At 43.8% G+C, this 144,179-nt stretch overlaps 1 protein-coding gene across 1 annotated transcript; it reads left to right on the top strand.

Moving 5' to 3' along the window:
* Positions 1 to 25,606: 25,606 nt before the first annotated feature.
* LOC115113524 (A disintegrin and metalloproteinase with thrombospondin motifs 18-like) lies at positions 25,607 to 78,112 on the top strand. Its single transcript, XM_029641289.2, has 23 exons — positions 25,607 to 25,972; positions 26,085 to 26,163; positions 26,910 to 27,229; positions 42,736 to 43,003; positions 43,517 to 43,716; positions 43,912 to 43,995; positions 44,110 to 44,260; positions 45,110 to 45,215; positions 46,202 to 46,339; positions 46,479 to 46,632; positions 47,600 to 47,695; positions 48,308 to 48,456; positions 56,158 to 56,330; positions 58,536 to 58,666; positions 58,889 to 59,012; positions 59,799 to 60,043; positions 65,236 to 65,356; positions 65,890 to 66,016; positions 70,584 to 70,788; positions 71,608 to 71,802; positions 72,198 to 72,431; positions 72,846 to 73,020; positions 73,125 to 78,112. The coding sequence occupies exons 1-23, from the start codon at positions 25,871 to 25,873 to the stop codon at positions 73,268 to 73,270; spliced, it is 3,723 nt and encodes a 1,240-aa protein (XP_029497149.1). The 5' UTR covers positions 25,607 to 25,870; the 3' UTR covers positions 73,271 to 78,112.
* The last annotated feature ends 66,067 nt before the right edge of the window (positions 78,113 to 144,179 follow it).

Genomic DNA, 144,179 nt, shown 5'->3' with positions numbered 1-144,179 from the left:
TTGTCACACAAGAAAACTGGTACTCACATTTAATCGGCACAATTTTTCACGATTGCAATGTGTGAGGTGATAGACACATTCATGCATATAGTGCCTTCGGAAAGTATTCAGACCCCTTGACTTTTTCAAATTTTTATTACGTTACGTCCTTATTCTAAATTGATAATATTTTTTTGAAATCCTCAGCTATCTACACACAATTTCACATAATGACAAAGCGAAAACAGGTTTTTCTATTTTTTAGCAAATGTATAAAAAAAAAAAATCAGAAATACCTTATTTACATAAGTATTCAGACTCTTTGCTATGAGACTCGAAATTGAACTCAGGTGCACCCTGTTTCCATTGATCATCCTTTTTTTCTACAACTTGATTGGAGTACACCTGTGGTAAATTCAATTGATTGGACATGATTTTCAAAGGCACACACGGTCCCACAGTTGACAGTGAATGCCAGAGCAAAAACTAAGCCATGTGGTCAAACGAATTGTCCGTAGAGCTCCGATACAGGAGTGTGTCGAGGCGCCGATATGGATAAGGGTACCAAAAAATGTCTGCAGCATTGAAGGTGCCAAAGAACACAGTGGTCTCCATCATTCTTAAATGGAATAAGTTTGGAACCACCAAGACTCTTCCTAAAGTTGGCCGCCAGCCTAAACTGAGCAATCGGGGGAGAAGGGCCCTGGTCAGGGAGGTGACCAAGAACCCGATGGTCACTCTGACAGAGCTCTAGAGTTTCTCTGTGGAGATGGGAGAACCTTCCAGAAGGACAACCATTTCTGCAGCACTCCACCAATCAGGCCTTTATGGTAGAGTGGCCAGACAGAAGCCATTCCTCAGTAAAAGGCACATGACAGCCCACTTGGAGTTTGCCAAAAGGCACCTAAAGACTCTCAGACCATGAGAAACAAGATTCTCTGTTCTGATGAAACCAAGATTAAACACTTTGGCCTGAATGCCAAGCGTCAAGTCTGGAGGAAACCTGGCACCATCCTACGGTGAAGCATGGTGGTGGCAGCATGCTGTGGGGATGTTTTTCAGTGGCAGGAACTGGGAGACAGGATTGAGACAAAGATGAACGGAGCAGAGAGATCCTTGATGAAGTACAGAGAGATCCTTGATAAAAACCTGCTTCAGAGCGCTCAGGACTTCAGACTGCGGCGAAGGTTCACCTTCCAACAGGACAACGACCCTAAGCACACAGCCAAGACAACGCAGGAGTGGCTTCGGGACAAGTCGGCAGGGTAGCCTAGTGGTTAGAGCGTTAGACTAGTAACCGAAAGGTTGCAAGATTGAATCCCCAAGCTGACAAGGTACAAATCTGTCGTTCTGCCCCTGAACAAGGCAGTTAACCCCACTGTTCCTAGGCTGTCATTGAAAATAAGAGTTTGTTCTTAACTGACTTGCCTTGTTAAAAAATTAAAAGTCTCTGAATATCTTTAACTGGCCCAGCCAGAGCCTGCACTTGAACTCGACCAAACATCTCTGGAGAGATCTGAAAATAGCTGTGCAGCAACGCTCCCCATCCAACCTGACAGAGCTTGAGAGGATCTGCAGAGAAGAATGGGAGATACTCCCCAAATACAGGTGTGCCAAGCTTGTAGTGTCATACCCAAGAAGACTCAAGGCTGTAATTGCTGTCAAATGTGCAAATACTGAGTAAAGGGTCTGAATACCTATGTAAATGTGATATTTCGGTTTTTCATTTTTTATTAAATTAGCAAACATTTCTAAAAACCAGTTTTTGCTTTGTCATTATGGGGTACTGTGTGTATGGGGGTAAAAAAAACTATTTAATACTGTGGCGTACAGCAGGTCAGCCACCAGGGGTGACTTGTCGAGGCCTGATGGCAGACGGAGTCTACATTACGAGGCGATGGCTCCCTCTGCTGGACGTACCAGGTCTCGACGGGCTCTCGGCCTGGACTAATTCGGGCTGATTGTGGTTGGTGAGTAATCAATGGCTGATTGCTCACCAGCTGTATGAGTCCCATAAAGCTGCCAGAATGGCAGCACACAAGGAGGGCATGGGGGAAGAAAGGTGACTTCTGTAGAGTTGGAGACGGTGCCTGAACGAAAAGGAGGAAGTTCAGTTTTTGTGCCCGACAGGATACAGCAAGACCTGGAGTCCAGAAGTCGGTATCCCAGAGAGGGGCTCATGGGGGGAGATCTATCATTTTCTTTTGATTTATAATTAAAATATACACCCTTGAAACTGAGCTAATCCTACTCTGTCTGTGTCTGATCTGTGTAAACGTTTTGACCAAACCCCCTGGTTTCACAAGTGGTGGAGAATACAGGCATTCTGATAACATGGTCAGATCAGGGTTGACGTTTACGCAGAATCAGCATGGACGAGTTGATAGCCCAACAAGAACAACAGTCGGTTCGGCAATGAACGCTGGAGGAACAGCGACTACAAAATGTCTGCCACGTTGAGGAAATCAGGAAGCTACAAGGAGGAGAGTCTCCTGAACCACATACCAACCAGTTTTTAATCAAGCTAACGGAAGACGATGACATCGAAACATACCTCTGTACATTTGAATGGACAGCACTACGGGAAGGATGGCCAAAGCCGAAGTGGGCAAGTTTGCTGGCCCTGTTCCTCTCTGGCAATGCCCCAAAGGCGTATTGGGACCTGAATGACGAACAGACGGCTAACTACGACGGACTCAAACGGAAAATACTCAGCCGCTACGGGTACAGCCTGGCTCATCGGGCTCAACTGTTCCACGACTGGAGGTTCGTAGCCGACGCATCCCCCCAAGCCCTGATGAGCGACCTACTGTGCAACATCATGGCATGGCTCCTAAACGACGTATCCACCCTCTCCAACCTCGACAAAGTGGTCCTGGATTGCTTCTTACGGGCCCTACCCCACGACATGAAGAGGGTAGCGAGTCTATGTACGCCCCAGACCTTGGAGGGCCTCCTGTAAGCAGTGGAGATGCATCAGAACACTCGTGCCGTGCTGAGTGGGAGCCGGGCCGAGTCGGCGACCCTTCCGAGGGGACGGAAGGACAGCCCCACCACTGTGTACCCCGAACCGACAGTCGGCAGGGCCAAGTGACCAAAAACCCGTGGAGAGACGGCTGAGGTAGGGCCGACCCACTAGCGACAACCCCAGGTAGATGGAGACCAAAGGAGGTGTTTTGAGTGTGGCGCCCGGGGGCACATTGCCTGGAATTTCCCGGCTCGAGAGGAGTCGATGCCATCAGCAAGCCCCTGGAGGTGAGGTGGGTCAAGTCGTGAACTATGTCACCTCCTGTTGGGCGCACCACAAATCAACTGCACCCATGGTCCCGCTGAAGGTTGACAGACATCACACAGAAGCTCTATTAGACTCCGGAAGTATGGTTACGCTAGTAACCACGAGCCTGCTGAACCAGGAGACCGAACGTGGTAGGGAGATGTCCATTTCCTGTGTTCACGGTGACACAAAGCGGTATCAAACCGTATGGCCCAACATCATGACGCCACAAGAGAGCTGCCAGATGAGGGTGGGTGCAGTACCACAGTTGCCGGTACCTCTCCTAGTGGGATGGGATTGTCCTCTGTTCACGGCCCTATGGGGGCACGAGCTAAAGAAAAAGAAACGAGCCGGCCGAAGAAGAGAGCGAGGACGACCCATCGCCTGTGCGGCCTGGAAGCAACCAGAGTTGGAGGGGGCGTCGGAACCCTACCGGTACATCCTGGTGATAATAGATTATGCCACCTGGTATCCCGAGGCCATTCCCCTATGGGCGGCAGTTTCCAAAGGAATCGCCCGGGAGCTGTTCCACCTCTTTAGCCAGGTGGGCATCCCGAACGAGATCCTGACAGACCAAGGTACTGAGTTTATGTCCCGCCTAATAAAAGATTTGTGTGCTCTCCTGCAGATCAAGCAGATCCGGACCTCTGTCTTTCACCCGCAGATGGATGGGCTCGTCGAGTGGTTCAATAAAACGCTCAAACAAATGCTGCGGAAGGTCATCGAGCAGGACTGGAAGAACTGGGACCAGATACTGGTCCTGCCTGAGCGAAAAGGAGTGAGTTCAGTTTTTGTGCCCAACAGGATACAGCAAGACCCGGAGCCCAGAAGACGATATCCCAGAGAGGGTCTCATGGGGGAGACCTATCATTTTCTTTTGATTTATTATTAAAATATACACCCTTGAAACCGAACTAATCCTACTCTGTCCATGTCTGATCTGTGTAACTGCCACAATATGTTTTAGAATAAGCCTGTAACCTAACAAATTGTGGAAAAAGGCAAGGGGTCTGAATACTTTCGGAAGGTGCTGTTGGTTTAAATTATAAAATCCTTGCAAGGTTAAACATTTACTTGCAAGGTTAAACAAACTTAATTTTAAAATATGTCTGCCATTGCCATTTCGGTAGCTCCTCCTTTTAAGAGGGCATGCAATCACCTTTTTGGGATACAGATTTATTTTTAAATTTTGCATATCTTTGCGTTGAGATTTACTTTTGGATCTAGGACTCTTCTTGGATTTTGGACATCCTTATTTATGTTGGCCATTGGGACTTTAGTTAGGATTATACAGTACCAGTCAAAAGTTTGGACACACCTACTCATTCATGTTATTTTTTATTTGAACTATTTTCTATAGTGTTGATTAATAGTGAATACATCAAAACTATGAAATAACACATATGGAATCATGTAGTAACCAAAAAGTGTTAAACAAATCAAAATATATTTTAGATTCTTCAAATTAGCCACATTTTGCCTTGATGACAGCTTTGCACACTTTTGGCATTCGCTCAACCAGCTTTACCTGGAATGTTTTTCCAAAAGTCTTGAAGGAGTTCCCACATATGCTGAGCACTTGTTGGCTGCTGTTCCTTCACTCTGCGGTCTAACTCATCCCAGACCATCTCAATTGGGTTGAGGTCGGGTGATTGTGGAAGTCAGGTCATCTGATGCAGCACTCCATCACTCTCCTTATTGGTCAAATAGCCCTTACACAGCCTGGAGGTGTGTTGGGTCATTGTCCTGTTGAAAAACAAACGAGAGTCTCACTAAGCGCAAAGCAGATGGGACGGTGTATCGCTGTAGAATGATGTGGTAGCCATGCTGTCACATTCGTTATAAGGATCGGACCAAGGCGCAGCATCGTATACGTACATTCTTATTTATTTAAAGAATGAACACTGAACAAACTAACAAAATTACAAAACGAAACGTGAAGCTATATAAACGAGTATAGCACACCAGAAGCGCTGGACTGTGGAGGTGCACTGGAGACCTGATGCGTGGTGCCGGCACTGGTGGTACCGGACTGAAGACACGCACCTCAGGGCGAGTGCGGGGAGCAGACACAGGACGTACTGGACTCTGGAGGCGCACTGGAGACCTGGTGTGTGGGACCGGTACAGGTGATACAAGGCTGAAAACACGCACCTCAGGGTTAGTGCGGAGAGGAGGCACAGGACGTACTGGATTATGGAGGCGCACTGGAGATCTGGAGCGTAGAGCTGCCACAATGCGTTCTGGCTGGATGCTCACTTGAGCCCGGCAAGTGCGGGGCGCTGGCACAGGATGTACTGGAGACCAGGAGTGCTGCCTGGATGCCCATTCTAGCCCGGCAAATGCGAGGAGCTAGAATAGAGCACACCGGGCTATGAATGCGAACTAGAGACACCGTGAGCATCACTGCGTAACACGGTGTCTGACCAGTCACACGCTCCCCACGGTAAGCACGAGGAGTTGGCTCAGGTCTCCAACCTGACTCAGCCAATCTCCCCGTGTGCCCCCTCCCAAGAAAATGTATGGGGCTGCCTCTCGTGCTTGTCTCGTTGGTACAACTCCTCGTAATATCGCCATTCCACTTTCGCTGCATCGATCTACTCCTTAGGACGGCAATACTCCCCAGCCTGCGTCCAGGGTCCTGCTCCACCCAGAATCTCCTCCCAGGTCCATTCCTCCTGAACACGCTGCTTGGTCCATTTTTGGTGGGATCTTCTGTCATGTTCGTTATAAGGATCGGACCAAGGCGGGGAGTGGTATGCGTACATTCTTATTTATTTAAAGAATGAACACTGAACAAACGAACAAAATAACTAAATGAAGCGTGAAGCTATACAAACGAGTGCTGACAGGCACATAGACAAGATCCCACAAACACCAAAGGGAAAATGGCTACAAAAACTCTAGACATACAAAAAAAATAAACAATACAAAAAAACTAGAGTACCCACCCTAGTCACACCCTGACCTAACCAAAATATAAAGAAAATAGAGATATCTCAGGTCAGGGTACGACACATGCTGATTAAGTGTGCCTTGAATTCTAAATAAATCACTGACAGTGTCACCAGCAAAACACCCCCACACCTCCTCTTCCATGCTTCACGGGGGGAACCACACATGCAGTGATCATCCATTCACCTACTCTGTGTCTCACAAAGACACAACGGTTTAAACCAAAAATCTCAAATTTGGACTCATCAGACCAAAGGACAGATTTCCACCGATCTAATGTCCATTGCTCGTGTTTCTTAGCCCAAGCAAGTCTCTTCTTCTCATTGATGTCCTTTAGCAGTGGTTTCTTTGCAGAAATTTGACCACGAAGGCCTGATTCATGCAGTCTCCTCTGAACAGTTGATGTTGAGATGTGTCTATTACTTGAACTCTGTGAAGCATTTATTTGGGTTGCCATCTGAGGTGCAGTTAACTCTAACTTTTCCTCTGCAGCAGAGGTAACTCTGGGTCTTCCTTTCCTGTGGCGGTCCTCATGAGAGCCCATTTCATCATAGCACTTGATGGTTTTTGCGACTGCACTTGAAGAAACTTTCAAAGTTCTTGTAATTGACTGACCTTCATGTCTTAAAGTTATGATGGACTGTTGTTTCTCTTTGCTTATTTGAGCTGTTCTTGCCATAATAATGACTTGGTATTTTACCAAATAGGGCTATCTTCTGTATACTAGCGCTACCTTGTCACAACACAACTGATTGGCTCAAACGCATTAAATGCATTACAGGTGACTATCTCATGAAGCTGGTTGAGAGAATGTTTTATTATTTATTATTTATTTATTTAACACTTTTTGGGTTACTACATGATTCCATATGTGTTATTTCATAGTTTTCATGTCTTCACAATGATTCTTCAATGTAGAAAATAGTACAAATAAAGAAAAACCCTGCAATGAGTAGGTGTCTCCAAACTTTTAACTGGTACTTATATATTAACTTTATTTTGGGACTATAATAAAAAGATTGAAATCTAATTTGTTACAATATATTCATCTTTGCTAATGAGTGCATACATGTTTGTGTGTTGCGTCTTCATATTACTTTGTCTAAAGTATTTCTTTGAACATTACAACTTTGTAACTTAGTTGGTGATCCATGCTGACTGTTATTAAAGCAGAACTTGTTTATGCTTCAGTAAACTTCCTGAGCTAAGTGCGCTAAGTGTGTGCGTGCGTGTGCCTGTGCACTTGTGTGTGTGGCATTTGAATGAAGGGGATCTCAGCTGAACTGGGCCCAAGGGTATTGGAAGTAGTATTGTGTTTTAGAGCCATGTAAATGCCACCTTGGTATGTATATTCTGAATGTGACAGGATTAGCCATAAGACTCAGGACATACCTCCCATGCGGATGTCTTGGTCACCTCTATCTGAATGTCTGTCAAGCTGGGGAATCAACTGAGGACATTTAACCCCGAACCACCTCACCCTATGTATTCACTGAGACGTGTAAAGACAAAATACACTAAACTTCTAATGCACCTCGTTCCATTTTGCCAGGTATGAAAAGTGGACTACTTTAGGAGTGACCTAAAACAGTTAGATTTACACGGCCTTTGATAAATCGAAATGAAATGAAATGATGTGAACCATTCCTCGCAATGCATAAAACAGAATTCATACGTACCACAGCGCCTTTGGCAGGATTGCTTGTCATATAAATTACGTTTATAGATAGACATTATTTTGCAATCTCCTCTTAATAAAACAAGAACAAATAATCCTATGAATTCATAGGGACTGAAGTTAGAGAAGTGGTGGCGGCGTGAAAGAAAGGCCTTGCTCAAACTCATCGTGCCATTCCAGCCACACACACACTTAAACATGCATTAACCGTTTTTAGCCAAACTGGCTTCTATAAACTAATCGACATAGGTTCTATAATGCATCTCTCATCAGTCACTGAAGTGGTTAATTCAGTCTTTTAGAATCCAACCTCAAATCCACAAAACACAGCCTTTCAAAGGCCAAAACCTATACTTTATCTTCATTTTTAGAAAAAAAATAAACACCCACGTTGGCTGCAATTTCTCACTCTAGCTGGAAAGATGGAACCCAAATCCCATTCCTGAAAGCACGTGGAGATTGTCAAAATAAAGAAAAGGAGCAAAAAAAAACAAAGTCCTCAAAGCTCAGTTTATCCAATTTTAACACAGTGTTGCCCTATTCAGAAAGCTAATGTGTCAGAAATCATCCGGGGAAGATAACGAGAGGAGAGGTCTCTCTCCGTTGTCCATGTTGTTATTGATTAGACTATTTAACTGTCACCTCACTATCTATCAAAGAGGAAAAGATCCAGGTTTGTAAACCAGCAGGGTTTCACTGTAACGTCAATGTATCTGCATGGGTGGAGCCTGGATCGAACAGGTCGAGCTGATTAGATGTGAGTAATGTTTTCAGGATAAGACAGGACACTTCTGCAGGCAGCCCTGCCAGTTGGTCATTCGGTGGTGCTGTAGGTGGGAAGTGAGCCATACAAACAGTCAAAATCAGGGCACGACTCCACCACCAGACCGTGGCTAATGCAAAGTAAACAATGTATTAACATTTTGTGCAGTCATGTTTCTGTCCCCCACAGCAGTTGGAAAAATGTTAAGCTGAGCTATGAGGACTTTAAGCCATAGTCCAGTGAGAGGGAGAGTGGTCAGTTCTCTTACAGTGTACGGAGAGATTCATTCTTACTATAGATATTGGGAGTCTGTAGAAGACCCACACCGGATGCACTTGTACTTTAAGTGGCATGCATTCTTTATTAACCTATTTTACTACATCCCCCAAAAAGAATAACAGTATAGATACAGTATAGATCTCCTCAACACTCCTAAATCAGATCCCCTCCCATCCACTCTCCGCCAGCTTGTGATCAAAGATGGCCTTATCCAACCAGAGGGGAATAGATTACAGATCTAAAAGTTTTATAGGTACCTAGAAGGTCAAATGTACATCTGGACATAAATCCAGAGGAAGACCAGTCGATACATACACTGAAGTGGGACAATGTTGGGTCAGTCAGACTCCACCATATGCTGTGACATGATCTACTGTACAGCTTTACTGTTATGCTGTAGCCTGTAATCAGAGAGGGACCGTTCAATGATCTCTATGCTTGACTGTAGTGAGTAATTGAACAATATGGCATGACTTTTGCTTTATTACAGCCATTATTCATTCCACATTTTTTTTAGTGGCTTTTTTTTTTAGTAATATGGGTTATTTGAGCGTCATGCATCATTATGGTTCCTATAAAGTTTCTCTATAAATGCATGCACAGGCATTCAGAAAAACACAGGGACTTGTCCTTCAGACAACTGTTGTGATTCATGTTGGATCAATACAGCTGGAGACAGTACATGACTCACTCACAATAAAAATCTTGAACAATCATTAAGTCATGCTGGTGCGTTTTACATTGAGATGGATAAACAAGAACACATGAAAGTCCATGTCTCATTGCTTTGATCATTGGTTTCTATGTGTGCTTGCTGTGTAGTGTATGTTTCTATATGTGTTTTCTATGACAACGTGAAAAATTAGTGAATCAGTATGGTTGTGTGTGTGCGTGTATGTGAATCTGTTTGCATCAAAGTGTGAGATGAGCGGCAATGCACTTGAGAGGGGTCTGTCTTTGAGCCAGGTGGAGACCAGGTGGCTTAGCTGGTGTGGCCCACCCCCCTAGGCCTTAGGCCCACCTACAGCGCCAGGTACAATCTGGGACCTGGTACTGTTCTACTCTCTGTCTGGGTTCTACTTCTAGTGCCTCTTACCAAAGATTCCCAGATGGTTTGGACCAGGGCCAAATGGAACGCATTCTGATCACATCATTTATACTACGTTCGAGACCAAATTTGTTGGAAAAAAGTGGTTGGCACTTTTCTCACTAAATCATTCAGCTGGATATTATTTGTGACAGTAACTTGTTTTATTGTTTTCATTTGTGTTGATGTTTAAAGGGAAGATTGTAGAAGTCTGTTGCTGTTAAACATTCAAACTTGTTTCATCCTTCCAACTAAATGTCCCATTTTATATTTGATCCGAATTTGACCGGTCATGTCGGAAAAACTTTCGTAAAAGTGACGTAAAGTGGAACACTACATGAGCTGGAGTGAAGCCACTGTCCACAGACAGTGGCGTGAAAAAGTATTTGCCCCCTTTAATGATTTTCTCTACTTTTGCATATTTTTGATACTGATACTGATCAGATCTTCAACCAAAACCTAATATTAGAGTTTACAAATTACACTCAATAACTGGTTGTGCCACCTTTAGCTGAAATGACTGCAACCAAACACTTCATGTAGTTGTTGATCAGTCTCTGAAGTTGCTGTGGAGGAATTCTGGCCCACTCTTCCAAGCAGAACTGCTTTAACTCAGCGACATGTGTGGGTTTTAAAGGAGAATCCTGCCACAACATCTGAATTGGGATTAGGTCTGGACTTTGACTAGGCCATTCCAAAACTTCAAATTTGTTGCTTTTTAGCCATTTTCATGTAGACTTGATTGAGTGTCTTGGATCATTGTCTTGCCGCATGACCAAGCTGTGCTTTAGCTTCAGCTCACAGATGGATGGCCTGACATTCTCCTGTAGAATGCTCTGATACAAAGCAGAATCCTGAGGCAGCAAAGCATCCCCAAACCATCACACTACCATTACCATGCTTGACCGTTGGCATGAGGTTCTTACTGTGGAATGCAGTGTTTGGTTTACTCCAGACATAATGGGACATAATGGGTTCCCATGACCCAGTCTGCCCGAAGCGGTCCGACTTTCTTCCCATCTTGACCAAACATGTATGCCAATAAACAATGCACTGCCGCCACCAGGCCGTTCCTCTCCATGTCAAAAATAGAAGTATGATTATATAATTATTTATGTTTGTATAAACTTCTGCATCAAGACCGTTTAGATGGAATATCATCAACCTATTATGCACCCTGTCTTTTAACCCTCTTTCAGGAAGTAGGCATGTGAAAATGACATGTCTGTATTGTACCTATCTGTAGCGATGCTGGCTGTGGGACTTACTCCCTCGTCTTGTAGCTTAAATGTTTCGGTTCAGTCAGCTATGACGTATTTTGCAATGTGACAAACTGCTCAGTGAAACATGTCAGACACACAAAACAGTTAGCACTTCAATTTGTTTGAGGACATAAAAGATGGAGAGAAGAAAAGTGCTGAATCAAAGGAAATGGGCAATTTCTTTCTCCTGACATCTGGCTTAAAAGTGATGAAATATTTTGAAACCTGTAATCGCCTCAAGATCAAAGTAAAACTGGGGAAATCCCACCACACACTCGGTATGTACAAATGTTCTCTCTACTGCTAAGCAAAACTCCTTTAATTTGCTTTGCAGTAATAAACCCTTGGAGACGTTACTATGTCGTAACACTGCTGCGTGTGTGGTTGTGATTCCTTGACACAATTTCTTGGGATAACAATTTAGGTCAAATAGGAAAACAACACCTGCCATGTATCACCTTAAAACGAAACATCATCCTAGCCACACTCAACTCTCCAGATAATCACGTTGATCAGTGGTCTATGAGAGTCTGTGCTATTAAATGAATCAGGTTACGCATAACATTGACCATTTTACAGAAAAGGTGAGTCTTGTCTCCCCTGAAACATTTGATCTTGAGTTTTGGATTGAGATAACAGTCAGGCTGTGGTCTTCAGCAGCCATTTAGACTGGGATAACTGGGATGATCGTAAGGATAAAATGTTAAGCCTGGAGGTCAGTCTTGAAAGGCAATTACCCAGTCCTGTAGACTGCTTGGGCTCTCAATGACTGAGAAAAATAAACAGTGTGAGACACCCCCCACCGTACACCTCCTCCCAATGTGTGCTCATGTCACATCTTCTGATTGATGATCCCTTAACCCAAGTGTGGTTGCTGGGAGTGTTAAGTACATAGGATCCAATTAGGATATATGCTGAGGTTAGCCTATACAGTATATCATTTGACTTCGGCTAATGTGTGTTCTTCAGTGAATCTCCCAAAAAATGAAGACCATGACTGAATCCTAATTTAGAGAGACACTAAACATGACATACGAACAGTGATTCATCTAAGTCGAACATCACTCCTCAAAAGCACATAAAAAGTCATTGAAAGTATTCCATGCATGCTCGATGGCCAAAAAGCATATGGCTTCGGTGGTATGTCGTGCAGACAAAACAGGGTTATTTCTGCTCAGTTACGGAAAATCACGAGGGCAAAGGACGAGCACTGACTGGGTGACAGGCAAACATATGGCTGCCACAGGGGCAACCACTAAAAGCACCCGAAATAAAATCTAGGAGAAATAGCAGAACTCCTCCCCCCTAAAACGCTTGCAGATATGAGCAGCAACGAAATGACAAGGGGATGGGGACTGTAAATGAGGAGCAGATACAGGGAGCAGCATACGGATGCTGGCACAAGAATCTGATCCCAAGCCACAGCTGGAAAAGGGACTACCACACAATAAGCAAACAAACAAATTAAAAACAAACAAAGCTAATGGAGGAAAAGAGAATGGGAAAAACTGGTGAAAAATCTCTAAGGTTACCCTTTGGTTATGACCTCACTGAGTATTTGTGTCATTGGGTATATAATTTGATTCAAAACAGAATTCACTAATTATCTTTGCCAGCTCGCAGAGCAAATGCTGAGGAAACTGCTGTGTGTTGTTTATGATAGCATACACTTTGCATATTGAAATGACAGCAAGTGAGAGTTCTCGGTTCACAGTATGTAAGCTAATCATGTCTTTTGTTATCAGATGTCATGTCCTGTTGCGGTTTCTGGGATTTTATATCCATCCCCACGAGAACCACACTGGTTACATGTATTCGTAATGTGATATCTTGTATTCCTCTCCTGAAACAAACAACTTAGCTGTCTGACAGGCTCCAATGAACAGAGAGGCTTGGGTGAACTTCTTAACATTTGGGACATTTTGGACAGTTGGTCAAGCGTACCGTATATAAACTCATCTGTGAACACAGTGGTGTGGTGTGGCCTTGTTCAGTTTGGGGCCATCTGTGGCCACTCTATCCTGCATCGTCAGGACTGAAAAGAGAGAAGAAAGAGAAACATTGGAAAACAAGAACCATCTGGTAAACAACCACATTGTAGTCAAAGCAAAATGTGCTTGCCTGCCCTCCGTCCTCCTTGCAAGTTAACAGTTCCATAGGCTGGGCACATTAGGAGGGCTGTGGGTGACTGGCCTGACACCGCCGATGTCAACCACATTATCTCAGAATGAGTACTTTTGAAATCCTGACAACACAGACAACCACACTCTTAGAAAAAAAGGTGCCATGTCGAGCCCTTTACACAGAGGATTCTACATGGAACCCAAAATAGTTCTACCTTGAACCAAAAAGTGTTGTACCTGGAACCAAGAAGTGTTGTACCTGGAACCAAAAAGTGTTGCACCTGGAACCAAAAAGTGTTGTACCTGGAACCAAAACAGGTTTTCCTATGGGGACAACCGAAAAACCCTTTTGGACCCTTCAAAATCATATGTATTTTTGACTTTAGCCCTAACTCCAATATCTGCAACAATATATATTTTTTATTATATCATAAACGGGCATATTTTGTTTTGGCTAAGTATACAGTTTTGTTTAATATGAATCATAAAAGATAATAATGCCAATCATCGGTACACAACCTTATGGTAAATACGGTCTATGATACCAAATAACAGGGAGCTTATGACACTATGACAAGCTATTGACAGAGAGCCGTAGAAGTAAGCTACACATAAAGATGTCCTCTGTCAGCTCCCAGACATGGCAGGAGCTCAGGGGACTTGCTGTGACACATGTCACAGATGTGAAAGTTGGTGGAGGGAGAGGTAATGGGTAGCTACAGCTGAGGTGTCAGTGTGCTACAGGTGGCCTGAAAACATCCTACCCATATAGCCCACAGTAATATTATAACACATGAATAGCCAAATACTCTGATTCTGAATAATTTCACATGGTCTAGTGACTGAAGCTGGTTGGCCTAGGTGCAGTTGTCTTTTCCCTAATAGGATAGAGGCAAGGCCCACAAAAATGTTTGATACCCCTACCCGAGGTATAACAAACCAGAACCATGTTTTTCCATATCTCTAAGGTCTTCCATATATGAACTGGATAGATGCAAAAGGGGTTCAATTGATAGATTGTGACACACCCCTTTAACTCAGTGCAGAATAATGCCTGGCTAGAGAGGGGTGGGACACATGCGCTCATGTAACCCAATATTGCAAGCTTTGATAATGCTGAAATTTAGAATACACGTAGTCAATTGTCTGCCTTGCATACAGAAACAAACAACGTTAGCATATTTTAAAGCATTTTGGAAATATAGACCTGTGAACACACAGATACAATATGTGGAAAAACCAACTATGAATATTTATGATTTTTTTTGGTAGCTGTTCAATAGACAACTTTCCAGGACAAATGTGCTCTCAGTTAGTGCAGTATGGTCCTACCTTACAAAAATACATACAGTTACACTTTTGTTGATGTTGTGGCTATTGTAATCAGCTCTAAGGAAAACAAATGGGCTCAGACATCGAAATACAATTTTTGGGGGTTCAAGGTTCCTAAAAGGATTTTGTATCTTTATCCCCTAGTCTTGCAATTAGGCCAGGGGGCTATCACAGATTAGCTTTATACTTAGTCTCAAATTAAATATGGCTGCCATAATAACATTTGATGGAGGTAAAATCACAAGTAAATATGACATTTGTAAATGAGAGGCATTTTTCAGAATTGTGTAAATTTGATTCTGAATCTGATATGGCCAACATGTTTACACTCAAACACCTTTGCCTGCATATAAGTAGCCCTTGTTCTTTTTGTATTGTGTTATTCTGTCTTTAAAATGGTTTTGTAAGGCTCTTGGTATATCTAGGACTATAAGTGGCACTGCCATACACCTCTGTGCTGTTTGAATAGCCAAAGCCAACTAGTTTTTCAATGTGTGTTCATGCTTAATCTCAGCATATCAACAACGGGCAATTCCACAAAATACAAGCACACAGTAACGTAACCAAGTTACAGGGAAGAAAACATGGTTGTGAAGTAAAGTCTGTGAAAGAGCTGTCACAAACAGACTTGCCTTTAGATATTTCCAATGCCTAATATGCCTGCGGGCGGAGTTTTTTAAATGTTGAATGAGGCAAAAAGACAAAGCACAGCTCCACACACATATGCATTTGAAGATGATCCCGGGGCTTTGATGGACAGTAAAAGAGTTGCAGAGGATCAAGCATGGCGCACAAAGGCCACTATGTCACAGTCAATCCCCAGCCACGATAAATAATCACATATAGCAAGTTGTACCTCTTGTTTCCCATAAATGGCATACTGTACAGAACCAGTCAAAAGATTGGACACACCTACTCATTCAAGGGTTTTTCTTTATTTTTTAAACTATTTTCTACATTGTAGAATAGTAGGGAAGACGTCAAAACCTAAGAAATAACTAACGGAATCATGTAGTAACCAGAAAAGGTTTAAACAAATCAAAATATATGTTACACTTGAGATTCTTCAAAGTAGCCACCCTTTGCCTTGATGACAGCTTGGCAGACTTGAATCTCTGCAACGCCGTCTCCTCCCAAGGAGCCACCATTAGAAGGTATGAGGAGTTGCTTTGTGGTCTTATGGAACGGTTCCAGACCTTGGCCGCCACACATTCCTGGAGAAATTCCGTGGGTTGTCTGTCAGGCAGCCTACCATGACGGTAACCTCCCAGTCCCTCAGTCACTGTTACCCGGCTGTTAGCAGCACAACCTCCCCGGCTACCCCAGTTTCCCGGCAACCCCGCTTACCTCCCCGGGAACGCTTCACTGGAGAGTCAGGAACCTGTCAGGCATTTCTCGCGCAGTGTTCTCTCATCATCGAGCTGCAGCCCTCCTCCTTCCCCTTGGAGATAGCGTAACTCATCACACTGATGTCTGGAAGGGCTCTCGCCTGGGCTGCGAAGTGTGGGAACAACAGTCGGCTGTATGCCTCAGTCTGGAGACGTTTGTGGCAGAGGTGAAGAAGATTTTTGATTCTCCATTGTCCAGAAAGATGCTGTCCGGAAGTTACTCCAGCTTCGGCAAGACTCCTGCAGTGTGGCAAACTTTGCGGTGGATTTACGCACAATGGCAGGTGAGATTACCTAGAACCCGGAATCGCTGTTCAACACATTCCTAGCAAGGATTATCGGAGGAAGTTAAGGATGAACTAGCAGCCCGTGAACTACCGAATCTCGACTCGCTCGTTGCCTTGACCATCCGGATTGATGGGCGGCTGCGGGAATGTAGGAAGGAGAGAATATCCAGTTCCATTCGCCCGCCCAAGAATTCCACCTCTTGCCGAGCGGATGCAACTAGGCAGAGCTAGGCTGTCCCCAGCCAAATGTCTACACTAGCTTCACACAAAGAGTTGCCTGTATTGTGGAACTACTGGTCATTTTGTGTCCCCCTGTCCATTAAAAGACCCAGGCTCACCGGTAGGGGTGAGTACTCTGGTGGGCCATATAGATAACTTTTCCTCTCCACTTACTCGCACCCCTTTCCATGCCATCCTGTTGTAGGGGAACCAGTCGAAATATCTCCGGGTGCTCATCGTCTCTGGGTCTGATGACAGTTTTATGGATGCTACCCTGGCATCCGAGCTGGGCATCCCCACTCAGTCCCTCTCCATTCCCATGGATGTTAAGAGTGCTGGACGGGCGCTATATAGGCTGGGTCACCCACAATACCACACCCATCATCATTGGCACCAGCCTATGTCCAGAGTGCAGCTGCAACATTTCCTGGGATTTGCCAACTTTTATCGACGCTTTATCCGGGGTTACAGCACCCTGGCTTCCCCCTGTCTGCACTCACCTCTTCCAAGGTTCTGTTCACGTGATCCCCAGCTGCGGACCGGATGTTCCGGGACCACAAGCAACGCTTCACCACAGCTCCCATATTGGTTCATCCTGACCCGTCCCGTCAGTTCGTGGTGGAGTCCAATGCTTCGGATGTCGGAGTGAGGCATGTCCTATCCCAGAGTTCTGCCCTGGACCTCAAGTTACATCCCTGCGCCTTCTTCTCCCATCGCCTCAACACCTTGGAGAGGAATTACTATGTGGGGAACCATGAGCTTCTCGTGGTGAAGATGGCATTGGAGGAGTGGAGACACTGGTTGGAGGGGGCGGATCATCCATTCATTGTGTGGATTCGTTCATCCGTTCATTGTGACGGATCACAAGAACCTGGAATATCTCTGCAACGCCAAGCTCCTCAATTCCTGGCAAGCTAGGTGGGCCCTACTTTTCACCCAGTTTAACTTCTCCCTCTCCTAACAACCGGGATCAAGAATATCAAGCCGGATGCGGTGTCAAGCCGCTATAGCCCCGCGTCTACAACCTTGTACACCGAGACCATCCTTCCCACCTCGTGCCTGGCGACGGCACACAGATGGGAAATAAGGAAGCAGGTCTGTGAGGCACAGTGTTCCCAGCCGGGGGGGGGATAACCAGATGTTTGTTCCTGATGCTGTCTGCCCCTTGGGCGTGGGCTCACTCCTCCAGGCTTGCCTGCCACCCAAGCTCCTGTCGGTCCCTGGTCTTTGTGTGGCAACGCTTTTGGTGGCCTACCATGGTCTCGGACATCTGAGCATTTGTCGCCGCCTGCACGATCTGTGCGCAGAACAAGACTCCTCGGCAAGCTCCGTCTGTTCTCCTTCAACCACTGCCTTCCCCTCACTGTCCCTGGTCTCACATATCCCTGGACTTCGTCACGTGTCTCCTCCCGTCTGATGAAAACACTGCCATTCTGACAGTAGTGGACCGGTTTTCCAAAGCCACCAACTTCATTCCTCTCCCCAAGCTACCCTCTGCCAAAGTTATGGCTCATCTCATGGTCCAGATCCATGGACTCCCAGTGACATGGTCTCCAACTGGGGTCCTCAGTTCTCTTCCCGGTTCTGGAAGGCGTTCTACACACTCATTGGGTCATCGGCCAGCCTGTCCTCTGCACACCTCAGTCTAACGGCCAGTCGGAGTGAGCCAAACAAGACCTGGCTGGACGACTCTTCGCTGCCTTGACTCCGCCAACCCCACCACCTGGAGCCAGCAACACGTGTGGGTTTGAATACGCCTGCAATACCCTCCCCTGCTCCGCCACTGGGCTCCCGCCTTTCAAGTGTTCCCTGGGTTATCAGCCCCACTCTTCCTGGAACAAGAGGAAGAGGTTGGCATACCCTCGGCCCAGATATTTGTCTAGGATTAAACATATGTCTCACAGCCCTTTGTCTCCTGTTTTTAGGCCACCCCTCTTCCCCGTCTTATCGACAGCCAAACGGCGTACACGGTGATGTGCCTCCTGAAGGTTTGACCGCGGGACAGGGGATTCCAGTACCTGGTTGACTGAGAGGGTTATGGCCTGGAGGAGAGGTGCTGGGTCCCCGCTAGGGACATCCCGCTGAGTTTCAATGCCGGCACCAGGGTCAACCAGCTGTGCGCCCAGGTAGGATGCCAGGTGGCGACCCTAGAGGGGCGGTACTGTCACACCCTGATTTGTTTAACCTGTCTTTGTCCTTGTCTCCACCCCCCTTTGGGTGTCACCCATCTTCCCCATTATCCCCAGTGTACTTATTCCTGTGTTCTGTTTGTCTGTTTCCAGTTAGTTTTGTTTCGACAAGCCTACCAGCGTTTTCCCCATGCTCCTGTCTTTCTCTAGTTCCAATTTTTTTAGCTGTCCCGGTTTTTGACCATTCTGCCCTGACCCTGAGCCTTACTGCCGTTCTGTACCTTGTCACACCACCCTGGATTACTGACCTCTGTCTGCCCTGACGCTGAGCCTGCCTGCCATTCTGTACCTTTCAGACTCTGCTCTGGACTACTGACTACCTCGCCCTTGACCTGTCGTTTGCCTGCCCCCCTGTTTCTGTAATGAACTGTTTTTTACGTTGAAACTGTCTGATTAAAAGCCTTTATTAAAAAAAACAACAATGGAGAAAATGCCTCCCATAACATTTTAACATGGAAATAGGTGTTATGTCATTCAGCCTACAGTAGCACCCAATGTGTGGTGTTTAATGTAGGCCTACGTTCCATTTAAGTGATAATGCCCAAGAATCCGGTGTTTGGAGGATATACTGGTATCCTCCAAACACCAGCTTCTCTGGGATTATCGCTTTTACACAACGGGTTACCAACATTTTCAAATAATGATTTACATATTTTCTTTAAAAAATCATTTTGATGAAATTATTAACACTATTTCATCCTTCCACAAGATATAGTCCCGAAACAAAATGTAGGGTTGCTACCCAAGCCGGCTGGCCGTTAGTTCTATTGGTTCGGTTGCCAGAGACGTGACCCAGTCGTTCAGTATTTCTGTTCTGTATCTATGGACGCGACCCGGTCGTTTGTTCTAAATGTTCCATTGTCATACTGGCTGGCAGCGTTCTTATCCCTTGATTGCTAGCTAGCCAACTACGGCTAACATACAGTCATGTCAAACAGTGCAGATAGAATAACAAAAGTAACTGCATTCGTTTAAGCTGTTTTCTAGAGACATTTATTTGGATGCATCCATAACAATGAGCTAATGAGGCACGATTTCACCTGGCATAGAAAATTCATTAGGGCACTGTTGTTCAGAGGAGCTAGCCAACAACACAGCTAACACAATAACTTCAAACTGAAGCTGGAGAAAGACTGCAAACTAGCTGCACTTTGTTTTGTTTGACCTTTTTTTCAATTGAGATTTCTTTGTATATCCATAAAAATGATGCCAGCTGATTCATGATTTCGACTGGTTGAGAAACGCTGCCTGCCTCTCTTGTCCCGACTCCCGAACCCTACACGTTCATTACTATGTGACAGTTGGAGATCGAATGGCCAATATACCACAGCTAAAGGCTGTTCTTAAGCACAATGCATCGTGGAGTGCCTGGACACAGCCCTTGGCCGTGGTATATTGATCATACACCACACACCCCCAAGGTGCCTTATTGCTATTATAAACTGGTTACCAACGTAATTAGAGCAGTAAAAAATAAATGTTTTGTCATACCTGTGATATACGGTCTGATATACCATGGCTGTCAGTCAATCAGCATTCAGGGCTTGAACCAATCCGTTTAAAATTGCATATAGGCCTACTTCAGCTCTGTTTGTTTATACCGCCACGGTCTGTGTTGATTATGGTCTGAGTCAAGGGTGTCAATGCAATAGAATCCTACAACAAAATATCCTGCATAGTTAGTTTTGCATACTAAGTCTTGCATAGTTCGTTTTGTTTCAGTATGATGCATTGAAAGTGGCTAATAATTGCGTTGATTCGATCACAATTGCCACAGTAAACGGAAACGTTGGTAGAGTTAACTAAATTAAAATTCAATCTCGTGATTCTCTCCATTGTCATGTACTTCTAGAAGTAGTGGGTGGAGGAGTCAGGCGCAGAGAGCAGGGTAGTTGATATGTGGAATGTTTAACCCTAACCCAAAACAACAGTGTTGGTCAACGCCACACACACGGGCGCAATAAGACCCAGTCCAAAACAACAGGACGAAACGGTTCGAGAACAAAATACTTCCACAGAACTCACACACATCATATAACAGAAAACAAGCCCTCACAAAAGCCGGTCGGGCCTACCGGGTTTAAATAGCCCAAAACCAAAACCTAAACAAGAAACAGGTGCAACTAATCAGACAAAACTAAATGAAACAGAAAAGAGGATCGGTGGCAGCTAGTAGGCCGGCGACGACGACCGCCGAGCGCCACCCGAACAGGAAGAGGCACCATCTTAGGGCGGCAGGGTAGCCTAGTGGTTAGAGCGTTGGATTTGTAGCCGGAAGGTTGCAAGTTCCAACCCCAGAGCTGCCAAGGTACAAATCTGTCGTTCTACCCTTGAACAGGCAGTTAACCCACTGTTCATAGGCCGTCATTGAAAAAAAAGAGTTTGTTCTTAACTGACTTGCCTAGTTAAATAAAGGTAAAATAAAAAAAATGTGGACATCCATGAGTTGATACTCTATTTATTCTGCACGGCAGTCTCGGGGCTATATGGAAGGCCAAGAGTTTCAAATCGTCTTAATACTTGTAATTATCATTTTCACTTGCTTTTTTCAAGAGTCAAATGTTATTTTTTGTAAACATGATTTTTTCACCTGTCCAGTGTGTGTGTTTACAGGTGATTTGAACGCTTGTTATGGTCATTTTTACATGCGTTCATTACGTGCCACTGCACACGTTCTGAACGCCTGTGTAGTAACGGGTACATTTCATGTGTCTGAAAGTACCACATTGTAGCCCCTCTCACATACATTTCTGTGAGTTTGACTTTGTTTGACTTCCAGCCTGTTGCGATGAATCGCTTACTCAGGGAGAGAGGAGATGTTTCTAAATATGAATCAAATTGTTAAAATTAGTAAATTACATTTACAGAATCTAAACGCTACGGCAAGGCGTTGGTGATAAAAATGGAGTAAGAAATTAAAACAACTATTTCCACATAGCATTACAACTACAAAGCTGACACTGGCTAGATAGCTTATTTTCGTTGAAATAGCATGGCTAGTTAGCTAGCTAGCAATATACTTCTCTTTAGCCTGTAACTAATGGTTGTTACGTTGCGGATCAAAGCAATAGTTATTTGTACTTGTCATTTGGTTGAGACTATCTTTATATTAGAAAATAATTGTTTACTTTGTGTATATTTCTTGTGTTGGCTAGTTAGCAAGGTGAGATTTATTTGCTCAACTTGGCTAACCTAGCTATAATTTACGACACTACGCGGAGTGCCTGGATACAGCCCTTAGCCATGGTGTATTGGCCATCTTTTATTTTATTTTATTTAAACTTCATTTAACTAGGCAAGTCAGTTAAGAACAAATTCTTATTTACAATGACGGCCTACCAAAAGGCAAAAGGCCTCCTGCGGGGACAGGGGCCTGCGATTAAAATAAATAAATAAATAAATACAATATGAATATAGGACAAAAACACACATCACAACAAGAGAAACAACACAACACTACATAAAGAGAGACCTAAGACAACAACATAGCAAGGCAGCAACACATGATAACACAGAATGGTAGAAACACAACATTACAACAACATGGTAGCAACACAACTTGGTAGGAGCTACAAACATTATTGGACACAGCCAACATCACAAAGGTCAAGAAGGTAGCGACAACAATACATCACACAAAGCAGCCGCAACTGTCAGTAAGAGTGTCCGTGATTGAGTCTTTGAATGAAGAGATTGATATAAAACTGTCCAGTTTGAGTGTTTGTTGCAGCTCATTCCAATCAATAGCTGCAGGGAACTGAAAAGAGGAGCTGCAGTAGATAGGGCTACAGTAGATATCTCAGAGAGGGGGTAGTGAGGCCTAAGAGGGTTTTATAAATAAGCATCAACCAGTGGGTCTTGTGACGGGTATACAGAGATGACCAGTTTACAGAGGAGTATAGAGTGCAGTGATGTGTCCTATACAGAGCATTGGTTAGCAAATGTGATGGCCAAATGGTAAAGAACATCTAGCTGCTCGAGAGCACCCTTACCTGCTGATCTATAAATTATGTCTCTATAATCTAGCATGGGTAGGATGGTCATCTGAATCAGGGTTAGTTTGGCTGCTGGGGTGAAAGAGGGGCGATTACAATAGAGGAAACAAAGTCTAGATTTAACTTTAGCCTGCAGCTTTGATATGTGCTGAGAGAAGGACAGTGCACTGTCTAGCCATACTCCCAAGTACTTGTATGAGGTGACTACCTAAAGCTCTAAACCCTCAGAGGTCGTAATAACACCTGTGGGAATAGGGGCATTCTTCTTACCAAACCACATTATCTTTGTTTTGGAGGTGTTCAGAACAAGGTTAAGGGTAGAGAAAATTTGTTGGACACTAAGAAAGCTTTGTTTTAGAGCATTTAACACAAACTCTGGGGAGGGACCAGCTGAGTAAATGGATGAGAGAGCTTCCTACTGCCTGAGCTATGTTGTTGATGTAAATTGAGAAGAGCGTGGGACCTAGGATTGAGCCTTGGGGTACTCCCTTGGTGACAGGCAGTGGCTGAGAAAGCAGATTTTCTGACTTTATACACTGCACTCTTTGAGAGAGGTAGACCAAAGACCCAGGCCAAACCAGGCCAAAGACCCCTAAGAGACACCAATACTCCTTAGCCGGCCCACAAGAGTGGAATGGTCTACCGTATCAAAAGCTTTGGCCAATTCAATAAAAATAGCTGCATAATATTGCTTAGAATCAAGGGCAATGGTGACATCATTGAGGACCTTTAAGGTTGCAGTGACACATCCATAACCTTAGCGGAAACCAGATTGCATACCCGATAGACTACTATAGACATCAATAAAGCCAGTCAGTTGATTATAGACAAGTCTTTCCAACACTTTTGATAAACGGGGCAAAATACCGTATACCACAAATCCCCAAGGTACTGTATTGCTATTAAAAACTGGTTACCAACAGTAAACAAGTAATATTGACTCATACCCGTGGTATACGGTCTGATATACCATGCCTTGCTTACTTGCTATCTGTCTCATTTTGTACGGATCATCAACAAGAACAAGAGTGAATTCTGTTGAATTGTCTGGTCTAAATTCTTGTTAGGAAGATGTTGCTGTTCACAGGAATCTCCAAATGCTATGTTGAACGAGCACCACAAATGAAGGAGGGGGAGGAAAACGGACAGCTCCTTTCCACCACACCTTCACCAAGTCATACAATGTTTACTTCATGAACAACTGTTACATCAGAAATAAATTCAGAATTATTTTAGTTTATTCTGTTTCTAATGTTTTTTATGCCTGATGTGAGAAATGTTGTATTGTTTTGAAACATTTATTAAATATATATTCAATCAAAACTCACTTAATATTTTTATGTTTGCTAAAATAATGTATGTTTTGTACTGTTAATTTTTGCATACTGAAAAAGTCTCATTATTTTTGAGCTAGACTATGGTCGGGGAAATGTCTACTGTAAAGGTCTACTACCATTTTTTAAATGTTGTAGATTAATGAAATTAGCACATTTAAAAAATAGTTTGTTGCAACTGTCTGGCGAGGAAGTGGGCAAAATGGAATACATTGGAGAAGGAATGGAGAATTCACGAGAAACCAGAACTTGCACCCTGGTCCTTTCCTCCGTTGCCTCCTTAACAGTTTATAAATTCCTTTTTAGATTTTGTTTTTATCCAGCCTTTGTGGTTTGGAAGGTACAGTGACTATTATTGCTTTAATATATTTATCAAACAAATGGGGTTTTGGAGAAGTAGGTACTTTTCTCAAAACAATCCCATCTGGTGGATGGAAAGTGTCATCTTTTTCTTTTTACATGGACTTAGAGTTTGATACTTCAGACAAGGAAAAATGATGGATAGCTAATTAAAATTAAGAAAAAGAAATCTGTGCTTTTTTCAATACATAAATGCTTAAATTCTAACAAATAAGTTGTTTTCGGCAATTATCCAAAAACAACTACAAAAACGCCATTACTTACCCAATAGGCTGAACAGGTATAATAAACGTGTGTAAAAATAACAAGTGTTCTAGTCCCCTGTAAATGCACCCTGGACAGGTGTAAAGAACATGTGAACAAAAAATGCCATTTGACACTTAGAAAAAACAAGTGCAAAATGATCAGAACAAGTGTTCAAATCACGTGTAAACACACACTGGACAAGTGAAAAAAATCACGTTTGCAAAAATGACATTTGATAATGACATTTCATACAAAGGTCTGTCAGGTGGGCAATTTCTTATAAGACTTTTAAAGTGGAATGAAAATCTGACCTTGAATTCTAGGCTACACAATTCGTGTTTAATCAAATACTTTCTGTATCTTCCTTGGTGTGGAAAGTTGCTTGGACCTGAAATATTCATTTAACATCTCTATGTCATTTCCACTGGTCATAGACGTCAGTTCAACGTCTTGTTTTGATTTACATTTGGTTAGTTGTCAACTAAGGTCAATTCAACGTGAAATCAACAACAAAAAATCATAATGCCATTGGATTTAGCTCTCAAAACTGGGTGAAAAAAAAATGAAATGCACTTATGTTGATGAATTTTGCAAATCCAATTTGTTTTCCACGTTGATTCAACATTATCACATATATTTGTTTGGGTTAAAATTACGTGGAAACAACGTTGATTTAACCCGTTTTTGCCCTGTGGGTTGTGTGGGTTGTGTGGGTCGCACGAATTTGTTCAGCTCAACACTGAGCCAAAGAGAGTTAAGAGCTTTCCTACACAACAGTAGACTACTTATCACAGAGAAGATGATGCTCTTTGCTGATTGGCCCCGCTTCGTTTCCACCCGCGGGTGCTACTGCTGCTTTACAGTCTGCAGGAGCTGACTGTCACTGTTCACTATAGAGAGCACAGTCAGCACTCCGGCGATTTGCTACCTGTTTCAGAAAGACGCACGAGTGCGCTTTACCTCTCCAGGCACATCCAAATGGACCCGGCGGACTTGACGTGATTATATGTAAAAGGCACCTAAAGAAATTAGCAATGTCTTACAGTTGCATTATGCGCTGCCGCAGGTTATTACTTCTGTGTTTGTTGAGGAGGTAACAGAGGAGGTATTGCATGCCAACATGGATTGCCTTTTTCTTTTGCTATGGACTTTGCCTATCCCACTTGTCAGCTGCACATCAGTGAAGATTTTATCCACTCTGTGGTTCTGGAACACATTGAAGGCAGGTGACAACTGTATAATCAGATATACGTTTAAATTGCAGTAGGCTGCCTGTTACAGTAAACTGTTGCGCATGTTGTGCCATTAACGTGTTCCTACCTGTCGTTTTGCAGACGCTGCATATCTACTGCTCACATTCCATTTACTCTGTTTCGTCCACTTTTGCCAGTGACACCAGTGGACTGAATCACGGTTCGTATTTTTGCACGGGCCGGTTGTTTACTTCTCTCCATAACAGATAAGAAAATGTTTACTAACAGCATTGTAGTCTGCAACAGTCTGTTGTTTTTTTTACAATCCTTTAGAATGAAACAATAACATAGCTACTGTTCAGAAATAATAAAACGCATTACTTGTATTTGGTGTGTCAGGTTTATCGATGAGTCGCCAGTTAAAGCGCTCATGGTGTCTTGCGCGCATACTGCCTCTCATCTTCTTGGCTGGTAAACTTTAGCCATGCGCGTTATGCCGGTGAAGGAATTCCCTGCAGAAGCGGCAGTTTCCTCATTGAGCAGCCGGATACGGGGCGGGTCAAGTTTAGATGATTTATTTTCTTTGATTTACCAGTGAGAGTGGATGTGACTGTAAAAAACTATCTGGGTTTGTTTCTGGGCGTTCCTATTAGGCCTACGTGGCGTCTGATACTGTTTCTAAATAATGGGTGTCTCCGTGTTCCTATTGAATAAATGTGTATTATATTGATATAGGCTATGATAGTGGAATAACGTTTATGACTTTTGGATCTGAAACATGATTTGATGATGTCTAATACTCCCCTCATAAATCAGTTAAATATTATGACACTGTTTGACCAACTATACCATGATCAGTATAATTAGACTAGAGGGAATTGAGGTTTGTGCAAATGCTTTGTGCAAATAAGATGAACCCATTGGATGTGGGTTTGGTAAGTGACCTTCTCTGTGGTTCTCTTTCAGATTACGTGTTTGTGACGCCAATTGAGGTGGATGCTCAGGGTGGGTATGTGTCCCACGATATGCTGCGGCGAGGCCGGAATAAGAGGTCCCTGCCATCCATGAGGGGCCCTGTACACTACAGACTATCTGCCTTCGGGTGGGACATGCACCTGGACTTACAGCCTTCCATGGTAGTGGCAGAGGGCTTCACAGTACAGGTACTGGGGACAGAGGGCATCACCACATTGGCACAGGAGCCAGCCCATCAGGGCTGCTTGTATCAGGGATTTATACACAACTTCACAGCTTCCTCTGCAGCCATATCTACATGTTCTGGCTTGGTAAGTGTCCCCTTGAGTCCTTACACTTTATCCTGTGTCAGGAAACATTCACCAGTTTTTTTCTTGTGATTTAGACTTTTCATGGATTGCATCTTGTGTCAGTCAAACCACCTTTATAATATGCAATGTAAGAGACAGTTATGTTTTTTTAAATTGCTGGCCTTAGTGCCTCTTTCACTATTTCCTCCCTCAGGTTGGACACGCAGATCACATGTCCCACCCGGACACTAGGCCTCCATAAAACATACCTTTATTTTTGCCAATAGCATCTACCTCTTCTGCTGCCTGCTTTTTGTCCCTTGTTTGCCCTGCTTCCCCATCTCCCTTGTTCAGTGCAATTAAACCCAGGGTGAAGTTTCAGCCGCTTGGCTGGCAGTGCTACTCTTTGTATTGTCCCTTTCATTAGTAGTAGCTTCTCCACAATAAAACAGCAGTGACCCATTCTTTTAAAACTGTGCACGGACACAATGTAATTTGGGAGCAGTTGCATTTGAATAGACTGGAAGGACTCTTTGACCTGTTTTCTCCTCCCCATTTTCTTTTTTTCTCTCCCAAGGATGACCCGAGGGCCATCAGAAATTCACTTAGTCCACCGTTACTTAAAATGTGCTTCTACTTTTAGATTTCAGACGGAAAGGAGGGAGAGACACATTAAAATACCTACTTTTACAGTAGTACATTAAAACTGGAAAAAGGGGGAAGATCGAAAAAAAACATGCACCGGAAAGAAGGTCTGTCTGTTACACTGAAAGAGTGCATAGCCTGGAGTACTTTAACCCCACATGTCATCTCCCCTTCACGAGGAGCTTTGGATTAGGTACAAATGAGGACCCATTCATCCCCGTTGATCCTCAGCAGCTTCTTTTGCCCGGAAATGGAGGATAACTGGCAGCCTGTTTGGGTGAGAGCTTGATTTTGTTTTTGTGCGAGTTTGGAGTGGCGCTCCTAGGGAGGATGGTTGCTCTCTCTATGGGCCTATGGAGGCCCTCTCTGTGGTAGTGTACAGTAGGTCCCCACTGCTGGCACACAGACAGACAGGCTCAAGGTCGGTCAGTCTGCCCACGCTGGTTCTCTTAACTACTGTTTGACAGCAACATGCCCCTAGCAGATGGAGGGGGATTCTGTTTTTAAATCAAGAACAGCCAGACTCTGTATTAAGACCGGGGATAGGGGATTTGCTTAGTAAATCCTGAATAATTTAACATGGTGTTTTTAATTACATTCCTCATGAGAAGGACATGTACTTCCTTTGTGTGTCAATAGTATTTTCTCTTTTTCTCTTTTCTGCTGACCTCAAATGACTTCAAGACACCAGATAAAATTTAAAAAAAAACTAGTACAGCTATTGCTGGTTGCACACAAGAGTTTTCTGCCTACATTCTCTGGTACCAGAGGTCACGGTGGTTGACCTCAGTCACTCTCTCTTTCAGGGTCGTGCTCGTCTCAGTTCCTCTGTAGTGCAAGTTCAAAGCTGCTGTCCCATTCCTCTGTGAATGCAGGGAGAGATAAATTAGAGCTCTGCTGTCCTCCTCAGGCCACCACTCCGTACACTGGGTGACAGAGCCAGCCCTTCCTCACAAGGACCAGTCCCCAAGAGCTGAACTGAACTCAACAAGAACTGTTCCAGCCCACGACCAGTAGGCTTGGATGCACTCTCTGAGACCTTCCTTAATATGTCATTTATTATCTTATTGGAAGGCGGGAGCATTGGTGTGTGGACCAGCTATATTGTTTGGCTGTTGAGCCGTTAGATTGCCCCTTCAGCGGATTCCGGCTCTCTGGCTAAGCGTGTCCGACCATGACAAACTCGACCATGACCTTTCCCAAGCCCCCTCTTCCACGTTAGGATGCGTGTCTCTCTAATCTATACAGTTACAGCCACACCTTTTAAAGTTGAAGTGTTAGCTGAGAAAACGATGAAACACATTTCTGATAAGACTTCAAGTTCGTCTTGGGCGCATATTTTATGTGGTTGAAATAGTCTGCTTGCATAACAGCGTCAAAGATAACACATTACACGCGCTGTCACTTTTTCTCAAGAGATACTGAAAGAAAGAAATCCGATTTCTCCACTCTTGTTGCCGAGACAAAATTAACATTTGTTGTATAATTTTACAGCAAGAAATGCATAATTCTGCAAGAGTTAATATTATATTACTCTACGTGTGAGAGGTTATAGGCCTACAGTCGGTGTCCATATTTCAGTTAATATTCCATTTAACCCATATGATCTTAAATTAGGAATATTCTGTTTATTTACAGATACAGGGATACTCGTGAGCGGGTGCAGCATATCCAGAGTAAGACTAATACCGGGCTATGAGCTACCATCCGGAATACTGTGTGCATGTAAATGTGGTCACTGCGAGGCATCTCTCCTTTCAGTGTTTCCTATTGAAGGAGGTCACTTTCTCTTAGGTAACCACATATATTCTGAGAACATGTTTTTGTTGTTGTTCTTTGCTTTAGAAATGAGCCTGAGAGGTCTAGGTGTATTATTTTCCCACAACCCCTGTGGAGTTGTAGACCTGTTCTAATTAGGGGGGTAATTGAGTCTGTTTGGATGTGTACTAGGGGTCTTTTGAATGACCCCCAGGTACTAGGGGATGAGTGTGAAAACTCCCCCCTTTCTCTTTCTTTCTCTCATTCCCCAGCATTTTGCTCTCAGACACCTCAAAGCAAGTTGTTTATTTTGCTGAGTGCCTTATTGTTGTCGTTGACACCCTAGAGTGTGGAATACCACTCAGGGACAGTTGTGATATCCATTAACAATGAACTGAGGAAAGGAAACGCATCAGCAGACATGCACATTTGTCTGTCTCGACGAGGTGTAAGTCGCAGGACGTTCCGCTGTGTGAAAACAAAAAGACGGTCATTCCCTTCCCGTGGGGTGGTATTGGTCATATAACCGGTTTATTGGGATTATTATTGGGAATATTATAGTCCTACATATATTACAAAACATGATTTATAGGTGATGTGGTGGCCATAAATGATTGTCCTGGTGTGAACTTTTCTTTGGAGAGTATCATATTTAAATGCTGTGCACAGGCCTGAAATAAACAAGATGGCTGCAGATCAGTTCTTTCTCAGCACCACATATGACCTACTGTAAGCCACAACTCTCTCTGCTCAGTGTCCCATGGGCTCCATCTCCCCACAATGGGCTCCATATGGATGCAGGGCGTACAGGGAGTAGGGCTGAGCCTGATACATGATGAGGGATTCTCAGGTAGGGCTTTGGGCATTTGTACTTGTCCATTTTCATAAGAGGACTGGACAAATTGGAACGTCTGTTGGGCCTCTGTAGTTACAATGGCTCCCTCGTCCCTCTCATAACTCATAGGCTGTTATGCCACATACGACGTGAGCCGGTCGTGTTGTGAGCGCTGCAGAGGGCGATTCCCTGGTGGTCTCTGTGGTGACAGTGATGTAGTGCCCACCGCTAGATGCCAGTAGGAGAGGGAGCCAGGCCCTCGCCATTCTGCTCTTGTCACAGGCATTGTGCTCGCGTTTTCTCACGCAAGACGAATGAGGAACGCTGAAGTGGTCGTCACTTCACAAAGCAGAATCCATACATATTCCTCGACGCGTCTGTGTCAGCACGGTAGATGCAGTACAGCTTTTGTTAGACAATATGTTATTGTCCAACAGCGGTTCTGGCTTGTTGTGAGATGAGGATAGTGTTTTGACCGGTATGGCTGCTTTAGTGAACATTTGTCTCTGTGTATAAGACGTGTACAAACTTGGTTGCAGAACAAATCAAATCAACGTTTATTGGTTGCGTACACCGATTTTGCAGATGTTATCACAGGTGCAGCTAAATGCTGGTGTTTCTAGCTCCAACAGTGCAGCAATACGATGCAATACAAGACACTACACACATAATCCAAAAAGTAAAAAAATTAAGAAATTAAGAAATGTCATATCGAATCCTATTCACAACCCAAATAGCACTGTAACAGTAATCCAAATGCAATCTCTACGTATCTACACTGGATGAATTTACACAAGATATTCTAGGAATTATATGTACAGTTGTAGATATACCAGAGTGAGCTATGTCAAGAATCCAGTATATACAAAAAATATGCGGTGTGTATAAACAGTGTCAATAAAATGAAATGTACAGTATTAAAAATATTAGAATGAGAGAATAAATTATTGAAATACACAGTACAAAACCCAATAGCAAAATGGACAGAATTGCAGGAAATTAGCTTCCGGACCTGAGTCCAGAATCAAAATAATATATATGTATGTGAATGGGGGGTATTGACAGTATATGAATAGAAAAGGTGTGTATAGCAGTGAAAAAACTTTTTTTTTTTAAACCTTTATTTTATCAGGGAGTTATACTGAGACCACGGCCTCTTTTACAGAAATGACAGAAAACACACACATCAAATATAAATACAAAATGCAAGCAGAAAGAAAAAGCACATTCATCCGTAATAAGGTCCCCAATCAGCTGTATAGGATGAGCCATGACTAGAATACAGTATATACATATAAAGTGGGTAAAACAGTATGTACACATGATTAAAGTGACCTGTGTTCAATGACTGTACAAGGGCAACGGTCTCAAAGGTGCAGGGTAGAGTACTGTATGTTAGCCGGCTAGTAACCGTGTCTGTGGTTCAGGGCAGGGTACTGGAAACAATAGTAATTGTAAAGGTGTTAGCTAAATTGAACACAGAACCCTATACAGTATATCCCATATTTAGTTTAAGATTGAATCAATTTCTCTTTTCCCCTCATATCCTCTTCTTCTCTCTATTTCTGACCTCTTGTGAGTTTGGGAGTGACTGATTGCCAGAAATAGTGGACTTCCCAACTTGGCCACCTGCAGAGTCATCATCCACTGTCAGAGGAAGTTGCTTGTTCCCAACTGGTCTGACAGGAAAATGAGTTGAACCTTGCCCATTCGATTCAGCTGATAAGGGGGCTGTATAACATCATTAGCCATGGTGTTTCCAGGCCCACCTCTGCTTTATTTGGAGAACAAGGGTTGCTCAGTGGGTGTCTATGCTCTTTAAAGGCAATTAGTGACGCCACACACTCTGTGGAATGCTCTATGCTAACGCTGAGGCAAACTCAAATCATTATGGGCCAGGTCGAATGATAGACATGGAGACATAGACCGCTCACACAGAAGTGGGCTGTATTTTGGACTGATAATGGCCTGTATCCTTTTACCATAGTTGACAGAAGCTGAGTGATGTGGATGCTCTGGTCTGCATTCACCGACACTGTGGTCACATGTAACGCTGAGCTGGAGTGCAGATGTGTTTTAGAGCTTTATAATCACTGGCTTTGAGCTCCTCACACATCTCTCCCAGTCTTTAACGGCATGTAAGCGCTTACTAACTTAAAATATAATGTCATGGCTGGGAGCCTTAAAAGCAGCTACAGTTTACACAAAGAAAAGCTAATTACGTTTTCCCCCGCGACAGACCCTAAGGAACGAGCTATAAATTGTGTCCCGTTCTAACACTGAAAACATGCATGGCCGAAATGTGTAAGGTTACAGTATGTAGTCACAGGCCACGGGAAAACCACATGAAAGCAAAAGCAAAGTCATGTCGTAATAGCTTCCATAGGGAAGTCCTCTGAGACCATCGGTGTGTTAGCCAACTCCCAACATGTAGACTGTTGGGTTCGGAAAACTGTCTACTCAGAGTAACCATGTGTGTGTGGGGGGGTCGTCTGATGTCTGCAGGTCTGAGGAGAAGTAGACTGGGGTTGAACAGAGGACATCTCCCTCTAATCTGTGTAACTCTTACAAGTGTACATTTAAGGAGATCACTAGAGGTCTGCCACATCAATATGCCAGCTTTCCCTGAAGTCTGAGGACCTGGTGTCTCTCTACTACCTGTGAAATTCAATACATCTCAAGTACTTTTCAGATGATATATGTTATCATGAATAACATCCATTTCACAGCACTATACATAACAAAACATGTATTAAATGTTTTGCCCGAAAAAATACAGTACATTGAGGTATTAGTATCTGATATGACTGATATTTTATGGCTACAAGTATGTTTATGTTTTCTTTGCATGTTGTCCCTTCAGTGTTGTACTTTTACATGACATCTTACAGTTCTGCTAGTCTTCGCAGGACTCTCACATACATTTCAGGCAGAACAAGAAGAGAGACGCACCACATCTCGACAGATGGAATCAATTTCCTCCCATTATCAAGCATACTGCTAACTGCTGGAAGATGTTATTAGATATTTTATAGTAAAGTGTGGTATGTTTCTGAGACAAATGGAATACATATGTGATAATTGAGTGTGAGGTGGTGAGTGGGGTTGGCAGACAATGGGAAGCGCTAGCTAGCTAACAGTGGATTTGCTCCAGGGTGTTGGTTAACTTTGTTGTGGGTTAAAGGGGGGGAGGAACATTACAACAGGAAGTGGCTAGCGAGATCCAGGCTAATCTGCTAACAGACTGTACACAGATAGAGGTTAGAACCTGGAAGAGGTTCTTTGTCTCCTCCATCTTTGTCTCTTTTACAGTTTCAGTCTGTGTGAGTAATTCTGTCGCTGACAGATTTGTTAATGTCACAAGCTTAGTCCAGGGTAGCTGTACAAAACATATGCAAATGTTAAAAATGGAGTCCAGGGTAGCTGTACAAAACATATGCAAATGTTAAAAATGGGCTCATCTGGGTTGAACTACTACTACCATCACCACTGCAAAAAATAGCAGAAAATATAATATCTTTATTGATGTAACGCATAGCCGAGATTTATACAAATAGCAACCATATATCCATGCATGGGCCTATATTGCTTGACAGTGTGCTGTGAGTTAGTTGGTGAGATCCCTAAACTCGTCAGATCAAAGGGCTGGAGCAGGCACAAGACTGACCCGGCTACCAGATCTTTACAGTGCAGTGGAAAAGTGTAATGAAATGACAGTGAGGGTTGCACTCAAGTCTTGTGGCTATTAAGCCAGTGGAATGGTTTCTAAATCCAGTATAGCATTGTGTATCCTCACCATGTTTGTCAGTGTCTCCTTGCTCTCTGTCCTCACACTGTCTACTCCTAAATTATGGCCTGTGTCGGGGGCTAGCTAAGGCTGGTTCACAGGGAGGGGTCCTGGCTGTTCTGGCTGCCCAGCTGTGCTGAAGACATCCCGTACGGTTATTCTCTCTCTGTCTGGACACAGTTTTCTAAGGCTCTGCCGAAGTCACGTTAGAGAACAAGGAGGAAAATGTGACACAGGAAGGCAAGGCACACAAGGTACCCGGTGGCTAGGCCAAAATAGACGTCATTGCATTTAGTGTAAACCCCCTTTGATTGAAACCCATCAGTCGGAAAGGGAAATCACTCTGCCTCAACAAAGCACTGGAGCAACACAGAGAACGAGGCTGACAGACATCGACGGACGCCCGAAGCCATTACTGCCCATTACTATCATGGGAGAAACAGAACCAAGTTTGACAAGAGCCCCTGGGTCACACACAGGGCCTTTTGATCCTCATCGGGGAAGGAATGAGCGATACGAGGTGGTTTGGTGGTTCTGTCAGGTCCTGGAGGAAGAGAGATGGATGGGATTATGGTGGACTTGGCCTCCCCAGAGTGCCCCCGTTGTCCCCCTGTCCTGTCCCAGGAGGTGGGAGTCTGGGAGCGGATGCCTGTGCATGGTGGCAGTCTGCCATGGCCCGCCACTGTTTTCACAACAAGAGCTTCTGCATGGCTCCCCCTTTGTGCGCATATGTTTACTTTGCCACCTGCTAGTCTGGGGAAATGTGGATCAGGAGGGTGAAGGGGGAGGTGGGTGTCACACATAGAGAATGGACAGGGGTCATGGGGTGTGAGGGGTTTGGGGGTGTGGATGACAATGCACAGCTATTTGAGCTGGATTTGGGGAGTAGGGGGTGAGATTAAATGGTATTCCATGGCCAGACGGAATGTGTGAGGTTCAGCACTCTAGTCAATGATCTCGGACATGGTCAGAGAGTGGAATTAACTGCTTAACTTGGTCATCACATGAGAGAAAGGACAGAGGTTTGGGGAAACCAAAGAAAAAGGAATTCATTTTTCTTCATTCACCTCTCTGCACTCGGTTCTTTCTCTGTCTCATGAAATCACATCATCACATAAACGAATGACTAGGCAATACATAATAATATAGTAGTGCTGACCAAAAGAAAATACATATTTTTTCCCCCTAGTCTGCCAATGCTTACAGAGTCCATTTCACCATTATTCCTCTGTTTGTAACTCACAGTGGATGAGGCCAGGTGGATACATCCTGCTCACCAGCGCTGTCTAACGCTCTCTTTCCCTGCTGACATGAACATCCAGTGAACTGATTGCCTGTCAGAGGCCAGGGTGTTTATCAGCCTGTCTGTCTGGTCGGTCTGCCAGGCGGAATAAACCAAACCCACAAGCCTCTTCATTCTACAGCAACACGACACATTTCACGGACTGCGATAAATGCACGCTCAGCTAGCACAGCACAGCAAACTCTTATAGAACGTCTTGGATGCGGTCGTGGCTGCCAGATTAATGTTATCTGTGTTCTTGTCTTATATTGCAAACCTTTAACTGAAGTGCTGTTGCAAATTGCACAACTTGAACTCATTCAAAACTACACTGGACAAAAACATAAGCGCAACATGTGAAGTGTTGGTCCCATGTTTCATGAGCTGAAATTAAAGTTCTCAGAAATGTTCATATATGCACAAAAACCTTATTTCTCTCAAATGTTGTGCGCAAGTTTGTTAAAACCTCTCTGGAATATGTGGGACGCCCACCTGGCCAAAAGCCAGTGACAATGTAGAGCGCCAAATTCAAATAAATTATTATAAAAATCAAACTTTCATGAAATCACACATGTAAGATACCAAATTAAAGCTACACTTATTGTGAATCCAGCCAACATGTCAGATTTCAAAAAGGCTTTTCGGCAAAAGCAAACGATGCTATTATCTGAGGATAGCACCTCCGTAAACAAAGAGAGAGAAGCATATTTCAACCCTGCAGGCGCGACACAAAACGTAGAAATAAAAATATAAATCATGTCTTACCTTTGACGAGCTTCTTTTGTTGGCACTCCAATATGTCCCATAAACATCACAAATAGTCCTTTTGTTCGATTAATTCCGTCGATATATATCCAAAATGTCCATTTATTTGGCGCGTTTGATCCAGAAAAACACTGGTTCCAACTTGCGCAACGTGACTACAAAATATCTCAAAAGTTACCTGTAAACTTTGCCAAAACATTTCAAACTACTTTTGTAATACAACTTTAGGTATTTTTTGTTGTTGTTGAATTTTACCCCCTTTTCTCCCCAATTTCGTGGTTGAAAGCCATGCGTCCTCCGAAACACAACCCACCAAGCCGCACTGCTTCTTAACACAGCGCGCATCCAACCTGGAATCCAGCCTCACCAATGTGTCGGAGGAAACACCGTGCACCTGGCGACCTGGTTAGCGTGCACTGCGCCCGGCCCACCACAGGAGTCGCTGGTGTGCGATGAGACAAGGATATCCCTACCGGCCAAACTCTCCCTAACCCGGATGCTAGGCCAATTGAGTCTCTGGTGGCACAGCTAGACCACTGCGCCACCCGGGAGGCCCAATTTTAGTTATTTTTTAACGTAAGTAATCAATAAAATTGTAGATGGGAAGAACTGTGTTCAATACAGGAGGAAAACAAACTGTAGCTAGCTTTCTGGTCACGCGCCTCTATCTAACAGTACACTTGAAGTGACCCTCGTTCTGAACAGGGCTACTTCTTCATTACACAAAGGAAAAACCCATTTCTAAAGACTGTTGACATCCAGTGGAAGCGGTAGGAACTGCAAGAACGACCCTTAGAAATCTGGATTCCCAATGAAAACTCATTGAAAAGAGAGTGACCTCAATTTTTTTTATCTGAATGGTTTGCCCTCGGGGTTTCGCCTGCTAAATAAGTTCTGTTATACTCTCAGACATGATTCAAACAGTTTTAGAAACTTCAGAGGGTTTTCTATCCAAATCTATATAATATATAATCTAATATATACTATATACTAATAATATGCATATCTCTTTGGGGGAGAGGGGTGGGCCTGGGAACAGGAGACAAAGGGCTGTGAGACATAGGTTTAATCCTAGACACATGAAAAGTGGGATGAATACGGAGGGTACGGGGAAACAGAAGATGAACAGCCGAGGGGCTAATGATCTAAAGGTATTTTAATTATAAAATATACAGTGGGGAGAACAAGTATTTGATACACTGCCGATTTTGCAGGTTTTCCTACATTCAAAGCATATAGAGGTCTGTAAATTTTTATCATAGGTACACTTCAACTGTGAGAGACGGAATCTAAAACAAAAATCCAGAAAATCACTTTTTTTTAATTAATTTGCATTTTATTGCATGACATAAGTATTTGATACATCAGAAAAGCAAAACTTAATATTTGGTACAGAAACCTTTGTTTGCATTAACAGAGATCATACGTTTCCTTGTAGTTCTTGACCAGGTTTGCACACACTGCAGCAGGGATTTTGGCCCACTCCTCCATACAGACCTTCTCCAGATCCTCCAGGTTTCGGGGCTGTCGCTGGGCAATACGGACTTTCAGCTTCTTACGGAGCCACTCCTTAGTTGCCCTGGCTGTGTGTTTCGGGTCGTTGTCATGCTGGAAGACCCAGCCACGACCCATCTTCAATGCTCTTACTGAGGGAAGGAGGTTGTTGGCAAACTTCAGATGGGCCTGGACATGCGCTGGCTTGGGCAGGGGGACCTTGCGTGCGCTGCAGGATTTTAATCCATGACGGTGTAGTGTGTTACTAATGGTTTTCTTTGAGACTGTGGTCCCAGCTCTCTTCAGGTAATTTGCCAGGTCCTGCCGTGTAGTTCTGGGCGGATTCCTCACCTTCCTCATGATCATTGATGCCCCACGAGGTGAGATCTTGCATGGAGCCCCAGACCGAGGGTGATTGACCATCATCTTGAACTTCTTCCATTTTCTAATAATTGCGCCAACAGTTGCTGCCTTCTCACCAAGCTGCTTGCCTATTGTCCTGTAGCCCATCCCAGCCTTGTACAGGTCTACAATTTTATCCCTGATGTCCTTACATAGCTCTCTGGTCTTGGCCATTGTGGAGAGGTTGGAGTCTGTTTGATTGAGGGTGTGGACAGGTGTCTTTTATACAGGTAACGAGTTCAAACAGGTGCAGTTAATACAGGTAATGAGTGGCAGAGCAGTGGAGGGTGTGGAGGGCGTATTCAACCCACACGAGTTGCTGGCTCCAGGTGGTTGGGTTTGGCGGAGACAAGGCAGTGAAGAGTCATCTCCAGTTCTTGATTGGCTCGCTCCAACTGGCTGTTGGACACAGAGAAGGCAGTTGGCCGAGGCGATGAGTGGTAGCAGGTAACGATCCTTCACCGTGATGTCATTGAGGCCCTGGTAGTCGATGCATGGGCGCAGGGTTTTGCTCTTCTCCACAAAAGAAGAGCTGTAGGGAGCAAGTGAAGTGGCCCGGGCCTTACTGAAAACCTCCCAGAGGTCCTGGTCCTGGGATACTCGAGAATGGCGGAGAGGTCTGGGGCAACTACCGAGCCCACAGGAAGACGTCCCTGGGAAGGCTGCGCTGACTTCAGACAATGGCCGTGGCGCCCATAATGGCACCAGCAGTTCAGTCTATGATGGGATTATGTCTTTGGAGCCAAGAGAATCCCAATACCTGAGTAGACTTAATCAGCATAAATTGGATTGCCTCGCTGTGGTTCCCTGGTTGATGGGAGTGGTATTGTGAGTGACCCGGCCTATAGAGCGCACGTCCAGCATTCTAACATCCATAGGAATGGAGAGGGGATGTGTGAGGATGCCCAGCTCGGATGCCAGGTTAGCGTCCAAAAAACACTCATCGGCCCCAGAGTCGATGAGTACCCGAAGAGATTTTGACTGATTCCCCCACAGCAGGATGGCATGGAAAGGGGTGCGAGTAAGGGGAGAGGAAAAGTTATCCATATGGTCCACCAGAGTACTTGCTGCTTCTTGATGAGCCTGGGTTTTTAATGTGCAGGTAGCTACGAAATGTCCCGAAATGTCCCGTAACTCCACAATATAGACAACTCTGGGTGTGGAGTCGGCATAAGCGCTCAGCCGGAGTCAATCTAGCCCTGGCCAGGTACCTGGACTCCGAAGGAGTCCTCGGCAGCCCTCTGTGATTCCAGAGAGAACTCGGGTGACTTCGGGTTCACTCGTACATGTAGACTTCGGGGTCTCCGGGATTCTTCGGAGGCAAGGTGGGAATCAAGGGCGAACGAGGGCGACAGGGCACAGATTCCCTCTCCCTCCTACTTCCTCGAAGCCTCCCATCGATCCAGGTATAGATACACTGGGGAGAATTAGTACGATGGGTGACACCTGGAGGGCGGTGGAGACAAGCACAAAGACAGGTGAAACAGATCAGGGTGTGACAATATGAACGGGAACAGTAAAATCGTTTAAATTGTTGTATGTTGCGTTTATATTTATTTTCAGTATAAATAAAACTGTCAGCCTGTGGTGATGTTTGAAATAATATTTTACACCTCCATATAGTGTGATGGTATAAACAAGGAATCTACAGTTGATGTATTATAAATGTTTTATTAATTGGAAAGGTGTTCTGTATCTATTTGTCAAACTTTCAAAGATTGATCATATTGCTATGGATTTCCAAATGTAGGACTTGGTGCTGAAGCAGTTGCACATGGCCCATAGACAGAAACCTGACTAGTGAGTAAGTCAAATGCATTTTCAGAGGTGTTACAGTAGCTTGGTGCCTTATGTTCTGTTCTTGATTGACCTTATTTATGAAAGGATATTGTCACTTTTGAGTTGAACCTAAACCCCATTCTCCCCGACCTATTGCTCCATGCAATCATCAAACTACACACACACACACACACACACACACACACACACACACACACACACACACACACACACACACACACACACACACACACACACACACACACACGCACACGCACACACACACCACAGGGAACGAAGGGTGTTTGAAGAAAAGCCTAGCTATCTGCCTCGAAGGATGACAAAGAGACAATATTGGATCTTTTCAATCAGTTGTTGGCTTGCTGACAGGGTTCCATAGAGAGGCTATCTCATACATCGTGACCCTCCTCTAACATGTAAAGGGAAAGTGAATGCCGCTGTGTTCGGCTCTTTTCGCTAATCAAATTGATTCAGTCCCCTCCAGTTCTAGCTCCGTCAACAGGACCATGCTGATGCTTGAAGAGTAATGGCCTCCTGCCTTAATGAGTTTTTACAGGCAGACTCCGAAAAGGTTGTCTCAACACTTTATTGCTTTCTTTGGAGTGTATTGGAATCCTTTAAATGAAGAGCTGATTAATTAAAGAACAGTTTCTGTCAGAGGTCTGTTCAAAAGGAACTTTTTCACTTTGGGTTGTTGTTTCTGTTGACCTGCAAACATTTTAGACACTACTAGTCAGGAACTTCTCTAACAACCTTTGACCAGTTACACTCTGACTGCTCTCACTATCATCTATAAAGCTGCCTTGCATCATGCTACTTTATATTTTTTACACGGTATCTGACAGCTGTATCCATGGCAACTAGCAGTACTTAGGTTGTGCACAGGAGTTTTTCTATGGCCGTGTTTGAGAGATAAACTATGCTGTAACTGAAAACTGTAATTTATACAGTATTGTGGGTTATTAACAACTGTAAAATATTCAAACATTTTACTTACTTCAAATTATGGTGGGAAAATGTTGTGGACAAGGAAGGAATTGCTGTATTTAGAATGGTACTGTTCCTAGAATACTTGTCATGCCCTGACCTTAGAGAGCTGTTTTATTTCTCTATTTGGTTAGGTCAGGGTGTGATTAGGGTGGGCATTCTATGTTTCCTATTTCTTTGTTTTTGGCCGAGTGCGGTTCCCAATCAGAGGCAGCTGTCTATTGTTGTCTCTGATTGGGAATCATACTTAGGTAGCCTTTTTCCCCACCTGTGTTTTGTGGGTAGTTGTTTTCTGTTTAGTCTCTGTTACCTGACAGAACTGTTAGCTTTCGTTTTCTGACTTTCTTCTTGTTACTTTCTTATAGTGTTTTTTGATAATGAACTTTCACGTTACTTTCTTATAGTGTTTTTTGTTTTGATAATCTCTGTTACCTGACAGAACTGTTAGCTTTCGTTTTCTGACTTTCTTCTTGTTACTTTCTTATAGTGTTTTTTGATAATGAACACATTTCACGCTGCGCTTTGGTCCACTCCTTCCGACGACAGGCGTTACAATACAAGGACCGGGACGATACAAGTATCACAATACTAGTTAGTATCGTGGCAAGGAAACAAAACACCAGGCGGATTTAACTTCTTTAGGAAAACAGCCCAAATGTTGGAAACAAACATTATGTTGTCATTGTATTTATTTTCCAAGCTATAGCACACAATATTTTACTTACAGCAGGTTTTTAAAGGACCAAAAAGTTTGATCTGTTTCATGTTTTCACTTTTGGGTACCATATCTTTTGGAAGGCCAAAAACCTTTTGGGGTGCATAGAATTGTTGTTAATGGCTCATTAACATATTTTGAGGCATGCCTTGTAAGAGGCTATATTTGTTGCACCCATGAGTGAGAATGCTGTACAAATTTAACTCCAATGTGGTTATAGTACCCCATCAATTTAAAATGTATAGGGGACAGATTGCAGTGGCAGCAAGTCTTGAACCTTTGGTCTGTCCTGTCCGTTTGGTCTGTTTTGCCCTGTAGTTGCCAGTTTGAAAGCCGTTATTGAGGCCTCTAAGAAAGGCAAGTGATATAAAACACCAAATATGCATAAATACATATTTTTACAGTGAAATACAAACCCTTCCCCTCAATGAATTTCATTTATCCATTCATTCATTCTGATTACGGTAGCATTGACTTTTGTACAGTATAATACAGTCAATTCTGCAGCATTGTACTGTGTGTCGTTACACAGTACTTGCTTTGATACCATATTTATATTACAGTTGGTGTACTGCAATATGAAATACATAATTTTACTTGCCACTGAACTGCCTGTAAGTTACTGTCAAATTCACGGCAACCCCTTTACAGTGTAAAAGTTGGTGCTAGATGGTCTCTGAACCCACTTACCCTTCTGGGTTAGGAATCCTGTCTTGAGGAGCAGCTGCCCCAGAATACCTCTGATACCCTGTTCTATCATCCTGACAGACAGTAAGTCACATCCCTGTGGGAGCCTGACCTAAGGAAACACCTATGGAGACAGCAGCTTGTCCCAGTGTTTCTTGTGTCTGTGTCTGGTTTGAGATGACTCCACGCTATTTCTATGTCCCTTCAGGCCTTATCCAAGAACTGCTGACAGACCTCTTACTTACGCCATTCCTTAACACATGCCAATCTACATGACTTATTACTGACCCCACTCTCACCTTCATCCCCCATAATGAATGTTTAATGTTGATGAATACATCTAATGCCCAGGGGTATCTGTGCTCTCCAGTCAGGTCTGATCCGGATGTCTGATGAGGAGTACTTCATCGCCCCCTTGCCACAGCACCTAGCTGCAGAGCACAACTACAGCTCCCCGAGTGGACACCACCCACACGTGGTCTACAAACGCTCGGCTGAACACAAAGTCCATGGTGGCCAGGGATCTATCCACAGCTCGCAACCTGACAACCCATATCTGCAGCACCATCATCAGCATCACCACGGCGACCAGCACGGGAAGCTGCAGAGACAACACTTCTGTGGACGCCGCAAGCAATGTATGTAAGGGAACGTCCTTATTATTATGACTGCCTTTGATTGGCTCGCATGAGAAACACACATTACAGTCACGTGGGACTGTTTGCACAGGACAGTGATAGTAGAGTTGGTAGAGAGACATGCATTGTGGTTTTATCACAGAAACAGAACGATAGCAGTGCAATAACAAATATAAAATAAAGGTCAAAATGTCCCACTACTGATTGTTTATGTTGTAATGTGTATAATGTACTTAGAAAGAAAAAGCGCTCAGATAGTGTAGGGTATAAAGTAGCTGGCCTTTATTGAAATGAATACACGCAAGCAGCTTGAGAAGTGAAAGACTTTGAATATTTCCTGCTCTTTCAACTCTCTGCCGGCCCCGTGGTCTTATCAGGGAAAGGTCCAGGAAAAAGGAGGAGCTGTCATTTGAGATTCTTTTCAAAGCATTTCTCCCCCTGTCTCCTCTTTCTCTCTCTTCATATCTCTATCCCTCCCTACCTGCCCTCTATCCCTCTACCATATCTCTACAGACACTCCCAAGCCCCCTGATGAGGATCGTCTCGTCATGCCTGATGAGTTTGAGCTCCCAGGCAGGGCGAAGCGATCACCCATCACATCTAACAAGGTGGGGGGCCTGAATGTGGAAACGCTGGTGGTGGCAGACAGGAAGATGCTGGAGAAACACGGCAGAGAGAACGTCACCACCTACGTCCTCACTGTTATGAACATGGTGAGCAGGGGAGGGACAACAGTCAGTCAGTCAGTCAGTCAGTCATCAGTCATGTAACCTATCCCGAAGTAGGTTTTTATCCTAAAGAAAAACCCTGGCCTAATCCTTGACCAACAATGAATGTCATGATTTATGTATTTATTTCACACAAAATGTTAAGCAACGATTAATTTGAACCAAAATGTTATGTTTTAGGTTTCCAGCCTTTTCAAAGACGGCACCATCGGAACTGATATCAACATTGTGGTGGTCAGCCTGCTTCTTCTAGAGCAAGATCCAGTGAGTCACATCGATCTGAGTGCCTGACAATAAAATCACCAGCCTCCACAATGTCATGAATTCTCCAGTCTCCCTTTATGATCTATTTCCTCCCCTGATCTATCTCCTCCCCAGCTCGGCCTGTCCATCAACCACCACGCTGACCAGTCTCTCAACAGTTTCTGCCAGTGGCAGTCGGGCCTGATCGGGAAGCGCCACGACCATGCTGTGCTCCTCACCGGCCTGGACATCTGCTCTTGGAAGAATGAGCCATGTGACACCCTGGGTAAGGTCTCACCCCAGGGGGGATGGTGGGGGTGGGGGGTGAAGCAGGTCAGCCAGGGCCCCTGTTGGAGATTAGAGCCCTTAGTCATGGTGCTGCTGGGGGATTAGACAGCACCAGAGGTCATGGGGTCACTTCCAGGGTGGGCGGGATCCTACATGCTCTGCCTGGACTCCCTCCGGCAAGGGATTTCACCTGCACTAAATACAACCCTGTCAAAACTCACAAACACACACTTACAGTATAGCCATGCATACATGAGCGCATGCACTAACACACACACATACATGCACACACCCACACACATCTTACACCCATCCCGTTCTGTCCTTCTCTTCAATAGTGTGAACGATTGGCAGCATTGTCAGATCAGTTAAAACTGAAGCATCAGCCAACTGTAATTAATTAGTCTCAATGGCCCTAAACCACAAGTATGCACTTTGGGACGTACAGTATGAGGAGCAAGCAAGGCCTTGATTTAAATATGCTCTTTGTAACACAACCCACAGCCTTCATGCTACTATACAAAGTGTTCATGCTGTCCGTGGACCAATTAAACTGTAAAGGCTGCATTTATTGCCATGTAACAGCAGTCTTGGCTCACTCTAAAAGCAGGATTTGAATTTTTGAGGTTGGCGATAGTAAAAAAGAAAAGTAAAAAGTTTGTCTTGTAACACTGCCTACGGCCTTCCTTCTCCCAGAACAGTTATGTTGTCTGGCAGTTTTTGTAGATAGACATAGTAGCTTTGTATGAATACATATTTGAGCCTGATATCTCCCCGACAACACTCTTTAACTTTCCACCTCTCCTCCTCTCCTTCTCCCTCTTCTTCCTCTGCTTTATCTCTGCAGGTTTTGCTCCTATAAGTGGAATGTGCAGTAAATCCCGGAGCTGTACGATTAATGAAGACACAGGACTGGGCTTAGCTTTCACCATCGCTCATGAATCAGGCCACAAGTAAGTCCATCAAATGCCCTCGCTATTAGCGCTAGCCATTAGCTTTACCTTCACATAGAGCAGAATAGACCCCCGTATATTTTAGGTGAACAGGAGAACACCTAGTACAGGCGATGAACTTGTTACTATATAGTTGCGACGTGATGGCTTTAATTTACAGTGCCACGTCAAAGAAGGATGAGTCCATTTAAAGCAACAAAAAAATGCAGACCGAAACAATAGCATTGCGCTAGCGAAGCACTTAATTTGCTCCATGACAACATGTGAAACCATATGAAGTGCCACAGGCGATGGGTATGCTCGGTTTGTGTTTACACGTTTCCATCGAGATAAGAGGCTGTTTATATTTGACATTTGAGATTTGAATTATTACGGTAAAGTCCTTTGTCTGCTTGGCACTCTCTCAACACAAACGGGAAAGAAGCTGTTCCTTCGATACGCCGAGCTGGTAACATGTCAGAATTCCTGTAATTTTCAATGGCTCAATCACGTTGGTCAAATTAATGGGAATCATTCCCAGAATTTGCACATTGTTGAGATGAAAACCACTTCCAGGCCAAATACCATTAATCACTGACAAATTGAGGAGATGTCATTTCTAAATAGATGACGTCGTCTTTTACAGACTAGTGAACCTCAGCTATGTACTGTACTGTAGGAGGGTCGACCGAAGCGTTTTTAATGCTGTATCAACACATGCCTGTTTATAACAGATATGTTTCTCAACCAAAACGTGAGGCTATGTTAAAAACGTGTGACCCATCACACTCCATGGAGCTTAAACAAGTTTTATAAAACTAAAATGTTTTAAGGTTACTAGGGTAAGAGTTCCGACCTGACCAGTTGAGTTCTGACCAGAGGTTGGACATTAACAGTCTCTTTCTCTTTTTCTCTCTCTTTCTCTCGCTCCGTCTCTCTCTCTCTCTCTCTCTCTCTCTCTCTCTCTCTCTCTCTCTCTCCTTCTTAATGATCTGTCTCTATGGCAGTTTTGGGATGATCCATGATGGAGAGGGGAATCCTTGTCGGAAAGCAGAAGGAAACATCATGTCTCCAACCCTGGCAGGAAATAACGGGGTCTTCTCCTGGTCTGCCTGCAGTCGCCAATACCTCAGCCGCTTCCTTGGGTAAGCCTTATAAATGAACCTCTGACATGGCTGCCATGCATGTAATGATGTAGTGTGGTTCTCATGCACCTGTTTGTGTTTATTAGTCTTTAATGATAGGTCCCTGTCCTGTTCAGTGTTTCTTGGTTTTACTCCACAGAACAGCTCAAGCGTCGTGTCTGGTGGATGAGCCCAGGCAGATTGGGCAGTATAAATACCCAGAGAAGCTCCCAGGCCAGCTTTATGATGCTGACACACAGTGCAAGTGGCAGTTTGGCTCCAAGGCTAAACTGTGCAACCTGGACTTTGTCAAGGTACCTGACACTGAAAGGCACATTCGTTAGTGGGTCGCACGAAGCTGTTTGACAAGTGTGCTACTGGGAAACATAGGTAGGGTTTAACCCAGTATTATCTCATTTGCATGATCTTTGTGGGACAAACCATTATATGTTCAAAACAGCCGTATTTAACCTCCAATTACAGTATTCAAAACGGGTCCAACAGACTTGAACACAACCCTAAGGAAATGGGCCTCTTTAACCTTCCACTATACTACATTCAACAAGACATGCATTGACATGCAAATCCAGCATGAATAAGGAACGGGTCAAGAAAGGGAGGTTGTGTGTGGGAAATCAACATCCACACCAGTCCATCTGTAGGATTAGTGCTCATGGTATAGGCTGAGCCATTGCATAGCCCCCATACAACCTTTTGTGTTCTCCTGAACCCCAGCCCTAAGTTTGAACCCGTCTCCTGAACCTCGACGTAGGTGACTCCACATCCTAATTAACAAGGATTTGGGATGTTTGCCTCCCTGTGTTTCTTCCCCCTGTTGGGATTCTGCAGTCGTTTCGCACGGTGCAGAGGAGAGCTAATTAGCCGCGTGCTCTGCCCTTACGGCTGGCCGTGGCACACTACCTCAGTCAGTCTGCTGCAGAGCTAGATTAGCACGGGGGGACCAGCTCTCTCATAACCCCAGTCTCGCTAGCTGTTTGCCAGATGCAATCGGGCGGCACGCCAGCGTGGCACAGGTCCACTGCCTGGCTCCCAATGCCTCATCTATCCATACTTACTGCTGCATTGTGGGAAGGAATAAAAGATACATGAATAGCGTGTTTCAGGGAATGCAATGATTGGTTTTGACAGTTTTTTTGGAAATGGGGGGGGGGGTTATTGCTTGTAACCATGGCAGTGGGGTGTTGGTGTTGTAGTGGTGTTGTTCTGATGAGGGGAGGCAGATGCTGGACTCACTGTTTGGTGTGTCTGGTCACTCGGCAGGACATCTGTAAGTCACTGTGGTGCCACAGGACAGGTCACCGGTGTGAGACCAAGTTCATGCCCGCCGCCGAGGGCACCAGCTGTGGGACTGACCTGGTAAGTGTACCATCTGTTTCCATGGCAATGTTGCCCATCGTGAAAGGGATGGAAGGAGACAGGGATTTCCATCTATCAGTATCACTCAATGTAACACGCGTTTTAACACACATAGACGTAAAAACACACACAGGGACGCGTACACAAATGCCCAAGGTACAAGCACCAGCACAAAAGACAGGTTCCCTCACAAATCCACATATGCACACACCTGCAGGAGCGTTTTGTGCATTGTTAAATGTCCCCTAAGAACACAAGGCTCCTATTCTTTTTCCGCAGTGAAAGATGATAGTGGGAGAGAGAGAAAGGTGGTGATGTGTGTGTGAGTGTGTGGTTTGGCTCAGATAGGCCTAGGTCTCCAGGTGTGGTGCTGGGCATTCACCCAAACCAGGAACCTCAGCGTTGGGGCAAGCCAAAGATCCTACCACCGATACTAACTCAACATTTTAATTTTTTTTCTGTCCATCCCGCCCTCATCCTCCCCCTCATCTCTGTCTCTCTCTCCCTCTCTTTCTTTATATTTATCTGTATCCCTCTCTCATTCTCTCTCTATCTCTCTCTCACTCTCTCTCTCTCTCTCTCTCTCAATCTCTCTCTCCGCTCTTTCAACAGTGGTGTCGGCGAGGCCAGTGTGTGAAGTATGGTGACCACGGTCCGAGAGCTGTCAACGGTCAGTGGTCAGGATGGTTTGAGTGGTCGGACTGTTCCAGGACCTGTGGGGGAGGGGTTATGTACAGGGAGCGATCCTGCACCAGCCCCAGGTACAGTACTGTTAGCCATACTAGGGGGTCAGGTGGGGTCATAAGAGTTCACTGCTAATTTAGAATCTCACTCTGGGCTATTTTAATGCATAGCCTACTAGGGGAGAGTGGTATCACTCTGTCACGGGAAATATAGTATTATTTTTAACAAATATATCTACATATAGTTCAGGATGTTGTGTATCCCTAAAAATTATTAGAATTCAGGTAAAAATGACAGTTTTGAAAACCTAGCTTGTCCCAAAAAAGTGTTATCTTAGCAGAACTACAGGGTAAGTTAAGCCGTCTACAAATTAACATAGGCTAGGCCCTGTTGTTACCTCATATCCCAGTGATAATGCCTTGCATTACTACGCCTGTGACGGAAATAGAAACATTTGTTCAACTTTCCCTTGGCTCGACTATTGGCTCAACTTACCCCATTTTGACAATATTAGCCCACACAGCTACAAGGATGCACTTTCATGCTAGGTTTAGGACCTCATATTCACACTTATAGAGACCCCAACTGGTGTACAAAACAGTCTTAAAAATATCTACTTGAAATGTCTAACACACTAAATTAATTTGACTTGGTGAAAATCACGTTTTTTTGGACCTAGCTTGCTTACCACTTTTTCCGTGACTCCATGAAATTATGTTTGGTCGAAATATTTGGTCGATTAATATATTTTGTGTACAAGGATGGCTCAATTTACCCCTTTGGCTCAATTTACCCCACTCTCTCCTACCATAACAAGCCTAGATTTGCACTGGGTGAACTCAACAACTCCTGGTCAGAGAGGATTGTTACTGTGATAGTTACTTCTCCCTCTTTTGAGGAACTTTACCTTGTCTGGCAGAGGTAATGCTCCATACAAGACGGCTGGTGGATAGATGAGCTTGAGGCATGATTAGCCACATTTTACCTCAGCTGTAGCTTGTCTTCGCTAAGTCTCTACCAGCACTACCATAGAACACATGAAGAGCTCCACATACAGTGTGTCTGCTCTGTGCAAACAGAACAGGGTTGGATTTGGACAGGTGAATGTGGCCTTCATCCCAGTCAGCTCCCCCTGACTTACTAACTGAGCACCTGAGAGCGTGGCCTGCCTGGCTGCCTGCCAGTTGGCTGTCAGCCCATTAAACACTATTATCTGTCAGTCTACAAACAGACTGCAGGCCAGATTAAAGGGTTGTTTAATCTGGGTTGTCTCATGCCAGTTTAACCTGCTCAGCTCACAGCGCTACTCAATGCTCTGCCTCAAGCTACTCGCCCAATCTTCTGACTTCCCTGGGCAACACAAACCTCTTCTTCTTCAAGCATTCACAGCCGAGGCAGACACTGAACACACACACAGATCTAAATATAGAGATGTAGCACACAAATGCCCCAACACTAGATACAATTATCAGGCTCATTTTAGCTTATCAGTTAGATCTTCTGTGTGCTATATGTCTCTTAGCTAGATTGTTCTCATAATATGTCTGGTTGATGTCAGACTTTGTGTGCTTGTTGCATGGTACTCCCACTAGTAGTCACATTGATGTGAAACCTCAAGTAGAGCCAGATTGCATCTGACCTTTGGCTTCTGGATTAATTTGAGATTTACAAGTCCCCCTGAGGGCAGGTTTGGCTTCGGAGGGCTTGGCTGCTTCAGAAAAGGACAAGGAGCTGAAAGAAGGAGGGCCTTTATTGATGGACAGGTGGCTTAGATATCTTAGCATCTGGCTTGTTCTCAGGTTTGTGTCTTGCAGGATGGGATGTAATCATGCCTATTGGATAACATCCAGGCACTCAACCACTTTGATTGCATCAAGGATAGACTTTTAACTCAAACCTTTCGAGTGTGTTGAGAACACTGATTTCTCTGTTCTGTGATTTTGATGAATAAGACGATCTGTTAGCCACACCAATTAGACTATGATCGAGAAATGTAATTTAACAAGGCTATGATTTAGAAATGTAATGGCAGATAGGATTTCCAGGACAGTTTAGTGTGTATGTGTGTGTGTGTGTGTGTTTGTGTGTGAGTCTGATGGTGTAAGCCCAGGTGTTTCCTCCCCAGCAGTTGCAGCAGGTTGATGGAGGATATCTCCTCTCAGCACAGGCAGGATAGAGTAACCTTCCCAGGCACAAGTGTCCCTATGCTGTCCCTGTGTGGAAACTTATCTGGCTTGGGATGTCCACCTTACCTTCCTCACTTACATACGTACGTGTCTCTTTTCGTTAATAGCGTAACGTCTCAATGGGTTTTACTGTTACCTCAAATAAATACATGCAGACAAAGCAACAACAAAAAAATCTAAAAATCCCACATGCTACAAGAGGGAAACCCTTAATTGGATTGGATGTAGTGCCTCAGCAGAGAATTAGAAACTACTTCTCCCTCTCCCCCAACATTCTGTCCAGTCAACAGGCTGTGTTGGAGGACTGCTGTTGGTGAGGTGCTGTCCTCTCTGCTGTACCTGATTGTTCACTTAAACCAGCCTGGGAGAGAGAGAGAGCCAGAGGCAGACAGACCCTCATATGATGCACATTATACAGTCAGTGAATAGCATACATGGAGCTATAGAAGTATAATCCACTTTATGAGTCATGTTGATTTTTTTTTTGGGGGGGGGGCAATAAAGAGGTATTTTTAGTAAGAAGCAGACGCTAAATCTTGGTTGATGTTGCGAATTGGGAATCATGGCGAATCATGACCTATAAATTGTCACGGGTCAGTTTACCTACAGATCCTACAGGATCCTAATTTGATTACGCTGTTTCAGGAAATGTAAATTGTATTGTATTTGATGTTTATATTGTAATTTGTCATTTCCATTTAAACTACAGACTGGATTTTCCCTCATGAAAAATGCATCAACTCCTACACAAATGTCAATGAATTATAATCCACATAATAGTTTACATTTCCTCTTGCGGCAGGATTTTTTTCCTGCTATAGCAAACTGGCTCAAATTAAGGTCCTACATCTGTACAGTATGGAGCAATGATATTTATGGTACTTTACTTCTTTGCTGACTACTTTGTGTGTTTCTGACAGTTTGTGGTCCATTACAATATTAGAATTGTCTATAAATTCCCTTCTGAGCACAGTGTCTTCCATTTCACCACTGGACTGTTGGATCTGTTTGTCCCCTTAAATCACATTTTTGCTCTGATCCGTGAGAACAGGAGAGTGTATTTTAAGCAATCCGTCAGATTATTTTGGCAGCCCCCTCTTGGTATAATCTGTGGTTCTGAAGATGGATTACCCTCAATCTGCCCACTTGTTTTGGCTCTCAGACTGTAACATCCCCGTGTAGTTTACAGATTAAGGTCGAATATGTTCTCTCCTGAAAAACAACAGAACATGCAATGTATTATGCAATTATATTCAGCAAACAGTATTTGTTTGAAGACAGTTTCAAACGTTTCATAGCTACCTAACATACATACTTTGCAGGGGTTGTAAAATAAAAATACAATTGTAGCGAGGGAATCCCCTCTGAACACAGCAATCACCTGGCAGATCAAATACATTTACAGTCCTGATAAATATGGCAACATGGTGTTTGATGGTAAGATCCTTCATAAGTTGGTGTTTGATGGTAAGATCCTTCATAAGTTGGTGTTTGATGGTAAGATCCTTTATAAGTTGGTGTTTGACGGTAAGATCCTTTATAAGTTGGTGTTTGACGGTAAGATCCTTTATAAGTTGGAGTTTGACGGTAAGATCCTTTATAAATTGGTGTTTGACGGTAAGATCCTTTATAAATTGGTGTTTGATGATAAGATCCTTTATAAGTTGGTGTTTGATGGTAAGATCCTTTATAAGTTGGAGTTTGACGGTAAGATCCTTTATAAGTTGGTGTTTGATGGTAAGATCCTTTATAAATTGGTGTTTGACGGTAAGATCCTTTATAAGTTGGAGTTTGACGGTAAGATCCTTTATAAATTGGTGTTTGACGGTAAGATCCTTTATAAGTTGGTGTTTGACGGTAAGATCCTTTATAAGTTGGTGTTTGACGGTAAGATCCTTTATAAATTGGTGTTTGATGGTAAGATCCTTTATAAGTTGGTGTTTGATGGTAAGATCCTTTATAAGTTGGAGTTTGACGGTAAGATCCTTTATAAATTGGTGTTTGATGGTAAGATCCTTTATAAGTTGGTGTTTGATGGTAAGATCCTTTATAAATTGGGGTTTGATGGCAAGTCCCTTTATAAGCTTGCATGGGATTGGAGATGATCAGATTGCCTGTTTCACGACAGCATCTGACAGGCTCTGAAAGATGCTTTGCAATGGTTAAAACACAGCAGTAATTGACAGCGTGTGCAGCCTGTGATGCTATCAGATTGCAGAACCCTGGGTTAACTGCAGCCTGGTATAGGGGAGGCCCAGTAGGCCCTGAGGGGAGAGGTCAGTAGGGCTCATTGGGGTCTCCGCACCACACAGAGGGGAGTGTGATCCAGCAGGGAGGCCCAGGTCCCAGCAGGCTGGAACTGGGGAGGAAGCAGGGCAGCAAAGTAGGAGGTCGAGGGGTGGTCGTTGTGTGAGGGACAGGGAGGAGGATGAGAGAAGGGAGGACAAGGAGGGGGAAGGGAGAGAGCAGGTGATGACTAGCCAGACAGGATGACCTCTAGTCCACTGAAGTTTGGACTCGTTGCTGTCGCCGGGAGATTTATCATCCCTCTGCGATGCTGGAGGTATAGGATCTGTTGAGAGAGTGAGAAGAAAAGAAAAAAAGGTATAACAAGAAGTTAAACTTGGCTGGCACCCCCCCAGCTATCCCAAAAGTTTTTTTCAATCTACTGAGTAGGGGGTCAGATACTGTACTGCAGGGTCCCCCAACTGCCTGCCCGTGGAATGAATTTGGCCCGCGTGTGATTTTATTTGGCCACCCCAAGTTTTCTGGAAATGTCATATATATATATATATATATATATATATATATATTAAATGCAATTTAACCTAATAGACTATAAAACACCAGCAAATCAGCTCCAAGTGATTTAATAAAAAAAAAATCTGTTCAAAAGTATTCCCACGCATAATAGAGAGATATATGTGATCTCATAAGAATGTAAGCAAGGTTTGAAATTATTATGTTTTAGTCAAATATTATATTTGTTTGGGCTTCTTGCGGTCCGTTTGCAAGCTACAAATGATTTGTAATTAAGTTCCTGTCCCCTGACTATCCACTCAAGAAAAAAGGAGCCTGCGGCTGAATGTAGTTAACGATCCTTTACTGCATCTCATCTCCATGAATTAAACAAGTAGCACCCGAACCCCTGTTAGAACCCCGACAACGTCTGGTTGTCTGCGTCCCTCATAAGCAGTCTAACATATGGGCCTATGTGTCTCCATTCCTAAGCCTTAATAGGATCAGACTGGGAGCTCGGGCCCAGATCTCTGCACACAAAATGAGAGGTGCTCTGAAAAACAGGAGGTTGACACTGACACCTGTAATAGAGCCTGTCATTCTGGGCCTTCCTGGCAGCTCCGGGATGCACCAGAAAGAGGTTTGCCTTCCAGGTTTTCTATGTAACAATCCACTGTTATCAGCACATGCTTTTCTCTGTGTAAGCTCTGCTCAGATAAGTGTTGACAGTAAAATATATTATGGAATGTGTGCCCGCTTTGATGCTGAACATCATGCACGTAACGTTTTCGCTGAGTGTGGTTTGATAGGAGTTAGTGGTATGAGATGTTTTTATAAGTCCTGTGTTGCTTTGCTGTTTAGTGTCTGGGCTGATGTTGTTTTGTTCGATTACATATTTGATCTTGGCAATGAAATCCAATAATATTTCCCAGAGTTGGTTGGCATCAGCCAGAGTTGGTTGGCATTTTAACACAGACAGTCTACTAATGCACATACAGTTGAAGTCAGAAGTGTCACGCCCTGACCTTAGAGAGCTTTTTATGTCTCTATTTTGGTTTGGTCAGGGTGTGATTTGGGGTGGGCATTCTATGTTCCTTTTTTGTATGTTTTGTATTTCTTTGTTTTGGCCGGGTATGGTTCTCAATCAGGGACAGCTGACTATGGTTGTCTCTGATTGGGAACCATACTTAGGTAGCTTTTCCCCACCTACTTGTTGTGGGTAGTTATTTTCTGTTTATTGTTTTCTGCACCTGACAGGACTGTTTCATTTATTCTCTTTGTTATTTTGTTATAGTGTTCAGTTTAAATAAAAAGCATGAACACTTACCACGTTGTGTCTTTGTCCCCATGTGCAGTTGCAAACTGTGGTCTGGCTTTTTTATGGCAGTTTTGGAGCAGTGGCTTCTTCCTTGCTGAGCGGCCTTTCAGGTTATGTCGATATAGGACTTGTTTTTACTGTGGATATATCTTCACACGGTCCTTTGCTGTTGTTCTGGGATTGATTTGCACTTTTCGCACCAAAGTATGTTCATCAAGAGAGACAGAACATGTCTCCTTCCTGAGCGGTAGGACGGCTGCGTGGTCCCACGGTGTTTATACTTGCGTACTATTGTTTATACAGATGAACGTGGTACCTTCAGGCGTTTGGAAATTGCTCCCAAGGATGAACCAGACCTGTGGGGAGGTCTACACATTTTTTTTATGAGGTCTTGGCTGATTTCTTTAGATTTTCCCATGATGTCAAGCAAAGAGGCACTGAGTTTGAAGGTAGGCATTGAAATCAAATGACGTCAATTAGGCCATCAGGAGCTTCTAAAGCAATGACATAATTTTCTGAAATTTTCCAAGCTGTTTAAAGGTAGTCAACTTAGTGAATGTCAACTTCTGACCCACTGGAATTGTGATACAGCGAATTTGTGAAATAATCTGTCTGTAAACAATTGTTGGAAAATTACTTTTGTCATGCTCAAATTAGATGTCCTAACCGACTTGCCAAAACTATAGTTTGTTTATAACAAGACATTTGTGGAGTGGTTGAAAAACGAGTTTTAATGACTCAAAACTTCGACTTCAACTGTTTGTCTACCCAGGGCTTTTGAAATTAAGACATATAAATCACTTACTTGAATTAATCATGGAAGACTTTCCTTCTCATTTAACAACACACTGTTCCCCATGTGTAAAAGCACACATACAAACACCAACACCCACACATTCACTTAGCTGGAAGTGAATGCTGGCTTTGCTCCAGCAGGAAGAGCCTAACGGAGATTCATTTGCTTTGAGGTTAGGCAGTGGAATCCTGCCCAAGAAGTGCACTGCTCCACTTTAAAACAGCCTATCAGGCTCACAACAGGGAATCCGGAGGAGGTTGGTGACACCTTAATTGGGGAGGACGTGCTCGTGGTAATGGCTGGAGGGGAATGAGTGGAATGGTATCAAATCCATGATGCCATTCCATTTGCTCCGTTCCAGCCATTATTATGAGCCAACCTCCCCTTCAGCAGCCTCCGTTGTTAGGTTGTTTCTAAGAACAGAGGTCTTTTCTATTAATGTGGCTGAGTGGAGATACTTGTGGCTGCTGTCGTCACAGGAATGGTTGGGAACCTGGATGAAAACCCAATAACCTGATTTGTAGTGTTGTTTTGAGGCTGCCATTGTATACTTGGTCTTGACTTGATCTTGCTGAGTCTTAAATGTGAATTATTTCATTCTGCTTTGAAACTGTCAATACAGGGCCCTAGAAATGTTGGCTTGAGTCCCTTCTCCCCATGTGTTGAAGAAGAGAACGCCTGCCCTAACCTATGTCACATCTGTGTCGGGTCTACATGTGTTAATTTTGTGTTGCTTTAGGCCACAACACAACGGGAAGTTTTGCCAGGGCTCCGCTCGTCTCAACCAGCTGTGTAACACAAAGCCGTGCCAGCCAAGCGGAGTGGACTTCCGTGCCCAGCAGTGTGCTGAGTACAACAGCAAACCCTTCAGGGGCTGGTACTACAAATGGAAGCCCTACACCAAGGTGGAAGGTATGGCAGCTATTTGTTCAATTCCCCCTGTAATTAGGAACAGGGTAAATGTTGAATCAGCCAATAGAGTACATCTAGAATGCACCTCATTCAGTCAGCTTTTATAGATTCGCCGTACCCCCGAGAGGGACATTTTATAGATTCGCCGTACCCCCGAGAGGGACATTTTATAGATTCGCCGTACCCCCGATAGGGACATTTGACAGATTCGCCGTACCCCCGAGAGGGACATTTTATAGATTCGCCATACCCCCGAGAGGGACATTTTATAGATTCGCCGTACCCCCGAGAGGGACATTTTACAGATTCTTCGTTCCCCCTGAGAGGGACATTTTACAGATTCGCCATACCCCCGAGAGGGACATTTTACAGATTCGCCGTACCCCCGAGAGGGTAATTTTACAGATTCGCTGTACCCCCGAGAGGGACATTTTACCGATTCGCCGTACCCCCGAGAGGGACATTTTACAGATTCGCCGTACCCCCGAGAGGGACATTTTACAGATTCGCCGAACCCCCGAGAGGGACATTTTACAGATTCGCCGTACCCCCGAGAGGGACATTTTACTGATTCGATTGACATTTTACTGATTCGCCGTACCCCCGAGAGGGACATTTTACAGATTCGCCGTACCCCCGCGAGGGACATTTTACAGAAGCGACTTTATAAACCGAGAGAAGAAAACGCAGTCGAGTTAAATACAGTGCTTGTTAAAAGTGCATTTAATTAACATTGCAGGTGGATCAGATCTTTATGTCCTGTGTATTCTTGTAAAACTCTCAAATGAGGCTATATGTTGGATGACTTTGCAAATCTTTTTGAAATCTTTTGTGATTAACCTTGTTCACTCATTTGAATGCTGAAGCCACAAATGTGCCTCGTGTGCACCATGTCAATGCGTCAGTCTACTCATGCACGAGAGTGCTGTAGATAACCTGAGTCTAAACTACATGGGAAACATGTAGCCACCCGCTCTCTCTCTCTCTCTCTCTCTCTCTCTCTCTTCTCTCAGGGAGAAAGAATATATTATAAAGGAAGCCCTTAAGACAGGTTTTACCTGTGTCTACCACATACATACTGTATGAGTGAGAGAGAAGGGAGGGAGAGAGTGAGTGAGAGAGAGAGAGAAAGAGAGAGAGAGTTTGACTGTCACCCCATTACCTTTGCGAGACCTCTGATTTATGAAGATGCAAGCAGCAGATCCTGAAAAGCCTCTTGGGGCCTGAGGTGAACTGTCGCCTCCGTTAATTAAAGGCTGATTGTAAGTGTGCTTCCACACCGCTCTCCCTGCTCTCTCTCTCTCCCTATGGAGGGACTCTCCCTAAGGCCCTGCCCCCAGGGCAGCCTATGGTGTCTGACCTAGGCATCTTTTCAGCGGACAAGCCGAGGTACCAGGAGGTAAAGACAGTCTTACCCTGGTCTAACTGGGCTCTAAGCATCAGATCCAATACGCTTTATGAAATCCAAGTGCCTTGGCCTACGCATGTGAATTACTAACATGGAATGTCAAATAGAAATCCATAAGATGCTTCTGGAATGCACTCAGGGGTTCACATCCTCAGCAATGTAAGAGATTGGCATTAAGAGAAGATGGAAGGAATCTGAATAGCCAGAGACAGTCTAAAAACTGAAGCTGGTCAGATAACGATGCCCCTGTGTCCCCAGGCTGTCATGCTGTTGGTAACAACCCTGTCATTCAACTGTTACTGTGTGTTGTACAGTAGAACCCGAAACCCATGTCTGGGAGCTCTGTGTGAGGTTTGTGGAGAAGCTGCCCTCTCTGCATTCCCTGTTTCATGGGCTCATTTGTAACAGCCTTTCAGGTCTGACGTATGTGAATTGTGCCAGAGGTCTGCTACTCCTTCAGTCCCCAGAGGTTCCGTACATTGCGCTGCAGTTGACATGCACTATTAACACAATAGAACCCTGTATACGTTCTTCACCAGTACTCCATCGATTGGCTCCTATCTTGCCTCATCAATTGGCGAGTGTGGCTCCTTCATTACCACAGGCCTGTCCTAATCCCCACATTGTAATATGGTGTGTACCAGTGACAAAGAGAGAGGCCATAAGGAGGTTTGTGCTCTCTATACAGTCCTAGAGACTCACACCTGGGAAGGAGGAATTGGTTAATGCACAGGTGCAGGATTACGTCCATGATCTTGTTTATAACACCTGTTAAATCTTCTCTATGTCCTCTGTAGCTGAGGATATCTGCAAGCTGTACTGCATCGCTGAGGACTTTGCCTTCTTCTTTGCCATGGCCAGCAAAGTCAAGGACGGGACATCCTGCTCAGACCACAGAGGTGACGTGTGCATCGAAGGAGCCTGTGAGGTAAACGGCAGATTTGCGGAACGTGATGTACTGTACTGCAACACATCAATTACTGTTCCGAGACCATCATTGAAAAATAAGAATTTGTTCTTTAACGGACTTGCCTAGTTAAATAAAGGTCAAATAAAAAATACAACTACATGTAAGTCAACTGGATGTGATATAGGACACAGGGTGCCGTCTGTGTTCTCTACGTTCCTTCTGTTTACTTCCATCCTGCAGCCGGTGGGTTGTGACCAGGTCCTGGGCTCTAAGGCAACTCTGGATGCCTGTGGAGTTTGTAGAGGGGACAACTCCACCTGCAAGTTCTTCAAAGGCCAGTACGTCCTCCAGCACAGAGCTAACGGTACGTCAAGCGAGAAGACTGACAGGGTCAATTTGAATCGGTGGGTGAGAGGGGGAGCTCTGTTGTAGGACAGTTCTGGCACAGTGTTATCGGGACAGAGTTATCTGAACATGACAGGGTGAATTCTCTAGCAGATGCCACTGTTGGGGAGACATTCTCTTCCTCCAGACCTCATACTATACTCTCACAACTGGCTAAAAGCAACCTTTCCAGATCACTGTGTGTGGCCCTTTAAGGGTCCAATAGACAGAGCTTTATGACTGAACCGAAAAGTGACCGCTTGGCAGACCTAGATGTTGGGTCATGGAGCACAGGCTGGGGTTGCTACTAATATAGTGGAAAGTTATTTATGTGGCAGCTTGCATGCGTCGTTACACCAGGGCAGCTGTGTACTGCAGAGAGTTATAATGGTTTATGCTGTCTCAGTGAATTAAGCTTACCGTCTCACCTCTTTACTGAAAACATGGCACCATATGATCATGTTAGAAAAACACTTTGTAATTCAATGCACAAAGGTAAGATTAAAACCAGGGAAAGTTTTTCGTTTGAAGGTGTTTTTTGCACTGGTAATCTACTTTTTTTTGTGTTTGGTCTTGATGAGAATTCATCCCAATAAAATACTTGAATATACCCATGACAGTCTGTTGCTTGTATAGGATTATTATACAAATTGTGCTCTGTGTTTCCACTGTAATGTGTATTGCCACGTTGAAAAAAATATGAATCTCTAATAAATCAATTTCCTGACTCTCAGATGGTAAATGAGCTCTTTCTCTCCCTGTTCAGAATACTACGCCATGGTGACCATCCCACCTGGAGCGCGGAGCATCCATGTTCAGGAGATGGAGATCTCCACCAGCTACCTGGCTGTGCGCACCCTGAAGAGGAAGTACTATCTGACAGGGGACTGGACTGTGGACTGGCCTGGAAAGTTCCAGTTCGGTGGGACGGTGTTTGACTATCAGCGCTCTTTCAACCGCCCAGAGAGCCTGTACGCGGCCGGACCCACTAATGAGACCCTGGTCTTTGAAGTAAGCTGCCCCTCCGTCCCCGTCTGCCCTGACGTCCGTTAGCGAATTAGCGGTGACAGGGCCTTGGCACAGCGCTAGGACGCTCACTCAGATGAAAACAAGGCCGGGCTGTAGTGCAGGGTGGGCGGGGGAAAAAAAAGAGAAAACTCCCAATAACAACGAGTGGTACATCGGAGTAACGCTACTGTTCAGGATTAATTGTGTCCTGATTCTGATGTCGTCGGGGCTTTCATCTCCAAAATCAAGAGGTCTGGGGTTCAAACAGCTCGCCATGCGCTTTGAACTTCCAGAATCGTGCACTTCATGCAAAAAGAAGAAACCAAATCTGCACATTCCGCAAGATTTATCTGAAACCAGGCCGGCGGCTTTAACTTCAATAGAGTAGCGGGGAGAGGTGTCAGGCATCTCAAAGCGGTGGCCAACAGAGAGAGAGAGAGAGAGAGAGAGAGAGAGAGAGAGAGAGGGGGAGGGGAGGGGAGGGGAGAGAGAGACCGACAGAGCGAGAGAGAGGAAAAGAGAGAAGGGGAAAAGGGGTCCATTAGGCTAAACGGGCTATCATGCTTCCATATTCCATCCAGGTCAAAGCGGACCCCTCACCTTATGTGTCACAGGCCCTAGTATGTGATCCTATGATGTAGTATTTTCCTTTTAAAACATGCTGTTAATAAAGATGTAGAATTAGCAGCTGGTTGGACACAGACACTGCACAGTTTGCACACGCTCGGCACATTCTTATGTATTATCTTTGTCTGTCAGAGCAGAGGCCTAAGCTCTGAGGTAAAAGCGAGTCATTACTTGTCGTCGCACATTGCTGCAACTGATGGTCGAAAAGAATAGAAATTAAGATCCTGACAGCTGAATGTCATTGATTGTCCTTGGCGAATAAGTGACTCTCAAGGTTGGTCATGCTTTAGTTTGTATATTTAAGAGTTAGGGTGTTGAGAGGTAGAGGATATATTCCCCAGATAGCTATGTAAACGGTGGCAAGCTTTTTTCACATGCCCTTTGAACTTAGAAACAGAGGGGGAAAACCAGGTGAGTTTCGAAAGTTTGGTTTGTTATCTATCCACCAAAGGCAAGGTGAAAGTCATGTAAAAGCTAGTTTGGACAAAGCCCTCGGCCATCGGGCTACCTGTGAACTGAGAGCTGAAGTTTAAACGGTGCCTATAAATATACCAGAAATGCCATAGTGAAATCTCTGGAATGCCTTTTAGTCATTTTTGTCATTTTGCAGAAAGGGGGGATTTGACCGTGTAGTTCCAATGTAGACATGTGTTTTTGTTAGCTTTACATCACCACACACAGTTGAACTGACCTGATTTGATCGACTTTAAAGTGCTTAGTGCTCCATTCTCAGCGTGGTAACAGCATGCTGCTCTCTGCACTGACTTGGTTTTCTCCCATGAAGCCTGAGAGTCATGTGTCCACTAGCAGGGTTAGCAGTAGCAGGTCGCTGATCTGCAAATGAGAGGACATTAATCTCTCTAAGTATGTTCCGTAATTACAAAAAGAAGAGAGAGGGACACAGATTAAAAGATTAAAATAATTCTGCAATTGAACTGTATAGATCTGAAAAGCTTGGGTCAGGACACTGAGAGAGAGAGACTTAAATACGTTCCAAATTAGAAACGCAACAGAAGGGGAAGGAGACTGATTTCCACTGAGCCTGGCAGATATTTTATGCTGTCGTGGAAAACTAGAACATTATTGAATGTTCTGAGACCCTGACTCAGCTAGAAACAATTTATGAAAACAAATGTTTAACAGTGGTGAGGGTAAACTCTGACAGTGTTCATGTATATAGCCTAATCAGACAGGAGAATGGAAGGAGAAAGGCGGAGAGAAACGAGACATAACATATGGTGAGCTCTAGGGATGTTATTTGAAATAGAATAGGGCTTATTCTCTGTATTCACATTCTTGTGGCAAAGTGTTTGGTGGGGTCACGCCAGTCGAGAGCAGAGGATTGTGGACCTGGGCAGCAGGCAGGCAGCAGGTGATGCTGGGGAGTTGTAGCCATGTCTGCCACACTGTAATTCATCATCATTTTCCCCTTAGCCTAATGAGAGCTACAGTGAAATGAATAATATACCCTGGGACAAAGTATTAATGGTTATTTTCATAGGCATTAATCTACTCTAATTATGTGAGAATGGAAAATTGAGATGTTGTTAGATTGTTGGTTTTTGTCTGTTTGAAACCACTGTGGCATATCAGAAAGCAGTCAAGCACCGCATTTTTCTACGGCTGGCCATGCTTTCCAACTGGCTACCCCTACCCCTGCCAACAGCTCTGCACCCCCCACAGCAACTTGCCCAAGCCTCCCCACTTCTCCTTCACCCAGATCCAGATAGCTGATGTTCTGAAAGAGCTGCAAAATCTGGACCCCTAAAAATCAGCTGGGCTAGACAATCTGGACCCTCTCTTTCTAAAATTATCCGCTGCAATCGTTGCAACCCCTATTACTAGCCTGTTCAACCTCTCTTTCGTGTCTTCTGAGATCCCTAAAGATAGGAAAGCTGCCTCTTCGAAGGGGGAGACACTCTAGACCCAAACTGTTACAGACCTACATCTATCCTACCCTGCCTTTCTAAAGTCTTCGAATGCCAAGTTAACCTTTTGTAACTAGGGGGCAGTATTTTCATTTTTGGATAAAAAAACGTTCCTGTTTTAAACGGGATATTTTGTCACGACAAGATGCTCGACTATGCATATAATTGACAGCTTTGGATAGAAAACACTCTAATGTTTCCAAAACTGCAAAGATATTGTCTGTGAGTGCAACAGAACTGATGTTACAGGCGAAACCCAGATAAAAATCCAATCAGGAAGTGCCCCATATTTTGAAAGCGCTGCATGCCAATGACTCCTTATATGGCTGTGAATGGGCTACGAATGAGCTTACGTTTTCTACGTATTCCCCAAGGTGTCTACAGCATTGTGACGTCTTTTTACGCATTTATGTAAACCTCTTGCGACGAGCAAACCCGTTTCCGGGAGAGTAATCATAGCCTCAAATGCATTAGCATAACGCAGCGGACATAAATACCCCTAGAAACTTTTTCCTATTCATGAAAATCGCAAATGAAATGAAATAAATATGTTCAAACACAAGCTTAGATTATTTTTGTAGGCGAAATAGCTCCCGTTTCTTCATCATGCTTGGCTGAGAAATCGACCGGAAAATGCTGTAACTATAACGCCAAACTTTTTTCAAAATTTGCTCAATAATGTCAACAGAAACACGGCAAACGTTGTTTAGGATCCATCCTCAAGGTGTTTTTAACATATATATTCGATAAGATATCTGTTGAGGCAATTGGTTTCTCATAAGAAGCGATTGGAAAAATGGCTACCTCAGTATATTACGTGAGATTTTCTGCGGGAGACACCATGTGACCACATGCTATATATGGTCCCTCTTATATCTCCCTCACTAACTTTAAGCATCAGCTGTCAGAGCAGCTTACCTAGCATTGCACCTGTACACAGCCCATCTGTAAATAGCCCACCCAACTACCTCATCCCCATATTGTTACTTATTTTTTTGCTCCTTTGCACCCCAGTATCTCTACTTACATCATCTTCTTCACATCTATCAATCCAGTGTTAATGCTAAATTGTAATTATTTCACCACTATGGCCTATTTATTGCCTTACCTCCCTAATCTTACTACATTTGCACACACTGTATATAGATTTTTCGATTGTGTTATTGACTGTACGTTTGTTTATCCCATGTGTAACTCTGTGTTGTTTGTGTTGCACTGCTTTGCTTTATCTTGGCCAGGTTGCAGTTGTAAATGAGAACTTGTTCTCAACTGGCTTACCTGGCTAAATTAAAGTGAAATAGAAAATAATAATAAAAAAAATGTGAATTTGGTTGAGGCTTGGATATAGGTGGAGGTGGGGAGAGGGCAGTTAGGGCTGTGGACTTTCACAGGCAGGCAGGGTCAGGAAGGGCTGTCTCATATTGTGTCTGATGTCAGGTGGCTTTCTGTGCTCCAGATGGACAGGGGAGCCCCCGGGGCCACGTTCTGGATCTTGTGTTTGCCGTGCCTGATGTAAATTTGGACCAGTCGTGGACAGGCTAGCGTGAAGGGTCCAATGGCATAGCTCCAGGGCAACATAGTTAGCCTGGAAGCTCTGGGGGTCAGCTTAACTGTAACGATGTGCGCTGAGAGTCGGGAAGCAAGTTCAGGGAGTGAGTGCTTTAATAAATAAACACAATGTAGTACAAAAACAAGAAACACGAACAATGCACAGAAACAGAAACAATAACGCCTGTGGAAGGAACCAAAGGGAGTGACATATATAGGGCAGGTAATCAGGGAAGTGATGGAGTCCAGGTGAGTCTGATGCGCGTAACGATGGTGACAGGTGTGCGCCATAGCTAGCAGCCTGGTGACCTAGAGGCTGGGGAGTGATCACACATGACTATAACGCTTTATTATGTTCAGAACTAACTCGACATTGTATTACTGGGTCACATACAAAACAACATTTGAGACAAACGTTAGCATTTTGATATGAGAAACAATTACTTGTCACAGGTAAAGAATTGGCTATTTGCTTGCATATGCCTAAATCTATTAAGTCAGTGTCACTTGCTGCTGGTCATTGTCAACAAATCCCTCAGTTTGGTTTGAATATTGTCCCCAAAAAGTTTTGGCCAAGTCTATGGGGAACAAAGCAGCCCTTCATTTTGAGAGCTTTCCACTCCATTAGAAGTAACCCCAGCCTGTGTCCATGACCCAACATCTAGGTCTGCCAAGCGGTCACTTTTCGGTTCAGTCACAGAGCTTTGTCTATCGGACCCTCACAAGGGCCACACACAGACGCACACATACAAAGACACACACACACACACACACACACACACACACACACACACACACACACACACACACACACACACACACACACACACACACACACACACACACACACACACACACACACACAGAGTTCCACAATGCCATTGTCACCAAGTCACCAGTTTCCTGCCACTTCACTTGTCTTAGTTTTTCATTGTCATTCTCTATGGCCCATTGCTTGGAACCACTTCAGGCTATGCTTTAGACTTGTCTGTTTTGGCAGGGGAGGGGAATGACTGCTAACCACACTTGTCAAGGTGCTAAGACGGATCCATTACCTCACTGTCATATTCCCCCTCTCTCCCTCTCCCTCAGATCCTGCTGCAGGGTAAGAACCCGGGTGTGGTGTGGGAGTACACCTTGCCTCGCAGTGAGAGGAAACCCAACTACACATGGGGAGTGGTTCGCTCCGACTGCTCTGCTCCGTGTGCTGGAGGTGAGCCTTGGATGAGATAAGTGTGTGTGTGTGTGTGTGTGTTTGTGTGTGTGTGTGTGTGTGTGTGTGTGTGTGTGTGTACATTGGGGTGGCAGGAAGTGCGTTCTGGCTTATCAAAAGCATCTTTGTAAGCGACAGTGAAAAGGTTGCACGGTCTCCCTTGGTCCTTTTACAGACCTCCCTGAGTACTCTGTCCTATTCACTCATCAATGTATGTCAGCGAATGTGTGTGTGTTGTTATATGTGAGCCTGGATCAGTGGCTCGCTTACTCCATTCACTTTATCCCAGTAGGGAGGGTGACAGCAGACACAGCAGACAGAGAGCTCTAGACAAGCTTAGAGCAGAGATCGCTATCTGCACCCTGTCACTATTTCGTTCATACTTTACTTTAGTTGTCAAGCCCTCCCATGTTGCCCAGACGGGAGAAGAGTGTGGGCTTTGTGTGACCTTTTCAGTTGTTGTAAAACACAAGGAAAACTGATAAGAATGATGTCTTTCTGCCTCTTTCTCTCTCTCTTTTTCTCCCTTTCAGGTCAGATCTCAACAAAGGCCATCTGTTTTCAAGATCAGCGGACCCAAGTCAACTCGACACAGTGCAACCCTCAGACCAGACCAGTGCTCAGCTCTCACCTGTGCAACACGCAGCCCTGCCCAGCCTAGTAATTAACTTTCTTTCTCTTTCTCTCTTTCTCTTTCTCTCTTTCTCTTTCTCTCTTTCTCTCTCTCTCTCTCTCTCTCTCTCTCTCTCTCTCTCTCTCTCTCTCTCTCTCTCTGTCTGTCTGTCTGTCTGTCTGTCTGTCTGTCTGTCTGTCTGTCTGTCTGTCTGTCTGTCTGTCTGTCTGTCTGTCTGTCTGTCTGTCTGTCTGTCTGTCTGTCTGTCTGTCTGTCTGTCTGTCGCTATTTCTCTGTCTCTCTCTCCCTCTTTCTGACAGACACATACCACAACCTCAGCCTACTTTCTGTGCAGTAGTTCCGCTGGCGAGCTGCTGTGGCTTGGGTCTGGGATGCTGGTGTGGTCTCTTTACTGTGGGCAGGGACTACTCAGCCTTCTTTCCCTGTCGCGTCCTGCTGGAGAGCCCTGTACGTTCCCTACCCAAGGCTCCGGCTCCCAAACCAAACAGGATTAACATACCCTCCAGACAGGGGCAGGCCCGGCCTGGTATTCCCAGCGCTGGCCCCCGCTCAAAGCCACAGCTTCTAGGCCGCGGAGAGCTGCCCCATCCCCCCACTCATGCTCAGTTTCACTCTGCCTGGCCGTCTGAGTACCGCTCGCACCGATAAGGTTCAGTGCAGAGACAGCTCTGAAAGAAGATCACCGCAGCCTCTCACTTCTCCTCAATGGCCGGTCTTCGCCACCGGAGAGAAAGAAGGAAGATGCTAGAAAAAGCCAGACAGAGATCACAGACAAATTTAGTAGCCCATTATTAACGACTGTCTGCTAAATTGGGATAGTCAACAATTTTCTACAACCACGACAGACCAGTAAAAGTAATTTCCAGACACTTACTGGGCACCAGCAATCCTTTCAGACATTTTGGTTGGTCTCATCCTTCGGGGAATTTATTTCAGACACCAGCCATTTTCTTCAGTCACTGGATACTATTCTCAACTTTGCAAATTGGCATATTGAATGGACTTCACTTTGAGCTCTGCTCCAGTGACAATGCATTCAGCTCCTATGGGACTGGCTCGATTTACGATGCTCCTGCATCAAAAGGAACAGCCATGAACCCGTCAGTAGAGAGACTCTTTGAGCCCGACACACTGACAAAGAGATGAGAAATGCCTTCTCTCTCTCCACCCGCCTGTCATCCTCTCCTCGTTGTTTTCTGCCTGTGTTGTCTGAAGTCCCAACCCACAGCGTATATGACTGATGGTGGGTGAGGTGGAAATCAGGACCATATGACATCCTTAAAGAAACAATAGTAACCCGTGCAGCTTTCCCTGTCCAAATCTTGACAAATCGTTCAATAACAGTGGGTGATTGTAAAACAACTCTAAGCCTGCTGGGAGTCAGTGAGCGCCTTTGCTGTGTGTGTGTTGCTGTGTGAGTACGGTACTGTTGCATCTTGCGGAGTGCGTTGGTACGTCATTCTATTCTACGTCATTATCGCTCAGACATGTTGCAGGCCTGGTGCACTTACTCCACTCACGTTCTTCTGTGCTCAGGGGACTAACGTCGCCAAAATTGGACAGCAGCACATACCACAGAGATCACCTTCCCTTCTTCTGTGGTATGTGCCGCGGTCACATTTTTTTGCCACTTCACATTTCCACAGGCGGCTCCGTCACTGTATAGAAGGCTAAGACCCGAGGCTGTGCTGCCCCTCCTGCGAGGGTTAATAACCAGCCAGCTATCAGTTACAACTTAAAACACGCTGCCACTGTTTTTCTGCGAGGCTCCCACCATTTGAGAGGGGGTTTCTTCCCTGTAATGTGGGTCAGACTATATCTGCTATCAGGGGAAAAGTTTAAATGGACCAGACCACTAATGACCCCCCCCGTGTGAGCTGGAGAGGAAGTGTGCCGTCCAGGTGAATGATATCATCAACATAAATCCAAGATCAGAGTCCTGTCCATCAGTACCAGACTCCTGAATCAGTGGACCCTGTTTCCCGCTGATTAAGTGTCAGGATTTATGGGATACCTTTTAGAAATACTTCCAAACTGTACGGGCATGCTATCAAAAACAGAAAAGGAGGCGCGTAAAAGAGGCCTCTTTTCAGCGACTATCTGCAGTTCTGACAGGTCTGTCCATGTTTTATTATAGAGAGAGAGTCTGGATCCCCACAGGGCCAGATCAGTCTAGCCAGCCAGGAATCCAGCAACTCCAGCACTGGTCTCGGGCCCCAGCCTCAACCAGACAATGCAGGCTTGCCTGCAAGGGCCACTGGCTTCTGTGCAGTATGGGGCATGGTGAGATCAAACACCATGGGGCCTTCTAGCAGCCAACTTTATCTGCCAGCCCAGGATGTCACCGGAAAGATAAATGTTAATGCCTTAAAGAGTTTTGCAGTTCCCCTGCTGCGTCCGTTTCTACTCTCTCTCTCTACTTTCTTCTGTCCGTCTCTCTCAATGTTCCTTTTGCTTCCCTTTCTATTTATTTGACTCGATTGTTTATTTAGTTTATAGTTTATTTAATGCTCTGAAGAAGATCCCCGTAGGCAGGCTGCAGCTGTAGAGTTACTTACCTGGCTCTTCCTGGGTAGTTGTGGCACGTGCACTAAACAATGGGAGAAACGGGGAGACATCAGCAGGCAGGCCCAGAGCAGGGAGGAGGAGGAGGAGGAGGTGCTCAGAGAGACTGCTGTTTAGAATGGTGCTTGAAGTTCTAACCTGAGGTGCTTTTGGTTGCTGTGCGAGATCTTTCACTGCTTACGTTACACTTGAGCAGATTGTTAGTGCAGTAATTTGTCGATCAGATTATGCATCCGATGAAAAGTCAACGTATGCCAGTGAAATGCAACCCCATACCATGACAGTAAAATGTAACCACTGCATGAATGTAAAGCCATCCAGTATTTCTCAATATTCCCTACATTTTTTCAAGTTAAATTGTATGGCTGGACACATGCGAGTTATTGAAAGATTCCAGAAATACAAATTACAGCTAAGCCAACATTGAAGCACATATTTTTTATTTATATTGCAGTGGGAAAAAAAGAGGATAGAAATCTGAACCGGTGCTTTGCTAGACGGGTCGTGTTTCTCCCCTCAAAATTGCAGTTTAGCCTTCTCTCTTATTTATCAGAGCTGGGTTTGAAGGGAAATGAAAGGTCTGACAGAAGGGCAGTAGGAGTGGCTGGTCGGCACCGGAGCTTCAGAACTCGACTGAGTCAGCTGTCCGTCCTCCTTGCCCCTGGTCATGTGGTTGTCAGAGCAGTCATTTGCGCTAAATCTCCCTTTGCCCCAAAATGCCAAGTCTATTTTCGAGGCAGGCTGCTTTCATCAGAGGCTGAGAATGATCCAGAGATGCCAGAAGGCCGCAACTAGTGGAGACACTGAGTGTAGCATCCTGTCCCTCCCTACAGCCAGACCAGGCCAGGGGAGAGGAGAGTCGGGCTAAGGGGTTAACTGAAGGTGAGAGTCGGGTGTATAAGGTTAGCCTTATACTGTATGGAGGAAACCTTGCAGTGTTTAAGTATGTTGTACACAAATCAAACCACAATGTATTCATCAAATACTTCGTAAACAACAGGTGTTGACTCACAGTGAAATGCTTACTTACGGGCCCTTCCCAACAATGCAGAGAGAGACGAAAAAATTGAGAAATAATAGAAAAGTAATACACGTAATGATAAAAGTAACAATAGTTACACAATTAGTAACAATGACTTGGCTATATACACGGGGTACCAGTATTGAGTTGATGTGTAGGGGGACGAGGTAATTGAGGTAGATATGTATATACGACTAGGAATAAAGTGACAGATAAGAAACAGTGGCAGCATCGTATGTGATGAGTAAAAAATTTTAAAAAGTCAGTGCAGAAATTGTCAATGCAGATCATTTGGCTAGCTATTTAGCAGTCATATGTCTTGGGGGTTAGAAGCTGTTCAGGGTCCTGTTGGTTCCAGACTTGGTGCATCGGTACAGTTTGCCGTGCGGTAGCAGAGAGAACAGTCTATGACTTGGGTGGCAGGAGGCTTTGACCGTTTTTAGGGCCTTCCTCTGACACCGCCTGGTATAGAGGTCCGGGGTGGCTGGGAGGTCTGCCCCAGGGATGTAATGTTTATGTTAAGATTCTCGTGTGTGTGCTGCGTGCATAGACTGATGCTGTTACAGCACATGTGCAGTATGTTTGTGTGAGTGTGGGTGCATGTGTATATACCTGTATGTGTGTGCGTGTGTCTCTGTCCTTCCTGTGGGCACAGAGTAGAGAGTGATGGCTGTGTTTAGACCCAAAATAAATGTAGGAAATCTGTGGTTCCTTGCTGTGATTAGGGATCTGCGTCATGTGGTTGACACGCTTATGACAGAGGTTAGGAGCGGAAAGTATACAGCCGAATCATCTGTTTGGATAGGTTCCCTGCTGACTGTGCTGAGTACAGCAGTTATTCTGCAGAGTGTGTGTGTATGTGACTGTGAGATCACGTGCAGGTTTATGAGTCACTCTAAGAGGTTTACCACCATTCTGTTTCTCATAATTCAGTCACTCTTTTTCGAGGAGCGTTTGTTGGTTTGCTACATGGGCTGACACGTCTCTCTCTCCATTTCTCTCCTCAGCTGGACGACAGGGAACTGGGGGCCCTGCAGTCAGTCCTGTGGGGGCGGCCAACAGACACGTCACATCCAGTGCTTGCGTAAGGTGACATACCAGCGAGAGGAGGTGGTGGCTCACTCCCTGTGCCCCGTCATCGCCCCGGCCCAGATGCTGCCTTGCCACGCCAACGCTTGCCCACCTGAGTGGAGCTCTGGGGTCTGGTCACAGGTAGGCCACACTGCACGACATGCCCATATACTGCCATTACGTTTTGAAAAAATATTTCTGGACGAAATGTCTTAATTTGATAATATAGGACTTTGAGATATGTCAGGTAACGCTGCAATTAATAAGCAAATGTCTGTGGTGGCCTATTGCATGGAGAAAACACTTCCCCGCCCTCTGCTGGACACATGGTTAACTGCGTACTCACTGGCCTGGGAACAGTACTATATAACAGAACTATTTCAATCCTATTATCTTCATTAATCACGCACCATTATTGTGAGTCCCTCAGTTTTAGAGTTGGCTAGGCAAAACTGACATGGCCGGATTTATAGAGGCTATGATACCTAGTCATGATCAGCGACAGTGTTCTCCGTCTGAGCCGGTGGTGACTGGGATCTCCACCTGCTGTTTCTGTAAACGCCTGTCTGTCAGTGATACCGCAGATACCCGGAGGGACGTTTTCTCTTCACTGCATTGTCTGACATATATGTTTTTTTTTAAATCAAGCAGTGCACAGTATATGGTACAAATTAAATGACATTCCCTTATGCAATACTTTGAACATACCTGACCTACGCTGTTATGTTCCACTGTTTTTCAGAGTTCTCGGGCCATCTCAAGATGAGTGTGTGTCTCTTTGTAGCAATTTAGACACAGGTCACTCGGACTATAGACCGAGTGCACTGCACCGTGCACTGAATACCTCCCTTGTTGACTCCATCCTTCACAGGGCTCAGACACAACTCATTCTGAGCTTGCCTCCCAGTATGAGTTCAGGCTGAGTTTACCAGACCCTCTGTTCCTCTGCTCTCCTCTCAGTGTTCCAAGTCGTGTGGGCGTGGGATGAGGAAGCGCGGCGTGTTCTGCAGGAGCACTGACCCCGGAGCAAAGGCCGTGGTGGTGCCGGACAGTATGTGTAAGCCACACCTCAAACCCAAGGCCCAAGAGACCTGCGTTCTGCGCCGCTGCCCCAAGAATGACCGGCTGCAGTGGTTCACAACACCCTGGGGCGAGGTAGTGACTCACGGAGACAGACAGACAGACGCACATGCTGTACAAACACATACTTTTGTATAACCTTGTACACGCCGACACACAAAGAACCCAATACATGCATTGAAAATGTCTAGACAGAAATGCATTTGCGATAAACATACACATCCAGAGTGCCGATGCTGTGTCCCCTCGTCAAAACAAAGCAAATAGCCTCAATGCCAAATGTAAACTTTACAGACATTCAGACATTCACTTTGTAAGTTGAGCACCGTTGCTATGGCGATGCGGGGTGACCTTGTCTTGTTCGCTCCACTGGGGGACCAGCTGTATTTCTCTCTGAGGGTTCTCACGTCGTCTTATTCTCTCTGCTCTCTTTTTGCTAATGGTGCCCCCTCTGGCCGTTCTCTCCGCAGTGCTCCACATCCTGTGGCCCAGGTGTCAGAAGGAGAGAGCTACGTTGTGGGGAGAGGGATTCACAGGGGGACTACACAGACTTCCCTATGAGAAGGTGCAGGAACCTTCCCAAACCTTCTGGGGATCTCCAGCAGACCTGCAGCAGGGGGCCGTGCCCAGAGCCTCGACTTGTCGCCCCGGGAAGGACAGCCAGTGCAGTGGTCCTGGGCTGGTACTCTTCTCCTTGGCAGCAGGTACGCATATCCACTCTCCATCCACCCTGCCTGTTCTCCCAGACATGATGGGGATTCATGTTGAATGGATTTGGATTTAGTGAAGCATCCTCTCGCTCTCTCTCGCTCTGCTGTTAGGCCCAAAGGGGGTGATATTCATGTATATGTATGTAGTATCTACCAAGGCAACCTCTTACAGTCTGACATCTGACTTCCCCTTGATCAGCGGGCCTGTGATGTCTGTATGCACGTAGGCTCTCTCTCTCTCTCTCTCTCTCTCTCTCTCTCTCTCTCTCCCTAGACATAGCTTGGAGGTAAAGGACATGGTGTATGCATTCGTAATCTATTCTATGCGCAATCCTTAACACACCTCTCTCTCTCTCTCTCTCTCTCGCTCTCTCTCTCTCTCTCTCTCTCTCTCGCTCTCTCTCTCAGTGTTCTGTATCCTGTGGGGGAGGGGTACAGTCCCGTTCTATCCAGTGTCTGAGACAGGGACGTCCTGCAGCTGGATGCCTGAACCACCAGAGACCCATAACATCCCGGGCCTGCAACACACACTTCTGTCCTGCTCCTCTTGCCCACATTCCTGCTCCTGCGCCAACGTTCAAAGGTGAACTAATTCAGCCACTCGTAGGAACAATTGTAAAGTTCTGTCTGACATTTCTGTTGGTCTCGCGTCTATTAACACTATCCTCCTGATCCTCTCTCCATCAGGCGAGCAGTCTTGTGTCGACTTCTTCAGCTGGTGTCACCTGGTTCCTCAGCACAGTGTGTGCAATCACAAGTTCTACGGACAGCAGTGCTGCAAGTCCTGCAATGGCAAAAAAGCTATAAGATTGGAGGACACCTTATTCCCATGAGCCTCTAGCTGCAAATTGGAGGGAAATGGCATAATATGCGCTACAACTCTAAAGGACACTTGTGGTTCAAAAATACATTTTGGGCCATAATGCATAAGAGAACTGAGGCGCAGTCTTTGTTCCTGGAGTACTTGACTAACAGTGATTAGCGAAATAAAAGAGAATCACCTCCCATGTTTGTGGACACGTTGTGCTAACGATGGCAATGCGGGCAGAGACATTCATGCTAAAGCAGCGTCTTCTCATAACTGGAAATACAGTGCAACGAATGATTGCAGGACACTCTCTGTGTAAATGCATGTGTTGTACGCCCAGACGTTGTCAACATCAAACGAGCTCTATAAGAACATCTGCATTTTTAGCTCACTGATGTTTTTTTTTTTATAAATATTTAAAGGCATCTGGTTTCCGATGACATTTTAAGTTATTATGGCCCACATGTTACTTAGCATTTGTCAGGTGCACCATGGGCTTTGTGTGCTGCAGGTGCACCATGATTCCAGCTCTTTTACATGTAGAGGTATGCCTACCGCGAAAACTCCGCAGATTCAATCGTTCGCCTGTACATTGTACAGGTAAAACTTTCAAACTTGATCACAACTCTTACATGCACTTGTCAGGCCTGGTCCCTCTTATCTGTCATGGTTCATAATTGGTGCTTTACTGTGTAACGAGATGCAGCATTTACAGTACATGTGTACATTCCAGACATCTTCATGTCGTGAATACATGCCTCTTTGTGTATGAGAAAGTAACGTTTGCTTACCCATATTGTAATGTATCCTCCAAGTGTCTTGTGAAAATATTGGTGCAAAGCTGACAGCTGCCGGGATACCGTAGGTTCTTTCCCCCATCCATCATAATGATAAGTAAACATCCTCTGTATATTGGGCCAGCAGCACTGAACCTAGGTCCCTTCACACCGGGTAGATATGATGCCAAATCATTAACTAGCGCTGGGTAGAGCCACAGAGGATCCCCCAGACTTACACCACTCATTAATGAAAATCAATGTCTGCAGGCTAGTAAAGGGAGCTGTGGATGGGGCCGGGTCAGAGAAGATGCTTTATTTCCTCTGCCTGGCCAGGTGGGAGATGTGGAGAGAAGTGGTGGGCGAGAGTTGGCGGAATAGTTGGGTGGGAGGGGGGTAGCCAGGGTTGAGGTTGTCGACTTTCTCTCGACATACTTTTTCAGAATGCTAATTAGTCACAGAGCCTGGCGTGGTGGGAGCAGACAGGCTTTAGGGGGGAGCAGAGCAGACCAACAAAGGCCTCTGAAAAGGACTGCTGCATACCTCCCTCTGTTTACTCTGCCCCTGCTCTCACCATCCAGACCAGCTCTGTTTGGTTTGTTTGAGAAAATGTCAGCATCCCTCCACTCCCCCGCTCCCTCTCTCGTGACCCCCACCTTCATTTTTTTAGCATCAGTTAGTGCTATGAAATACTGTAGATCGCAGCTACGTTATGGTAAATCCCATTTGCACTCGTGGCCCTGTGGAAGGCAATGGGATAGCCAATTGTACAGACGGCAAAGGCGACTTACTTCCAGCCAGCAGGGAGAGAAACAGGAAGAGCGTGGCTGGAGTATAGGATGTTGTTTGCTGTCGATCATAAAGATCCTACGTCTCCACATGCTCCCCAGAGAGGGATGGCCCCATACAGAGGGAGAGAGGTCTGGTCTGGTCAGGGGCACTCATGACCAGGGAGTTGTTTTTCCTCCTCAGCCTGCTCTCCATCAGTGGCTTGGGTTGTAGAGGGAAGGAAAGAGCAAGACTGATATGATTGTGAAGTACATTCCTGAGCGGTGGCAGTGCTGGCCAGGGCTCTCTCTGTCTCTGGTCCTGTCCTGCTCACAGCTAACACTGTCATTATCACGGGAAGTTACCGTTCCTTCCAATACCACAGCATCCTCCTCTGTCTTCACCAGGCCTCAACAGCATCCCTGCAACCTACACTCACAAAAGGGTCAAAGATGGACTCTTGACTGTTCCCTCTGCTTTTCCTGCCATACTTCCACGGTCACGTTTATGAACTGGTTTCCACCAGGAATGGCACTCTGTATTATAAAACCACTCAATTAGCCTCCGTTCCCTGTGAATTGTCTGTGTGAATTATCCCTGGTTTTAATGGTGTTGAACGACTGCTCTCAAAATAGATGTTCACATGTCATGTTGGACTGTAGGAGGATATTTGATTTTACGTGCGTTTTTCATCAGCCCTGCATAATTCTACACGTGTTCTTGTTATTTTCCATGTCCTGTACAGTTGTTGTATGCTCTATTGTCTTTTCCCCTGCAAAAACAGGAAAAGTGTAATTTATTACCGTTTCATTGGATCTGAGAAACTGAACACATTTGGTTGAGAGGGGAGCTGCTTGTAATATAGAGCATGATCAGCGTAATATTTCTTACTTTTTCTCAATGTTTTATAATAAAACTATGACAAGATTTATCCCCCCTACCTCTCCGATGCTCCTGATACTTTTGTGTCACACTCAGCGGGAGGGATGATTGGGTATAATCAACACGTTTCTCTCAATCCAACCTGAATCATGACGGCAGGAATCCCCCCATCATTTCCACTGCACGCTTACTACCCTACTGAGAGGCAGGCAGGACAGGGTGAATTATAAACACCTAGCGGATCAGTGCAACCATTTTGTAGATTTTCAGGGGTAGCGATGGAGGTTTTTCGGCTATATTCTTCACTCAGTTCTAGGGGAGGATGTATGCCTTGTCATGGCCCTGTGCATAACAGGCCCCTCTGTTTCATCCATGATCACCAGCCCGCTCTCTGTCAACTCCATCCTCCCCAAACACTCACAACACCACTCACATACAGACCTGTCACAGCGTTAGAGTGCACCCTTTGGTTACTTCTCCTCATTGTGTACTTCAGTTAATTTATTTAGAAATATACCGTAGAGATGATTCATTCCAAAGAACACGGTGCTGTATCTCTTTATATACTCTGTCAGCATCCAAATGGGTCTGAAAAGACCCTGAAAGACGACAGTCTTTTTCTTACTTTCATATTGAGCATTGAGTTAGTTGTCGTGGGTGTTTCTCAAGGCAGTGGAGCACAAGTTGCCATCTGACCAACTCCGGCTAAGTGGTAACTTGGTGGTAACCCCCACACTCCACGATCCTTCAGCCTCACTCAGGCAGTCACCTCTGAGCTCCCTGTGAGGTGAAGCTTTGGAGAGCTGCGTACTTCTGACAGTCACTCTAATCACATTTCAACAGAGCTCTGTCCGTAAGCGTCTCCTTTTCTGTGCGAGAGTGATCTCTCTGTGTCTCCCAGCGCCCAGGCTACGGGCAGACTTCAATTGAAGTGAGAACTGTCATATTTCAATGCCACCTCTCCCATCTACAATGTCTGACAGAGTTCACTGAGCGCGTACTTGTGTGTGCACATGCACGCACGCACGCACGCACGCACGCACGCACGCACGCACGCACGCACACGCACACACACACACACACACACACACACATTCTTCTCTTATACACACATTCTCAGACAGGGTGTGTGGATATTGTCTGATATTCCCAGTGGGGTTATTTCAGGGGGATTAGGGCATCAGGTGGGTTTAGATCTGTGTGATTGTGCAGGGGCCCAGGCACACGCCTCATTTGTTGCTGTCAGGTGAAGTTGCCCATTTTTTCCTGTAATTTCAAGATGGCAGGTTCCATCGCCCCATTTGTCACTGGCAAAGATTTCTCGGATTATCGTCTCAAAGGAACTGACAGCTTCTCCCCCGCCTTTATGCCGCCATCACATCGACTGAATCAGAAGCCAGCACAGACCCCCCCCCTCCCCCTCAACACCCCTCTAGCCTTTCACCCCCGCCTTCCCTAGTACCCGCCAAATCCAGACCTGAGCCCTGACTCCTGAACCTTCACAACTTTGTAGCGGTTGACTCGCAGCATTAACCCCCCTGTCTGAAACGCTACCCGGTTTTGTGGAGTGACACCTATGCTTCACTGCCCTCATAGGGGGATCCAGTGGTATTAGAGTGTCTCGCTGCATTGAGCACAGAAAGACAGGGCTATGAGAGAGCAGCGGAAACCATAGAGCCACCCCATGTAGTGGTAGTCAGTCAGGACTGGCAGATTGGAGTGGATCCAAGAGGCGATCTGTCCACATGGAGTGTACACCTCTATAAAGCCCATACACTCTGTTTCTCATGGTTGTCATAGCGAGATGACATGAGGTAATAAGGTTAATGTGTGTATGTGACTTGGTTTGTGATTTATGGCGTGGTCTCAATTCAATTGGTTCTATGGCCATGGTTACAAAACCCAATAGGAGCATTGTTACATGACACATTTGTGGCCTTGCCTGTGTATGACTTTGGATTACGAGCATACTCTATGATATCACAATGAACATCTGAGCACAAGGTTGAAACAATCATTTCTTCAAAGGGCAATTAACCAAGCCATTGCCTATAGTAGATTTACAAACTCAAGGCTGAATGTGCATTGATATCCTGAACAGCGACTATGCAATAGAGTGTCCTAACAGCATCAACAACTACTGTAACTTGAAGGAGACACTAAGTGGCTCTGGATAAGAGCTTCTGCTAAATGACACAACAAAACAAATGATGTAAATGTAATGTTATTAACCTAGTTTAATTATCTGGATTTGTAGTGAATCCTTCTCTAGATCAGTTATATTTGATTTCTAACAGACATTTGATATCAACATGAAAGCCAGATGTGTCTATGCCTTCGTTCTGTTTGTGTCCACCCACTGCACGTTCCTCGGAGTACTGTCATTTTCTTTCCACTCCAATCCCATTCAAGCTCATCGATTAAAATGGTTATTTATTGTATTTTGTCCTTTGGGCTATGCATATTATTGATCTGTATGTTTGTGGCGGCCCTCTCTCATCTATCTTCCTTTGAGCGACTCGTTCTCATCATTTTCCCCTTGAAATGTTAGAATTGATTACAATCCACATCCCCGTAGACACCAGCTGCGGCCACCGAGCCGAGCAGAGCAGAGCACTCTCTGACCTTGAGCAGAGGAAACGGCAGCAAAGTAGAAGCAAAGGATTTGGTCTCTCTCTCTCTCTCTCTCCCCCTCTCTCTCTCTCTCTCTCTCTCTCTCTCTCTCTCATACTCTCCCTCTCTCTCCTTCACTCGTTTTCTCTCTCTCTCTGGCATTGCCTTCCCACTCCTGCTCCAAGGCCACACTGCAGAATTTCATGACTCTTAAATTGTCGTAATGTACATTCGGAAGACCTTCCTTTTGACACCTTTGAATTAATCAATGTAATGCTGTGAGCGGATCCATTTCCTCTGTTGTATTTCAAAGTGCTGATGTGTACCCGACTTGTAAGACAGCGCCCCCCCCCCCCCCCCCATCCCTAGAGATGCATGGCTTTGGAGGACATACATTTATTTTACATAGCAATACAAACGCTGGGGTCACCTACAGTACTGCCAACCATGCGTCATTTTGTGGGCACATACGGGTCAGGGCAACCATTTATGATTAAGCACTGGATACATCATTAATGTTGAATCTGACTGTACAGTAATCTACATTTCCTGTGTAAGGATAAAGAGAAACTGTGGGGACAATGACACTGACTGCGTTCGGGTGGAGGCCCTCCATTATCAAATATGTCTATTACTTTTCCATCCACCAGAGGACAATGCTCACCAAAAACACATTCCCGACAGAGTCCACCACCTCCTCTTCTCAGTAGACCATTTCCTTCGCACAGGGTGACCTGTATTGTCTGAACAAATGATAAATAATTCAACCAGAGATAAGCTATAAATATTTGAGAAACAAATCACAGGTTCTGGTTTTTATTACAGGAATTAAATCAGCTGTCAAAATATCAAAGATTTCACCAAAGGCATGTTATCTCTGATAGGCTTACTGTGGATCAGAATTTTTATGGATAACATGCCACCTCGTGTTTGGTATAATATCCATTTGATAATAATAACCTTTGCATACTACTGTACTTTATGCCCCATTAATGTCTGACCTCTTCTGACAATCATCTGTATGGAATGTTTTTGTGTGATTCCATTTGATATAAATTCCTAAAACACTGGTTTTAAGAGCATAAGAGCATTCTTGCGCCAAGTGTTACCCCCGATGAATAAGGGTAAAACGGGCTTCGTTTTGGTGTGCCAGTGATCTAATAGGTAAATGGAGCACTACCATGCCCGCTAAGGGGAAACATTAGCACGCAAGACAAGAATCACACAAAGTGTTGTTTTGCAGGGCCAAGGTGCTCTCCGGCGTCATAGCAAAACATGGAGAGAATGTGTATGTAATTGGCCAAGGTTAGAAACCTCAATAAATCATAAAGGGTCAAGCATAGCTTCAAACAAGCAAGCAAAATGTCTTGGCTTACTAGGCAAACGCTGTTTCAAAGAGAACCGTAAAGCTGGCAAAACCGCATGCCCTACTGTATGTGGTGCATGAACCATGCACTGTTAAACTGTACATATATTTTAGGTTGATGTATTGCACTATTGATTAAGCTTTGTCATTATTTTTGCACATTTGAACAAGCCTTTAGCTTTGCATCCTTTCTGAACCTCTGCACTCCTCCATTGGAAAACAATGACTTCTGACAAGCCATTTTTCTAAGTATAGAACAATGTGGAACCTGCTTGATGCGGCTTAGGCAGCATCTAAACTAAACCCTAAACCATTGACAGGAGATGCTTTACAACACTTGGAACAGAACAGGAGCTATTTTTATGAGCAGCCTGTGACTCTCTGTGTCTCTGAAGATCCCTCATGCAGACGTGTGATAGGCAGGTATAACTCAAGACAACTCCCTAAGACAGCAGCAGCAAACCATTACCTGAATCTCTGCGGCATCAGAGCTGTCAGATTTGTCACCGAAATGGGGAAAGTGGGAGACGGCGTCCGTGACGGCGTCCTGCGACAGGCGCTCCTCACAGTCAATTCTTTTCACATCACCTCTGGTAAAGTGAGCATGAAAGCAACGAGGTATTGCAGCAACGCTATTTGCCGACGTTATTACACACAAAACAACTGTCACCAAAAACTAAGGAAACAATTCTGATGGGGCTGCATGCTTTAGCTTAGCCCCTTTTGCTCGGCAAAACGCAAAGCAAATAAAGCATACACACCTCTCATAACTCCTGAATAAATAAACCATATTTACAAATGGATCCGCTTATTAGACATAGCATCAGCGGGTGCCTCTAGCTCCCTATGCTCTACCATCTCACTGGAGCTGGCGGAACAGCTGTCAACAACAGTAACAATTACAATAGATATCAGCATAAATTAAGCCAATCAATCAGCCCACCTGCTCCCCTACTTCTCAGAACAACAAAGAATAAACAATCATTAACTTTCTCGCAAGCCAATATGCACGGTTTGTTTTGGGGAGGCTCGGGTTTTCCTATATGAGCACCTTGGGGGGAGGTGGAGGGGGTTGGTGGTGAGTAGGCGTGTCTGACTCCGCTGTGGAGAACCAGTTACCCACTGTAATCTTCCTTCTCAGCAGTCCACCAACCCTCAAGGAGCCATTGATACCTTGTCTGTCCCCTGCGATGGCCTCAATTAGTGGAGAATTAAAGTCCCACTCCCTGGATGGGATTCACAGAGGATGGTGGAGCTTAATTACACAAGTTCCTTGCATGCTGTTGTGGAATGATTGCAAGGCAAGCACCCAAATACAGCTATTTAGAGCTTGAAATCAGCAGGAGATATAGATGAGTTATTCGACTAAATCAATGGTAAAGAACCAAAAGAGTTACTTTGTTGTGTCAATTCTTCCTGCTGCCTCCAACGGGACGAGGGAAAGACAAACTGCCGCAAAAGTGATGCGCGTCTGTACGAGGAGCCCACTGTGAGAACTCCACTGTCATTCGTGACATTTTCATAAGGGGATGAGAATAGCAACTCAATTCATAGATAAGTATAATCACAGATGATATCATGCTCCACAACGTATTTCTACGGCAAACCATTACCCACAGTATTAGGCAGGTACAAAATGACACAATTTTCTAATCAGAGATCTCAATACAGGCATTATGAGTGGGTGGAATGTTAATGTGTCTGTGCTCTCTCTCCATGGAACAAAAACCAAAGCACCATTGAGCTTTTTATAAAGTCCAAAGAGCCACTTGTGCTCTGGGAGATGGAAGTGCTTGCTATTCCGGCAGCATCCTTGATCATGGAATCCCCATGGGGTTTGGTGGTCACTGCATCCTTCCCCATATGTTATTTATGCCTTCTCCTCGAGAAGGTCAGCCTGGAACACAAAGAGGCACAAGTCACTGAGAGAGGGCAGATACTAGGGGAAGGTGAATGTTGATTTAGACTGTTCAGACCACAAGGGACGATTCTCATTCATCGCCTATCCCTCGGTTGCCGCAGGTTCCCGATTTATAGCTAAGCTTTAATTCATGCCAAGGACATCTAGTCGCAAGAGATGACTTCCAGACGGCGTGTTAACATAGATGGAGATGTGCACATATGAACTCATACATGCATACTGTACATATCCTCACCGTCATGCACACGCTCCTCTGACAGCATCTGAAGAGAGAGGGAGAATTTTTTCCCCCGTGTGGTTATGCACACGTAAGCATGGCAGTACATCAAAGACGGACTAGACTAGTGCAGGTCGTAATGGCTGAATTGATGGGACCCGGAGTGGAATTGATGGCATTATCTCGCTATATGCCGTTTCCATTAACTGTGTGCTCAATTGGGCTTCCCCAACACCTAAATCTGACAACAACAGCAGGACTGACAGACTACAGTGGTTCAGACAGTGATGCTTTATAGTGCCTTACAAAAGTATTCATAACCCTTGGATTTCTTCCCATTTTATTGTGTTACAAAGTGAGATTCAAATGTATTTAATTTTTTTTTTTTTAAATCTACCATCTACACAAAATACTCTGTATCGTCAAAGTGGAAGAAAAAATGTGTAGTTGTTGCTTAAGTATTCAGCTCCCTGAGTCAATACATGTTAGAAACACCCCTGGCATCGATTACAGCTGTGATTCTTCTTGTGTGAGTCTCTAAGAGCTTTCCACACCTGGATTGTGCAACATTAGCCCATTACTCTTTTCATAATTCTTCACGCTCTGTCAAGATGTTGGGGGATCATGGCCTGACAGCCATTTAATCTCTTGCATAGATTTTCAAGCAGATTTAAGTCAAAACTTTAACTTGGCCACTCAGGAATATTCACTCTCTTCTTGGTAAGCAATTCCGGTGTCGTTTTCGCTTTGTGTTGTAGGTTTTTGTCCTGCTGAAAGGTGAATTCCTCTCCCAGTGTCTGTTGTAAAGCAGAATGATGCAGGTTTTCCTCTAGAATTTTGTCCTATACTTAGCTCCATCCTGTTAATTTTTTTATCCTGAAAAACTCCTGTCTTTGCCGATGTCAAGCAAACCCATACCATGATGCAACCACCACCGTGCTTGAAAATAAGGAGGCAGTTACTCAGTGATGTGTTGTGATGGATTTTCCCCAAACGTCTTTGCATTTAGGCCAAAAAGGGTATTCCTATGCTGTGTCCCCCCCCCCCCCCCCCACCCCTTCTTTTCACTCTGTCATATAGGTCATTACTGTGGAGTCACTACAATGTTGTTGATCCATCCTCAGTTTTCTCCCATCATCGCTATTTAATTCTGTAACTGTTTTAAAATCACCAATGGCCTCATGGTAACAGCTCTGCGAAGTTTCAGTCCTGTCCTGCAGTTCAGTTCAGTTCAGAAAGATGACTGTATTTTTGATGTGTCTGGGTGGTTTAATATGTAATCCACAGCATAATTATCAACTTAACCGTGCTTAAAGAGATATTCAATTTCTGATTAGTTATTGTTACCCATGTACCAATCACCTCCCTTCTTTATGAGGCTTTCCAAAAGCTCCCTGGTCTTTGTAGTTAAATACATGTTTGAAATTCAACACTTGACTGAGGTGCCTTATAGATGTTGTATGTATGGGGGACAGGTGAAGGGCTAGCCATTCGAAAATCATGTCAACCCCTACTATTTAATAACAGAGTGAGTCAATGTAACTTATGTGATTTGTTAAGCCAAATTCAACTCCTGAAACGCTACTCCTGATCTAATTTAGCTTGCTTAAACAAAGGGAGTGAATACTTACGCAACAACTATATTTTAGTTGTTGAATTCCTATCAATCTTTAACAAATGTTAAAAAAAAAAAAAAAAATTAAATGTTGTGCAGATTGTTAACAAAAAACGACAATCACATCTATTTTAATCCCACCCCGTAACATAATAAAACGTGAAGAAATCCAAGGGATAGGAACACTTTTGCAAGGCACTGTATCTCTGTGCTAGGGTAAGACAGCAGTGGAGTTGTACTTTCCGCTAAAGCTGGCAAACGATCTTCCTTCATTAATGCTCCAGAACAGTTGTTGCAGGTCGTTTAATAAGAGTTGTGACACCTTTGAGTTGAAGCGTTGTGTTTTCTGTACACGTTTAACACCCTCTCCCCAGGCGGTGACGCAGCCTGCGTAAAAGCAGTCTGTTGAGGACTCATCAGCTGGTTGGCATTTGATCAATGCAGAGGTCCCTTTGTGCTGGTAACCCATAGATAAAAGACATTGTTATCTGCTGCTGAGGATCAGCTCCAGATAGCCGTGTCTGAGAGGGAGAGCTGGCGGGAGGCTTCAGCAAGTGGAGAGGGAGGCAAGGGGGGGTGGCGCCGTGGAGGTCAACACCTTGATACAAGCCTTTACAGCTGTCAGAGGGCCCCAGAGAGATAGTGGGAGGGAGAGATGAAGAGAGAAAGAAAGAAAATGGCATCTAAATGACAGGAAAACCACAGCAGGCTAAAGTCTATAGCAGCCGCGTCCACTTAACCAGGCTGAATGCTGGAAATAGGAAAATTATACATATCTCCATATGCGACTCACACCCTGTGTGGTTTGGCCAGTGGGAGGACATTATCGAAACACTAGTGAACCTTGACCGTGCAGGGTTTAAACCACATTGCATGCTGGGAAAGGGAAAATAATACAACACCCTGCTTTGTACAGTCTTTAGGTGGCACAGGAGGATGTCAGGGGGGTCATGACGTTCTGTCCTCACCTCCCCAGTACACCAGCCCCCCGCCTCCCCGGATACAGACTAGACCAGCCAAGCACTCTGTCCATTATTAATGTTTAATGATGGACAAAGACTCAACAATATTTCACCTCAGGCTGATAATACCGAAGCCTCCATTAATCTGGCCTGGATGAGACATTCTTGCCCTCATTCTGGCATCCAGTCAAGACAATGTCATCATTTATCATTTGTTCTAAATGAAGGTGGAAAATCCACCCTCCATCCGTACAAGTTACTTTTTCAGTAATGTTGTTGACAACTTTGTCAACATTTTCCTTTGTTTCATGTAGCCACCGATATTCAATTTAACACCGCAGAGGTCATTTCAGAGCAGTACTTTAAAACATTATAATTCATTAAAGGGCCCAATTCCATAGAGAATGGAATACACAGGACCCGGCACGAGAAGAAAATAGCTCATTTCGATGGGTACGTGACAAACAGAATAATGACACGATGAACAGAGTGCTTCATTTGATGTGTATTACTCATTGTGTCAAAGAAAACTGAAGTACAACAAGAAGCTGACAGATAAGCTGTATTGTCCCACATGGAAACACATGAAACACAGACACATATGAACACTGCCTACAGCTTGAAAAGACCTGTGTTTTCTTTCTCACAACATTTGACGAGACAGGCGTCAATTTGCAGGAGAAAAACAACACAGAGTGGCGCCTTTATTTATTATGGAGAGAGACAAATAGGGAAACTAATGTCGCCCTTGCTTTCAGCGGCATGGGTTGAATCTGCACAAAGGTGATTGGACGGAGGGGAGTGAGTCGGTGGAGGTGGGTGTGCGTAGCGGCAGCGGCTGAGGAGAGGAGAGAGGGATGAAGGAGCGTTTGACGTGGCGAATGGACCAGGCCACCAGGTGTCGGTGATGTGGAGGAGCCTCTAATTGGAGAGGCTCTCTTTGCATCATGCAGTCCTCCCCAGATACCCCTCAGCATGTCAGTAAGCACTCTTAACGCCACATCCATATGCAGAGCTAGAAAGCAATCTCAGAAAGCTCTTCTCCTTAAATACCAACTATCAGTAGGGGAGATATAAGAAAACACTTTTTTCTCTCCTCTCCTCTACTCTCCTGTCCTCGCTCCATGTAAAGAGGGGGCCTTGAGTGGGAGCCAGTCAGTAGGAAGGCCGGGCTCAAGGCCCCGGTGGGACTGCAGGACTTTTTACCTCCCCTGACCTTTCCAGACACCCTGGAGACCTCCTTTGTCTCATCCCTACCACCCCCATACCGCCCCCCACTGGCTACACGGCGCAATGTAAAAATAGACCATTAATAAAGGTGTGGAGAATGGAGCGTGTTGCCAGGAGGGATCTGGGATTATCTGGCTAACCAGCTGTGGGAGCTCATAATCAATGTGGCTTGGTGCACTTTGTGAAATGTTAATGGCCAGGCTGCCTGTGCGGAGCAGGAGACTGGAGGTGGCTGACACTGGGAGATTGACAGGGTTTATAGCCTACCGTGGAGTGCCCATCAGCTACTTGTCCACCATGTCACATGGCCTGTCATGCTGCTGTATGTCACAGCAGCAGCACCGCCCACAGAGGAGGTAGGAGGACATCCTCCTGTCACCTTGTTGTTTCCAGGAAGAGAAAGCACAGGGCAGAGGAGAAGGCAGCTTCTGGGTTGTGTTAGAAGGAGATGAGTTGTGTGTGGATGTGTGGTTTAACTAGGAAAAGGGAGAAGAGTGTATGGATGTGTGGGTTAACATGGAGAAAGGGAGAAGAGTGTATGGATGTGTGGTTTAACTAGGAGAAAGGGAGAAGAGTGTATGGATGTGTGGTTTAACTATGAGAAAGGGAGAAGAGTGTATGGATGTGTGATTTAACTAGGATACAGGGAGAAAAGTGTATGGATAGTAAACCAAAACCAAACACACACACACACACTCACACACACACACACACACACACACACACACACACACACACACACACACACACACACACACACACACACACACACACACACACACACACACACACACATGTCCACAAACATACACATACACACATTTGATATCTTCTGGGACCACAACCATCTCCTCCCTCTCTATGTATCTATTTTTATCCACATCTAATTTGTGTTTGCAGCTGCAAAACCATGTTCTATATTATATCTCCAGGCTTCCCTCAGTGATCACAGCTTTCTTCCCCACAGAGACCTGGGAGAAATCTAACATGGATCCCCAAGTCAAAATATTTGTGACTGCAAATGTGATTTCTAATTCCAGAAAGCCCATCATAGTCTCCAGTGTTATGCTATGACATCACAGCTGTCAAACTAATCCCGAATGAACAAACATACAGTATGTGTCAACCACATCCACTGTTCTTATTTTTCCTTCCCAGACACCCTGACAATGCCACAGACCTTTAGAATCTGTCTGTTCTCCACTTCCTCAGTTAGACTGACCTTTCCCCCACACTTCCTCCACTGGTGGAGACAGCAGCAGTTGAGACCAGCTCTGAGACCAGCTATGGATACTATGCATTACTGGAGGAGAGAGGATGGTGGATCGGGCTCAGTAGTAGCAAGTATAGTGTTATAGCACTATCTAAATGATAACTCAACATTAAAGTAATCAAACCTGTTAATAATGAATAATGATTACACTGGCGAATTCACAAGAGATGTATGTTAACCGCATTAGGTCTGAGTAAAGGAGTAGAGCATTGGCAATAATGATATTTATGGAAGAACCTGTCAGGGATGACTAGGAGTGGAAGGTAGGAATCAGGTGCAGAGAGCAGAGGGTTCACGGGAAAATGCACTTTATCCCGGCACAAAAGGGTCATTCCCAAAACACAGGGCAGAAAACACTGACCAACCCAAAACACAGGGCGGAAAACACTGACCAACCCAAAACACAGGGAGGAAAACACTGACCAACCCAAAACACAGGGCGGAAAACACTGACCAACCCAAAACACAGGGAGGAAAACACTGACCAACCCAAAACACAGGGCGGAAAACACTGACCAACCCAAAACACAGGGCGGAAAACACTGACCAACCCAAAACACAGGGCGGAAAACACTGACCAACCCAAAACACAGGGCGGAAAACACTGACCAACCCAAAACACAGGGCGGAAAACACTGACCAACCCAAAACACAGGGCGGAAAATACTGACCAACCCAAAACACAGGGCGGAAAACACTGACCAACCCAAAACACAGGGAGGAAAACACTGACCAACCCAAAACACAGGGTAACACGGTCCGGAGCACAATAACACCTCCGATTCAAAACGTGAACACAAAATAATCCCGCACAAACAAGGGCGGGCTTCACAAGCCTAAATAGGTAAGCAAATCAAGAAAACACAAATAGGAACAGGTGCAACTCACAAGACTCAACTAACAGAAAAGGGAAAAGGGATCGGTGGCGGCTAGTAGGCCCGGTGACGACGACCGCCGAGCGCCGCCCGAACAGGCAGGGGAGCCAACTTCGGCGGGAGTCGTGACAGAGCCTTTGAATTCTGGGATTTCAGCAGCGCCAATTCTTAAATCAATATTCTTTTCATGACTTATCTTATGTTCCCATCTACTAATAATAATAGCACATCATTATTGTGTGCACTATAAGTGTGCCTGTATTCAGGGCCCTGTAGTCTACTATCTTCATTGCAAATACCTTTCCCTGGTAAAAACCACATGATTTGTCAATGCAACGAAATTGCATTATGTAATGACCATTTTCCTAATTGTGTTGCATTTTACCTCTCCTCCCACCCACAGCCTCTCTCCCTCGACCTCCGCTCGTCTGTGGTGGACCATAAGCATCAATTTGCGGGGCTGCCACACAAATGGTTATTAGTCAGCGCCTCTGACTCTTTCATATCATCCCTTAACAATTACAGATAACAAGATGAACATTGGAAATGAAAAGACATCAGGGTCCCTTTCGCCGAGTGTGAGTGTGCGTATCGCCACCCTCCATCTCCACATTAACCTTGGCTTTGTGCTCGCTCATCCTCTGGCTGCTTTATTGGGTATTATAATCAAGAGCGGTACGGGCAGCACCAATCACGGGTTGTGTGGTCACTTCAGCCATTTAAAAAAAACTCCTTCCGCTACGCTGAGGAGATTTTCGTTTGCGATCCAGCCACCCTCCTTTGACTTTTAACGCAGCAACATACTGTACCGTAGGGCTGGATATTTGTGTGAGCCTGGTTGTAAATGCTACCTGTCTCTCTTAACGAGAGTGTCCATGTAGATGACCCCAGCACAGATGCATTATGTGCAGCTGAATATAGTCATCCACAGTGTAAAGTGTGTGCAGGCTGATAATAAGATTTTGATAGAGCGCATCAGTGCTATGGCTCTTAAAGTCTGATTCACTGCACACGCAGCAGACTGAGAGGGGATGAAAGAGAGAGAGAGAGCGTGAGTGAGAAACCGGATAGAGAGATGCTAAAAGCTGGCGTTGTGGATGGAATCTGATAACCAGGGGATCCTGTTCCGTCCCTTGTTTTAGACTTACAGGAAAACACAGCACGTTTCGTTGTTCATCATCACTCCCTTCCTTAGAAATCAGACAGATTAGCCTTGACATTTTCACAGATGAGAGGCTAACAAACGGAGCAGACAATTACCATACCAATGCACATCGAAATAGTTCCAAGTGGTCTTTTCATGTGAGCTTTAAGTCCCATTGCTATGACAGTAGTGGGGACAATGCACCTCCGACTTACCTGCAACACGCAGGGATAGGAACAGTGGAACGCAGACACAGCCGAGGAGCTGTAGATGAGTCCATCAAGCATGAGGACAAAGAATGTGCACACACATAAAAGATCCCCTAACATTTGATGTTTCCAAAAACTAGGAGCAGCTAATGGATAAGGGCTGCCAGGTTTTCCATTATAGTCTCAGACTCTGAGATCGAAGGTCTACTTATCATTCTCTCACAAGATGGCAGTGTATCACCTTGGTTCCTCTAAGAGTGAGGTGTGCTATTGTTGTTAGAGCATGCCTCTTTTATGGTCTTTGTGAACACTGTAGATAAAAGAGGTAGCTAGCGATTGATGAACTCTTCCAATCAAATATGTCGTTTGATCATTTCGATTGGTCTTCATAACTAAATGGTAAATAATGGTTGCCCTTCAACAGATACCAGCCTCGTGCAAGTGGCTGTGCCTCTTTCTATGGTGGTGCCTGCATGTGCTTGTGTGCATATGTGCCCATTGTTTGTTATAGTTTTGCGGTGATCATCGCAGCTTGATCCTTTGTGCGGCACATGCATTCGTTTGCTTGTTGTGAAATGGGGACAACATGCAGCAAATCCCTAGCCGTATGCTCTAATGTAGCTAGCATTCTGAAAGAAAGAGGCAGAAAATATTCAAAGGCTCAACACATTTATATATATATATATATATATATATAAAAAGACTAATCCCCAGCCCATTTTTCATTTTCCCGGATAAGTGGGCATTAAAACCCTTTAGTCAAATAAGTCTATTATTTACATCTCTTAAAGATATGCCTGGCCTTTGAATACGTTATTTGGCTTTCCTGTGTGCTCGTGATTCATATTGTTGCCGTCTGATTCTGATATAATGAGGTGCTGTGCATGCGGATATACATCAAGCAGGGGAATAAGACATTCTCAGGGGAGAGATCAAATATAAGAGTCTTGGAGAGTCACCAGCTTCACAGAGTGGCTAAATGGGATCTAGCCGTGCTCTGTGAAAAGTATCACAAAACCCCTCATAATGAACTTTCTAGTTTCTTTGCCAGTGCTCAAACACCAAATAAACAGCCTTTCAGAATTAAAGCAAGAGGATCTCACTGACTGGTGCTAGGAGAGATAGTCAGACAGAGAAAAAAAACACAGAGTAACTAAGATAGAGAGCGTACCAGCATCAGAGATGGGGTAGATAGAGATGACAGAGGGCCTGTTTTTCATCATGGGATGTGAGATGATCTATTCCCACATATCTGGCTCCAGATGTTTGGCTTCCATTCTGTTTTAATGAGCGTCTGAGCAGCAGCTCACTCTCAGCTCCCTCTAAACAGCACATCACCTCAGCTCTGGTCAGGTGCGATCAATCTGTAACCAGGCCACTCGCAGAAAAAAATATCGACCTTTCCCTGTCACATTTTCCAGATGGATGATGGGTCTTTTTTTGCGTTAGCCCTTAAATATCTGAACAGAAAGGCCTGGGAATTTAGGACGTATTGTATTGATTAATCATTAAAGGGCCAGAGAGTACCTGGGCCCTCTACCCAATGCAGGGAAACACAGGGATTGAGCTCAAGTCCACAAGTTTCTTCTTTCTTTTCCTCAATGGTTTTGACCTTCAACATACCCCCATTCCTTTTGGTGTGAAACCTTTTAACCTAAAAGGCTTGTCCTACCTCTCCAGTCCTCAGTGCATTAACTACCAGAGCGCCCCTCTCCTTCTCCTCTCTATATGATGGTTGAATACAAATACAGTTTGAAGCGTATGTTTCTTGGAGTTTGCTTTAGGCCAGTAGAAGTCAATCGTTAAGCAAGCGTGTTACTTTCCTGTTGCAACTTTGGTAGCCCAGCTGGTTAGAGCAGAACACTAAGCTACAAGTGCAAAAGCTGTTAGATGTTGCCAAACATTCCATCAATTTGTGGGTGATAATGATATCCTATCCATTAGTTAACAGCACATCCTCAGACTGTACATTATGTGGTTAAAGTTCACTGCCTAAAAATGCAGTCCTGTAAGCTAATTAGCAAGCTACTTAGCAAGCTGCTACAATACTACCAGATAAAATGTAGCTTAACTTCCTGATTCTATCTCTCATTCCCTCTTTCTTTCTCATGCTTATCCTCTGGTTTAGAGAGTGCTTGTTGCCTTTTTACAGTCCCCACAGTCCGTTGGGCTCGATTATATGATTATAACAGTAGGCTAGTCCAGCAGATTTATTTCTAATTCATGTGAGGGATAGTTGATCGGTCAAGATCTGTGTCTCGCCACTGACACAGACAATCAGTAAACAGAACCTAGATGTTTTCAGGAATGTCTAATAAACCACCTAAGTGAGAAGACGCAGGATTAACAATAATGCGCAAATATTGACTCGTGATGCTGAAGAAAAGTGTTGTTTTTTAAGCGCAAGGCAATTTTTTTTGAATAAATTAGACTCTTGGAATGATCTTGTTCGAATGACTTAATTGTGCTTTTGTCTAATTAGGCCTCATTTGTTATGCAGCGCGAGTTGTGCTTGTCAGACCATTGCTGCAGACATATATTCACTGATTCCATCCATTGATAAGATTATTCTTTGACGGTTCTTTGATAACCTGCACCAGGGCTGCTTCTGAATGCCAGCTCATGTGGGTAAACAAGATCTCACGGTTTTACCAATTTGACTTCAGATTCTGATGTTTATCCACGTTTCTTCAAACATCAAATTTCAAAGTCATGTTTTTGACATCCTGGGTTGCTCATCCTGCTCAGCATCGTCCTTCCAAGGGTTGCGTCTTCAATCCCAGTGGTAAACACTTGTTTCATTTTTCTTTTGTTTTAACCGTGTCCCAAACCTTAAAGGTGCTACACATAGGATTGCTTTGAATATTTGCATTGCAATTTTGAATATCCAGAGTATATCTTCAGTAACAGAATAAGGATATTGTTTCACAGTATTACTTAACCGCCAGTGTTGTGATTGGCTGTGATATTTGCCTGTTGATTTCTCCCGCCGGGCCGGCATCTGTTGTCAGTATAGAAAAGCTGTTTTGACTTTGTGGCTATGTTATCTAGTGGAAATGGGGTCAAATGGCCAATGTAGAAATCACTCTCTCATTTCCTGGTTGCTCAAATTCTACACTGTTTGCTCAATTTCAGTTTATGAGAGAAAATAAGCACTGAATAGTGGAGGGAATCATTTTACCATCTACATTGCTGTGAAATATATTTTCAATAACAAAAAATATAGTTTTTAACAGCTGTTTGAAGCTGGTGGACCAAAACCGAAAGTAAATGGTTTAAGTGTGAGTCTCCGCCATGTTACTGGGAAATGGGATGCGGTGGAGGGGCTAGATTTGTTTTGAATGCATACTACTGCTGTTGCAATTCACCTAGCTTCCAAATAGGGGAGAAATTCAGAAAATTCTGTGTAGCACATGTATACCTTACCTTAACCATTTGGGATGAATGCATAAACTTAACAGTGTAGTTTAAAAAAAAAACCTATCCAAAAACATTAACCCTAAACATAAGCATTCAAAATTACACCCCAGGATGTCAAAAAATACTTTGAAATTTGATGATTGGAGCAACTTTGAAATTTGATGTTTGGAGAAACATGGATAAGCATCAGAATCTGAAGTCAAATTGGTAAAACCACGAGATCTTGTTGGCCCACTAAATGATCTGGGATCTTGTCCGGACGACTTAGTATCTTGCTAAAACGAATTAGTATCTCATTTGAATATAGATATATATATTTTTTTACTACGATACGACGTACTGTCTTGCTTGAACTACTTAGTATCTTGTTTTAATGTATATCCATATGTATACAGCACCAGTCAAAAGTTTGGACACACCTACTCATTCCAGGGTTTATCTTTATTTTTACTATTTGCTACATTGTAGAATAACAGTGAAGACATCAAAACTATGAAATAACACATGGAATCATGTAGTAACCAGTATTTTATATTTGAGATTCTTTAAAGTAGCCACCCTTTGCCTTGATGACAGCTTTGCACATTCTTTGCAATCTCTCAGTTTCATGAGGTAGTCATTTACATAAGTATTCAGATCCTTTACGCAGTACCTTGTTGAAGCGCCTTTGGCAGTGGTTACAGCCTCAAGTCTTCTTGGGTATGACGCTACAAGCTTGGTACACCTGTATTTGGGGAGTTTCTCCCATTCTTTTCTGCAGATCCTCTCAAGCTCTGTCAAGTTGGATGGGGAAGTCACTGCACAGCTATTTTCAGGTCTCTCCAGAGATGTTCGATCGAGTTCAAGTCCGGGCTCTGGCTGGGCCACTCAAGAACATCCAGAGACTTGTCCCGAAATCACTCATGCGTTGTCTTGACTGTGTGCTTAGGGTCATTGTCCTGTTGGAAGGTGAACCTTCACCCCAGTCTGAGGCCCTGAGCACTCTGGAAAAGGTTTTCATCAAGGATCTCTCTGTACTTTGCTTATGTCATCTTTCCTTCGATACTGACTAGTGTCCCAGTCCCTGCAGCTGAAAAATGTCCCCACAGCATGATGCTGCCACCACCATGCTTCACCGAAGGGATGGAGCCAGGTTTCCTCCAGACGTGACGTTTGGCATTTAGGCCAAAGAGTTCAATCTTGGTTTAATCAGACCAGAGAATCTTCTTTCTCATGGTTTGTGTCCTTTAGGAGCCATTTGGCAAAATCCAAGTGGGCGGTTATGTGCCTTTTACTGAGGATTGGCTTCCGCCTGTCCACTCTACTATTAAAGGCCTGGCTGGTGGTGCTGCAGAGATGGTTGCCCTTCTGGAAGGTTCTCCCATCTCCGCAGAGGAAGTCTGGAGCTTTGGGTAAGGGTAAGGGTAGTGTTTCAAGTTAGGATTAGGCTTTAGGTTATGGACGTCCCAAGGAGCCCGGAGAGCACCGACCAATATGGTGCGTTGGGAATTAATTTAAGGTTAGGGATAGACATAAGGTTAACAGTGGGATAAGGTTAGAGTTAAGGTTAGGTGATGACTTTGTGGCTGTGCCAGCTAGTGACTACCCTGCAGCTGCCTCCAGTACATGAGTCATCCCAATAAATGCCAACCTGCTATAAAATCTGCGTTGAGGAGATTGCGGACGGAATCAAGGAATTCATTTACATTTACATTTAAGTCATTTAGCAGACGCTCTTATCCAGAGCGACTTACAAATTGGTGCGTTCACCTTAAGACATCCAGTGGAACAGCCACTGTACAATAGTGCATCTAAATCTTTTAAGGGGGGGGGGGGTGAGAAGGATTACTTTATCCTATCCTAGGTATTCCTGAAAGAGGTGGGGTTTCAGGTGTCTCCGGAAGGTGGTGATTGACTCCGCTGTCCTGGCGTCGTGAGGGAGTTTGTTCCACCATTTGGGGGCCAGAGCAGCGAACAGTTTTGACTGGAATTCAGACATTAAAATGAAATTCAACAATATTCAAGAACTTATTGAACTTAGTAGGAAATACACTAAATGTATCGAACATTTTTGAAAATGAAAGAATTGTCCAAGTTAAAACATACTGTAAGACATCAACAAAATGCATTAGTGAGTCGTATTGTCCTGCAACTTTCTGAAACTGTATATGTCTACCCTTTGTGTAGCTATTAGCGATGATGCTAACGATAGCCATCGTCTTGGAAAAATGCAAAGGCTTTCACAAAAACATCCTCAATGAATGAAATGGTAACTACAAAGTAGCCTATGCGAACCTGGCAGAATGATGTCATGATTATTTTCATTGCTATGCAATGTCTTCAATCACATGAGCACTACAGAAACATCTCTAACCAAACAATGGTCTGTGGCTTGTGTGCACTTGAAGGGAAGGTTTCTTCGATTTTTCCCAGACTTCAAAAGTGGTCTGCTGATGTGGCATTGTTGTGGAGATAAAACATCAAATCGTGTGGTTTTTATATGAAGAAAGGGTTATTTTAAGACTGAAAACCTGGAAAAAATAATTTACCTGGAGAAAACGGAATTTGGGAAAAATCTAAAAAATCTAAAAGGTATCAGGGAAAAAATGAACTGCTTGTATAGGGCCCTAGTATTTCTGGTTGATGATTGCAACAGAAAACACAAAGCTTGAACATCATTGTCAGTCACAGCCTATGGGCGCTCATTGGGTCATTTGTTGTCCTAAATCGTCCCACCAGGATTCTAGGAGCTGTCATACTATTTCTCTGTCATTCCTATCAACCACTTCCCACCATCATGGCAGACATGCAAATGATACTGTCAATATTTCCTACAAACGAATTGTGCACATTTGCCCCGTAGCCAGAGAAATGGGGCTATGACCTCTGCTGTCTGTCAAACTACACACTGGGTTTTCTTCTGACATTTTGGTCATGTAGCCGGTCCGATTAGTCTCATCGTGCTAAAAACAGATAGGCGAAATTAAATTCAGAGTTCATTTTTCACTTGCAATGGGTTCCAGAATAATTTCATAAACATAATTATCTTTTTTTTTTTAAACCACCAATATCTTACACACAAAAAAATGCATACACCCTTTATTATGATTATTTTATTTTGCTCCACTTTTTTGCTGGAGACTGGTGACACTTGACTTTTGTGTGGTAAACAGGAGAAAGCACTGCAGTCCTACATGAATCAACCTCCAAACCGTTACAGCACAATAATATCACATACTGTAAGTTTCACCTCAGCACAAGCGAGGGCTCTGTCGCATGGAATCGTGTGTTGCACTGTTTGTGCTTTGAACGCGTTAAACAGCGACGGCCCTAGGGGAACGCAAATCGTGTATACAGGGCACTCCGCTGTCTGAACAGGCACCGCTGAAACACAATAACAGGCGACATGACAGCCATACCGTCCCTCTGCTCTGCTCTAATTGTGTGCAACATATCTGTGGAGCAGAGGGCCACTAACCCCCGACTCACCCAATCTAAAAAAGCAAGAAAACACCATTTCGCTCTTTATGAGGTGTAAAGAAGCAAGAAACTATAAACATTTTAATGAATACCCATTAAGCAGAATGGTCTTTGGCCACACGGTAGTTACAGAAACAGAGATGAATAACATGATCTTATGGTCGTCCAATGATGGCTAATTGAATCAGTGTTTGTGTTAATTTGCCACGGTAGGCTACGCATGTGCACACAAGGAGGGGAAAAAATATCTGAATTAAGTATTAGACTTACAGCAGTGTGATCAAAGTGAGTGACCCATTTTCTCTTGCCTGATTCAATCCCCTCCCCCAAACCGCCCTCAGGGGAAAACAGCTCCGGAAAGAAATGTCCTTCCTGAGAGAAACTATGACAAGTAAAAGCCATAAACAGTTATCAATATAGTTTAACAAAAAAAAACGAGACTGGCACAGGTATAGACTTCTCTACTTCCCTATTGTGGCATTCATCAAACATTAACACTGTCGACTGTTGCCAAAGTGTAGCCCCAAGCCTGCGTTTAGTGAAAACTCATGACGAAAAACCCTGAAATGCATTTGACAACAAGTAAATATTGTATTGAAAGATAAATAAGGTGCATGCACTAAATTATTAATAACAATGTATCTTGTTTAAGATACTATTTCACCCCAGTATTGTTGTACAACTGAGTAGTTGACCTAGCCCCAGAAGAACCCCACACAATGACACACAGTGAGATCTGAAACCAATGGGAGATGGAACAAATGGAAATATCTCGACATTGCTAATACATTTTCACTTTTAATTTCTGTCAAATGTGAGTCACACACCACTCACCAGAGACACTTCTACTATCCCTGGTTGGTCTAAAAGGTACAGGCCATTGCTATTCATGTGGTGCTACACAATACCATTTGCTGCTCTGCATCAAGTGACTCCATTATCCCTCCAGATCCATGCTTGTAATGCAAGTCTTGTGCACTTTCATTATACCCCGCATTTTAATATCTCTGTATCACAGGACATGGGTAGGGGGTAGTGGGTGGATGGTGGGTAGGGGGGTGGCAGTGGGGGATTAGGTCTGCCAATCCAGCTTTTGTGATCTAGTTCCAACTCGCCGCCACCCCCGGGGCACCTAAACCCCCCTCTTCCACTTGGCATCCATTCCCAAATATGCAATAATCTCCATCATTAGACCTGCTACCTTCTGTGAGTACACCAGGAGTACTGAGGCCCAAACCTCACACCACCTACTCCTCATTGCCCACCAGTAGCACAGTCAAATGACCATTGATTTGCCCCACTAGAAGCCCTGTGCTGAGGAAGAGGGCCCAATGCCAATGAACCCACCCAGGCTAGGGCAGGAAGGAGTGAGAAGGGAATGTGAAGGCCATGCTGTGGAGGAGACAGGGTAGCAATCCTCTGTCACATCTGCTGCTCTCTCCATAGGCTGCCAAAAGCCTTCACATCCCAGTCCAGATCTCAGACACCCTGGCGCTGGGCTAAGCTTCCAACCGTCCCCATGTTTCCATACTGACACCACATTAAAGGGGATGATAGGTTTTGCTTTTCTCACTCCCTGTGCATCTTCTGCCCCTAAACCCTCATCTAAAAATGATTCTAGATTTCCATCATATCCAACCGCTTCCATGGTATTCAATTTGTGGAATGACTACCCCTATAAGTAGGACTCTAATGCGACATTGGGATAACGGCAATGCTTTGTTTTCTTTTCCTGGAGGCTATATGCATTCATCTGAATTTCTCTGCTTGGGTAAGCCAAGTGAAAACATACCAAACATACCATTGCACCCTCTCAGGCCAACTAATTATGGACTTTGATTGTTCCCATTTTGTTTTAGTCTGTGCACCACCATCGCCAACAGCCGTGCTCCCATAAAGGCCAGTGCCATTGATGGTCTCAGTTTCAGGCCTAATTGAGCCAAATGGGAATGGCTACTGCCAGAGTTCCGTCTCCTCCAGTGTTTACACGCTGAACCACAAGAAATACTCTCATTATCGCCTCCCAGAACCACACTTCCAGTGAAAACACGCCACAGACTGGACCCAAAACAGTAAATAGATAGACATATTAAAAAAACGGTAACGTTTCAGTAGTCTGTAGACAAGAGCTGTGAGTGCAGATTCTTATGTTGCTTGGTGCACTAGTCAGCGTCACACTCTGTTGCTTTTCCTCAACACGACTTTAAAGCCCATCTGTAGAAGCATGTGCCTTTAAGCTATTAGAGGAATAGTTGTTACTTGCTCACGTAACAACCCTGTAACAACCCTGTAAATACATAGGCAGTATAATTAGACGGAGTAACAATGGGCGCTAATCAGGGACAGTTGAAACATTTGAGTGATCGAGTCTGTATAACGCGTTGTGTTTTTCACGCTGTTCAAATGTCCCCAGTGTAGCTTCATTCACGCTTGTAAAATGGAAAGTTTACGGAGCTATTACCCAAGGAGTCATACCGCAGAGACCCAGGCAATACAATGGCTCCATAGGCAAAGGCAGAAATAAACCCAGCGTGATAAATCCACGGCATCAACAGCATGATATGACAGAGTCTGGCAGTAATTCATTTCTGATATGCAGCTCATTCATGGAGGTGGGATTATCAGGCACAATAAGTGATGCGGATGGAATATAAAACCTTAGTGCTTTTACACTCGTCTGATATGATTACGTTTCTTTAAGCTCTGTGATGAAACTGACACATGATCCTCAGGCCGATCATGTTTACGATAGCGTTTCTGTCTCGTAGCGCCGACTCTGGATGAACTAGATGTGTTTTATTAACATAGATATTTAGTGTCTCTACTAATGTCTCCATAAAAAAAATTTCCCATGGAACTGGGGAAGTATCACAGAAGTCTCCATAGCGGAGGAGAAAAAGCACTCAATGTAACTTGATCTGCTTGATAGGCAATGAGTTTGTAACTCTGAAAACGGTGTACCTGTAGGGTCAATATTGTTTATGGCAGCATTAAACATGTAAATAATTCTTGCACTTAGTTAAATGATTGTGGAATGAATTAAGTATGAGATGCCGGCTGACAGGCTAATAAATGATCTCAGTGGAGGGAAGTGATATCTGGCCATGTTTTTTCTCTCATTATGAACCTTAGACCATGCCAGTAGCAAGCAGCTAACTCTCTCATGCCTCTTTGCTTGCAATCCAGATATTTATTTTGCCATAGGGATACTTTTGTCCACAAGATTAATAATGTTTGACAAGGATCTATTGGAATCAATTCAAATGATCATTCACTGCAGTAAAAAAACATTTTTTTTTAATACTGTGGATCCCCAAAGATATAGATACACTCCTTTTGTCTGCTTTTCAAGAATAGTATTGATCCAGAACTTTCTGAAGAACAGTACTGAAGGTTTCTTATTAAAAACTCTGTATTTAGTTTTGTTCCAGCATATCTTACTCTCTTCACTTAGATTCTGCAGCCAGTCGAGGCAACATTTAGACCTCACAAAGTGGAGCCGACAGAAGGCAAGACGGCAAAGTCAATGGGAGCTGTCCAATGCTCTTTCATTCTCCGTGAAGGACACATTTAATCATTTCATGTAAATAGGAGGAGCCACTACTGGTGTATTTCACATCTACAGGCTTGTCTTCTCTGATGGATCAGGTCCGACCGTGTGTTTATCATGGCAATATCATTTCAGCCCATCCCTCCATATTCATTTTATCCAGCTCCACCTGGCAAATCACTCTTTCACGAATGAGAAAGCACGGTAATTAATTCTTAAACAACTCTCTAGACAAATGCATGTCATATTAATGATGAGACATCTGACTACAGTTCTGTACAGCCTAACATCCAGGTAGTATAAGATCGGGTTTCCAATGTGGTTTTAATAAACAAAGCATCTCAGACGAGATGTAAAGGAACTCTTTAATAGGCATTTTGGAAATAGCAGCTCTAATTACTCAAAGTCCATCAGTTAGCTCTGCAGAAGGCAGCCTCCTACAGATTTAGTTTCTGAGTATTGCCTCTTCCTGCCCCAGGGAGCAATCGCAGCACCAGCTCTATTAGTTCCGACAACACTTAAACTCTTACCAATATGAAACACTCAATAACAAGAGATTCACAGTCTGTTGTTAGTACTAACTTCTACACTCTATTACTCAGGGTCATTTTTCCAATATCCCTGTTCCAACTCAAGGACACCCTTGTGTAACATTATATTTAACGATACAGAGTAGCATATTTAATTAAATTTTTTAAAAGCTTCCGAAAACATGCAAATACGGTCAGGGAAATCAGTTGGAAAATATTGATAAATGGAGGGAGAATATTACTGTGGGCCTCTGTACTTGGAAAAGAGCCACCCATGTTGTACCTTTGTTACTGGAACAACGGTTTCTATTTAACGGACACGTACACAGGCAGGCACGAACACGTATGTGTTTTTCCTCTGGTGTGACAAAGGAATGACTCGGAGCATACAGATGCCATCAGAATGTGCTTGGCACAGTGGATCAGATTTCTCTGGGCTCAGGTGCTAATTTATGCTGCCACACCATTTTTCCCCCTGACTTCACTGCCAGACACTGCTCAGCTCTCCAAGGGCCAATCCCGTTCACTGGTAGGACAAAGTATTCGCTCTACAATAAGTTTCCCTGCCTCCTCCTCCTTGTTGTTTTCCAGACCATGGCAGACAACCACAGGTATTATATAAGTACTTATTTGAGAAAAATTTATTGGAAATTGTTATTAACATTGTAATGTTTTTAAAATTGTATAAACTGCCTTAATTTTGCTGAAGCCCAGGAAGAGTGGCTGCTGCTTTGGCAGGAACTAATGGGGATCCGTAATAAATACAAATAAAAATACAAAGGGGAGTAGTTTCGACAGTCAAACCCTAGCCATGTGTCCTCTGGGGAAGGAGAATGTGTCTGCTCTGAAGTCAGAGTAAGATAATTCCAGTTGATGGTTAGTTACAGCGATGTCATTGTGGTTGAGGGAGTTACTAGGGCAAAGCCTCTTGAGTTGTTGACTGGACAGTCAATGAAACTGAGAACTGGGACTTACATCTATCATTAATGCTCTGGATGTCATTGAAGTCCATCCACATTGTTGTGGAATTACCTTGGAGACACACACACACACACACACACACACACACACACACACACACACACACACACACACACACACACACACACACACACACACACACACACACACACACACACACACACACACACACACACACACACACACAATGGCTCTACCTGCCTTTTAAGCTATCCCCTTAATGCATGCTCCCGTTCGTTGCAGCAAGGAAGAGGGCACTTTAAGGACGCCTTTAAGATGTACATAGCGACTACTGGCGAGTGTGCAGGTAGATCTGTGTTCAAAAGCAATCTCAGGACCCTATGGAGTCTCAGCTCCACTCTTAAAGCCCTGTGACTCTTGGTCCCAGTGACAGACTGCAGCTCACGAGCCATTCTTGGAACCATGAAAGACACAAGCACTTCAAGGAAAATAACAGAAAAAAAGGAATTGGAGATAAGAAATGGAAATTTATTGTATTATACAGTGGGGCAAAATAGTATTTAGTCAGCCACCAACTGTGCAAGTTCTCCCACTTAAAAAGATGAGAGAGGCCTGTAATTGTCATCATAGGTACACTTCAACTATGACAGACAAAATGAGAAAAAAAAATCCCCAAAATCACATTATAGGATTTTTAATGAATTTATTTGCAAATTATGGTGGAAAATAAGTATTTGTTCACCTACAAACAAGCAAGATTTCTGGCTCTCACAGACCTGTAACTTCTTCTTTAAGAGGCTCCTCTGTCCTCCACTCGTTACCTGTATTAATGGCACCTGTTTGAACTTGTTATCAGTATAAAAGACACCTGTCCACAACCTCAAACAGTCACACTCCAAACTCCACTATGGCCAAGACCAAAGAGCTGTCAAAGGACACCAGAAACAAAATTGTAGACCTGCACCAGGCTGGGAAGACTAAATCTGCAATAGGTAAGCAGCTTGGTTTGAAGAAATCAACTGTGGGAGCAATTATTAGGAAATGGAAGACATACAAGACCACTGATAATCTCCCTCAATCTGCGGCTCCACGCAAGATCTCACCCCGTGGGGTCAAAATGATCACAAGAACGGTGAGCAAAAATCCCACACAGGGGGACCTAGTAAATGACCTGCAGAGAGCTGGGACCAAAGTAACAAAGCCTACCATCAGTAACACACTACGCCGCCAGGGACTCAAATCCTGCAGTGCCAGACGTGTCCCCCTGCTTAAGCCAGTACATGTCCAGGCCCGTCTGAAGTTTGCTAGAGAGCATTTGGATGATCCAGAAGAAGATTGGAAGAATGTCATATGGTCAGATGAAACCAAAATATAACTTTTTGGTAAAAACTCAACTCGTCGTGTTTGAAGGACAAAGAATGCTAAGTTGCATCCAAAGAACACCATACCTACTGTGAAGCATGGGGGTGGAAACATCATGCTTTGGGTCTGTTTTTCTGCAAAGGGACCAGGACGACTGATCCGTGTAAAGGAAAGAATGAGTGGGGCCATGTATCGTATGTATCGATTTTGAGTGAAAACCTCCTTCCACCAGCAAGGGCATTGAAGATGAAACGTGGCTGGGTCTTTCAGCATGACAATGATCCCAAACACACCGCCCGGGCAACGAAGGACTGGCTTCGTAAGAAGCATTTCAAGGTCCTGGAGTGGCCTAGCCAGTCTCCAGATCTCAACCCCATAGAAAATCTTTGGAGTGAGTTGAAAGTCCGTGTTGCCCAGCAACAGCTCCAAAACATCACTGCTCTAGAGCAGATCTGCATGGAGGAATGGGCCAAAATACCAGCAACAGTGTGTGAAAACCTTGTGAAGACTTACAGAAAACATTTGACCTCTGTCATTGCCAACAAAGGGTATATAACAAAGTATTGAGATAAACTTTTGTTATTGACCAAATACTTATTTTCCACCATAATTTGCAAATAAATGTCATTAAAAATCCTACAATGTGATTTTCTGGATTTTTTTTCTCATTTTGTCTGTCATAGTTGAAGTGTACCTATGATGAAAATTACAGGCCTCTCTCATCTTTTTAAGTGAGAGTACTTGCACAATTGGTGGCTGACTAAATACTTTTTTGCCCCACTGTATATCGAGAGGGAATGAGCTGATGTGGGTCTGAGGGATATCTCTGTTGTTGTCTATCTGAGTTGTGGTTTAATGGCTAGTCAGTTTACTGGTGTGTCTTTGTCAGTACTTTGAAATGCCTTGGCTTGAACCTGTTACTGAACTAACACAACGCTAGGGAATGTAATTCTGGCAATTCTGTTTTATAAAAATCATCAACATGTTAGCATATGATCAATTTCAGAGAAGATTTAACTTTGTGTGCCAGAGATGACATGTGGGACCAGATTACAAATATGTACAGTAATTGAATGTTTTCGCAATATATTCCATACATTTTATTTAGAAGAGAATGCCCAGTAGGGCATGCCCAGCCTAGTAGGTTAACAAAGCATTAGTATAGGACCCCATTAGCCTGCTGTCTGGTAACATCAATAACACTTGCAGGGGGGGGGATCAGCACTTGAAAGTCAGTCTCAGAAAAGTAATACCTACATTGAATTATTTTTATTTATACAGGTAAACCCACTGTATCTTTGCAGCCCATTTACTGAGATATCCAGGTGCCAAGGCAAAGCCGAATCGATAAAACACAATTACATCAGGACATAAACTTGAGGAAATCTGAGTGATTCAGAGATGGTCGGCTTAGTCTGGGTTCGAATGCAGATAATGAGCATGAGACAGAAATGTGCCTTGAATGTCATCACACGTCCATCCAAGTGCTCACTGAAAGTCTTAGTATCTTTGATGTCCAATACCAGTGAATGATTTACCATTATCCCTTCATTTTATTTTCAATGTAGCTTTTCAATGACCTTGATCCTAGACAATTGATTCTGGGATGATGTAACCGAGCTGTCCAGGAAAAGTTTGTTATGCCAACAATGCTATAAGCAACTGCAAAGCAATTAACATGCAGACGTAACATGCCTTGTGACCTTTAACATTACATGGACAAAGCTGTCTAAGATATTGCAGAGGCAAAAACAGACGTGAGCACTTAAACTATGTGAACTATGTGAACTGCAAAAGCGAAACCCTGAGCCTGGCTCTGAACTAAAGGGAGGGAATAGGAGCCGACACATCTGACGAGACAAGGGCTGTGACCCATGCATTGCCAAGACCACAGGGCACATACATAGTTGAAATCTAATTGTTTCCAAGAGACATCTACACTGTGCATTACAGATGTGTTGTTCTGCTACAGGGTTCTCTGTATCATATAAACACAGATTATTTGTCATGCAAGTGATCAACCATTGCGTACCACAACCTTGAGGGAATGTCACTTTGACTGTGTGTGAGGCTGGGAGGAGGGGTGGGGGTGGGGGGGGGGGTTGTGGGTGGTCACAGAGAACCTTCAGAATCCACATCACCCTCTACAAAGATTGAGCACCACTGAGCTGAACTGTTGCCAAAACAGAGCACCCTTTGAATAAGGAAAGAGCTAGGGCAGGAAGGAGGGAACATTGCACCAGCCCGAAAAGGTATACAGTATGTGGTCAAGGGGAGCCCAAACAAAGAGCCCTCGTCAGGTAAATCAACTGTGACTTTTATTTCTTTAGGTGACAAAGCTGTGTGGCCTTCTCAGACCGGGCAGCAGTAAGATGTCCTGACAGAGGCTCTGAGAAGGGCACTCAGGGGACGGGGGAACAGCATTCTGTCAGCTCCCTTGTGTGTGTTCGTGTGGGTGGGTGTGTGCGAGAGAGAAAAAGAGGGCGAGAGGAATAGTAGGAATCGATTATGTATAAAGACGATAGTACGCTACAAATTACATTACAAAATGGGTTAATTTTTCAAAATTTCGATCAAAACTAATTGACCAAGAAAAAATGCGGGTTTGTAACCCAGACGACCAAAACTGGGTTCTAGCCTGCACTGCCAATATTCACCAATCACACTCCTTCTTAAAAGAGACACAAATTAACAGGGCTTCGTTTTCTGCATCTTCATTTCCTGCAGGCATTAGCATCTACAAAATGTTCTATCATCGTTAAATGTTTCCCAAACAACCACGCAGAGAGAGCGTTTGCCATAGTGTTTTGGGAAACACTTAAAGATACGTCACACTAGGAAGGCTCTGGGAAACAAGGCCCACTAGTACTAACGTCTGCTCTCTAGACCAGGTGACTAATTCAGCACTTTTCCTCACAATGGGGTGTAATGTGGACGTCATCAAACACTACATGTGCATCAAGCCCTTATGCACCAGAAAGCGCTGACACAAACCTCATTCATACTTCTGTAGACTCATGCTGCCTCTGAAGTTTAGTTTGTAGTGTGGGTTAAAGAGTGGAATAACCAGTCTGACTAGGATTGGACATATACTGTAGAGCCAAGGTATCCTAAAGATGATATACTGTATCCTCATATTCTACATATACTACTCTCATTACACTTTTCCAGTGTGATTTCAGTACAACAGCCCTGTGCCCTCCAGTGGAAGTAATTTGCTGTAAATCATGTTTAAACATACTCTTCCTGCCCCCAGGTGGACCATGGTTAGCTTAAGAAATTGGCAATTTGTAGGACGAAAATGTACTTACAGTATAATGATGGCTGAATTAGGTCACTTCTGGACACACTAGCAATGCAGTCATTGGAATCCTTATCTATTTTAGTGTGTTCAGTAGTATGAATTTACTTATTTTTTGGGGATGCAATGAGAGCTTTTATGGTCTCTTGTTCTCCAGACCTCCATGTCGGGATATGACAAGATCACTGCTGGCAGGGGTGTCAGGAATCGATTTGCCACCATCAGGGCGTCAAGGGACAAAACCTTTGGAACCCTGTCAGCTAGTATTCAACATTCGTATTTCAACACTCAAAGAAAAGTAGTTCACCATCTATTCTGATGGGAATTGTTTCACATCTATGGAGGTAAATAATACGTTAGAGAACTACAGAGGGCAAGTTTATTTATATATTTTTTGGGGTAGAAAAAGCAGTACTCAATTGTGCAAATGCTGCTTCTCTGAACGTCCGCAGGTGTGGAGATGGATAACGCTGTCAATCGTAGAACTCTAAATCTCTCTCAAAGTATGTTTACTTATTTCCGTTCCAAATCCGGATGGGGAAAAATAATCCATCTCCCTATACTGAACCTGTAGATTACTAAAGTCAATAGGAGTGGTATTGGCCACATCTCATCACCAGATGCTGATTTGTTGGAGCATAGCTATAACATTAAAGCAGTCACAATCATTGCAGTCTCATTCCAGGCTGTTGTCACTGAGGTATTGCCATCCACAAGTAGAACACCCGAAGAGCTTAAAGTGATATAAATGTCTCCGAATGACAGCATAAATCTGTATGATGACAAATAACCCCTTTGAAGCCAATGCCGCGTCAAATAGGATACAAGTTTTGTATTTTAAAAAGCTAGAGACCCCAGTAATAACACAATGTCAAAGTGACAGTCTTAACTGTGTAGGTACCGCAGGGAAGGCTCCGTTGCGTTTATCTGAATAAGAATGTCATGCCAACTTAAATTTACATTTTGTTGTAAGTAGGCCCCCTGACAAGGAGGAAAAAAAGCAAACAATAAAGTTCCACAAATTAATATTTTTTCCTGTCCAATGTGTGGCACAATTCATCACAATTCAGCGCCCGGGACCAGAGTCATATATAAACTTAGCACGCTGTCTTGTAGCAAAAAATGGAAATGGACTTCTAAGAAATGAGCAATTTCCCTGTGGAAGAATAGAAAATTCAGAGGGCTGTCTCTGGCTGACCTGTCATCAATCACAGCTCGAGTCTTGGGGGCTGGGTAGAGGCAGGGAGACTGGGCGTCCATTGACAGGTGATACCCGCTGCTAATGGCACACAGCAAACACAGTCAAGTGCTGGGGAAAAGGCAATAGAACTGTTAATTGCTCTTGCTCGATTCTGGAATGCAGAAAGCAGCTGCCTGGAGGCAGGGCTGCTACAGCCTCTCAGTCTCATTCCCTTAGCCTCAGCAAACACGGATTGCTCACAGATTACTCACTCAAACCAATTTGGTTTAGGCCTCCAATAGTAATTGAGGAAGAGGGCTGTGACATTTGACAGTGTAAGATACTAGAGGTTGAATGGGAATGACTCACTGCACGAGCAATACAATTTCCCCTGCCAATTCTAGTTTGACGGCCATTTAAATGACATAATTGCTTAATTAGAAAGTCATGTTTTATATAAATGAGGAAATTAACACTTTAAATTACCACATTTACCTACCTTTTTATGAAAATGCCATATCCCCCCCCCCCCCTCCCATGTAAACTCCATGTGAAACTATGTGCTGTCCATAACATAGATCTCATGGATGCTGAAAATCAGTTGCTGTGCCCTTGTTTATGCTATAAAACGCTTTTCCTTTCAGTTTCCTGAACTGTGCACGGTGTTCTAGCTCAAAGATAAATCACAGGGACACGTAAAGGTTATAAAAAATGCATTAAACAAAGCAAACCCTCGTGTTCATTGCCATCAAGTACCTGGTTCTCGCTCAACGTTGCTCATTTTAGGTCCTCAAATAAGTGGTCTTGAAAATGTCAGCTTGCCACAACTTCCAAAGTGAACGAGGTTGCATTTGTGTGTGAATGTGTAATGCTCTTCTCTTTCGGAGTATGACAGAGGTAGAAAGAGGCTCATTGAGTTATTATGGGTCTGTCTTTGTTAGCCGGGAGTAGTAGAGAGGCTAAGTGTGTGTCGGGGATTGTGGGTCTGGGCTGGGAGGCTTTCCCCATTGTGTGGAAACCTCTCCACCATCTGCTGCCCTGTTCCAAACCCCCTGTTGATCCACCCTGATGAGGGCCAGATGTTCTCCCTGGCTGCTGTGCTCCGTTGTTGCCTAAATCCTATCTCACTTTGGCTCACACAACACACTTGGCAAAACAGTGCGTGAATTACAGTAGTGTGTGTATTTGAGAGTGGCTGTACTTACGGTTGTGCAGGTGCATGCAGCTGTGTGAGTGAGAGAGGAAGTAAGAAGGTGAAAGAGGGAGAGAGAACCTGACTCATTTATCTGTTGCCTGAGTCTAGGGATATGCTTGTTCAATATATCCATCTGATATATATTCTGTATATTCTGGCATTTCTAAGTATTCTGCATACTCATATTTGATTTTCAACTCTCTTGGTAGAATCTGTTTCTTCTCTGACAGTTCATTTAAGTTACGGGCATATTGGGATCTTACATACACACAGCCGAATATGAGGCTAGTGAATTTGAGATCTTCAGTTGATTTGATCATTGTTGCTAATGCTATCTTCTTGGCTGACAAGGACATCTGTGAGCAGAAATTGTCATTACAGTGTCAGTGCTGAACTCTTTAGTCAAATACATACAGTAGATAGTGCCAACTCTCAGGTGGTTGGTGCATGCCAAGAGTTTGAGTCTTTCTGCATGTTTGTATATTTAATCGGGGCTCCTAGAGAACTGTATTAATAACGCCTGCAATAGATGCCTCAATGTTTTGTACAGAATTGCATCTGTAATAACAAACTATGTGTTCATCAAGGTCAGCTCAGCATCGAGCTGGCCTCACCATGACATCATTAAGGCCCAAATGTCCTTGACTGTAAGAGTCCTTATGCCTTCACTAAGTGAACAGGGGGAGAAAAATAGATCAAGTACAAAGATTGCGTTCTTTTCACACATATTCACCATCCGCCAACCCCACTCATGCTGCTAACAGTTCAGGAAAGAGACTGTGATTAACATTTGAGGTGGGAACTCTTCCTTTTGATTCCCTGCAAAGCAGTTTCTCGGCGAGGAGGAATAGGTCAACAACAGCTGCAGGGAAGCTTAATTATAAAAAAACGTGCTGTTTTAACAAGGTAAAAACACTTTAAGCCTAGCTTGAGGTGAACACTGATGTAATTGTTTTAATAATAATAAGGCCCATAAGATATGGTTCATGAGACAAGGTACATCCACGCAGACATAAGAAACTTGGAAGATTCCACAAGAAAGAAAATGATTTCTGTAACCAGTTCTGATTCCCCTTGAGGCGTCAGGATATGTTCAACCACATTTGGGTATTGTATGATATTGATAATGTGCACTGAAAGAGACAGGGATAATGATGGACAGCAGCCTGGCAACTAACAATGATTTGCCTTAAGAGATGTTCATAAAATTCCTTTTGTTATGTCACACAAACAAACGTTCAATACATATATTACAGTCAGTCTTACTATGTGTCTATCGAGCTGATATACTAATGTGTGACTGAGTCAGTGAGCTCATTTGAAGAGAGTGTCTGTAGGCCTACCACAAGACAGGATATTAAATATTGTCCTGATCCCTGAAGGGTGGTAGTCATCATTATGTAGAAAAGATGAAAAGATGAAATTATTCTCCAGTATGTACCAAATATATCCAATTTTGATGTCTAACATAATGTTGTTTATGACGTTTCATTGTCGAATACAATAGAGAAATGCACAGATTCAGCATGTATTTACGGAAACAAATGTGACAGTAATGCTTTCCTTCAAAACACTTAAGAACAGGATTAAGCATATTTTGAAGCATCTTTTAAAAAATTTCGACAGCGATATATGTATGGTTATTCATCTTGTCCCATGACTCATTAAGTCACATGCATGCTGAAACGCTAAATTGTCACAGGATTAAGTGCAATTCCTGTTCTTTTCTCTCAATCTTCAAACCCTAAAACCTACAACTGACACATTACAAGCTATAATGAGGCAAGAAATGTTTGATGTATCCACCTTGTTAATTCAGAAAATTGTAAGGTTCCAGTTTCATAATGATAATGTAGACCCTCCAATTGTAAAGTGTCTAAATATAAGATTATAGATGAGGTGAGGGTTTTGCCGTGTGAGCAGAGCCTTTTGGGGGCCTTAAGCTACATTTTGTTGGGGGGCCCCACCACCTCACAGGCAAAACATTTTAGTGGCCCGGTCGACCAAGATTACTACAAGTTTAGATAAATGGTTAAACTATTTTTGATATATTTATTTAGTACTTCTTTCTACCCCTTCTCCCCAATTGATAGTTACAGTCTTGTCCCATCGCTGCAACTCCCGTACGGACTCGTAGAGGTGAAGGTCGAGAGCCATACGTCCTCCGAAACACAACCTTGCCAAGCTGCACTGCTTCTTGATACACTGCTCGCTTAACCCGGAAGCCAGCTGCACCAATGTGTTGGAGGAAACACCTGGCGACCGAAGTCAGCCCTAGAGCATGATGGAACAAGTATATCCCGGCCGGCCAAACCCTCCTCTAACCTGGACACACTGGGCCAGGTGTGCGCCACCTCACTGGTCTCCCAGTCGCGGCCGGCTGGGACATAGCCTGGGATCAAACCCGGGTCTGTGGTAGTGCCTCTAGCACTGCGATGCAGTGCCTTAGACCACTGCACCACTCAGGAGGCCCGGCTAGACTAATTTACCAATCAAAAAAATTGTTAGCTGACATGGGCTAACTGAGTAACTGTCAGTATCTGACCAAACAAGAAAAACACTGCTGATTTGCAAACAAATTTTTAAAATGAACCTGGTGTATTCTACTGTTCTAACTCTCAACAGATTGAGTTCCAAGAAGTATATATATATATATATATATACCTGGGGCCGCTTATGCTTGGGGCCGGCCCTGGCTGTTAATACATGCCCAATGAAATCCGTTGACATCCTCGGCCCCCCATGATCGAAAGATGAAACTGCATCAAGATCTACAAATCAATTTTAAAGGGCTTCGCAAATAATAAGCTAAATCTATATTAAACCATGTAATACTTTGTATGGCGATACAGTACATGGGGCAGATTCATGTATTTAAAAAGCATGCATTTAGAATAAAATGTAATAAATCAAATGCTATTTGTCACGTGCTTCGTAAACAACTGTTGTGGACTAACGGTGAAATGCTTACTTTACTTGAATGAGCACAGACTCGAGAGGACATCTGTCTTAGCAACAGAGCAGGAAGCAGTTTGAGCATCCTCTGTTCCTGTGGGGTCTTAATTTATACGTTTAGTCTTGTTTGCCCCCAACATGCATTCATACCATCTAGTCACCCAGAGAGAACTTCAATAGAAATGGCTCAAAAAACAAGTTGCCATTTGCCTGGATGGTCTTTGACTTTGCACCTTGAATCCCTGATTTGGAATCTATTGACCACATGAGCCATTCCCATCACAGTGCCAGACGAGGTGTCCAAAGGGAATTTGCCAACCTCCCAGTGCAGTGAAAGGTCACCCAGCAGAGGTATGGCTTTTTAATGCAATGCCCTTTGTGGCAACAATTCAACTGTATTCCCCTCACATGCTTCAGGAGAAAATGCTTTCAAAGCCTGAATAGGGAGAATTCCAATGACACCAATCCCCAGTGCCGTAACGCAGATAAAGAAGCCCAATGGCCCTTTATTGAGATAGTCGCGGCACTGTTGATATTAAATAAACAAAACAATAGGCTTTCACCTCACCACGGGCATGAGGTCTCTTTCTGAAGAGCCATCAGACAGTTTTCAAAGCTGACACCCCAGCTCTAAGGTGATGTTCCCGTCAGATATCCTCAAAGAGGAGAGGAATGAGCCTGTCAAACAGATGGCACCAAGTTCATAATTACTGGTCTGGAATAGGAAAATGTGCAGCCTAGGTTTGTATGACAGTGTAATCTTTCGGTGTGTTTATGTGAGCGTGTGTGCCGTTGTGTAAATATTTTTTCCTATTTCTTCAAAGAAGCACGTAATGAGATTCAATTATAATTGCCAACACTGGTCTTTCTTACCCAGGGTTGAATTCTGTCAAAAAGAACTAACGCCAAGGTCGAACATTGTTTTCAGATGTTCCATCCAGTACATGTTGAAACAAACAAACAGATGGATCATAATAAGACTAATCTAGTTACTGTAGATTATATTATTTTGTGTGTTAGATCCAGACAGCTCTGTTTCAATAATTGGTTATAGCTAACAAACAGTAATAATAGATACATATGTATGATATCAGTTTTTAGATTTTTTTTTAAAATCTGAAATTGCAAGAACCTCAATGAAAAAAAATGTGTCTTCACAGGTTGAATAAAATCCGAAATTATTTGATGAATTCTGACATTGCTGTAGCTGCATATGACCAATTTGTATGTTCAAATATTCCTTTAATGTCTGATGCAACCTGTTGCAAGACTACACAATGAGAGAGCTAGTAGATAGGGGAGAGAGAAAAAAACGTAATTTATCCCCCTTGGCAATTAAAGCATAATCTTTGTAATTACCATTATTATCATAGCTAAAAAGGAAAGCATTTCTAAAAAGCAGTGTTCACGACACTGCACATTAAGCTGATATTATGTCCAATTTCTTATTAAAATCAGAAAGAGCAATTATGGCAGCTGGCGATGAGTCATTAAGTCTCATATGAAAGAGTCCCCAACATCAAATGTAAAATTCTCCCTTTCTTCGCCAAACTACACAAGCTCGGCACAGCACTGTCACGCTCCACAACTGTTCAACAAAGCAAGCATCAGTCACAGTAAGCCAAGTAAACAAGTCGGAGAATAAAATGAGATGCTTTTTACTGAGACAAAGGGTTTCCCGCAAGAGAAAATATGTTGGATGAACACAATGTGACACGACTCCTATAGAAAAAACGCATAAGAAAAATGTCAGGTCTCCACCATACTGAAGCGATAAATATGCCGTATTGATTGCTATGAAAGCTATGTGTATGTTTCTTTGAATCTTTGAAATGGAGTGCCACAATTGTATGAATCCCCATAGTTTCCAAGCAGTTGAAGTAAAAAAACGAATATATGTATCTTAACGGGAAACTATATTAATTTGCAAGGTAAGGTTGTTTTAACAACATTGTTTGGGAATTATAGTCTGTGTGATGAAACATTCCTATTGAGAGGCGTCTGAAATACCTCTCTTTAATACTTGTATGTTTTCTGCAACAGGAATTGATGCAATACCACCCTGCCCAATTGAACACCAGCTTCCTCTCCCCATTCAACTCATTTTTTTCTCTCTCCTTGTTTATGTGAGCCTCAGCTCCATGCAGAGCAAAAATCTATTTGCCATCTCAGATTGTCATATTCCCTCTCACCTACCAGACTTGCCGCAATTATTGTCTAGCAGCCACTTCTAGAGGAGAAATGGTCCCCTGAGTGCCAATGGCTTTTTTTTTTTGCAACCAGACGCTCCAATGCCTCCCACATACCTACAGGAGATTAGAACTGGCTCCTGGTGGGCCGGCTTAGAAAGAAGAGGTGCAGAGGGACACATGGGTTGGTGGTTGCCTCTCTGTCCCCCAGAAGTAGCAAAAGACTACTGCTGCCCATAGGTGGAGAGAAGTTAAGAACAAGGGTTATTGCTGCTTCTTGTGCTAGTCCTGAGCACTGCACCCATGTGCTGCTGTATGGCCTCACTGTCTTTATTACACATCATTTTAATGTAGACTAGAGAGGGAGCTGACATTTTTATTGAATTATTTACAAGAGAAAATAATGACAGCAGGGTCTCACTGCTAAACAAATAAATAAATCACAGCTTTAATCGAATTTGGGGATGATGTATTGGACAGGGACATTATTAGGTTAGATGCTAGATGTTAACCCTTGCATTGCCAACATAATCACAGCACAGTCACGTTCTGACCTTAGTTCTGTTATTATATCTTTGTTTTAGTATGGTCAGGGCGTGAGTTGGGTGGGCAGTCTATTTTTGTTTTTCTATGTTGGCTTTTGAGTTCGGCCTAGTATGGTTCTCAATCAGAGGCAGCTGTCAATTGTTGTCCCTGATTGAGAATCATACTTAGGTAGCCTGGGTTTCACTTTTGGGTTGTGGGCGTTTGTTTTGCGTGTGAGTGTTTGGTCCACACGGTACTGTTTTCGGTTTTGTATATTCACGTCATCGTTTGTTGTTTTGTTCGAGTGTTCTATTGTCTTTATTAAAAAACATTATGGCCACTTATCACGCTGCGCATTGGTCCTCCGATCCTTCTCGCTACTTCTCCTCAGAAGAGGAGGACGAGAACCCTTACAAGCACATTATTCTATGCAGAGCTTAATTCGAGTTTAGTTTGCCTTCACTGTTTACCAACATAACACGGATTCTCTCTGTGGATCCATGCTGATATGGAGAACTGGGATGTTGAGTATAATTACATATAGTGATAGTGTTTCAAAGACAGCCAGAACAGAGCTAGTGTTGCTAGCTAGTGGTTTGCTAGTCCTAGCGATCATTTACATTTACATTTAAGTCATTTAGCAGACGCTCTTATCCAGAGCGACTTACAAATTGGTGCATTCACCTTATGACATCCAGTGGAACAGCCACTTTACAATAGTGCATCTAAATCTTTTAAGGGGGGTGAGAGGGATTACATTATCCTATCCTAGGTATTCATTAAAGAGGTGGGGTTTCAGGTGTCTCCGGAAGGTGGTGATTGACTCCGCTGTCCTGGCGTCGTGAGGGAGTTTGTTCCACCATTGGGGGCCAGAGCAGCGAACAGTTTTGACTGGGCTGAGCGGGAACTGTACTTCCTCAGTGGTAGGAGGCGAGCAGGCCAGAGGTGGATGAACGCAGTGCCCTTGTTTGGGTGTAGGGCCTGATCAGAGCCTGGAGGTACTGAGGTGCCGTTCCCCTCACAGCTCCGTAGGCAAGCACCATGGTCTTGTAGCGGATGCGAGCTTCAACTGGAAGCCAGTGGAGAGAGCGGAGGAGCGGGGTGACGTGAGAGAACTTGGGAAGGTTGAACACCAGACGGGCTGCGGCGTTCTGGATGAGTTGTAGGGGTTTAATGGCACAGGCAGGGAGCCCAGCCAACAACGAGTTGCAGTAATCCAGACGGGAGATGACAAGTGCCTGGATTAGGACCTGCGCCGCTTCCTGTGTGAGGCAGGGTCGTACTCTGCGGATGTTGTAGAGCATGAACCTACAGGAACGGGCCACCGCCTTGATGTTAGTTGAGAACGACAGGGTGTTGTCCAGGATCACGCCAAGGTTCTTAGCGCTCTGGGAGGAGGACACAATGGAGTTGTCAACCGTGATGGCGAGATCATGGAACGGGCAGTCCTTCCCGGGAGGAAGAGCAGCTCCGTCTTGCCGAGGTTCAGCTTGAGGTGGTGATCCGTCATCCACACTGATATGTCTGCCAGACATGCAGAGATGCGATTCGCCACCTGGTCATCAGAAGGGGGAAAGGAGAAGATTAATTGTGTGTCGTCTGCATAGCAATGATAGGAGAGACCATGTGAGGTTATGACAGAGCCAAGTGACTTGGTGTATAGCGAGAATAGGAGAGGGCCTAGAACAGAGCCCTGGGGGACACCAGTGGTGAGAGCACGTGCTGTGGAGACGGATTCTCGCCACGCCACCTGGTAGGAGCGACCTGTCAGGTAGGACGCAATCCAAGCGTGGGCCGCGCCGGAGATGCCCAACTCGGAGAGGGTGGAGAGGAGGATCTGATGGTTCACAGTATCGAAGGCAGCCGATAGGTCTAGAAGGATGAGAGCAGAGGAGAGAGAGAGTTAGCTTTAGCAGTGCGGAGCGCCTCCGTGATACAGAGAAGAGCAGTCTCAGTTGAATGACTAGTCTTGAAACCTGACTGATTTGGATCAAGAAGGTCATTCTGAGAGAGATAGCGGAGAGCTGGCCAAGGACGGCACGTTCAAGAGTTTTGGAGAGAAAAAAAGAAGGGATACTGGTCTGTAGTTGTTGACATCGGAGGGATCGAGTGTAGGTTTTTTTCAGAAGGGGTGCAACTCTCGCTCTCTTGAAGACGGAAGGGACGTAGCCAGCGGTCAGGGATGAGTTGATGAGCGAGGTGAGGTAAGGGAGAAGGTCTCCGGAAATGGTCTGGAGAAGAGAGGAGGGGATAGGGTCAAGCGGGCAGGATGTTGGGCGGCCGGCCGTCACAAGACGCGAGATTTCATCTGGAGAGAGAGGGGAGAAAGAGGTCAGAGCACAGGGTAGGGCAGTGTGAGCAGAACCAGCGGTGTCGTTTGACTTAGCAAACGAGGATCGGATGTCGTCGACCTTCTTTTCAAAATGGTTGACGAAGTCATCTGCAGAGAGGGATGAGGGGGGAGGAGGATTCAGGAGGGAGGAGAAGGTGGCAAAGAGCTTCCTAGGGTTAGAGGCAGATGCTTGGAATTTAGAGTGGTAGAAAGTGGCTTGAGCAGCAGAGACAGAAAAGGAAAATGTAGAGAGGAGGGAGTGAAAGGATGCCAGGTCCGCAGGGAGGCGAGTTTTCCTCCCGGAGCCCTGTTCTGTGAGCTCGCAGTGAGTCGTCGAGCCACGGAGCGGGAGGGGAGGACCGAGCCGGCCTGGAGGATAGGGGACATAGAGAGTCAAAGGATGCAGAAAGGGAGGAGAGGAGGGTTGAGGAGGCAGAATCAGGAGATAGGTTGGAGAAGGTTTGAGCAGAGGGAAGAGATGATAGGATGGAAGAGGAGAGAGTAGCGGGGGAGAGAGAGCGAAGGTTGGGACGGCGCGATACCATCCGAGTAGGGGCAGTGTGGGAAGTGTTGGATGAGAGCGAGAGGGAAAAGGATACAAGGTAGTGGTCGGAGACTTGGAGGGGAGTTGCAATGAGGTTAGTGGAAGAACAGCATCTAGTAAAGATGAGGTCGAGCGTATTGCCTGCCTTGTGAGTAGGGGGAAGGTGAGAGGGTGAGGTCAAAAGAGGAGAGGAGGGAAAGAAGGAGGCAGAGAGGAATGAGTCAAAGGTAGACGTGGGGAGGTTAAAGTCGCCCAGAACTGTGAGAGGTGAGCCGTCCTCAGGAAAGGAGCTTATCAAGGCATCAAGCTCATTGATGAACTTTCCGAGGGAACCTGGAGGGCGATAAATGATAAGGATGTTAAGCTTGAAAGGGCTGGTAACTGTGACAGCATGGAATTCAAAGGAGGCGATAGACAGATGGGTAAGGGGAGAAAGAGAGAATGACCACTTGGGAGAGATGAGGATCCCGGTGCCACCACCCCGCTGACCAGAAGCTCTCGGGGTGTGCGAGAACACGTGGGCAGACGAAGAGAGAGCAGTAGGAGTAGCAGTGTTGTCTGTGGTGATCCATGTTTCCGTCAGTGCCAAGAAGTCGAGGGACTGGAGGGAGGCATAGGCTGAGATGAACTCTGCCTTGTTGGCCGCAGATCGGCAGTTCCAGAGGCTACCGGAGACCTGGAACTCCACGTGGGTTGTCCGCGCTGGGACCACCAGATTAGGGTGGCCGCGGCCACGCGGTGTGGAGCGTTTGTATGGTCTGTGCAGAGAGGAGAGAACAGGGATAGACAGACACATAGTTGACAGGCTACAGAAGAGGCTACGCTAATGCAAAGGAGATTGAATGACAAGTGGACTACACGTCTCGAGTGTTCAGAAAGTTAAGCTTACGTAGCAAGAATCTTATTGACTAAAATGATTAAAATGATACAGTACTGCTGAAGTAGGCTAGCTGGCAGTGGCTGCGTTGTTGACTATGTAGGCTAGCTGGCAGTGGCTGCGTTGTTGACACTACACTAATCAAGTCGTTCCGTTGAGTGTAATAGTTTCTACAGTGCTGCTATTCGGGGCTAGCTGGCTAGCTAGCAGTGTTGATTACGTTACGTTGCGTTAAAAGAACGACAATAGCTGGCTAGCTAACCTAGAAAATCGCTCTAGACTACACAATTATCTTTGATACAAAGACGGCTATGTAGCTAGCTATGTAGCTAGCTACGATCAAACAAATCAAGCCGTTGTACTGTAATGAAATGAAATGAAAATGTGATACTACCTGTGGAGCGAAGCGGAATGCGACCGGGTTGTTGAGTGCGGAAGTTCTATTCGGTAGACGTTGGCTAGCTGTTGGCTAGCTAGCAGTGTCTCCTACGTTAAGGACGACAAATAGCTGGCTAGCTAACCTCGGTAAATTAAGATAATCACTCTAAAACTACACACTCTAAACTACACAATTATCTTGGATACGAAGACAGCAAAGACAACTATGTAGCTAGCTAACACTACACTAATCAAGTCGTTCAGTTGAGTGTAATAGTTGTGCTGCTATTCGGTAGACGGTGGACGTTTGCTAGCTGGCTAGCTGCTGGGCAGATAGCAGTGTAGACTACGTTAGGACGACGAAATACGATAATTACGCAATTATCTTTGATACAAAGACGGCTATGTAGCTAGCTAAGAAGAAATTGTTAAGATTAGACAAATCAAACCGTTGTACTATAATGAAATGTAATGAAATGTAATGAAAAGTAATACTACCTGCGGACCGAAGTGCGGATGCGACCGCTCGCTCCAACCCGGAAGTACGATCAATTAAATGGAAGTATTTCTGTCAGTTATTCTGAAGCAACTTTTCAGATTTCAAAAGGTAAAACTGTAAAACCTTTTATTTATTTCATTTTTTAAATCTTTTGATCATGATCAGCCCTAACCACAAAAGAATAAAAGGGCAACACTTGCAGCTAATAAACAGTGTGCTTAAAAACCTACCTGAACTGACATCGAAGAGTGTGTGGTTATCATATCCCTATACACTTTCTTCCTCTCTCCCATTTGCACCGGCAACTCTCCACAGACGTCCAGAGCCTTTCATTCCTTCAGTCTCCTTATTTAAATTTTAAGACCGTGCCTGTAAATTGTATTACCCACCATTATTAAAGCCACATGAAAAAAAAGAAGAAGAAAAAGTGGGACATTAATTCATTGTCTGAGAGGGCGCGCAATGTGATTAAAAGACAGAGAGACAAAAATAAAAATCCACAGCCTCATTGTGCCTGGGCTCCACTATAATTGCCAATCAAAATCGGGCCCTTTGTCACTCTCCCTTTCTCTGCCCCCATCCAGATATGTTGAGCTCATGGTCTGGTTTGCTTACCCTCCACTTGACACTGCTTCCTCTCCTTGCTGTGCCCCCTGGGGAATTAAAAACCATAGACAGGATGGCCCTCAGGCCCTCAGCTCTGAGGTCACACAGATAATACATGTGCTAATCCTCTGTCGAGAAAAGGATGAGTTTATAGAGTGGGGATGAGAAGAAAATGACGATAACCTTTGGTAAGTACAATGGCCCTCAGATGCATTTTACTGCAAACTGCTGTCTCACTGTACCAGCCGGTGCTGCTGGCTGAGAATAGGCCACGATTCACAAATTAATAATATTATTCCAGCACAGATCATGTCAGCATACTGGTACGGGCGAGGTTGGAATGTGGGACAAGGGCCACAGACACAAAAAAGGAACCATTACTAAGTGAGGCTCAAAATCACCCAGGTTTTAACAGTGATAACTTTTTTTCATTCTCACAATGAGGAATTATCAGCAAAAAGGGAAGGTGGAGAGAGATGGGGGGGGGGGGGTCTATGTAATAGTGGGCGGATCACCATTGATAAAACCATCGAAACTCAAGGGCTTTGAACTGACAGGCAGCCCGAGAGGAGCTTCTGTAAAGAAGCTGGGGAGAGATAAAGGGACAGTATTCCCCAAACTCGAATAATCCCTCGACAGCAGAACCCCAGAATCCCCTTGGGTGATGTTCTTAGCCTGAGCTAAAATTATTAACTTCACAACTGGTGGGCTGAGGGAGCGATCAGCCGTCTGCAGGATTGGGTCCTTTGCCAATAAAACGATACGCCCTGGACAGTACTACAAGGGGAACTGCTTGCTATAAGGAGAAGAATATGGAAGATATATTCCTGGTTATAAAACGATAAAAACAACCTCCATCACCCTCAGCACATGACATAATCATCCACTGTGGTGTGGGTTCTGAAGATATCAGATACAAACATTCTTACTCAGTGGCGGTTCCGGTTTGTATGGCTCCCTGGACGGACCCCCCCAGAAAGCACCATTCTGCATTAACTGTCATTTTTATTCAGACATTTGGAACAACACAAATAAATAATCCTACAATTTTAAAACGATATAAATATAAAAATATATATAAAAATAAGACTCATCAATATCAAAAAGAAGTTACAAAGACAAATAGAAACAAATGTCTATTGATTTGGCACTCGAGCATCAATACATTACCCATCCCCCAATACTGTCAACTAAGAGTCAAGACTAAACCAATTCACCTTGCTGGTGTGCAGACTGGTTTTATATTATTCTTAACGATTTCGCACAAACCAGAAAATAAAATTCAACAATTTGTCTGTGAAACTACATATTCACAGTATTATGAATGAATTGTGGTTTATTTGGTAACATTTCGTAGTGTGACTGATTTTACTCATTGCATTAGTACTGTACAAAGTTAGAGGTGCGCTATTTGATAGATTCCACCGCTCCCCCTACCTCGGGCTTCCAGTGGGGAGACCTGAGGTCAACCTACCCCCGCCCCCTCCCCATCTCATACTTCTGAGTGGGAGACCTTCCCAGGCAGTAGCCTGCCTAGCTCACAAACTAGAATCAGGGCTCCCACTCAGACAAGGTTAACTGACCCACAGTCCCACACGGTGAAATGATATCAATGACGTGACGTACAAATGAGCGACAGAAAACCGATGGGGCAAATGTCACCATTCCTATGTTTTTTGTGTGGGCGCCGAACAAGTGGCTATGCTGTTTATAATGTCATACAAGGACGTCATGTAGTGCATATTGTAATCCACCCTGAAACATACCATACTAACATACCATACATGTGCCGCCCCGGCAAGATACCGCCCTGGGTGGCTGCCCAGGTCGCCTATACCTAAATCTGCCACTGTTCCTACTTACTGCCTATGTGGTTATAATTTTATTCAATGACTACATTTACAGAGCACATGTACTCAGAGGACTACTCACTAGCTAAAAAACACACCAAAACATCTGTTCTCATTTTATATTCTCATCATGGTTTAGATATGAAACCGAGGTTAAGGTTTCTCATACCTTGGGTATCAGTCTCCCGGTTTCTCTACCACACACTCTAAAGGAATATTCTACCTGTAGTTTCAGAGTCCTGTGGCCAAAGATCAGAATCAGGTTCAGCCAGGCAGAAAATGGATGCCAGGGTCATACAGGCAGCAGCGAATGAGGAGCACTGTACTGCGCTGCGCTGTGACGTTCACTCAGTCACTTAACTGCTGTGTGTTTACATTTTAGATGGACTCCAAACGGCACTTCAAATGACATTTGAGAGTTAAAATGGCCAATTAAATCCAGGACCATACGTGACATGTCTTCAAATACTGTAGGCCTACTGTGGAGGGCTCAAATATAGCACAACTCCCATTGCTCTTCGATCGTCTAAATTACTTTTGAGGTGTGTGTGTGTGCGTGCGTGCGTGCGTGCACACGTGTTTTGCCTGTGGACCCGCCTGGGCTCACCTCTGCGTTGTAAGCCTCCTCCGTTGTGCATATGCATTTGTCAAAAAAGCTCCAGAATTTTCTCATGGGGTCTCCTGGTGAGCCACATCTCCCAGTGACTCCCGATGAACACATTCATTCTTTTATGGAAGTAGAACCAAGCGGAGAGTAATCAAAAAGAGAGACAGTAAAAAAATAAAAAACATCAGCTCACCCTCTCTGCAGAGAGAGGGAGAGAGGGGAAAGCGGACACTCACAGGAAAAACAAACACTGTTGGTTAATTTTCAGATCTGGTACTCTTCCAAGCTCATTAAACAAAAGACTGATTTATTAAAAGCTTTTGTATAGTTTGAGCAGCTCTTGTGATACGGTACAATGAATAAGTGATACGTTCTTTGGTAATTTGCAGAACGATACAACTGTATTATTTACACTGTAAACCCAGAAGACCAACACCATGTGGTAACATGAGTAAATGTGACAGGGTTCTTTCTGTAGGCAGAATCCACTTAGATTAGAACTATCACAATCAGCCAACATTTGCATGAACAGCTACAACCTTGGAACTGACATTGTGATAACATGTGTGACAACTGACATATCACAGAGCATACTACTGCAATGGGGCTGGCAGCAGGGCTCACGCTGACCGGCACCACAGAAATGACCAAGCTGGGATCAATTTCCCCAACAGCATGATTGCTGGTCGATTTGGCATTCATCAGTACGGGTAGTACCTTTCACCTAATGTATTTGGTTTTCTATTTCATCAGACTTCTTCAGAGCCATGCTACAATTGTGACTCCTCTTTCAGTAGGCAGGAGGAAGTCAGAAAAAAAAATATGAGAAGGAAGATTGACTGGTAGAGAGCAGAGTAGGGGGGTTGGAGAGAGCAGGAAATAGACGAGGGCACAGTGATCCCGAAGAGGGTAGAGCTCACTGACCTAGCTCAATACCTCTCAAATGTGCTCCTTTCAGACTGGGCCAGGCTGACCTAAAATTACCAGAGTATTGGAATCCTTCTTTGAAGTGGTACTCTGACATGCAATATCACATACAAACAGTATAACCGTATGTGGACATTTGTGATGATGTAAAAAAAAAAATACAAATACAAAAAATAACTCATTTTTATTTATTTACAAAATGCCTATACAAAACACAGACATATTACTAGAGCACCCACTATTTTCCTCACCTCCCAGAAACTGTATTTTTGGATACATGCACATTGTGTATTTCTTCTTTGTTCATTTCCGTCTTCACCATACCACCTCCAAACACTTGGTGGAGCTATAAAGTTATCGCCTCAGAACAGTGAATTTAAACAAGAACAAAAGAGATTGTGAGATACCGCATTAATGAACAACGTGGGTTTCTGTGATAGGTGTGTGTGAGAATGTGAGCTTGTATTCATTGCATGCTGCACTATATCTTTGATGCAACTCAGACTTACTTTCACCTTTGAACTTTTGTCTTTAAGCCTGCCATATTGCGCTGACTTTGCACTTTCTCTCAGAACAATTGCCTGCCCATTTTTCTCCCACTTTCTTTCCACCAATTTCGTCCCCTACCCCCATGTCTGTCACTGAGATCTCTGTTTAAAGCCATGTTTGTCATGGAGATTGACCTGTCAAACCTGAAACATGGCTGCAGTTACATCAAGATACAGGCAGAAATGCCCTTTGTGGTTTATGAATCATACACTTTATCGAGAGAAAACAGGTTGTTCCCTTAAAACACTCCGTTGAACCCTACGCTTGAGCAGGCAAACTGTTATCTCCTCTCCCCGACATGCACCTCCTTCTCCTCCTACTCCTCCTCATCTCTCTCAAGCCGACACGAGCTATATCAAAGGAAGCTAATGAGATCATTTGCGTTGAAATTACACAACACCCTGTTTTGTCAGATAAGTCAAATATAACAAGCAATGAGCTTGCCGTTAGTCAAAGCAGATGAAAAAGAGATCAACCTTTCAATGAAATAAATAACAGAAACTAGAAAGAGCTACAATCTAAATGAAACTCACCAGATAAAATAATGAGAATTATAAAAGACAAAATGGGGCTAGATGAATGTTAGCAGTGGGACCTACTGTGGATGCGAAATAAAGAGAGTGGACTGTTAAACAATGTGGAACACATTTATAATGTTTCTTTAGAACAGTCTGTTTGCTAAAGCAACAACGTTATTAGCCTGTAAGCAATTAGAAAAGGAAAAGCTGTGTTTAAATGTCTCTCCATTTCACAGGCATGCTGTTCACCTTTCCTCTTCTGATTCACAGAGCACAGTGGGGTATAGGTGATAGGGAACAGAACCGAGAGCCGAAAATGCACTTAAGCTGTGAGGCCTTTCCAGCTTATCATTTTCATATATTATTAGGTGATTAGGGTGTACAATCACAATATGCTGTGAAAGACCATGTGTGTTGTATGTCAAGATACTCTGGCAATTGATATTGACATTTATTCATTACAACAAGTTTCATTCGTCTTCAGGCCAGATTCAACATCTTTCTTGAAAGGCCCTTAGCATCTGCTGAATTATGGTATGATCAGGCCTTGAGAAATGAAATAGAACTCTGATGTGGCTCGACTTTGACTCACAGTACCTCCATCAAACAGTATTGCTGCTGTCAACATCCTATCTAATCCTCAAGAAATGGTAATGCATCTTTCATGGCTCACATTGTTTGGGTGAAATCAAATGGCTATAATTGAATACGGCTACAAGTGGCTATGCTGTTTATAATGTCATACAAGAACGTCATGTAGTGCATATTGAAATCCACCCTGGAACATACCATGCGAAAAAAATGCAAAAAAAACTTCACATAATCTTGTTCCTCATAGCATCTGCCTCTCCCTTTTATATTTGTTCAACTTCTTAAACATTAGCTCATAGGTATCTCACTTCAAATGTTGGGTAACCTTTTCACATCGGCGGTCAGGACAAAACCAAGGACTACAAGATGTGTGGTGTGGTGACTCACTAATGCAATACATTATATTTAAACACCTATGAAAATATGCTCTGGTTTATTTGAACATCTAATCAAATGGCTAACCAGACTATTTGCATTGCCCCCCACCTACATGTACATATTACCTCAATTACATTGACTAACCCCCGCACATTGACTCTGTACCAGTACATCCCTGTATATAGTCTCGCTATTGTTATTTTACTGCTGATCTTTAATTACTTGTTACTTTTATTTCTTATTCTTATTTGTATTTTTTTACATAGATTTTTTTTTAAACTGCATTGTTGGTTAGGGGCTCGTAAGTAAGTATTTCACTGTAAGGTGCATGTGACTAATACAATTTGATTTGATTTGATTTAACTTATTTTTTTAATCCTAAATGATGGATGAGCTAATTTGGCAATTATACAGGTGTCCTTAATTGCCAAATGCATAAGGACTCCTGTAGAGGCTAGGTATAATCTCATGAACAAAGTTATTGTGGGCTTTAGAACTTTCACTGTTAGAGGTACATTTTATGTCTCAGTGTGTTGGCACACATGTGCGTGCGTGTGTGCCAGTGTGAGCAAGCTCTGTTTGAATGCTAGTTTTCACGAGGAGAAGGTAGGCACTGCAAACACATCACTCGAGGAGGCACTCACATGTTCTTTTATTTCCTTTTGTGGTAACCAGGTAAAGAGTCAGAACTCAGCACTGACTGTGAAAGTTGCTCAAAGTCTTTTTGAAACCAGGGTGAACGCAGCGCTGACACTGATACATAAATGTGGGTGATAGCATGAAAGACTCTGCAGCAAGAGGTTCAGGAATACAAGACTCTCATCTCAGTGTCATAAGCACCCTGCCCCTTTGAAGAAGAAAGAGAATGAAAGTCTGAAAGGGAGATGCTCGTCTTGCCTCAATGCTGCTCATACTAATTTCCTGCTTTTCGGAAAACAGCAGGCAAATAGTATCATTATTAGGCAAATGTCATAACAAGTAATAAAGGTTTGTTTGAAAAGCTACTCCCAAGTGTTGATGATTATCATCACAGTGGAAACATGTTTAAACGTTCAATGAATGTTTGGATATTAAAACAGTGAGATTATCAGACAATACAGGCATAATAATGCATAAGAGGCCATGGTATATCATCAATAGTCTGAAACTTAAATACCCTGACCTAGTGAGATATACATGGCAGAGGCTTAACCAAGCTAGTCGTCTTGATTACTTTCTTATGACATTCTCTCTGGCATCAACATTTTAAAATGTGTTGATGGGGACAGAATGCGGTCGGATCATCACATAGTTATATATTACTCTTGCAGAATTTCCACGTGGGCGAGGATATTGGAAATTTAATCAAAGCCTACTGGATGAAAACTTGTTTTTAACTAGGACCGAAGAATTTATGACTGACTTCTTCTGACATAACATACGTACAGCAGATCCCCTTATTGTATGGGACACTTTTAAATGCGCCCTAGGAGGCCACGCAGTTCAGTTCTCATCTATAAAACTACAGCAATTTAGGTCAAAAGAGTCCATATTAACAAAGGATATTGAAGGACTAACAGTACAGACAGAAAGCAATAAAAACAATCTACCATAGAGGCTCAGAGTAAGTTAGAGGAAAAACAAAAATAAATGGAGGAACTTATTCAAGAAAGATTCAGTGTAATAGATTATAAAAATAAAGAGAACTGGAAGGAATATGGGGAAAAATGCACCAAATTATTTTTTCAATCTTCAACATAGAAATGATACCATTTTTTTTTTACTAAAACTATACAAATGATGGAGTTACTCATGATTCACGGAACGATATTTTGAAAGAGGAAGTAAAGTACTTTAAGCATATGTTTTTGTTTCAGTCTCCACCATCTCCACTAACCGAAGCTAATTGTATGGATTTCTTTCCTATAAGTAAGGTAAAATTAACAGCTGCACAGAAAGACTCATGTGAAGGCCAAATTACAAAGGAGGAATTTCTTGATGCAATTAAAGCCTTTAAATCTGTTAAAACTCCAGGGCTGGGTGGCATACCAGTGGAGGTATACCATATATTTTTTTATATACCCAAAGGACCATTATTGCATGTTTTAACCTCTTGGAACACTAGGGGCAGTATTTCATTTTTGGAAGAAAAAACGTTCCCGTTTTAAACAAGATATTTTGTCACGAAAAGATGCTCGACTATGCATATAATTGACAGCTTTGGAAAGAAAACACTCTGACGTTTCCAAAACTGCAAAGATATTATCTGTGAGTGCCACAGATAAGAAACAGATGAAACTTCAAACAGGAAATGAGCAACATTTTTGAGGCGCTGTTTTCCATTGTCTCCTTATATGGCTGTGAATGCGACCTGAACGAGCCTACACGTTCCCCCGTTTCCCCAAGGTGTCTGCAGCATTGTGACGTGTTTGTAGGCATATCATTGGAAGATTGGCCATAAGAGACTACATTTACCAGGTGTCCGCCCGGTGTCCTTTGTCGAAATTGGTGCGTAATCTTCAGCTGCACGCATTCATCCATGTGATTCAGAGGAGAGAGGAGACTTCCACGAACGATATATCATTGAAGAGATATGTGAAAAACACCTTGAGGATTGATTCTAAACAACGTTTACCATGTTTCAGTCGATATTATGGAGTTAATTTGGAAAAAAGTTTGGCGTTTTGATGACTGAATTTTCGTTTTTTTTTGGTAGCCAAACGTGACGAACAAAACGGAGCGATTTCTCCTACACAAAGAATCTTTCAGGAAAAACTGAACATTTGCTATCTAACTGAGAGTCTCCTCATTGAAAACATCCAAAGTTCTTCAAAGGTAAATGATTTTATTTGAATGCTTTTCTTGTTTTTGTGAAAATGTTGCCCACTGAATGCTAACGCTAAATGCTACACTAGCTATCAATACTGTTACACAAATGCTTGTTTTGCTATGGTTGAAAAGCATATATTGAAAATCTGAGATGACAGTGTTGTTAACAAAAGGCTAAGCTTGAGAGCTAATATATTTATTTAATTTCATTTGCGATTTTCATGAATAGTTAACGTTGTGGTGTTATGCTAATGAGCTTGCGGGATAATTACAATCCTGGATACAGGTTTTTTTTGTAGCTAAACGTGATGAACAAAACGGAGCGATTTGTCCTAAACAAATAATCTTTTTGGAAAAACTGAACATTTGCTATCTAACTGAGAGTCTCCTCATTGAAAACATCTGAAGTTCTTCAAAGGTAAATTATTTTATTTGAATGCTTTTCTTGTTTTTGTGAAAATGTTGCCCGCTGAATGCTAATGCTAAATGCTACGCTAGCTATCAATACTGTTACACAAATGCTTGTTTTGCTATGGTTGAAAAGCATATTTTGAAAATCTGAGATGACAGTGTTGTTAACAAAAGGCTAAGCTTGAGAGCTAGCATATTTATTTCATTTCATTTGCGATTTTCATGAATAGTTAACGTTGCGTTATGGTAATGAGCTTGATCGTATTCACGATCCCGGATCCGGGATGGCTAGAATCCACATAAATCGTAGATTATCGGACACTCAACAAGAATGTCTGATTTCATTATTATTGAAACAGGATTCAGGTGGTATATATATAAAGATCCACTCCATTTTAAAAATTGGAGGCCTCTTACACTTCAGTGTATTGATGCAAAAAGTCTAGCTAAATGCTTAGCGCATAGAACTAAAAAGCTTTTGTCAGATATTATTCATCCTAATCAAACACGTTTTTACATGGACAATACATTTGAGATCATATAAGACAATTACTGGAAACAACAAAAGTATGAAATATTGGGGAAACCAAGCCTTGTTTTCATAGCTGACTTGAGTTTACATATAAATGCCTGGATTATTTTCAATTTGGGAGAATCTTTTATAAAATGGGTTAAGATTATGTATAGTAAACCTAGGAGTAAAATAGTAATTAATGGCTACATCTCAGAAAGTTTTAAATTGTCAAAAGGTGTAAAACAAGGTTGTCCGCTTTCGGCATATCTATTTATTTTTTGCCATTGAAATGTTAGCTGTTAAAATTAAATGAGATCCAACAAAAATATTAAGGGATTAGAAATCCATGGCTTAACAACAAAGGTATCATTGTAAGCTGATGACTCATGTTTTCTTTTAAATCCACAATTAGAAAACCTCCACAGCCTCATACAGGATCTAGATAATTTTTCTAACCTCTCTGGATTAAAACCAAACTAGGTGTACTAATCAAATCAAATCACATGTTATTTGTCACATACACATGGTTAGCAGATGTTAATGGGAGTGTAGCGAAATGCTTGTGCTTCAAGTTCCGACCATGCAGTAATATCTAACAAGTAATCTAACAATTTAACAACAACTACCTTATAGCTAAGCCCATCTCCCGACTAGCCGAAGAGGTCCAACAATACCTATTTTGCCAATTGGCCTGACCCTCTACTCCGACACGGAGCCCCGCCGATCCATCACGACTGGTCATCTCCCGACATTATGCGTCCGAGGGGGCTCAACAGACTTTTCCGCTGCGACATCGCTAAACTAAAGATCCATCTGCTGGCCAAGGCCCGTCTGCTTTCTGAATTCCCTGTTCTCCAGCTCACCTAGCGTACTCCGCACCTGTCCATACTCCTGGGCTACATCCGGGCCCACGACCATGGTCTGTCGATGTCACCGCTGTGAAGAGGAATAAACAGACTCAGGCTCTGATCAGGCCCTACCCCAAAGGTTAACTCTCTCCCTCGCTATCTCCCTGCTTGCTCCCTACCACTGAGGAAGGCAGCTTGTCAAGCCCAGTCCGCTAACTGCTACCTTGCTGCTCTGGCCCCCGAACTGTTGGAGCTCCCTCACGAGCACAGGCCTGCTAACCGTCTGAACCACCGCCTCCCAATCACTCTCTGACCCCATTTACTTTCTATCTCTTTTTGATTTTTAATTTGTTTATACCTTCCCCTGAAACCTTTAGATGCTCACTGTTCCAATGTGATACGGAATCGCACCAACTTTTACTCTGGATGTCCATTAATCACGGTAAATGTTTCTGCTTTTGTTTTACCTGTCGGCCCGACTGCCTAAGTCAACGCCATTTTACCTGCTGTTTGTTGTGCTAGCGGATTAGCCTCGCCATACTGTTTTTAGCTAGCTTTCCAAATTCAACACCTGTGATTACTGTATGCCTTTCCGCTGTATGTCTCTCTCAGATGTCAATATGCCTTGTATACTGTTGTTCAGGTTAGTTATCATTGTTTTCCAGTTCACCTGGAGCCTCTAGACCAGGGGTGTCAAACATACTCCTGGGGCCGGAACCGGCCCCCAAGGAGGTTCGATCAGGCCCGCAGGATAATTTGAAAGTGGAAAAAATGCATAAAAGACATGGAATTAATATTTTTAATTCGGCTGCAATTCATGGATTATCCGCTAAGGTCCGCTAACTCTTTCCATCAGAGTAGAAGACAAGCCGCATCACTGAGACAGACTGAAAACAGCAGACGGTATCAATGCGCCATCTGCTGCTTGTTACGATTTTAATTTGGTCTCTACCTCTCCGCTACACCCTCATTAGCCAAAATGTCGTTATCCAAACGGAGAAAAGTAGATAAGGACTCTTAATTTTAAAGAAAAATGGACCACGTCCTATTTATTTACAGAGATGCAACCAGCTAACCTTCGTGCTTGCTGTGTTTGTCAAGTTTCGGTATTGAAGGAATATAATATTCGCGCCCAGCTTCGAGACTCATCACAGGAAAATATCTCTTGGCTACAAGGACAACTGAGAAGAGATAAGATTAACGAATTGCTGGCGGGTCTGTTTGAAACAGCAGTCAACTTTCATCCAGAGCCAGAAGTCAGTGAAGTGCAGCGGATTAGCCAGCTACCTAATTGCTAGCGAAATAGCATTAGTGTTAGCAGAGTATGGTATAATTTTAATGGTCCGGCCCATATGACATCTCCCTAGGCTGTTTTCCCACGATAGAAATGAGTTTGACACCCCTGCTCTAGACCCACTCTGCATACCCCTGTTACCTCCTTTGTCCCACCTCCCACACATGCGGTGACCTCACCCATTACAACCAGCATGTCCAGAGATACAACCTCTCTCATCATCACCCAGTGCCTGGGCCTACCTCCGCTGTACCCGCACCCCACCATACCCCTGTCTGCGCATTATGCCCTGAATATATTCTACCATGCCCAGAAACCTGCTCCTCTTATCCTCTGCCCCCAACGCTCTAGGCGACCAGTTTTGATAGCCTTTAGCCACACCCTCATACTACTCCTTCTCTGTTCCGCGGGTGATGTGGAGGTAAACCCAGGCCCTGCATGTCCCCAGGTACCCTCATTTGTTGACTTCTGTGATCGAAAAAGCCTTGGTTTTATGCATGTCAACATCAGAAGCCTCCTCCCTAAGTTTGTTTTAACTGCTTTAGCACACTCTGCTAACCCTGATGTCCTTGCCGTGTCTGAATCCTGGCTCAGGAAGGCCACCAAAAATTCAGAGATTTCCATACCCAACTATAACATCTTCCATCAAGATAGAACTGCCAAAGGGGGCGGAGTTGCAGTCTACTGCAGAGATAGCCTGCAAAGTAATGTCATACTTTCCAGGTCCATACCCAAACAGTTCGAACTACTAATTTTGAAAATGACTCTCTCCAGAAATAAGTCTCTCACTGTTGCCGCCTGCTACCGACCACCCTCAGCTCCCAGCTGTGCCCTGGACACCATTTGTGAATTGATCGCCCCCCATCTAGCTTCAGAGTTTGTTCTGTTAGGTGACCTAAACTGGGATATGCTTAACACCCCGGCAGTCCTACAATGTAAGCTAGATGCCCTCAATTTCACTCAAATCATCAAGGAACCCACCAGGTACAATCCTAACTCTGTAAACAAGGGCACCCTCATAGACGTCATCCTGACCAACTGGCCCTCCAAATACACCTCCGCTGTCTTCAACCAGGATCTCAGCGATCACTGCCTCATTGCCTGTATCCGCCACAGAGCCGCAGTCAAACGACCACCCCTCATCACTGTCAAACGCTCCCTAAAACACTTCTGTGAGCAGGCCTTTCTAATCGACCTGGCCCGGGTATCCTGGAAGGACATTGACCTCATCCCGTCAGTTGAGGATGCCTGGTCATTCTTTAAAAGTAACTTCCTCACCATCTTAGATAAGCATGCTCCGTTCAAAAAATGCAGAACCAAGAACAGATACAGCCCTTGGTTCACTCCAGACCTGACTGCCCTCGACCAGCACAAAAACATCCTGTGGCGGACTGCAATAGTATCGAATAGCCCCCGTGATATGCAACTGTTCAGGGAAGTCAGGAACCAATACACGCAGTCAGTCAGGAAAGCTAAGGCCAGCTTCTTCAGGCAGAAGTTTGCATCCTGTAGCTCCAACTCCAAAAAGTTCTGGGACACTGTGATGTCTATGGAGAACAAGAGCACCTCCTCCCAGCTGCCCACTGCACTGAGGCTAGGTAACACGGTCTCCACCGATAAAGCTATGATTATCGAAAGCTTCAATAAGCACTTCTCAACGGCTGGCCATGCCTTCCACCTGGCTACTCCAACCTCGGCCAACAGATCCGCCCCCCCCCGCAGCTCCTCGCCCAAGCCTCTCCAGGTTCTCCTTTACCCAAATCCTGATAGCAGATGTTCTGAAAGAGCTGCAAAACCTAGACCCGTACAAATCAGCTGGGCTTGACAATCTGGACCCTCTATTTCTGAAACTATCTGCCGCCATTGTCGCAACCCCTATTACCAGCCTGTTCAACCTCTCTTTCATATCGTCTGAGATCCCCAAGGATTGAAAGCTGCCGCAGTCATCCCCCTCTTCAAAGGGGAGACACCCTGGACCCAAACTGCTATAGACCTATATCCATCCTGCCCTGCCTATCTAAGGTCTTGAAAGCCAAGTCAACAAACAGGTCACTGACCATCTCGAATCCCACCGTACCTTCTCCGCTGTGCAATCTGGTTTCCGAGCCGGTCACGGGTGCACCTCAGCCACACTCAAGGTACTAAACGATATCATAACCGCCATCGATAAAAGACAGTACTGTGCAGCCGTCTTCATCGACCTCGCCAAGGCTTTCGACTCTGTCAATCACCATATTCTTATCGGCAGACTCAATAGCCTCGGTTTTCGGATGACTGCCTTGCCTGGTTCACCAATTACTTTGCAGACAGAGTTCAGTGTGTCAAATCGGAGGGCATGCTGTCCGGTCCTCTGGCAGTCTCTATGGGGTGCCACAGGGTTCAATTCTCGGGGCCGACTCTTTTCTCTGTATATATCAATGATGTTGCTCTTGCTGCGGGCGATTCCTGATCCACCTCTACGCAGACGACACCATTCTATATACTTTCGGCCCGTCATTGGACACTGTGCTATCTAACCTCCAAACGAGCTTCAATGCCATACAGCACTCCTTCCGTGGCCTCCAACTGCTCTTAAACGCGAGTAAAACCAAATGCATGCTTTTCAACCGATCGCTGCCTGCACCCGCATGCCCGACTAGCATCACCACCCTGGATGGTTCCGACCTTGAATATGTGGACATCTATAAGTACCTAGGTGTCTGGCTAGACTGCAAACTCTCCTTCCAGACTCACATCAAACATCTCCAATCGAAAATCAAATCAAGAGTCGGCTTTCTATTCCGCAACAAAGCCTCCTTCACTCACGCCGCCAAGCTTACCCTAGTAAAACTGACTATCCTACCGATCCTCGACTTCGGCGATGTCATCTACAAAATGGCTTCCAACACTCTACTCAGCAAACTGGATGCAGTCTATCACAGTGCCATCCGTTTTGTCACCAAAGCACCTTATACCACCCACCACTGCGACTTGTATGCTCTAGTCGGCTGGCCCTCGCTACATATTCGTCGCCAGACCCACTGGCTCCAGGTCATCTACAAGTCCATGCTAGGTAAAGCTCCACCTTATCTCAGTTCACTGGTCACGATGGCAACACCCATCCGTAGCACGCGCTCCAGCAGGTGTATCTCACTGATCATCCCTAAAGCCAACACCTCATTTGGCCGCCTTTCGTTCCAGTACTCTGCTGCCTGTGACTGGAACGAACTGCAAAATCGCTGAAGTTGGAGACTTTTATCTCCCTCACCAACTTCAAACATCAGCTATCCGAGCAGCTAACCGATCGCTGCAGCTGTACATAGTCTGTTGGTAAATAGCCCACCCATTTTCACCTACCTCATTCCCATACTGTTTTTATACTGTTTTTTTTATTTATTTACTTTTCTGCTCTTTTGCACACCAATATCTCTACCTGTACATGACCATCTGATCATTTATCACTCCAGTGTTAATCTGCAAAATTGTATTATTCGCCTACCTCCTCATGCCTTTTGCACACATTGTATATAGACTGCCCATTTTTTTCTACTGTGTTATTGACTTGTTAATTGTTTACTCCATGTGTAACTCTGTGTTGTCTGTTCACACTGCTATGCTTTATCTTGGCCAGGTCGCAGTTGCAAATGAGAACTTGTTCTCAACTAGCCTACCTGGTTAAATAAAGGTGGAAAAAAAAATACACAGTGTAAAGGAATGAATAAGAATATGTACATAAAAAAAATATATGGATGAGCGATGGCCGAACGGCATAGGCAAGATGCAGTAGATGGTATAGAGTACAGTATAGACATATGAGATGAGTAATGTAGGCATTGTAAACATTATGTAAAGTGGCATTGTTTAAAGTGGCTAGTGATACATTTATTACATCCAATTTTTAATTATTAAAGTGGCTAGAGATTTTAGTCAGTATTTTGGCAGCAGCCACTCAATGTTAGTGGTGGCTGTTTAACAGTCTGATAGCCTTGAGATATAAGCTGCTTTTCAGTCTCTCGGTCCCAGCTTTGATGCACCTGTACTGACCTTGCCTTCTGGATGATAGCGGGGTGAACAGGCAGCAGCTCGTGTGGTTGTTTTCCTTGATGATCTTTTTTGCCTTCCTTTGACATCGGGTGGTGTAGGTGTCCTGGAGGGCAGGTAGTTTGCCCCCGGTGATGCATTGTGCAGACCTCACTACTCTCTGGAGAGCCTTACGGTTGTGGGCGGAGCAGTTGCCGTACCAGGCAGTGATACAGCCCGACAGGATGCTCTCAATTGTGCATCTGTAAATGTTTGTGAGTGTTTTTGTTGACAAGCCGAATTTCTTCAGCCTCCTGAGGTTGAAGAAGCGCTGCTGCCCCTTCTTCACCAGGCTGTCTGTGTGGGTGGACCATTTCAGTTTGTCTGTGATGTGTACGCCAAGGAACTTAAAACTTTCCACCTTCTCCACAACTGTCATGTCTATGTGAATAGGGGGCTGCTCCATCTGCTGTTTCCTCTGCTGTTTCCCTACGATAAAAAAAGAAGAAGTTATTTCACCTTTATTTAACCAGGTAGGCCAGTTGAGAACAAGTTTTCATTTACAACTGTGACCTGGGCAAGATAAAGCAAAGCAGTGCGACAAAAAGACAACACAGAGTTACACATGGGATAAACAATCGTACAGTCAGTAGCACAATAGAAAAATCTATACATTGTGTGTGCAAATGAAATACGATTTGGGAGGTAAGGCAATAAATAGGCCATAGTGGTGGAATAATTACAACATAGCAGTAACACTGGAGTGATAGATATGCAGATGATGATGTGCAAGTAGAAATACTGGGGTGCAAAAGTAATGGTAAACTTCATCTTCGTCTATACACCAAACCTTTTTACATTACATTTTATATGGAGCTAACCACATGAAATCTTGATTTGTCTGACTTCAGCCCAATCATAGGTGGCGACTTGGCTACACGGACTGGACAGAACTGGCTTAACTGAAGGAAAAAAACAGCGACTTCCATCCTCAGCTCTGAGAAAATGGGCTGCGCAGCAGCTGTCATCGATGTTTGGCATACTATAAATCCATCTGCCAGAGAATGTACCTTTTTCACATCACAACGTAATGTCGAATATTTTCTGTATAGATTATATTTTTGCTTCCAGGCATCTAATTGGGAAGTCAACTGACATTGATATTTTACATGTGGCACTGTCCAATCACAGAGCAGTTAGTTGTAAAATGTTGGTCCCAGGTGGCAAAACCCGAGCTCTCCAGTGGCACTTCAATTCAACCCTACTGCAGGACGAAGGATTCGTAAGAGAAATGGAAGAGCAATTCATTAAATGTATAAGTATTAATAAACCATCTGTGGAGGATCCTTGCATGTTGACAAATGTTTTAAAGGGCTTTGTCAAAGATAAAAGCATTGCATTTTCCTTAGAAAACAAAATAGCGGTCCTTGAACAGAATATGCACGACCACCACATCAGATTAAATTTTACAGCGAGAGCTACTGACTAAATATCTCAACCAGTTACTTAGACACCGAGCAAATGTCCTTACATATAGAACAAGACAAAATGTGCAGCTAAATAGTGCACAACCTAGTCATTTACTTGATTTCAAACATTGCGTCAATTAAATTACCTAATGGGAGCACTACTACAAACCCAACTGAAATTAATAATACATTTCAGACATGTTATTTCAATTTGCACTGCTCAGATGTGACCTACAGTGAACAAGTGTGTAATTTATTTTTAAACCCTTTACAGCTCCCATGCCTTTCCTCGGATGCCTTCCACTCATTAGATGCTGCTGTAACACTGTCAGAGGTCAAATAAAAAAATACCACCCAAAATATGAATAAAGGTACATCTCCGGGGCTGGATGGCATACCACCTGAATTTTACATCAGGTTCTGGCACCAATTACGTCCACTCTTATTAGATTTAATTCACTCTGCTGTCACGAACGAAAATTATAATATTGCTATTATTTTATTGCTTTTATAGAAGGACAAAGGCCCTTCTGAATGTTTTAGCTACTATTTCCACCTATCTCTGCTGAATGCAGACATTATACTCTATGCCAAGATGTTGGCATCTCGCCTCAAACCCTTTAGACCATTCTAGTTCATAATGACCAAACTGTCATGGTTCCACCTGTCACCAGAGGGCAGCAGAGACCGTCCTAGCGCCATTAACAACACCCAGGTGTGTCCTATTACTTATTATGATTTCCCTGTTAAAAGAGGTGTGTTTTCGGTTTGTCCTTTGCTGAAGCTTGAATTATGTGCAGTGTAAGTTTGTCTCCTGAGTGAGTTTTTGAGACTTGGTGTTTGGTGATTTCCCTGTGTTACTGTGATCCTTCCTTTACCGATTCTAAGTAAAGTATTATGTTTATACATAACTGCTGATTCCTCGTCTGGTCTCCTCTCTGCACCTGGAGCCAGCCTAGTGGCTGATCATGTTCGCCAACTCCTCCATATCATCGGAAACATCAGATAGTGCTGAGTCTCATAATGCAATTCTCTCACTTGATGCAAAAAAGGCTTTTGATCACCAAGAATGGCATTATATCTGGGAAGTGTTACACCACATGGGTATCGGTGATTACTTGATATGAATGATCCAAAACCTTTACGCCAATCCATCTGCAATGGTTCTAATTGGAAACATCTGCTCCTGTCAGTTCTCCAGCTCCAGCAGTTCTCCCCAAGGCTGTCCTCTTTCTTTGTTGTTACCCATAGCTCAGACAGGATGCCAGTCAGTCTGCCATGATCCTATCACAATCTATGGCACCAAACATCACATATCTCTGTATATCCTGATGACATGTTATTATTCTTCCAGAATGTACCTCAGTCTCTTACCCACTTTTTAGATATCTTCATTGCTTTTTTCACCGTCAAGTCTAAGAGTAGAGCTAGAACATTCTGGCCCCTTGGGTCCTGCCATAGTTACATTAGAAGTGCCCATCCAAGCAGGCTCAAGGTACTTGGCCACAGATAAAATTACATCAAATCACATATGTACAGTGGCTTTGATTGGACTGATCATGTCAACATCATACTTAAAAAATCTAAGCTAGCAGTCATCATCATGAATCAAGTCGACAATCTACTGGCAATCCTTTTTAATCCTTGTCATATGCAGAGAAATAACATAGAGAAATTATAGTAAAAACTTATTGGTGCTCATCAGCCATTGGACATAAATCAGTACACAAATCAACAATGATTGGTTTGGAAGGAATCAGTGATAGTGGCTAACTGCAAGCATTGCAAAGCAATCACTAGCCTGTTATTCAGTGGAGTGGCTATGATTAAGGGGCTATTTGCTACTTAAATGATGTAATATGCCAGGGAGTTGTGTATACTGTAGCTAAGATACTAAGTAATACTAAGTGTATGCTGTGTAGAAAGATTGTTAGTACAGAAGACCCTGTGCCTCACCCTAGTAATTTGGAGTATTTACTGCTCTTAATTTTGCCTACTGTTCTGAATTGGTGGTGCACATGTAGCCTATAACCTGTTTCAGACAAACGTAATCATTGAATATTGTAAGAGCTTCTATTGTCTGCTTATATGCTGCCCCCTTTATTTATCCTACGGTTCTAACTTGGTGTACAGAAGAACACTGTAAGAACGGTGCATGTTCTGAATTCTGTCGCTGTACATTTCAGAAGTGCTAAACAAATAGATATATTGACTACTTCCGTCCTAGCTCGCTCATTAATGTCTTAATCAAAATTACGGATTGCCTCTTATTCGCTTGTCATCCCCTTATGCCAATTGTCATTAGAAACCACATTTGTTTAAGCAGGTCAGCCATATCAGCTATGTTTTTTTAAAGGCAGTAAATGAGGCTGAATGAACTGTTTTTCTGCAAGACAAGGCTCCGCTGATAGCCAGGTGTAGCAGTGGTAAGATGTTGGGACTGCTGTTGGGATAGCTTTATGTAGGCCCTAACAGATTGTGGGCACCGTTTGTCACCGTTATAGTGCAATTAATGTATTGTATAGTGGTGTGTTGTGTAGTGGCTTTGCTGGCATGCATCTCACGTTCCATTTTTTCCCCCCACCAAGATTTACACTTTACACACAAATCGCCACTGGATCGGCTACATCTCCCTATTAATTTCAATCGTGTATTTCAGTGGTTAAAATGAACAGAACTTTTTTCAGTTTAATGTTCCCTATAGCACCACCTGATGGCTACTGGATGAAAATTCCTTAATCTCAAAATGTATCTATCTGGAGGAACAAAAAAAAAGAAAAATAATTAAACTGTTGTTATTACAGAGACAAAACAACTCAGGTGTAATCCTCAAAAACCTTCAATGAGACTCTTGGTCATTTGCTCTGCGTTCTCTTGCAATTTAGCTAAATTCAGAAGCGTCCCATAGAAGACAAAAAAATAAGCATCCGCACAGACTACACTACCTCATCTATTCCAATGTTTCTCTAAAGCAATCAAAATTAAGATTTGGCCCTATAATTTCTCACTCAATGTTTGGTTGGCATCTGGCTGAAAATAATTGTTGAATCACACCCAACTGGTATCTCAAATCACCAATTTTCCATAATCTCGGTCTCCCGTTGGGAGAGCGCCCTTTCTCATTTCCCCCGTGGCATGACAATGGAGTGTACACACATTCAGACATTTTTGGGGATGAGGGTATTCTTGTATTCCAAGACATCTAACAAAAGCACAACCTGCCTGGCACCTCATTATTTTTCTATGTACAATTACTTTTGGCTATACATGCTAATGGGGTACCTTGGGAAATGAAGCTTAACCTTCATCCCTTGCATGAGGTACTGCTTAGAAAATAGTTTTTTTTTACTAAAGGCCTCATTCAAGATGCTTTCAATCAACGAATTGTGGAAAAAATGATCAATCATCCAACAATGTTCTCAATTGGAAAACAATATGCCATAATTTACCCCTATCTTCCAGAAATCCAAATTACCAAATGATTCACTTTAATTTTGTTAACAGAACTCATTTTACTCCCTAGAAATTGTACAAAATCAAAGCCAAACAATCACCCAATTGTACTCTCACTCAGGGCACCTTCATCCATATGATGTGGGAATGCTCAGGGGTAAAATCATTCTGGATTATGATCTGCCGTGTGCTCTCCATTTTAATATCAAAAACAATCCCGTTTACCATCTGTTCCATTACTTAATGACAGAAAATGTTGAGCTCTCTATTTAACAGAGATGCTGTGATGGAAAATGTTATCGTGTTTAGCTGGCATCATAGTAGTGTCATAACTGTCCTGTGAGGATCACAATGGGTCAGATCAGCTTGGGAATGGTTGACAATAACCAGACCTTCTCTCACCCACAGTAGAGGGGAAGAGGGAGCTGGTGGGGGTTTACAGTTCACACCCTGTTGTAAATTACAGCAGAAGGGGACTCTTTCTCCCCTCCAGTATGAACAAAATGAACGTCTTTGTTAACAGGCTTTTCCCGCTGAAACTCTAACACGTTCAAAAGTGAATACTGGAACAATATTTCTAACATAAGAATGTGGGGAATGGTGAGTGGGGAGCTATATCAAATTAATGTCATATTGGTTTTTATTTTGTGATGTCATTAAAAATGAAATACTGTAACTTGGAAAGTATATCTCCTTTGTCTGTAAAGACAACAAATTCAATTACGTTGGGCATATATTCTGAAAAATTATGAAAGTATTTTTGTTAAGATATGCATGTGATTTTCAGAGTCATAAGATATAACTTGCTAACATATACCTTTGCACAGTAAGTGCGGCAGGGTAGCCTACTGGTTAGAGCATTGGTTGGTTCAAACCCCCAAGCTGACAAGGTACAAATATATCTTTCTGCCCCTGAACAGGCAGTTAACCCACTGTTCCTAGGCCATCATTAAAAATAAGAATTTGTTCTTAACTGACTTGCCTAGTTAAATAAAGGTACAATTTAAGAAAAGTAGCCATGGCCTGAGTGAGGTCAGAGAGCGTGTCAGCCTGATGGAACTGTCCTTTTTGCCCAGAGTGAATAAAAGGACTGTTTTAGAATGAACATAAATCAGGAAATGTGAGGCGGGAGCTACAAGTTTGAAATGGTTGGAACTTTGAACTTCAACACAAGGTGAAGATATAAACTCACCTACCTTTAAACTACCTCTTCAGTGGTGCCCCAAATCCCAATGAGTTAATTGTTACATTATTCATTTAATTGGGTAACGATTAAACACAGTTACTTCATTAGAGATAGCAGTCATCAGATTAAAGAAAGTAAAGTCACGACAGTAACTAAAAGGAGGGGGGTGGATGGTGGCTGGCGGGAGGGAGGGATTTCTCCATTTAACGCAACCGCATTCTTTAATTATTGTTTTTGTTTTCTCCCCTTTTGTGCCTATTCATATAATTTACTACGAATGGATAATAATATATATGCATATAAAAATAATGTTAACAGTAGCATATACAAGCAAGGTGAAGTCATTGACATACCGAGTCAAATCTGCTGCTGTGTGCCAATGTCACTGAGTTGGAGGGGGGTACCGCTTGGGGACTGTCTTTTGGTCTTGTTGGTCCACTGTTGATGCAGTCCCGGGGTGTTTTGCATGTCGGTGATCAAGTTTTTTGGGTGTGGACTTTTCGGAATGTGGAGAGTGTCACAATATGCTGCATTTTGCATCATATGATCATACTACATATGATTGTAGTGCTTTCTGTGTTATGGGGGAGCTCTTGGGGGCTTGGCTGCTGGCGTGCAGGGTATTTTGGGACTGTGTCTGCAGTGGACTGATGAAGGAAATTGATTTTGGGGTGGTATTTTCCTTTAAGCGTAAAAAGCTGATGTCATCTATTGCTGCATCTTGTTTGTAAAACCACATTATCATTATGAAAGCTACTATATTATGAACTACTATGTCTATTTGCTGTGTATATACCTTTTAACTAACAAGAGTCATCAATTAAAAAAAATTAAAATCCAAAAATGCTGCTAGCTGTGTTCTGCTCCATCTAGGCTTACTTTCCAACTCATTTGTTGTGCAATGTTTGATTAATGTGTTGTTGCCTAGTCAATGATCATGCATGCCACGTGTGTTTATTTTCTCTTGTCAGTTCTCTCCCTCTGTCTTGTGTTCCACCATTGGGTTTAGGGCGATGTTAACAGATAAATAAAACGATAATTGTAATCATACTGTTAAGACTTTGATCTGTACAAATTATTAACCTAACAATGATAACTTGAGGGTGTAATTGTGTATCAAAAATATTGCACAGGCTATGGTATGATCATGGTTCAAAGTAATCTAAATAATAGATGGTAAACTAAGTTATAAGCTATATAGGCTACCTAAGGCATTCTTATAAAAAAACGTATGAAATGAGGGGTAACAAGCCCCAGAGTAACAAGCCCCAGGTGAGAATGTTCACGTGCCCTAACAAGTTTGTGGCTGCTCTCTCTCTGCAAACAATGCTCCCTTTCTATGTTCTGCATTTTGTTGTAGGTGGTACAGAAACTGATTCCACCAGCATGTGCTTCCAACCCCTAGTTCTGCACAAGGATGAAGACTGTTGGCAAAAATATTAAAAGCTGATGGCTAAGATAACTCAATTTACAGTATGGCATAAACATGAATTGGGTAGTGTTTGTATGGGTTTGTGTTTGTGTTAGGGGGTTACAGGGGGTTATATGTAGCCTGAGGTCAACAGAGTACCTTCTAGACCATGTAATCAATTTAGTCTACCCCTTTTCTCTTTTGACCTTTTCTCTTTGTAAAACTCAGGTTATCTGGAGTTCTTCTCAGGTGCCCTGCGGTTATGGAGACGTGCAGTACCAGAAAATCTTCTGCAAGAGGTCCAAAAAGTTGATGGTTAAGGTCTACGAGCCCTACACCACTTCTGTCAGTCTTATCCAGCTGGCCGTACACCGCAAACAGGACAAGACCATTCATTGATCTAGACAGGTGGGTGTCCACCCCAAAGTTCAGCATGTCATGATGACAGACACCTGTCTTGATTATGAGAGAAGACTTGTAATAGACAAGATGGTGGCGTACACATTGTTGGATTACTTCATGGAGCAATATAAGTATTTATTTTAATAACACAGCATTTTCTAAATTCAAATATATTTCCTCATGACACAAACTTTTTTGCATCTCATCGGTAGAAACCGGCCAGCTACATTTCCTGATTGTAAGCAAACCACAATATCCAGAATTCATAGCGATTTCAGGACGTGGAGGACTGCCCAATGGAGGAAATATCGAAATGTACGTGTTTGTAGCCAGCACTTTCAGACAGAGGATTTTGAAACGGAACTGAAGTCTCAACTGTTGGAGTTGCCATGTTGTCGAATGCTGAAAAGGGAAGCTATTACTATACTATTACTGGCTATCTACTAAGCTATATGGAATTGTTTTAAGAAGGTCATACCAAGGATAATTTAGCTATTTGATTTTGAATTTTAAGATCCCTTAGTATAAAACAATATACACATGAAAAATATTTAATGCAAAAAAAATTGGGTTCCTGACTGCTATTAGCCCATACAAACGCATTAGATAACAGATACGACATGTATTTAACCCCTTATTTTTGGCACAATTCCCCCTCATCAATCTACACACAATGCCCCATAATGACAAAGCAACATTTTTTTTTTTTCCAAATGTATATAAAAAAAACGGGTTTATTTATAAGTATTCAGACCCTTTATTCAGTACTTTGTTGAAGTACTTTTGGCATAAATTAAATTACATAAATTAAATTACAGCCTTGAGACTTCTTGGGTATGACGCTACAAGCTTGGTACACCTGTATTTGGGGAGTTTCTCCCATTCTTCTCCGCAGATCCTCTCAACCTCTGTCAGGTTGGATGGGGAGCGTGGCTGCACAGCTATTTTCAGGTTTCTCCAGAGCTGTTTGATCGGGTTCAAGTCTGGGCTCTGGCTTGGCCACTCAAGGACGTTCAGTAATATGTCCCGAAGCCACCCCTGCATTGTCTTGGCTGTGTGCTGAGGGTCATTGTCCTGTTGGAAGGTGAACCTTCGCCCCAGTCTGAGGTCCTGAGCACTCTGGAGCAGGTTTTAATTAAGGATCTCCATCAGTGTAGGGATGGTATTGGCCAGGTGATGAGTGGTGCCTGGGTTCTTCCAGATGTGACGCTTGGCATTCAGGCTAAAGAGTTGAATCTTGCTTTCATCAGACCAGAGAATCTTGTTTCTCATGGTCTGAGAGTCCTTTAGGTGCCTTTTGGCAAACTCCAAGTGAACTGTCATGTGCCTTTTACTGAGGAGTCACTTCCACCTGGCCACTCTACCATAAAGGCCTGATTGGTAGAGTGTTGCAGAGATGGTTGTCCTTCTGGAAGGTTAACCCATCCCCAAAGAGAAACTCTGGAGCTCTGTCAGAGTGACCATTGGGTTCTTGGTCACCTCCCTGGACCAAGGCCATTCTCCCCCGATTGCTCAGTCTGACCGGGCTGCCAGCTGTAGGAGTCTTTGTGGTTCCAAACTTCTTCCATTTAAGAATGATGGAGGCCACTGTGTTCGTGGGAACCTTCAATGCTGCAGAAATATTTTTGTACCCTTCCCTAGATCTTTCTAAAAACATGTTTTTGCTTTGTCATTATGGGGTATTGTGTGTAGATGAGATGAAACCAATTATTTAATCAATTTTAGAATAAGGCTGTAACGTAACAAAATGTGGAAGAAGTGAAGGGTTTTGAATACTTTCCGAATGCACCCCTACCCCCCGCATAGCCGTACCCTCAGCACCCCCTGAAAATCAGTATAAAACAATTAACTGTTAATACACATTTTTCTTCACAAAAGTAGTGCACTGGGCATTTACTAGTCCTGTATTAGGGGATCACTATAGCCGTCTGTAGCATGGACCCCCCAAAAATGTGTCCCACCTAAAAAATCTGGTGTCTGTTGGGGATGGGTATTGTGTGTAAATGTTGGTATGCATGATCTAT

This window comes from Oncorhynchus nerka, linkage group LG28, assembly GCF_034236695.1.
Source record: "Oncorhynchus nerka isolate Pitt River linkage group LG28, Oner_Uvic_2.0, whole genome shotgun sequence".
NCBI classification, from domain to species: Eukaryota; Metazoa; Chordata; class Actinopteri; order Salmoniformes; family Salmonidae; genus Oncorhynchus; species Oncorhynchus nerka.
The sequence above is the reverse complement of the archived record's forward strand: the minus strand, read 5'-3'. Positions and strand labels throughout refer to the sequence as shown.

Coding starts and splice junctions, on each gene's coding strand:
- LOC115113524 (XM_029641289.2), top strand. CDS start 25,871: ATGGATTGCCTTTTTCTTTTGCTATGGACTTTGCCTATCCCACTTGTC. Junction 43,717..43,911: donor TCCTCACTGTTATGAACATG/GTGAGCAGGGGA, acceptor GTTATGTTTTAG/GTTTCCAGCCTTTTCAAAGA. Junction 70,789..71,607: donor GCTCTGGGGTCTGGTCACAG/GTAGGCCACACT, acceptor CTCTCCTCTCAG/TGTTCCAAGTCGTGTGGGCG.